This window comes from Phaseolus vulgaris, chromosome 9 (assembly GCF_051622355.1).
Source record: "Phaseolus vulgaris cultivar YP4 chromosome 9, ASM5162235v1, whole genome shotgun sequence".
In the NCBI taxonomy this organism is placed as follows: domain Eukaryota; kingdom Viridiplantae; phylum Streptophyta; class Magnoliopsida; order Fabales; family Fabaceae; genus Phaseolus; species Phaseolus vulgaris.
In genome coordinates, this window is record NC_143506.1 from 25,179,371 (window position 1) to 25,291,808 (window position 112,438).

Consider the following 112,438-nt stretch of genomic DNA (forward strand, 5'->3'; position numbering starts at 1 on the left):
GAATTATGATCCTTTCATACTTGTAGCAAATGCAATTAAGGTATATTATATGCCTTATCCTTAAAATATTAAGAAAAAAAACATATAAGTGGGTTATCATTAAAACAAAAGCAAGAAGTATGGCTGATAATCAATATATATTGGAGGTTGCATATCAAGATTGCCTTTTGAATACTAAATTTGTGTCAAATGATGCACTACTTGGTCAACTAAGAGATGATGAAGGTAGATATGAAGAAGTAGTACACAATGAAGATGAAAGTGATTTTGATTGTAAATATATATCTAATGATGCTAACAATAATATCGACGATGATAATAAATTTTATGATGAATATGATGATCTAGACATGTTTTAAAATACATTTGGTTAACTCTTCATATTAATCCACATACAAAATATATCCTCAAAATTTGGTTAACTTTTCATATTATATATTATATAGAGAATTATGAAAAAGTACTGATTAAATTTAAGTGAATGTATGTATTATGAATATAACATTATATATTGGCTACAATTTTTTTCAGGTAAGTTATTAAGAACTTATCAGTACACTAATGACATGTGAGTGTTATTTTACCTATATTATATAACAAACAAAGTGACGTAATTTTCAATTGTATAATTAATCATATGTATTAAGATTTAAAAAAAATCGAGTTAACATATTTTTATTTCATATTTAATGTGTTTTAATTTTTTGATAGGATAAATTTTATAAATAAAAATCAGATAAAATTTCCAAAAAGCAAAAACAAACAGAAAATAAAACTTTAAAAATTAATAAATTTTATACTTCACATAACATGTATTTAAAAGCTCTATCAGTGTCCTGATAGCCTAATCAATTTCTAATTAAGTGAAGAATATCTCAACTCAACTAAAGGAATTGTATTATCCCAGCCACGTGCCGCGCGCGGGAAAATCTCACTGTACAAACACCCAACAAACAGGCGGGAACTCGTTAACCTTTCACTCCACACTCTCCCACGCTTCCAACCTTCTCTCTTCCGATTCCAATGAGCGCCTCCCGAAAGCGCGCGGCGGCGCCGCCGAAACCTCCGCCGTCGAAGCAAGCCTTATTGACTCAGGAAGAGGACATGGACGAAGACGTGTTTATGGAGCAAACCCTCATTTCTGAAGACGAAGAGTCCATGATTCTCCGCGACATCGAGCAGCGCCAGGCCCTCGCTGCTCGCCTATCCAAGTGGGCGCGTCCTCCACTATCGGCCGATTACGTCAAACAAGTCGGTGAGTATTTTCAGTTGATTTTTTTTCGTTTCTTATTTGGTGTTAGGGTTTTGTTTTCTCCCGTCATTAGTGGAATTTTATTGATTTGTGCTCTGAGTGTCTGTTTTTTGCTTTTAGTTTTTCAGCAGCTGGAGATTGATTACGTGATCGGGGAGAGTCACAGGGAGTTGCTGCCGAACTTGTCTGGACCTGCTGCCATTATCAGAATCTTTGGAGTTACGAAGGAAGGTCTGCTCGTGTTTCTGCTATCTTTATGCTACACAATTTGGTTTCTTAGACAATTGGAGATAAATGTTGCTGGTTTGTTTGTTTATAGTGTTGTGCGATCTCGTAGGGAAGAAAGAAAACCTGAATGACCCACTCAACGAACCGTTGCTAGTTTTAGAAGTTTGAAACAATAAAGAGAACGATAGTAGTCGATGATGTGTTTGAGCGTTTCTGTTGGTTTTCTATTATTAAGTCAAGTGTGGTTTACATTAGGAGTGTTTGGAGTTTCGTTTGGTTCAGTTTTTGGGGGAAAACTTGTAGGCACAGAACCAGTAAGTTCTTAGAGGAGAAATTGATTAAACCAAATCAATCTCAATTGTTTTGGTTCAGTTCTGCCATGTCAGTTTTTGATCAACCACTTTTTCTTTAATAAACACTAAGTTGACTTCACTTGTTTTTACACGATCCACTATCAACTAATTGCCCCTAAGGCTTATTATTAAAAGCATAATCAATCGATATAAATAAAAAATTAATGTAAGAACTTTCATGACAAGTAGAAATCTAATCTATGAATATGTTAATTTTGGGCAATATATGCATAGATAGCAAACTACACAATTTTATTCTGGTTCTGAAGCGGAAAACTGAAACAAACTGTATGTATGCTTAAGAAACCGAACTTAGTTGGGTTTGTTAGGTCTTTTGGTTGCCAAATTAAGATTTATCAACCTAGTGCACAGATAGTTTGTTTGATTCCAGATATGAAGTGATGAATGTTTCAGAAAAGGGCAAATTGATGCTTTTGACAAACTTGTGCTGAATATATTTTTGTATAGCCCAACATCATGTTTGGATTTTACTTTCTTGCATACTCAGGTACCTTGCATAATTCATGTCTGGATTTTCCAATGGTTACAAATGTCAAACAATGAATTTTGTGCCTAGAAATAATCTGTTTTGAGAGAACTAGTCAAGTGTTTGTTGAAAAAGTTAGTAAAAATAAAAATTATATATGACCTATCATTGTACTTATGATTATGGCTCTCAAGTCAGCCATGCAGCACCTTGTAGGAATTATATAATTAACTTATATTTTGCTTGTTTGTCAGGACACAGTGTTTGCTGCAATGTTCATGGGTTTGAACCATATTTCTACATCTGTTGCCCTCCTGGAATGGGTCCAGATGATATCTCTCATTTTCACCAAACACTTGAGGTATCTGGTTTAGTACCTGAAAATACATTTTTTTTTCTGGTTTTTAATGTAGGGTTCATTTATTTAACTTGCAAACTGCTTTTATTACTTGCTTTTGTCATGCTTCAGGGAAGGATGAGAGAAGCCAATAGAAATAGTAATGTAGGAAAATTCGTTCGCCGCATTGAAATGGTGCAGAGGAGAAGTATTAAGTACTATCAGCAATCTGATTCCCAGTCCTTTCTCAAAATTGTAGTTGCACTCCCAACAATGGTTGCCAGCTGCCGTGGTAAACTTATATATTTTAAATAGACATTCTATTTTCTAATATATTAACCATCTTATCAAAAGTCAGAAGTCCAGAATTACTTTATTTATGTTTAAGCTGCGTTCTTGGTTCTTATTGGCTGTATTCTTAGTTTGTTGTGTTATGGTCTCACACACTTTGGGCTAAATGTTAAATCTTAGCTTCATGCATCTTGCACTAGTATGTCTGCATTTTTTTGACAGTTGTCTTTGTTGAATTTACTTCATTTATGAATCAATGTTTCTTACCAATATTTCAAAACATGTCAGGTATTCTTGATAGGGGTATTCAGCTTGATGGTCTGGGAATGAAGAGCTTCTGGACTTATGAAAGCAATGTACTTTTTGCCCTACGGTTCATGATTGATTGCAACATAGTAGGTGGAAATTGGATTGAAATTCCAGCAGGAAAATATAAGAAGATAGCGAAAAGCTTGTCTTATTGCCAGTTGGAGTTTGATTGCCTGTATCCTCTTTCATGTGTCTATCTGTGTTAAAGGGTTATGGGAGTATTAAAATCTTTAGATATTTCTGTTCTCCCCTTAACAATATTATAGGTATTCTGATTTGATTAGTCATGCTCCAGAAGGGGAATATTCAAAGATGGCTCCATTTCGCATATTGAGTTTTGACATTGAGTGTGCTGGTCGTAAAGGTCATTTTCCCGAGCCTAGCCATGATCCTGTTATCCAGGTCTCTTTGCCTTCTCTTTTTGCCACTACAAATTAGTGCACTGTGTTATTGTTTTTCACCTGAAAATTCTCTTTTCTTTCAGATTGCTAATTTGGTTACTTTACAAGGAGAGGACCAGCCACTTATTCGTAATGTGATGACCCTTAAATCATGCTCTCCTATTGTTGGTGTTGATGTGATGTCATTTGATACGGAAAGAGAAGTCCTGCTAGCTTGGAGGGTAATTTCATTGTGTGCTTATCCATTTTTATACTTATGAAGCATAAGAATTTCAGCAAACCCCCCAATTTTTATTCACAAGTCTCCCTAAATAAACTGTTTTTTGGATATGCAATTAAATAACTGACATCTTGCATGTTTTGTTTCATAGGATGATGTTTTGTAGTTCTTATAACTTTGGCAATGGTCATTGCCATTAAATATCTTTGGTTTCTTAAACTTGTATATCATGAGTCAATTTGATATTATTTAACTCATGAATGGATTATAATCTTTTCTCTATTACACCCTTATATTTTGATGGAGGTGTTCTTTTTCTTGCAGGATTTAATTCTGGAAGTGGACCCTGATATTATTATTGGATATAACATCTGCAAATTTGACCTGCCATATCTTATTGAGGTGCTGACATGACTTTTAAACAGTACACTTTTAGAGTTGATAACTGTAAGGTTCTGTTATTTAAAACCAAGTTCTTGTGGTTATTGTTTTAATTTAATTTGTTATTTTCTTGTTTTTTCAGAGAGCTGCAAACCTGAAGATAGCAGAATTTCCTATTCTTGGCCGTATTAGGAACAGTAGAGTTCGGGTAAAGGATACAACTTTCTCGTCAAGGTAAGGAGATATAGTCTTCTGTCATGTACATGTTTCCTCATTATTTTATAATAGTCGTAGTCTGGTGGATTTTTAGGTTTTGTTAGTTTCATCAACTTTAATGAATATAGAAACTTGATTTCTAAAATGAATCCTGCATTTTACATTCTTAACATTTTCAATGACTTTTGGAATTCGTTTCTTTTTCCTTTTATTTTCTGAGTCCATGTCATTTGACTATCTACCTTATTGATACTTGATGGTTTTGTAGGCAGTACGGGACCAGGGAAAGCAAAGAAGTTGCAGTAGAAGGGAGAGTTCAGTTTGACTTACTCCAGGTTATGCCAATATTGTTTTGCTTTAATTGCCCTGTGATGGACTCTCTAAGTTTATTGCTTAACAGGTTTATTTGTTATGTTTCCATTTGCAGGTTATGCAGAGAGACTACAAATTAAGTTCGTATTCACTAAATTCTGTCTCAGCACACTTCCTTTCTGAGCAGGTAAAGTCATTCTTTTGACATCATTTCAACAATTATTTCCTCCCTTTATTGTGTATTGGCACAATGGTAAGGCTATTGCATTGTGACTTGGAGATGATAAGTTCAAATCTGGAATGCCTCTCTTCTTAGGGTATAAGCATGGTTATCAAACTCGCAAGTCAACTCGTTCGAATTTACGTTCCCACTCACCCTGGGCGAGTTGACTCGGAAACAAACTCGTTTTTTGATCAAACTCGGTAAACTCACACTGAACTCGTGAGTTTGCAACCGAGTTGACGAGTTAAGAGGGTTTTTCTTTAAACCCAAAACGACCCGTTTCTGAACCCAAAATTAGACAAACTCACATTGCCAACGTTAGGGTTTGCTCGCGTTCTTTGTGGTGGTGTGTCTGTTTCAATTGTGGTCGTGGTGCGCTGTTACGATTGTGTTGGCGTTGGTGGTGGCTTTTGTGGTGGCGTTTGTGGCGACGTTCGTGATCGTGTTCCGTAATTGTGATGTAGCGTCACTCTGTTTGTTGTGGTGGTGCGTCGCTCCGTTTGTCCTGGTCGTGGTCATGGTGCATTTGTTTGAGTTTAGGGTTTTCTTGGCCAAGAGAATATTGAGGGTTTTTTAAATCTGCTGGGAAGTTTTTTTAAAATTTGGGCCGTAAGAGAGAATATCAATTGGAGAATTTTTTGTCAATTGAATTTTATTTTAATTTCAGAATATTCTATTTTTAAATTTTTTGTTAATTTAACTAGGCATAACCCAAGAACATCCCCCATTTATTAAAATAAGTAAAAATGCTCCAGGATATAATGTTTATATAGGACCCAATTACATAATGTTTTATAATATTTATATTATATGAATTTATTTATTTGAGATATTTTGAACTTATATAATTCTCATTCACTACTAAATGTAGTTATTTTATTAATATAATGGACTTTTGTTTTAAATATTTTGATTAATTGTATGATTTGAAATATTTTTTTCATACGAAATAAACTCTTACGAGTCTAGAGAGCCTCCATGAGTCTACGTAGTCTCTCGAGTTTGATAACCTTGGATATAAGGTTGTGTACATGTACCCTTCTTCGATCCCATTAAGTGGGATGGGAGCCTTGTTCACTGGGTCACCCTTTTATTCCTTTATTTTCTGTTTCAAATACATCTTGGAAGTGGGAGCTGTTAATGGGATTTGGATCATGGTTGGAAAGTACTATTAACACATCTTTATATTAATATATAAATACTATACCTGTCTAGTTATAGCAGTTGATGAAGTTGCTGATTTACATGCATAGACTCATGATTTGATATGAGGATTGGCCATTTCAATTGGATTGCAATGCAGTTGTTATTTTACAGATACGCATTTCAATTGGTCTTTTTATTTGCTATTTGTATGTTTGCATGTGTGTCTGTGCTCTTTTTCTGCATTTTGACTTATTTATATGCTTACCATTATCTAGACAGCTTCTTTTGCTGGAATCTCGTCTTTGTTCTTGGATGTTATAGTGGTTGTCAATTTATTAGCTTAGTAACTGCTTGTTCATATAGTGCAGAAAGAGGATGTCCATCATTCTATCATATCTGAACTTCAGAATGGAACCCCAGAAACTAGGAGGCGTCTTGCTGTGTATTGTTTGAAGGTTTGCTTTCTGGTTCTTTTGTCCTAGGATGCTTTATTGTCATCTTTTTAAACTATTATTGTCTATTTTTTCTTTTGTTTCCTATCTAGTTCTCACTATTATAAATGTTGAAGTTGACAATAATTACTTTGTAACTCAGTTGATGATGAAAATTGTGATCTGACTGATTGTGAAACAGTTTTGGTTTGCGTTGCTTGTTAGTTTTATGGAATACTTCTGTGTGGGACGGATTTACCATGTTATTTAGTGACCCTTGGCTTCTGTTGGGAAGTTGTAAAGAAGGCTCTGTTTCATTTCTCCTTTTGATGTGTAACAGATAAGGAATTTTACTAAATTTTGTTGGCCAAGCTGTCACTTAAGTTGGCAGTAACTAATTCTAACCAACTGATTCCAGATATTATTTGACAGTAATATACTAAGAAAAGTTTCAATATTATCCTATTATACTTAATAATTTAGCTTTAAAAAGTTTTATTGTTTGTGATTATTTTCTGGGTGAATTGCTTGTGGTTCTTTAACCTATTAAAATGTTGTGTATCAGATATGGTGAATCCATTATCGGTATTTTACGTGTTAGAGAAATTGACCATTCAAAATTCATACTCTGCCCGTCAATGTGCAGGATGCATACCTCCCTCAGCGACTTTTGGATAAATTGATGCTCATTTACAACTATGTGGAGATGGCTCGAGTAACAGGTGTTCCAATTTCTTTTCTACTTTCCAGAGGCCAAAGCATTAAGGTAAGCGATCAAAGTTCCTTTTTAATTAACAATGCTGAGAATCACTTAAATGATTGACTCATTAAATTTGTATCAGTAATTCCTTGTTTTCTTTTCTTCCTTTCCAGGTACTTTCACAACTTCTTAGGAAGGCAAGACAGAAGAATCTGGTCATTCCTAGTGTCAAACAGGTCGGGTCTGAACAAGGAACATTCGAAGGTGCCACTGTAAGTTCATTCCTTTCTTTTTCATATTCATTATTTTAACGGTTAATAGGCGTTTATTAACTGATTCTTTCCACTTTCAATTTCTATACATTCATGTTTGTGTGTATGCATCTTCTAATATGAAATGAAATAGATTGTATTAGCTACCCATTCATACAATACAACTATTCGATGCCTTGTATTTTCTGAGAATTTTATTTATATTTTGTCTCAACAAATTAGATTATATTCGGAATTGAGCATGAATGAATTGGATATTCAAAGGCTCATAGCATCATGAACTCTTTACAGCAAGATTGCATTGCATTAAAGTTGTCAAATTTGAGTCTATGGTAACTCATTAAGGTTCTACAAACTTAATACTTTACCTAAAATAGTATTAAAAATACCTAATCATGTATCGAAACAAAATATCCAAGTGACACAATGGACAAATCACTGAAATACAATTATCCAAGTGGATCAAATGAACAAGGGCTTCACATCTATTACCTGCATTTGACTGAGCCTACCAGAGTTAAATCGAGTGTGGGTATCCCTGAGCTTTCGAGTGAGTTGCCAGTTTGTCAACTATGCTTTGTATAATTTTCTCCTCTATATTCATGAAACAATCACCTTTGTCAATGTATATTATTTTTGGTTAGATAGAAATTAGGATATTGTATTTTCACTTTACAGTTGGAACAAAGAAAGACAATTCTGCTATATAGCATTGCCTTTTTAGTTTAGGGAAAGTAGGTAAGAAAATAACTTTATCCTAATAATGACAAATGTACAGTGAGATTTTATTCTGATTTAGTTTCTTGATTTAAAAATGTTTTGAACCAGGAGAAAGATCTCCTAGGGTATCCCCTTTACAAGGGTTTCCCATATTTGGCACATTAAAGCTAAAGCTTAGTTCTCAATTGATACAAACTGAATGCCACCTTGATTAAACTAAACGCCCTATTCTTCCATCCTCTCCAACTAACAGAATTTTCTAACTGTTGATACTTTACTGTAACTAGTAACTATTGATGTTTTGGAATCCCTAACATGTTGGGCTTGTTTGGTTTGAGATTTTTTTTTTCTATTTTTATATCCCGTTTTTAAGGATTTGTGGAGACAATGAAAACAGTAAACAAAGTGATTTTTTTAAATTATTTGTGAAAATGGAAATAGTAAAAAATATTTTCTTAAATCAATTTGGTCCTTAGCTATGAATTGGAAATTTTATTGTTAAAATGTTCATATGTTATGTACTGCTTAAGCAAGCCTATAAACAAAGATCTATACAATCTGGATTTGCAGTTGTTTGTAGATACTTGTTATTTTTCCCTCTTGTTCTTCTGTTAATGCAAGAAAATATTGAAAACATGCTCAAATTTCAAGTTTCTTTATTGACAGAGATCTACATAAGTTTTGGAGTTGATTCACTAACCTTCTCCCTTTATTTTCCTTTTGGACATTTCAGTCGTCAAGTTGTTGCCTTTTGATGCATGATTTTTGAATTACAACTTGCAGGTATTGGAGGCAAGGGCTGGATTTTATGAAAAACCAATTGCTACGTTAGATTTTGCATCCCTGTATCCATCTATTATGATGGCCTATAATTTATGTTATTGCACACTGGTAAATATTTATTGTTTTGTTAGTTTTGCTTAAGCATCTAAGTTTTGTTTCTTTAGAAAGAAATATGGATATATATTACTTTATTCACCGGAATAGTTCAGTTTTTTTTTTCTATGTTAACTATTCTTTAAGGTGACTTCTGAAGATGCTCGCAAGCTGAACATCCCTCCGGAGTCCGTGAACAGAACTCCATCTGGTGAAACATTTGTTAAAGCAAATCTGCAGAAGGTATGTTGTTTGAAAAATTACTATTTTTCCTTTTTCTTTGCAGTTCTATGCTGATTTCATTGTAGAGGTTAATGCTTATATGAAGTTGAGGCACTGATGTAATGAAAATAAATTCAGGGAATACTTCCTGAAATACTTGAAGAGCTATTAACAGCCCGAAAAAGGGCAAAAGCAGACTTAAAGGTATCCTTTCTATACTTGTGAAAATTGACGTTGGGTTTAGATTGTTTTGCTGTCAACTGTTTTGATTAATTCAAATCCACTAATTGAATTCTGTATATTATATGTGCCTGTAAATGATTTCTATCAAACATCTACTACAGGAGGCGAGGGATCCCCTGGAGAGGGCAGTACTAGATGGTAGGCAGCTGGCCCTGAAAGTAAGCCGAGCCTCTTAATTTTGTGTCTTTTTTCCTTGTCCTTTTGTCTTTTGGTATTTGTTCATTTCTCACTACTGCTTTGTGCGTTTTAATAACTGTGTTAATTCAATATTTCTTGGTATTGATACATTTTAAACTCCATTTCTACTTACTTTTGATCAGATTAGTGCAAATTCTGTGTATGGGTTTACTGGGGCTACCATTGGTCAGTTACCATGTTTGGAGATATCATCGAGTGTAACAAGCTATGGTATTGCTTTCATCTCTTAGTTTGTTTGGTGTGTGTTTCTAAATTATCTTTTTGTTGAATGTAAATAGCATCTCCATTGATTTATGATGTTTGATTGGATGCCTCTAAAGGTCGACAAATGATTGAGCACACAAAAAAACTTGTGGGAGATAAATTTACGACACTTAATGGCTATGAGCACAATGTTGAGGTATAATATTTATAAATTTTATTATTTTGATACCTATCATACTCTATGGGGTTTCATGGGCTAGAAGTCGAAGCTATCTTAGGTTTTTATTGGTCCTTATTACTGCATTCTAGTCTGGGGAATTTAACATTGAATCAACAATATAAACTTTCTATCCTTGCCAATAAATTTTACATTTCCAGTTATGCATTTGTTTCTTAAATTTAATGTAGTCGTATCTTTTCCTTATATGCTTTACCACCATAACAATGACAAATGACTTGCAAAGTAATGTCATTCTTGCTACTAGGTAATATATGGAGACACAGATTCAGTCATGGTACAATTTGGTGTTTCTTCTGTAGAACAGGCTATGAACTTGGGGAGAGAAGCTGCCGAATATATAAGTGGAACTTTCACAAAAGTAACCGTTTATTTAGCGTTTTATTTTATTCTTTTATGATAGCCTGTGAAAGTGATGGAGTTCTAAACATGAAAACTGTATTGTGTTTTTCTTGAATTATTTTTATGGATCACTTATTTCAACAATATGAAAAATGTTCCTTTTTATATCTTCTCCAAACAATGAAGTAACAATTGATTCTGAAATCACTGTGTTTTGTTTGCTCAAGATTCAAATAAAAATGAGCCCCTCATCCTACAAAGCAACATTTGATTATTCCAATCATTCCCCTGATTCTTCAAATATGGAACAAAAAGTTTCATATTTTTTCAAATAATTTAGATTCAACAATTGTAATGTTATTTCTGAATTTATATTCATGTTAATTACAACTTCACAAAAATTGCAGCTAGTCTAAGGTTTTAGTCTGCAGATTGTTTAAGCTTCAGCTTCAGTAAACCTAATCTTAATTCTATAAAACTTATTATTTTATTTGCTACCTTGATTTGTCCTTATTTGTTGTCGTTTTGATTGTGAAGCCCATCAAACTAGAATTTGAGAAGGTTTATTATCCATATCTATTGATTAGCAAGAAGAGATATGCTGGTTTGTTTTGGACAAAACCAGACAACTTTGACAAAATGGACACTAAAGGTAAACATTACTCTTTACCTTCCTCTGGATTTGCTGAAGTGCCTCTTAAACTAAATTTTCATTGAACAGGTATTGAAACAGTTCGAAGAGACAATTGTTTGTTGGTAAAAAACCTGGTGAATGATTGTCTTCACAAAATACTGATTGACAGGGACATTCCGGGGGCTGTCCAGTATGTCAAGAACGCAATTTCAGATCTTCTCATGAATCGGATGGATTTATCTCTGCTGGTTATTACAAAGGTGGAAGTATATTGAATCTACAGACCATGCAATGGTCTCTCTTTGCTATTTGCTTTTAGTGGAACATTCAGATATTTGATGCTGAGTGCATTACCAAAATAATTCCTCTGAACTTGGCGCCAACATGCTTGCTTTAACAGGGTTTAACAAAGACAGGAGATGATTATGAAGTAAAGGCAGCTCATGTTGAACTTGCTGAAAGGATGCGCAAGGTTGGCTAGATAATCAAATATATATGTGGTTTTGTCTTTACCCATTTTTATTTTTTTGGAAAATTAGATTCTTGTGGCAAAGGAAAAAGAAGGCAAGGTTATAGTACATGATCATTTGCTCTATATGTGCCAAAACATCAAATGGTATATTAGAATTACACTTGAACTATGTAGGGAAATAAGAAATAATTTATTTATAAAAATCACACCAAGTACATTCTCAGTTCTATTTGTAACAAACAATCTCTTTAAAATACAAAAGTATGCTAAAATAAATAAGAAGTTTCTAAAGATATTATCTCTTAATCAAGTTTGGATATCCTGAAGATATTCTAATAAATCACTATTTACAGCAATTACCATGAATTATTTTTAATTTTGATGTGGGATTCTATATAGTCACCTCTCAGGTCCTGTAAATTAATGTTTCAAATGTTTGATAAGTTATTTGTGGAACTATACAGTATTGTTACTGGATTGAAAACTGTTTTAGGCTTATTGAGTTTGCCATGTCCCAGCTTGGTAGGCCGCAAATGTATTTGATTTGATTTTGTAATTGACAGCGAGATGCTGCCACTGCTCCAAATGTTGGAGATAGAGTACCTTATGTAATTATCAAAGCTGCAAAAGGTGCAAAGGTAATACCACATGTTCCCCTCTCTTTTTTATTATAGTTTTTTAAACATTTGTTTAGATTTTCTCTTGACTAACATGTGTAAGAAAATCAGGCGTATGAGAAATCAGAGGACCCTATTTATGTTCTAGAGAACAACATTCCTATAGATCCTCAATACTATCTTGAGAATCAAATTAGCAAGGTTGGTTTATCCCTTTCTTAGATGTTCTGGATTTCCAAATTGCTGTTCTTTATTAGCTTCATTGTATTGCAGCCGATTCTGAGAATTTTTGAGCCAATTCTGAAGAATGCTAGCAGAGAACTTCTCCATGGAGATCATACAAGATCTATTTCAATTTCTACTCCGTCAAACATTGGCTTATTGAAATATGCTAAGAGAAACCTTACCTGCATTGGCTGTAAAGCTGTACTAGGGTATCTATCTCCCCCTCTTTTCATAGTGTTGTCTTAAAGTTCCGGGTTGATTTTAATTTTATATATTCCCTTTCTTGTGTTTGCTTCAAGATTTTTGTGAAGGAAAGACACAACAGGAACTATGAAGAATTAACATTTATGCACATGCTAACATTTTCAATAACTAGGCTGTATATTTGAGAGATTTCCTATAGATTTTAAATATTTTAGAACTATAGGCCAGCAATATATTATAGAATTGTTATGAACCCTTTCATGTTACCAATTTACTTTAAGAAGACATACGTTCTTTATGAAGATGAACACAAGACCCCAAAAAAAAATAGCACATGTTCGGGGACCATTCTTTCAGAATAGTTGATTTAATGAATTTCCTGTCGTCTGTAAATTTTATCCCTACTTTTCAAAATGTTTCTGTAGATACTACCTGTGAGATAACATTTTGTGGAGGAGGTGGCATAGGTTTGCTCTAGAAATTGAAATTTTGATTTGGTTTCCCGGAGTCTTGTCAGGAAAGCCAGATTCTTCAGGTGTTATATATGAATCATAAGACTAAGAGACTAAGTTTTGTGATGGAGATTAAAACCTTTGCAGTTTACACCTATAGGCATCAAGTTGTATTTCCACTAGTGAAATACCTGATAATATTTATGTCTTGTGTTGAAGATTATTTTTATGAATTATAATGTACAGTATATGTCAGTATTCTGAAGGTCTCAAGTTTTTGTTTTATTTGGTTCAGCAAGGATCTTCACACAGTCTGTTCACATTGCAAAGGAAGGGAAGCTGAGCTATACTGTAAAACAGTATCTCAAGGTAGGGCATCCGTTGCACTCTGTTCAATTTGAAATGGTTTTTGGTTTTGTTGTACTGGATGGTTACAGTTATTTTTAATTGGACAAAACTCACAAAACAAGTGGTGGTGTACTTGTAGTGTCTGAGTTGGAGAAGCTTTTTGGGAGGTTGTGGACACAGTGTCAGGAGTGCCAAGGTTCACTTCATCAAGATGTTCTCTGCACCAGGTATGTTCATTTAGTGAAATTGCTTCAGGTTCTCAAACTTTTGGTTTTAAGAAGCACCATATTACAGTATTAATTAATTATTCGCTGATTTCTCGTGTACTATTTTGTTGTAGTCGGGATTGTCCAATTTTTTATCGACGAAAAAAGGCACAAAAAGATATGTCCGAAGCAAAATCGCAATTGGACCGGTGGAGTTTTTAAGTTTTGCCAAGTCAGTTTTTTCTCTATTTTCTTCCATATTCGGTCCTTTGTCTTCATACTGATCTCGACCATGAATTGCATCCATCCCATTAATCCAAAATCCAATATTTGCAATAGAAATCACTGGAACATTTATCTTTATATGTAGGAACTAATCTAAGGTTTTATATTCTAAAATAGAAAATTTGAGGTTTAATTTTGGTCATCAGATTGTATTTTTGAGTAATATTTGAACTTTCTCGCAAGATTCTGCAACAATGATATAGAAATAATGTATTATTTTGAAGAAAAAAAATCTTTTGACATTATGACTATTAGTAGATTATGAAATTTTTTATACCCTTGTAATATTTTTATTTTAAAAAAATAATAAGTAATATAAGGATCTAAAGTTTTTTAGTATTTAGCATTAAAAACAGTGAACGAAATTTCATATTTTAAAAATTTCAAATTAAATTTTAATAGGAAATTTATTTTTAATAGAAAAAATTGCATTTACAAGATTCTTATAATTAACATTTATACCAAAATAAGTTTTTAATAGAAAAGATTGCATTTACTTTATGTTACATTCATCTTATACTTATCTTTATTTTGTAAAAATAAAGGAACACTTATTTCCCTTATTTTATTTAAAAATAACATTAATTATAAAAATTAAAGTTTTAAAATTTATTTTTAAAATTTAAACACAAAATGAGTGATTTAGTTATATAGAATTTATCTTTTTTAAGTTCTTGAAATAAAATTCATGTAGTAAACAATTAGGCTCTGTTTGTTTTCATGGATGTACTGTTCACAAGGAAAGAAGTGAGGGGATATTAATTGTTTGGATTCATTGTTTTGCAGGGAAAAGGAGAAGAGGATATACCTGTGAACATTAAATATCCTCTTCCCTCAAAATGAAGAGATGTAGAGGGAGAATCACATCAGCTGTAATATTTACGAATTTACCTTCATTCATCTACAAGGGTTTTTAATATTAAAAAACAATATTTTTTTTATTTATATAAGATGTGATTTTTTTTTCTAGTTTTATAGTATATATTTAATATTTTAAGAAATTATTTGAAATTTTCTTTTTTATTTAATTTGTTGTTACGTTTATATTAATATATTTTTTTATAATTATTATGTTTGAGTTTTTAATTTATTTGATAATAGTTTTTTATGAAATTATTTTTCATTGTTAATTATGTTATATTTTATTTAGCAATTATTTTTTATTACTATATGGTTTTTAATAATAAAAAATATTATCTTTTATTTATATAAGATCTGATTTATTTTTTGATTTATTTTCTAATTTTATAATGCATGTTTAATATTTTAAGAAATTATTTGAAGTTTTATTTTTATTTAATTTGTTGAATATATTTTTTTTCTAATTATAATTTTTAAATTATATATGTTTATATTTAATATATATTTATTTTCTAATTTTAATTTTTAAATCTACTAAATATGTAAAAGTTGTTTATTTCTAAACAAAAATAACTCATTTCATTATTAAAAAAATTTAATAAACAGAAATAAATTTGTAAAGTAACATTTAACAATTTAAAAAAAATAAATAAAACTCTTTCACAACTATCATATCACTCACAAACACTTATAAACTTTTTTCACACATTCACTCTAACATATTTCAATTTAAACAACCTCACTTCTCAAATTCTCACACATCTACTCCCTCAAATCTTTACACATCCACTCCTCAATCCAAACACACACTTAATGTTTAATGTTTGATTTATTATTTGCCAAAGCTAGTAACAATTATATATAAGAATAGTATCCATTAGGTTGGGAAAACTTGTTAGAGAAAAAAAAATATCACTCTAATTTTGAAATAAACATTCATCATCTTCATGTTATTGATAAAATAAAAATAGTACTTTTTATTTTATTTATATCTATACTTGAATTAAAATTATGCATAAATATAATAATAAATTAATAAATTTAATCATATATATATATATATACATATATCAATTTTCTATTAATATTTTTGCTTGAAAATATAACTTTTTAAATTTTTGTAAGGTATTTTAAAATTTTGTTGGCAATATAATTTTTATGATATTTTAAATATATAATAATTAAACCATTTATTTTTTATAAAACAACTTATTTTTATTAAATTTTAACCAATATGATGTTTTAAACAAAACAAAAAAGGGAGAAAAGTTTCATTTTATTAAAATACACGGTCATAAATGTCATTTACTTAAAACATGAACAAAATGAATGTTTATTTACAAATTAAAAAAGATTGTAAATTATTTTATTAAAAAATTAGAGGAAGCAGGTATCTATTTTAAAACTGTAAGTGGTATGTGTCTCGGAAGTTGTAAATTTTCCATTTAGATGTCAACTGTAGATATTCATTAATTAAATTTAAGTTTATTTTTTTTTGGATGAGAGATATGAAAGAATGAAATTTCATAGTAACGGAATTTATAGAAAGTATGATAATTACATTTTATTATAAAGTTTCTTAAAATTATTTTATTATTAAGTTTAAATGTTTAATAATCAATTCGACACTAAATTATATTTTTAAAGATCAAATTGATACTAAGTAGTAAAAATTTTTAGGGATCAATCTAACCTTTTACATATTTATTGTCTAAATCAAATTTTTTTTTCAAGGGCTAAATTGTTATAATTTTCCACTTCCATGAACCAAAATGTCCATTTTAAGTAAGTTGCAAGTTGTTACAATCAAACTTTTCTGTTTTAGTTTGTTATTAGTTGCAGGTCCTTGTCGTGCTAACTCAATATTCTCTTTTCTTCATCTATGTTTAATTTATGTTGCTGATAAAAAAAAATAAAAAATAAAAAATGTTTAATTTATGTTTCTATTATTTCTAGCTAACGGATCTCAACCTAATATTATCGAACCCTAATTTTTTGGTATGTTGAAACTGAAGTTTGTTTTATTAATTGTTACTTAGTTATAAACTGTATTATGTATAATTAAAACTGTCATTTTTTTGTTAATCATTTTATTACTAAAGGTTAAGTCATAAAACCTCTGGAGATGATATGCCAGGCTCTCTGACAATCTGTTTCTATTACTGGATGAGCATGCAGCAAAGAGCCTAATTTCTTGCAGAAATTTGGTTCATGTGCAGAATTTGACCGTGGGGATCTCCGAAGTCAATGGACAAAAACTGGTGTTGGTGTTCGCCACAATCCTGACATTATTATCTGAGAGTAAGCCCGCAAATTTTGGTGATTGAAAGATTTATGTGGAATACTCAAATGATAATAAGCTATAGTTATGGGATGACATCAGCCTGGTTAAAAGCAGTAATTTGTTGGACTATTTTGATATTATATTTTTTAATTCTAGGAATATTGAAATGAGTGTTTACAAAGAGATGCCAATGGGATGAGATTATAGATGTTTTACGTAGAAAGATGGTGGTAGTCACCCATCATTTGAGTGGGCTGTACAAACAGTAACTGATGCGTGTTCTGATAAGTCAAAGATTTTGTAGTCTCATGTTTAGTTATTAATACATTTTTTGTCTACATAAAATAGAACAAATAACGATATCTTCAAGTCATATATCAAATGCTAATATTTGAGTTTTATACAATCTTCTGTTGGAGATGATATAAAATTTTAGGTAATAATACGAATAAAATATTTGTTTATCTTAAAAATCTCATTTAGTGTATTATTAAAATATAATTATTTAATTATACTTAAATCAATTTTTTTAAATTTTAAGAAGTTATAATGTAAAAAAAATTATTGAACGTTGTAATGCGATTTTAAAATAAAATTATGTTATAAAATGAGATTAGAAAAAGAAAGTAAACGAAGATGTTCTAAATAAAAGTTTCTTTAATACTTTTTATATTCAGTGATGGTACCGATCTTCAAGTCATCAACAATCAGATGCTTTGTTAAATGTAATATCAATTTCTCAACACGTAACTCAATAACTGGAGAAAGCTCACTAAACTAAATATGCTGCAAATTTAGAACATTTACATGATTTCAAACTAGAGAGAAATAGTTTCAAAATCTGAAATTTAATTTTAATTTTTTTTCATACATTTAATGAGAATTTTGTTAAAGAATTTACACCCGAAATCTATGTACATCTAATTCTTAACTTCAAATGGTCAGAAAGGGTATAAGGCATAATTTAATGTATCATGGGGTAATATACATACAGTATAAGCTTCCTGAATCAAGTGTACAATCTCAGGCGAGTTGTAATTTGCTTCCGGCACATTGGGCACGAAGATAATGTCGAGCCACACTCCTTGCAAGTCTACATCATAAGAGGGCAAATAAATTTTATTCGACATTTTACATACAGATAAAAAACAAACATGCATTTGTTCATTGCTTTCGCATACTGGGAAACATTAGATAGTTTTTCCTTTAAGTGTCACTGTTAAATTAATTTTATAAACTATATATAGTCTCATAATTCGTTAATAAGAGTACTTTCAATTTAGTTGTCGAAATTTATAAGCTTATCACATTAGTCTTTCAAAATAAGCCACATTAGTCCCCTCACATTGTCCTCTTTAGTCCTTAAACAAATTTCTTTATCACTGTAATCCTCCATAAAAATATATTCGATGACATTTCAGTTATTAGGGATTTAGTAACGTTATTTTGATTCCAATCGGCATAAAATTGGGGGTGCAATAGTTTCCTCTAGTTCACAATCGAAAGTTATTTCCTTTCAAGACACAACTAACTAAAGCGGGTTTTACTTTTTATTAGTTTTTTACAAGATCATGAATCCAATTCTAACCAACATACATTTTTTTACGGTAACACCAAGGTGATGGATGGATTAAATTTCTTAAGAAACTGATTAACTAAAAGACTAACATGTGACAATTTAAGTTTGAGGGACTAATATTGTGACAATAAATTTTGAACTGATGTGGCAAATCATGTAATAGTAGATGATGCAGTTAAAAGTGATTTTTCCCACCCTACCCTAATGTTTTGTTAATCTAGCAATGGATATGACAGCGTCGAAGACCATCCTTTTCATTTTTCCTTTGATTTTCATGAAAGGTGTTGAAAAATAGCTTTTCTTATTTTTGTTCTTGAGTACAAGAAACTGGGATGTGAAAAATGTAGCCTAAATTCCCTTCAATGTCTACTATGCACACAAAAAGGGCTTACAAACTCTAGGGCACGTTGAAATAGGCATTAAACAATATAAGTTTATTAAACAGACTTACTGTGTGACCACATCCAAAAGCCATGTCCTTAGGGTTGGTAAGACAAATGGGGCATACCTTGAACAAAGGAAAAGACATTAATCTCGTAAGCTTAGTAATCTCAACATCAATCTATCGCAATACAAAGTTAATGAGGGAGGAGCAAGGAACATACTGGTTCAATACCAGCTGGAGCCGATGGTTCAACTGATTCCAAATTTGCCATGTGCGGAATAGTCATGCGTGCATTATCATTATCTATTACTTCATTAGGCGGAGGGAGAGGCCTTCTCCATTGCTGAAGAACTGATTCTCTACTGGATAGATGAAATTAAAAGTCAGAGATCCTAGAATATAATATAGAATTATCATAGCTTGTGTTCATGGCTTACTCAGAAAGTTGTATATTTTGAGCTGCCCGGTACTGAAATGGAATTTCCATAAGGGCAGCAAGTGCAAATGCTGCTTCCTTCTTTGATGCTTCTGTGTTCTCGGACATGATTTTTGTGAAGTTCACAAACTGAAGGAATAAAAAAGGCAAACAAATTAGACAATCAATTTCATCAATAAAACAAGGGAAAAATTCATGACACTGGAATTTAGAAAGGTTTTTCAAAATGTGGAGCATGAAAATTTTCCAGCTCTTGTTGAGATCAATCAGTCATTTTACTTATTTCCAAACAGATCACCACCAGTTCACATACCAATTATTTTCACTGAACAATTTAAACAGCAACAAATTAAAAGCTTGTATTGGAACTGTAATTGAGTCTATTAATTTTAATTTATGTCAGGAAGCCTTTATAGAATAATAAGATTATAGTTTATACAACAATTTCAGAGTTACAAAATACTTCGCTCAAATATTTTCTGTTCACAGGAAAAAATGGTAAAATATTGCCTTGGCTGGTTTGGATATGTTAAGAGACGGCGTGTAGAAATTCCAACCAGGAGAGTAAATTAGATGGAAGGTACCAAAATTGCTAGATGTAGTGGGACATCTAAAAAAACTATAAACTAAACCATTATACCAGATTTAAAAAGGTTAATGATTTATCTATATAACCAATTCCTCCCAGTGGGAAAAGGTTTGGCTGTTGCTATCCACATCTAAGAATTAAAATATGCTAAACCTAAAATATAGAAGATGTGTCTCCTACTTTTTTATGTGTAAATCGCAATTTTTTTTTTCATGAAACATTACCCTCCCCCTAAATAAACTATTGATTCAAACCTGGACAGAATTTTAGAGAATGTTCGGATAGAAATTTAAAATGTCAAATAATTGAAAATGAAACATGGTTATCTCAATCATAATCCAATGTACTTCTCCCTCCATGTCACACATTGGTTAAACCTTGTTGGTAGTCATTTTGAAGTTTGTGATTTACTAATTTAATAATGGCAATAGATCTCCAAATTGTCTTTCTCGACCAATATGTCAGCTTCATAAAACATTTCTTTCAATTTATTACAGATCTCTGATATTTGTTTCAGAATTAGTTGAAGTACTATCCACTTTGTCAATATCATGCCAAACTCCAACTATCAAAGGTATGTTACCATAAAAGCAGACAATATTGAATTTCCAGGTGCTATCATCTACCTGAAAGTTGTCAAATACTCGCTCAGTAATGTTATCATCAAAGTGCTTCATCTCATCCCATGGTCCATCTCCAACGCCAACCAAAATAATCGAGAGAGGATAGTAACTGATAATCAGAATATCCCACATTTAGAACAGATACACAAACAACAGAAGGTTACAAAAGAAATTGCTCTACCTTGCACCAACGATGGAATTAATGGTTGCTTGTTCTTGAGGACTAAGCCTTCCATGTGGTGTATCTGGATTTCTGGTAACCTTAAAAAACACAATAGATGTTTTAGAAAAACATAGAGAAGTAGGGAACACAATTCAATCATTCCATGAAAAGAAAATAATTGGAAAAAGATAAATAGATAAAACCTGTCCATCAGCAATAATGACAAGAACATGATATTGACCGTTGTTCCTCTCTACGATGTCAATTGCTGCATCGATTACAGGGGCAAATGATGTTGGACCTATAAATTAGGGAAATGTAATAATTAAATCCCACGTATAGTCCTCCCTCCAAGAGAATGTTTCCTATATTATGCAAATGGCTATTTATCTTGTATGTTTTATTCAATTTGGTCCCTTATCTTTCAAAAAGTTCAATTTATTTCTTTATGTTTTCGAAATGATTCACAATGGTCCTTCCATCAGTTTAAAATTAAGTCTGTTAATATACAACCGCCACTATGATTAAAAAATATAAAAAAAATCACACGTCATTTCTCTTCTCCCTCCCCTATGTAAAAAAAAAATCCAGTTTGCTTAAAAATTAAGATCAAATATATTTTTAAAATAGCTTTCCCTCTTAATCCAATGAAGCACCTTTAGAAAACAAAATTGCAATGACTTACCAAATGTTGAAGTGGATAATACCTTAAATATGACTACCCTAACTACGCAAATGAACTCTAAGGTTGAAACAAACAAGAGGCAAGTAAAATTTTTAACTTACGATATGTTTAGTCATATACAATAAATCATAACGCATTTTCCTCCCTTCTCTTTCTCTCTCTCTTAAAGTCAAATATTTGCAACAGATACTTGTAATAAAATTGTAAAATCTAGTCAACAGGGAATAGGATGCTGTAAACAAACCTGATAGCTTTAAGCATGGAACAATCTCTCTGTAGCGTTCAAGTACTTCCTCAAAACCATGACAAAATCTATTATCTTGATAAAAACTGAACACATTCTGATCATGTGTAGAAGCTACAACAGTAAATTCTCAGGAATCAATAGAAGAGAAAATACAGAACATTCGTCGAAAGTGAGAAAGGGACACTCACCATCACCAAATCCAAAACAGGGTATCAGATTGTCTTCATCAAAGGAAGACAAAGTATGACCAATGATGGAGATAGCTTGCTCATATGGATTAGGACTGTTTCCGATATGATGAAGGCTTTTTCGATGGAACGAGTGCTTGCCTACAATTACCAAGGTGAGACTTTCTATATTCGCCTACATATATACATCTATAATAATGATTTCAGATTCCAAAGGAATAACCTGTCCATTCATTGCTTTTGGTGAAGTCAATAGCAACTATTAAATTTGAAGATTCCAGACCAGCTTCTCTAAGAGCAGAAACAACCTGAAAGATATCTTATATAAGCACGATGCTTCTACATATAGTTACGTCTGACGGAACACGAGGCACATACAGTCAAACCAATTCATCAATAGTGATTACCCTTATATCGCTTAGATTAATATTGCATATCCACTCTAAATTCACCATGCAAAAGTAGCAGTGCTAACCTGATCCAATGAGCTGAAATTATCAGCTATATATGTGGGTTGCTGCTTTTTCTGACTCCGAGTGTTTGCTGAGCTCCCAGTATAAGTAGAGGGTTGATTATAGGTAGTATTCGAATAATCCCAAGCATAATATGATTCCTCATAGGTAGTATTCTCCAAATTCCCAGTGTAAGAGGACGGCTGATGATAGCTATCATTCACTGAACTCCCACCATAATAAGGGGGATGTTGATAAAAATTATCCTCAGATTCATACATTGACTCTGAATTTCCCATAATTACAGACCTACTTCCAGAAATATCCAGATAAGTAAATAATAATTGACAATAGAGGTAAAAAGACGGGACTAAAGTGAATTAAAGCAAAAGCCACATCACCAGAAACAATAACAGTTCATGATCACTAGTAAAATATCACAAGACAAAAAATATCATTTGCATATACTCTGGTGTCATTTCCAGTAACTATTAATTGAATATGTTGTTTTCTCAAGATCAAACTTATCACAATTTCCTTCCAATGATTCCCAAATCATAGTTAAATTCTGGTCAAATAACAAAACATTCGAGCAGACACAACAGCAGTCACGCACATCACTAATTACCAGAAAAATCATCAGTAAAGTAACGAGACCAACAGCACTATAAAACTTCAGTGCATCCATGGTAACACCAAACAATTAGTCGAATTAAATCGAAACGCAAGTAACACACATCTTCTCTTCAAGCAAGCATACATAACAATGACTGCAATAACTATAACCTAAGATCGAAGCTAAAATCACGACGATTTCAATAAAGAGAAGAAAAAGGAAAAACTGCTAGGATCGAGAGTTATACAACCACAATTGCATCCAAATCACAGCACCGTGAATCGCTAACTAAAAACGACACTAAAAGAAGAAAAGAGAGAAGTGAGAATCGGTGTTCGAAGTTCACCTTGTAGAGTTGCTGTGCGTGGAGGCGAAAGCTTTGATGCAGAGTTTGGGTGTGGCGATTAGGTGTTTGAGATTGAGAGAAGAGAAATGTGGTGATGGCCATTTCGTTCTGTTAGATTACTATATTAGTAATTTAATTTAGTTAGACTTGGACAGAATTGGTGGCGTGTTTCTTATGCGTGCACCCTTTGAAAACTGTTTTTCTTCGCTTCGAGTGTTATGCATCCGTCAGAGTCAAAACTTTTTGCTCCTTTTATTAATTACCTTTTCCAATTTTTCCTTCTAGACACTTTCCCAACTCCTTCATCATCGCTTCCCTTTTCCGTTCCGCCACCGAAGAAGCGTGTTATCTATCTGTTGAGTGCGGCAAGAAACTTAAATTACTTTAATAATTTACTATTATTCGTAAATTCCCTATCTATTTTTATTCTTTTAGTATTTTTTTTTTATTTTTCTATTTAACACTCGTTTGTTTTTTTCCTATCTAGCACTATTTTATTTTTTATTTTCCTATCTAATACCATTTCAAAAATAAATAAATAAATAATAAATTAAAAAAATTATCATTTTAATTTTGAATACATTAAAAAATAAATATTTTTAATGTTTAAAATAGTTAGAAATGTAATTAATGAATAAAGAAATGAATTTTTACAAAATAAAAATAAAAAGTAATAAATTTAAAATGTTTAGTTTAAAATTATTTTTTTTAAAATGAAGAAAATAAAAAATTAAACCCTACAACAACATAAAAGTTGAATCTATAAACATAAATTAATATTTAATTTTATTATTATTGATGATGTAATTATGTTAATTTCAAGTAAAAAATACGGGACATACTTATAAAATAACCAAAGTCAATTAGTATTAATTAATAGTGGACACACAAATAATATTGAAGTGTCTACCTTAAATGCAAAATCTTAAAAAAAAAAAACTAATGCAAATGTTACACTTAATGCTTAGAAATGAGAAGAAAAAAATGCAAAAATAAATAAGTCTATAAAATAAAAACAAAAACAATAAAATAAAAACAAAAACATAAATAAATAAAGAATGACAGAAAAAAAAAATAATAACTAAAAACATAAAAAAATATAAAATAAAGGTAAAACAAAATAAAATAAAGATAAAAGATATAAAAAAAATCCAAATAAGATAAATATAAGAGATATAAGACTATACTAAATAAGTATATGTTGATCATAAAAAGGAAAATAAATGAAAGATGATCGTTCATTTAATATTTTCTTCAATGGTACATTAAATAGTTTGTGCGAAATGAAACATAATTGATGACGAGAAGTGCACAATCCAGTAATGTTGGGACATTCTTTATGTGTGTCCTGTGTTTGACAATATGAACATTTTTTTGTTCGATCATGTTGTTCTCTTGTGTCCATATCTTTTAAATGTTAAATATCACTAAGTAAAAATAAGATATAAACATTTTCTCTCATCATTTATGAGTTCAACTTACTATTTTAATATTAAGTTACAGTAAAAAATATATTAAACAAATTTAAATTTATAACACAATAAACATAACCAGCTTTGATTTATTGTTACTAACATAAAACTAAAAAAGAAAAATATAATAATGAAAAGAATAAAGAAGAAGAATAAGATGAGAAACTCATTAACAAACCTTAAGAAAATATTTATTTTTTAATTCATTTCCTCATCTCCGCAAGAATGTATTCAAAAAGCATTTAATTTGTTAGATAGGGAAATAAAAAATAAAAGAGTGCTAGGGAAATAAAAAATAAAAGGGTACTAGATAGGGAAATAAAAACAAAAGGGTGCTAGGGAAATAAAAACAAAAGAGTGCTGGAGAAATAAAAGTGTAAATGATGCTAGATAGGGAATTTATCCTTATTACTATTATAATTTATAATTAAATTATTTTTTGTTTAAATATAAGGTGTTGTATAACCTGAAACATGAACCAGGAACATATCGTTTTTTTCCAAGAAAAATATTAACGCTACATTGCTAAAGATAGTTTTTTTTTTTTGTTTTTTTTTTGTAATTTGGTGTAAGATTCTGAACGTGTAATCTAGGGTAAGATTGTAAATATATGAACATTATTTTCAGCATTGAGTTGGTTTGATAAAATGAATCATACATAATGTGAGATAGTCTCCTGGTTATGTTCCGTGAATGATCTTACTTCAATAATAAGCAATATAATCCAATTTTTTTTTTGAAGGAATCCAGAAAGTCATGTCTTGTGAATTTTAGATCATAGATGAGTATAGCTTATGCCTACTACATAGGGTTAGAAGTGAAGCAATAGGAAAATGATAACTTTAATTCTCAAAAGAGCAAAGTGAAAAAGGTGATGTAGAAATTAAAAATGTTTTAATGTAATGGATCAACTCATTCATATGGAAGGTGTACCTGAGTGGAGAGATGGGGCCCAGGCACGGTCGGTTGACGTGGTGTAATTGCTGACGTGTTGATCTTCTTCTCCTCTGGTCGATTGTCCTTTCTTGCTGTCTCCTTTGGTCGGTCGTCCCTTCGTGCTATCAACTTCGGTCGGGCGGGGGAGGGTACCTGCGAAGGCACTCCGACGCTCAAGTAAGTATGAGATTCTAAGCGCAGTTTCGTAAGTGAATGAAAACGTACCTTTCTCTGGCTTGAGCACAGTATTTATAGGATTGCCTAATGGGCTTTCTATCCCTTGGGCTCAGGGTGGTTATGGATATGTCTTGTCAGTCGTGCTCCGGAATACCCGGGGAACATATCTTCTCTAAACGCATATTCCTTATTCTTCGGAGGTGTATCTTAACCACCTTAGCTTGTCACATAAATGCCCTTACATTTATTGTGTATACGGCCGGTCGGCCACGTGCGTTCGTTTCCATTTAGTGTATAAGGCCGGTCGGCCACGTGCGTTCGTTTCCATTTAGTGTATAAGGCCGGTCGGCCACGTTCGTTCGTTTCCATTTAGTGTATAAGGCCGGTCGGCCACGTGCGTTCGTCCGGTGCCTACCAGTACACTTGCCCCCCAGGCTCGAGGTGAATAAAAGCCGAAGAGTCGTAATAATTGTTGTGCCTTTCGAGTTGTCAGACATGAAATTTAACGGAATGACGGGACGTTCGTATTAGCGAAGAATATTTTCGGTTAGGCATCGGACAAGCGGCCTGCCTGCATGGAGCACCCCTGGAGGACGACCAGTACGACAGAAAAAATAATAGTTGATGGAAAGCTGGTGCCGATCAACCCCGATGATAATTTAAATGAGGAGGCCGAGGGGGAGACCCCTGGCCCACAGCCTGACGCCTCTTTTGAAGAGTTAATGAACAATGTGGCATAGAAAATTGCTGGGCCCGACATGTGGGCAATGCGCACTTGCATAAATAATTCTGATTACATTAAAGTAATAAGATAATTCTGATGCCGGACGAGGCATAAATAATTCTGATTACATTAGTAATAAGATAATTCTGATGCCGAACGAGGCATAAATAAGTGAATAATTCTGATGCCGAACGAGGCATAAATAAGTGAATAATTCAGATGCCGAACGTGGCATAAAAAAGTCTGATTACGTTAAGGTAATAATTCAGATGCCGAACGAGGCATAAGATTGAGTAAATAATTCGGATGCCGAACGTGGCATAATAATTATGATTACGTTGAGGTAATAATATAATTCTGATGCCGAACGAGGCATAAATAAGTGAATAATTCTGATGCCGAACGAGGCATAAATAAGTGAATAATTCTGATGCCGAACGTGGCATAAAAAAGTGAATAATTCTGATGCCGAACGTGGCATAAAAAAGTCTGATTACGTTAAGGTAATAATATAATTCTGATGCCGAACGAGGCATAAATAAGTGAATAATTCTGATGCCGAACGAGGCATAAATAAGTGAATAATTCTGATGCCGAACGTGGCATAAAAAGGTCTGATTACGTTAAGGTAATAATTCAGATGCCGAACGAGGCATAAGATTGAGTACATAATTCGGATGCCGAACGTGGCATAATAATTCTGATTACGTTAAGGTAATAATTCAGATGCCGAACGAGGCATAAGATTGAGTAAATAATTCTGATGCCGAACGTGGCATAAATAATTCTGATTACGTTGAGGTAATAATTCAGATGCCGAACGAGGCATCAGATTGAGTAAATAATTCTGATGCCGAACGTGACATAAATAATTCTGATTACATTAAAGTAATAAGATAATTCTGATGCCGGACGAGGCATAAATAATTCTGATTACATTAGTAATAAGATAATTCTGATGCCGAACGAGGCATAAATAAGTGAATAATTCTGATGCCGAACGAGGCATAAATAAGTGAATAATTCTGATGCCGAACGTGGCATAAAAAAGTCTGATTACGTTAAGGTAATAATTCAGATGCCGAACGAGGCATAAGATTGAGTAAATAATTCTGATGCCGAACGTGGCATAAATAATTCTGATTACGTTGAGGTAATAATTCAGATGCCGAACGAGGCATCAGATTGAGTAAATAATTCAGATGCCGAACGAGGCATAAATAATTCTGATTACGTTGAGGTAATAATTCAGATGCCGAACGAGGCATCAGATTGAGTAAATAATTCTGATGCCGAACGTGACATAAATAATTCTGATTACATTAAAGTAATAAGATAATTCTGATGCCGAACGAGGCATAAATAAGTGAATAATTCTGATGCCGAACGAGGCATAAATAAGTGAATAATTCTGATGCCGAACGTGGCATAAAAAAGTCTGATTACGTTAAAAGTAATAATTCTGATGCCGAGCGAGGTATATATAAATCCGATAAATTCTGATTTCGTTAAATACCTATGAAACCGAACGAGATATGAATTGAGTAAAGCTTTATTGAGGTCTGTGTAGTCAACACACATACGCCATTTTCCGTTCGCTTTCTTCACCATAACCACGTTGGCTAGCCATGTGGTGTAATGGGCCTGCCGAATGAATCCAGCCTGTAACAATTTGTCGGCTTCCTCACGTGCGGCTTGACGTCGTTCCTCGCCTATATGTCTTTCCTTTTGAGCTATTGGTTTAGCTTCTCTATACAGTGATAATCGGTGAGTGATAACCTGTGGGTCTACGCCAGGCATATCAGCGGCCGTCCAGGCGAAAAGATCGGAATTTTTAACAAGTGTCGTCCCGATGGCAATTCGGTCGTCCGGTTTCAGCGAAGTACCGATGTGCGTAGTGTGGCGATCATCGCGAAGCGGGAATGGATGCAAGTCTTCTCCTGCTTCCATACGGGGATCGTCCATGCGAGGGTCGAGGTCAACAAGGGCTATCATTTTACGACGGGACATGTGTCGTCCGGAACGCCGTGTGGGGGAACGTCCTCGTTTTTGCGGGACTCGGTCGTCCGTATTGGTTGTATAGAGTCGTCGAGTTGGCTCACTTTTCAAACTTGCTACATAGCATTCCCTAGCGGTTTTTTGATCGACATGGATGGTTGCAATGTCGTGGTTAGCCGAGGGGAATTTCATGGCTAAGTGTGGAGTGGACACAATGGCTTTTAATCTGTTAATGGACGGACGACCGAGCAGGATGTTGTAGGAAGTTTGTGCGTTAACCAGGAGGTATCGTACGTTTATTGTTTTATGGAGGCCGTCTTCCTCACCAAAGGTTGTGTACAAGTCTATGTACCCCTTAGTATCGACCCGCTCACCTGAGAACCCTACAATTTGTTCGTTATAGGGCTGAATATGTGCTTCTGGGATGCGCATTTTCTTGAAAATGTCCCAATACAATATGTCGACCGAGCTACCCTGATCTACCAAAGTCTTGGCAATTGCGAACTTGTCAATTTCTACAGTGATGACCATGGGGTCGTCCTGGGCTGGATCTATGGCTGTAAAGTCTTCGTCAGTGAAAGTAATCGGAGGTATATGTGGACGCCTCCTCGTGGTAGCATGAGCGGATTGGATGTCACGAAGATGTTTCTTTCGGGCGGAATTTGAGCACCCGCCACCGGCAAATCCTCCAGCTATATAATTTGTTTCGTGGTTCGGTTCGCCCAAGTTAACGGGTCCAGCAATCATGTTGATGACTTCGCGGACTCGTTGGCGAGGTTGGGCGTTTCGGTCGGGACTTGTGCTACGGGGGCGTGTACGCCGAACGGGGCTTTCGCTGCGTTTTCGCGAAGTCTGGCTACGGTCAGTGTGGCGTTTGTAATCGTTACGGTACGACCGGTCGACACCACGGGAAGGACGGTCAGTATTCCGTGGTGGGGATCTTGAACTCCTTGTCCTCTTGACGAACTGCCGTAAATGGCCAGCTTGGATGAGTTCTTCAATTTTATCCTTCAAAGCTTGACATCCTTCGGTCGTGTGACCGAAATTCTGATGGTATTGACAACGCTTAGCAGTATCTGCATTCGGTGGTGTTTGATACTGCTTCAATGTCGGGATTAGGTCCGTTTGTAGTGCTTCATCTAGGGCTCGTCCCCTCGGCACAGTTAAAGGGGTGTAACTGTTAAACCTGGGGATTCGGCCTCCCCTATTCCGGTCGGACCTCAGAGTGGTTCGGACGGTTCGTTCGGTTTCGACTTCTCTTTCTTTACTTTGGGTTTGGTCTTTAAGGGCTCCGAATCCGACAGCTTTGAACCGTTGATGGTAATCAATGTGTTCTTCGATTTGCATGAATTTGGTTGCTCGAGTTCGAAGGTCCTCCATGTCTTGAGGTGGTTTCTTGATGAGACTTTCAGTGAAACGGCTCGGTCGGATGGCCGAGACCAAATGGTGCAATGCAACCTCTTGTTTGAGCCCTCGGATGTTCATGCATGCTTTGTTGAACCTATCTAGAAAGGTTCTAAGAGATTCACCTTTTTCTTGTTGTACCGCTAGGAGAGACATGGAGGACATGTGATGCGGTCGGCTAGTGGCATATTGAGTGGAGAATTTTGCGGCTAGGGTGTCAAAATCGTTAATGGAGTTTGGAGGCAGCTCTGTGAACCAGGTAAGAGGTTCTCCCTGGAGCGACGTGGGAAATACTTTACACCACACATTGTTATCTGTGGTATACAAAGTCATTTGCGTCTTGTAGACATTTAAGTGTTCGTCCGGGTCGGTCGAGCCGTCATAGAGTTTAATGACGAGGCCTCTCCATTTGTCAGGAAGTGGAGTGGTGATAATTTCGTCTGTAAAAGGATGACCCCTTTTCCTTGACTTTCTTTCGACTGTTTCAGCTCTGGAAGCAGGATTGGTATTGGCAGGTGTAGGTATGCGAGAGGCGGTTCGGTCGGCCATATGGGATTGGCCTTCTCGTTCGGGATTATCGACCTGTTGTTGGAGTCGTGCATTCTGCTCTCTTAATAAGGCGATTTCTTCTTCTTGGCGGCGTCTATCTTCTTCTTGGAGGCGTCTATCTTCTTCATGTTGACGATGGTCTTCCATCCCCTTTTGTCGCAGTTCCTCCATCTGAGCTTGGAGGATTTGAATCATAGTCATCTGTTCTGCCATAGCGTCGTTGTTGTTTCTTGTCGCAACCATTATAGCTTCAAAAATTGAAGATTTGCCTCGGCCCCACGGTGGGCGCCAATTGTACCTGAGTGGAGAGATGGGGCCCAGGCACGGTCGGTTGACGTGGTGTAATTGCTGACGTGTTGATCTTCTTCTCCTCTGGTCGATTGTCCTTTCTTGCTGTCTCCTTTGGTCGGTCGTCCCTTCGTGCTATCAACTTCGGTCGGGCGGGGGAGGGTACCTGCGAAGGCACTCCGACGCTCGAGTAAGTATGAGATTCTAAGCGCAGTTTCGTAAGTGAATGAAAACGTACCTTTCTCTGGCTTGAGCACAGTATTTATAGGATTGCCTAATGGGCTTTCTATCCCTTGGGCTCAGGGTGGTTATGGATATGTCTTGTCAGTCGTGCTCCGGAATACCCGGGGAACATATCTTCTCTAAACGCATATTCCTTATTCTTCGGAGGTGTATCTTAACCACCTTAGCTTGTCACATAAATGCCCTTACATTTATTGTGTATACGGCCGGTCGGCCACGTGCGTTCGTTTCCATTTAGTGTATAAGGCCGGTCGGCCACGTGCGTTCGTCCGGTGCCTACCAGTACAGAAGGTAACTTGAAATAATCAAAGCTTGGCGTTGGAGAGAAGGAAGATCTTAGACACTTTAAAATATTGTAGGAAGCTTGAGGCATCTAATAGGTAAATTTTCTAAAAGGGTGTAATTTGTGATTAAATTTATTGGAATAATAAATTTTAAAATTTTATGAGAATTGGTAAATTATAGTTAGAAGCATGATTTTAAAATAAAGAAATACTGTTCTCAAACATAATTTTTAAAATGAAGAAATAATGTTTTCAAATATAATTTTGGTGTTAATAAGATTTTATGCTTTGAATCGTGTTTCAAGTACTATTTTTTTAAAATTATTTAATTTTAAAGAAGTCGTGTATAAAAATATGATTTCAATTTTTTTTCTTAGACATGAGTTGTATATTTTCTTTTAATTTTCTTTTGAAGTTTTTTGTAAAATCATAATATGAAGTAGGTTTTTGGTTTTTTATTTAATTAATTTTTTTAGATGAAAGATCATTATACTATTTTACAAACATACAACGTTTTTATGCAATTTTGTTTTTTAATAACCTTTTTCTCACACCCGTTACTTGAGAAAGCTATATCACTTTCATCTCCTCAAAAGACTAATACTGTTTGAATGGGGGAAGGGGGGTGTGACATTGATGGTGAAGGGTGAAGGTGAGTGGAAAGTTGGCCAAAATGAGGAACCTTTGAGAAGTGAAGAGAAAGGAGAGTGTGTGGGAGTGAAAGCCACTTAGGATGAGTGGAAAGTCATTTCTGCTCTTAGTTTTGTGCTTTATTTTGGACGTATATGGGCTGGCCTTTTAGCAACGTGGAAGCATGCATGTACGCAAGCTTTTCAGCAAGTACATGAGATTCCTGACCATGGTTCAAGAATCTCTTTGACCAACTTCAATGCGAAATGAATGCATAGTTAAGTTGGTGAGAGAGTGGATGGACCGTAATAAAGAGGGTGATGCACCATTATGTAGGTGGTTACGAACCTCACAAAGCACAAACAGTTCTTCATTCGTTTAGGGTTTATAGAGAGCTTGGAGAGGGTCGTGAGTAAGCATAGTGGTAGGAGAGTGCGCTTGGTTCTTCCTCTCTGACCTCAGGTGAGCTTTCTGTCAATTTTGTTTCATGCATAACCGATTAACACTGAAAAACAACGTATCCCATAATCGATTATCTAGTAAAACACAGTTGATAATTGATTATGTTCATGACATAATCAATTATTTGTAAACATTTTCGTGTGTTGGTGTTTTAACTGCATGAATAATTGATTATGTGCCATAAATTTTGGGATAATCGATTATGTGTTGTTTTTAATGGAAGTGATAATCAATTATGTTTATTATTTTTCCAGATTTTTGATTTTGTGTTTTTTTATTTAATTTTTGAATGATTTTTTTTTCAGGCACAATTTCGTCTTCTTAAACTTGCATTGTGTTGTGGTTTTGTTCTGCCCTCTTGAGATGTTTTTTTTTTTAAATTGTGTTTGAATTTAATTTGATTAAATTATTTTAAAATACTTATTGATGTTAATTAGTTTGTAATTTTAGACGTGAATGTTTAGGAAAAATAAAATAGTTATATTAGTAAATTAAATATTGTGTTAAGTTGATTATAAAAATTGTATATTGTTATTGGAAAAATTTCATGAAATTTGAATATTTATAGATTTGAATATGTTTTTTTAAAATATTGTTATATTTTTATTGTGACATGAATTGAAATTATAGATAGAAATTATAGATTTGAATATGTTTTTTTAAAATATTGTTATTAAAAATATTATAAAAATTGTTGCAGCAGAAAAACCAAATATACAAAAGATTTTTTTAACATTTAACAATGTTAATAAAAAATTTATGAATGTGTACATAGTAATTATTTTTTTAACTTTGAAGCTGTTAATAAATAAATTTTTGATTTAAAATTAAGAAATTTACAGAATATTATTATTTTCTTGAAAACAGATTAGAAGTGACATGATTTTAGGTTATAATTTTTTCAAATGGTGCATTGAAGACGTTGTCGATGAAAAAGATGCAATTATTATCCTACAACAAAATAAGATATGTCTTCTGGAAAATCGTTTGAAAGTCTCCACAAAAAAGATTAAAATGTTATTACTGGGGATGTGTTTTCTTTATCTAATTAACATTATTATGTTATTTCATTTTATCTTAATTTCTAAATTAGTAACAAATGAACATGTCTTTATCTCTTTCCGGATCAAATATATAATGACTTTATATTATATATTTTGAGAACTACTTAATATTCATGTTATGTTCTAAATAACCATTTATTTTTTTTAAATTGTATTTATGATTGTAAAATGTGAAATTTTTTTGAATGATAACAATTGTGACATATATAATAATTTTTAAAAAAATTATATAACTCATCCTAATTAATTTATTTTACATTATTTTTTTTTAATTTTTAAAATATTAATGTGGTATAAACATTCAAAATCTTAACAATGAAAGATGGAAAATATATAAGAAAAGAAAAAAAAATCCTAAAATTAGTTAATAATTTTACAATTTTAATATATTTTTTAAAGCAATTATTATAAAATTAAACACTCTTAATTTGTAACAATTTATTATTCAGTCTCAGTATGTGTTATTTATATTTTAACATCTTATGTTTCCTACTTGAAATTAATATATAAATATCATTTATTTTATTATTAATTAACTTAATTTTTTTTACTGTAATTTTATTAAAAAAATAGTATTAAAATATTATATAACCTTATTTACAAAATAAATTATTTAGTTATCTAGCAATAAATTTAACAAATATTTTATTTTATTAATTTATTTTAGTTATCTATACTCTATACATATAGAGAAAATTTCTCATTATAACTGTTTTTTTTATAAATTTATTTTTCTATTTTATCTTTATATTAATATTTTATTTTGATTATTTCGTCATTTTATAATTACTTAAATTTAAAACTAAAAAAATATTTAATATTAAATTTAAAAGAGAGGTGCATTACATTTATTATTCCTAATTACTCTTCACTATTATACTAGTTTTAAAATTTATTTAAGAAACAGTTTTTATGATTCTCTATTACACAACATAAACCACTTACCCTACCTTTCCATTTTCTCTCTCTTTCCTTCCACGTACTTACTTTCCACCTATAATGATTTTACATAATGATGATGATAATGGTATTTTTTTTATTTATAATGTACTATAAATTTATTAATAAGTGTGTGAATAGTAACATTATTTATTCGAATTTTAATATTAAACATATATATCTATATATATAAATGATAAAAATAAAAAATGTGGATACACATGCGTCTATGTGCCTGCTAGTGATAATAATGGAAATCCTTATTAATAATAATTATATATATAACATAATTTTAAGAAACATAAATAATATTAAAATTATCTTAAATAAATTAACTTAATTAACAAAATTAATTTAAATTAATAAAATGGAAAATAATAAAATTATTTTAAAATATAAAAAATTATTTATTTATTTATTTGAATTTTAAATTATTTTTTATTTTATTTATAGTTAAAACTTTAATTTAATGTCCAAAAAATTAATTATCATTTATTTATTATTTTTTTATATACAAGGTTAAATTTGTAATCTTACAATTTACACTATTAAAAATAATTCAAAATATCCTTACAACCATCACATCACTCACATATTTTAATAAATTTCCCTAACACATCCATTATAACATACCTCAATCCAAACACCCTCAACTTTCTTCACACTTTCTTTATAAATTTTTACACTTTCACTCTTTCACACCCTCAACTTTTCACTTCCCATGAAAGAAAGCCTAAGAATTGAAACAAAGCCTAAGAGAGTCACCAATCTATCCACACAAATAAGCTCTCAAAAGGAAGTGTATCAACTTCAATTCATGACAAAACTTCCTCCACTATTATATAAATAAATTTAAATATTTCTAACAAGTCTTCCGTACACTAAAAAATCATTAAATAAAAATTAATTTTAAAAATAAAAATAATTAATTATTATATTAATTAAATTAAATCTTATTTTATAGATTTTTTTAAAGTAGTTTTTATTATTAATAAAAAAAATTAAATTAATTTTTAAATTAATATTTAATTCACTATCAAGAATTTAGTTAATTAAATACTAATTTAGAAACTAATTTATAATTTTTTATTAATAATAAAAAATTAAAAAAAATAAATAAATGAAAGAAATAAGTTACAAATTAAATTTAAATGTGTCACACTCCAGAGATAATGACAAGTGAGTTTGCAGTCGCGTGTAGTATAGATTCATATAAGTAAAATTGTAACTATAAACAATCCTTTTAAGTATATTTTCTTTATTGTAAAGCCTAAAATGATACTCTTGATCATCAAAATTTATGATTTCCTTTACCATCTTTTCTTTTTCTTTTGGTATTTTTTTGTTGTTTATTCTTTCTTTTCATTTACTTGCCTCGTCATTAGCTTTTCTGATTTACTTTACATTTACAATTACTTATTATTTTACTCGTTTTCTTCTTTACTTTTTCTTTTCAAACTGATTTACTTAATTGTTTATCTTTAATTATTTTAATTATTTACTTGTTTTTTAAAGTTTAAACATATTTATCCATTTCTACATCTATTTTTTAACCCTTTACTTGAAGAAAAAAAATTGGAAATTATTTTAATCATACAAAGCATCTTAAGTAAGAAACAAATTTCAAATATAAAGATACTAATGACTCGATTACTTAAATATATTAAAGGGAAGGAATGAGAATGTTTTCATTATAAAAAAATCAAATTTATTTAATATAATTTTAAAAAATAATTGTATTGACGAAACGTGCTTAATAGAAGTGGTTTTAATCATTTTGTAAGAATTTTAATATGTTAAAATTAAAATTATAATATTATTAGCCTAAATAAAAAAATTCTATTAAATTTTACTTCTTTTATCGCTTGAAAAATTAAATGAATTATATATATAAATTGAAAACAACTCCCTTCCTCCATTTTTTCACTATTACATGAGTGTGCATATCTTAAGACAAAGTATACGAAACTTAATTATTACTTTTATTTTGAGGCACTTGTTCAATGATCATGACCGCTATAATTGATTGATAACAATAATTTACCATATCTACCACAGTTTGAGTCATTTTCACCAAAATATTCACTTTTGCTCATGTGTTGCATCAAGTCTTAAGTTCTAGTGGAATAATTGATTAGATTCCAACAAAGAAAATCTATGGAATCATATAGATTATCAAAGACTAAATGGTTCCTTGCGAAAAATAATTTCATAGATCATCGTGTATACTTGATTTTGTGGGACACCAATGCAACACCATTAGGTGGCTTTTAATATAAGTTGATTTAGGTGTTCATTGCCTAGTCATTTGTTGAGGCACATTTGACAGTTTATAAACGGAATATGTGACGTTTAATAAGCTGATTTAGATGTTCAGTCATTGCCTAGTTATTGTTGAGACACATTTAACTGTTTATATATTGAATAGGTGAGATTTTTTTATTTTTTTTTTGTATGTTATGTAATAAAGTGCCCAATTTTTTATGTGATATTCATAGTTTAAGTCCAAGGAAAGAAGATATTTGTTGGATTGGACTAATTTTCTATGTGGAGGTCCTTTAGGATTTTTTCTTGAACAGAGTGAGAGTCGTCAGTAGAGATGGAGAGAGAAAAGGAAATGAGAAAAGTTATTGCTCCTCACAAATTCTTGCAAGTTGGGAAAATTATTATACGCTGCTTATTGTTTTGTTGAGTTATTATTTTACTATTTTGAATTTCCTATCAATATTTTGACTTCAATATTATGTGCTAGAACCATGTAATTAATGGACTTATTGTTAAGCATTAAACTAAAAGCTGCTACCGTTTTGTTTGGAAATTGTAGTTGGCAATAATTATTATTTTTAATTTTGATTTTTAATGTTATTTATAGTATTGATTTAAAGGTAATTTATAGCATAGACGTTACAGAACAAATAAATTGAAAACTCTAATGTGAGGCTATATAGTAATATTGTATTCTCCATTTAAAAAATGCAGCAGTGAACTAAAATATATTTTCTATTCACAAATAGGTATCATAGTTATGACCAATATAACCAATAATCTTTCACTGTCCTGATTAACAAAGACAACAAACTACGATAATTAGAGCATCCAAATGAAAGCTATTCTTGGATCTCAAGATTCTTCGGAGATGGTTCAAAAAGATTTTAAAGAATAAGAAAATACCACAGAATACTCGACGACCCAAAACAAAATGTTGAAAGAAACACAATCGAAAGATAAGACAACTTTGTACATGTTGTATTGAGCTGTTGATGAATCAATTTTGGAGAAGATTGCTAATGCATGAACTTCAAAGGAAGCCCAAGACATTTTGGAAAAGGTGTTCAACGGTGCAACCCGAGTTAAACAAATTCGTCTTTAAATTCTACGAGGTGAGTTAGAGGCCATGAAGATGAATAATTCAAAAGATGTATCTAGTTACATTACTCGTGTACAAGCGATGACCAATCAACTCAAACGCAATTAAGAAACTCTCCTAGAAGCAAGGGTTGTGGAGAAAATTCTTCGGTCATTGACTGATAACTTTGAAAATGTTGTATATGCAATTAAGGAGTCAAGAAATTTGGAAAAAATTATCGTTGATGATCTCATGATTTCTCTTGAAATACATGAACAACTAAAGAAGAAAAAGATACTAGAATTCTTGGAGGAAACCTTACAAACAAAGATGACCATCAAGAAAGACAAGGTGATGTATGTGTAACATAACTGTGGAAGAGGACGTGGTCGCGACTTTGGACGCAACAGAGATTGTGTTCGTAGATACAACAACGAAGAGAGGGAACAAACGAACCAACAAAATTGGAGTGGACGAGACTACGGTTGTAAAAGAGTTGGTCGTTCAAATCGTCCAAATGTTGAACGTTATAACTGTGACAAATATCGACATTACACAAAGGATTGCTATGCCGAGAAGAAAATTCAAATTTAGTCTAGAAATATGAGACAAAAGATGAAGAAATTCTCATGATGGCTAATGAAAGTATCATTTTGTATAGTGACAGGGTATGGTATCTAGACATTGGTGCTAGAAACCATATGTGTGGACATGTGTCTTTTGGAGACTCAACAAAGGTTCCAGGAAAAGGACGGAAAAATTATGTTTTTCCCAAAAGAACGGAGAAGAAGGTACTATGGAGGATGTCTACTATGTACCTAACTTGAAAAGTAATATTCTTAGTATGACACAATTATTGGAGAAATGATTTTCGGTTTTCATGAAAGATCAAATGTTGCACTTGAAGGACAAAAATGATAGAGTGATTGCACATGTGGAGATGTTAAAGAATTAGATGTTCAAACTCAACTTAAAGAATATATAGGAGATGTGTTTGCAAGTCAACATGGAGGAGAAAGCATGGTTATAAAATTTACAGTTTGGACACTACACTATAGTGGGATAAAAGAGTTAGCAAAGAATAAAGATGGTCAATGGGTTACCGGACATGGACCACATCAAGAATTTTTTTGAAGGGTTGTGTATTTGGTAAGCAAGCAAGGACAAATTTTCAACAAGGCAGAATATCATGCAAGGAGATGTCTTGAGTTGGTTCATACCGACATATCTAGCCTACTCACTCCCAAGTCTTTTAGTGAGAATAGGTATTTCATTACTTTCACTGACGACTATACAGGGAAGACTTGGATTTATTTTTTGAAGGAAAAATCAAAAGCATTTGATGTGTTCAAAAAATTTAAGGCGATGATGGAAAAGACAACCAATTTATACATAAAGGCTTTATGGTCAGACATAGGCACAAAGTACATGTCAATCGCTTTCACAAACTATTATGAGGAACAAGGTATCAAAAGATTTTTGACAACACCGTATTTACCTCAGCAAAATGACGTTGTGAAAAGAAAAAATTGAACAATACTTGATATGGTTCAATGAATGTTAAAGAGCAAAAACATGTCGAAGGAATTTTGGGCAGAAATAGAGTAATGTGTTACATATGTGCAAAACCAATGTTCGCATACAAAATTGGTGAATGAAACACCACAAGAAGCCTACAATGGTCATAAACCAACCATATCACCTTAAAGTGTTTAGTAGTGTGGCCTACGTGCATGTACCATATCAAAAAAGAACCAAACTTGATGATAAGAGTAAGAAATATGTGTTTATTGGGTAATGTTTCAGATTTTATTCTTGCTTCTCTTCTAGATATATTGTTTCAAACGTGCTTCAGATTTGAGCCTTGATTGTGATTAATTCTAGTGCTGTTGTGAGAGATATTATAGAAGATTTTCTTGAATAATATCTTCAAAGGATATGTGGTCTATTTTTGACGCATTTTGTAAAGGAGTTTTAATTGCAGGATTTTGAGAGAATTTCCTTGCATAAGATTGAATTGATTTCAATTCTTGCTTCCTCATAATGTAATCAAATCATTAAATAAATATCTTCTTTTTCCATAATAGAGCATTCATCACTAGGCTCTTTAGGAAGATCGTCTAGCATATGTTCTTATCAAATTGTCTCCTCTATAAAATACTAGATCACCATATCGTTTGCCCTATGAAATACTAGATCATCTGCTACATCTTCAAACACATAATTAATTATCAGAAATAACAATTAATGTCAAAATTAATCCAATTAGATAATTAAAATAGTGAATTTATTTATTATTTCAATTCAAAAATTTGTGATTAGAACTTTAAAGCATGAGTAAAATTATGTTTATGGATGAAGAACAATAGAGAGAATATCAAGATTATAACATGAGGATGTCAAAATTATTGTGAAGGACGTGAGAATCTTCTTCTCACGTGTTTCTCCTTTCACCATATCTCTTCTCCTATTTATTTTTTATTTTATTACCATCTATGTTCTAAATTCCACCTCAACAAAAACTTTCATATAATAATGTAAATAAATTAAAAAATCTAAGTATTGGTGTCGGAAGTGTTTTTACACGTATGGTGTACATGAATCATTTCTCTTCTAACAAAATAATAATTGTCATCTTCTAGAAACAATTTCATGGAGTTACATAACGAACTTGTTCTCCCTATGTTCATTTTCAAAAGATTGGTCAAGTCTAACCATCACTATAACGTCTAAAACATAACAATGAACGTATATTTTCTCCATAGATACATCACCGTGGTATTCTTGTTCTGTGCATGACTTTCTTTAATGTTATAAAAAATTACTTTGTGAATAAGTATATATATTTCTATAACATAAAGTATTTTGGTAACAACTTTGAAAGATCACTCTAGTTTTTTTTTAGGGTTAAATGTTCTTTCACTCAAAATTGGTTTACGTTTTTAGTTAAAACTTTAGATCTTCTGATACTTGTAATAAAAAATATATTCAGTGTGAACTATGATATATTAAAATATTTCATGTTAACTCATCACTAACTAACGTGAATATCTAAAGTGTAACCCCATGGTTTATATATCATTTTCACATCCCAACAATGTCTTGGATAATTATCTTAAGTTTTTCCAAGACATCGAAGGGTATGATTCTATCTTTGTGGTAGTATACCAATTTTCTAAAATGGCTCACTATATTCCATGCCACAAAATAACTATATTACAATATAGTCACTCCATGCTAATTTGTTTGTTACTTAAAAAAAATATCGATAAGAACTCATTTTAATAGTTTTTTTAGTACAAGTAGTAAAGTCTAAAGTTGAAGTATGAAAAAACTCAATTTTACATTATAATATAATAAATATAAATATATATATATATATATATATATATATATATATTTTTATTCTTTAGACTGAAAAAGTAGGTTTGAAAACCCTACTATTGTGATTTCATTTGTGGGACAGTATATAACTATATATTGTACAACTAAATAAATTAAAGTAGATCTGGCATTGATTCTGAAGGAGAGGAACAACAATCCGTCGTGGTCATCATAACAACAATAATTCAAACGGAAAAGAATCCCATGAAACACGCACGGCCGAGAAGGTGACAACACTTCATGGAAACCAATCACAATAAATGACACATTTGTAAACACGAAGAAACAGAAACCCTAAGGGGTCAGCTTCACGTGATTAACACATGTTAAACCATTGGGCTGATGCTCCAATTTTAGGTATGAAAAAGACATTCACAACCAATCTTCAAATGGCAATGCCCAAATGTGACACCGAAGCGATGTGAAGTTGTTGAAACCACGTGAACATCTTCTCCCTGCTTCAATTTTGACAAGCACTCACTCACATAGGTCCACATGAACATTGAAGAGTTCATTTGGATGGGTATTAGTTTAATGCTTCATTTGATTAGTTAAGTTGTAAGAAACATCCAAGCCCTAATTAGATGTCTGACGGACAATCGATTCGGTCAGTATCACAGATTATCCTATCGCTTACTTACAATGATGGGGTCCATGAGTTCGCACGTGACCGACCGATCCACAGTTACGAATCATGGGTTGACAAAGTCAGCAAGGTTAACCCATAATTAAAGATTATTTAGCGCAACCCTTAACTTGAATCAATCCCCTAATCTGGCCCACCAACAAAGGCTCATTAAGGTAATATAAATAACGCAGATTCCAAGAATCAGTTACGTCATGATCTACAGTGCTCTAACAATTGAGAGCCGAATCTTTTACTGACTTGATCGTCGAAGTGTCTTCTGCTAGATACCACTTTTATTTATTTATTTCTTACTCACATATCTTCTAAAATTCTTATTTACTTAATCTTCGAAAAATCTTCTGCAATGAATCATCACTTGACTCAGCAACCTTTAAAAAAGAAGTTCAATCAATTCAAATTGCTCGGAAATTTCACCTCAAACAATTTGGACTCATCCTCCCCAAACACTAGACCCTCTTCCTATATAAGAATAAGTGTTGTTTTTGTTATTAGGGTCCTCTCATAATGACAGTGTTGTCCAATGTGTACAGGTAAGGGCCAAGGTTGTCGCGGCAAAGAACAACAGGAATTCATTGCATCAGCAGCATTTCTTGAATTGGGCACATCGAAAAATATGATGTGAAATGCACTTGTGCATGATCGATCGGAAAACAGTTTTTTTTGGAATTACTCTTTTGAAGACAATGCCACAAATGGTTTTTCTTTTTATCAGCGACAATCCCATAAATGGTATGCGTGCGTGCATGCCCTAACTGTCGTAAGAACCTCCAAACATCACTGAAAAGAAGCAAGTCACACGTCACTCTTCATGAAAAACTAATGTTATATTCAATTGTTTTATTTTATTTCAAAAATCATTTTTTATATTATTTTAGTCTACAGATATAACTATTCCATTTTATTTATATGACTAGTAGTAAAAATATATGCACGACATGTGTGTATATTTTTTTCTTATATTAACAAAAGATAAAAAAAAATATTATTATAATAATTATTAAAATAAAAAATATATTATTAAAAAAAATCATAAAAAATAATTTAAAATAATATTTTTTGTAATTTTATTGTAAGTAATTTTTTATATTATGTTGGTAAACTTTTTTTTTATCGTGGATTAGGTACTTATTTGAATTTAAAAGAATGATTTAGAACATAAAATAATACAAATTTATGTAAATTAAAAAAAGAATTAAAAGAGATAATATTTGTATTACTAGAAAATTATTAAAAAATCAATTTTAGAGACAAAAATAGTTAGTTGTTATATTGATTAAATTAGATAATATTTTCAAAATTAAAAAGTTTATTGATATTTAGATTAGTTTCTATTATTGATAAATAATTTCTAAATTAGTATTTAATCAGTTACCAAGATTTTAGCCACTAGTATTCTAAAGTTGATAACTACAACATTTATAGCTAATTACACTACAAGAAAATCATGAAATAGAAACCAAATTTAGACAAAAAAATAATTAGTTGCTATAGTGACTAAATTAGAGACCATTTTAGGAACTTCTAAATTAGTTTTTATTATTGTTAAATGGTTTCTAAATTGGTATGTAATTAGCAACCAAAGTTTTTGCTACTAAATTTATAATCTAAATAATTGGTAGTTAAAACCTTCGTACCTAATTAGATAGCAATTTAGAAACTATTTAACAATAATAGAAACTAATTTAGAAACCATTTTATTTTAGTTTCTAGAATGGTCTCTAATTTAGTTACTATTGGAACTAATTATTTTGGTCTCTAAAAGATGGTTTTTATTTGATGATTTTCTTGTAGTGTTAGATACCAATTTAAGAATCATTTATCAATAATTAAAATTAATTTATATATCAATGTTTTTTTAGTATTTAATATTGAGTTTAATCAATATAATAACTAATAATTTTTTGTCTCTAAAATTGGTTTTTATATGATAATTTGATTATAGTGTACCGATTACACTACAAGAAAAAATGATTTTAACTGAGATTATTTAGCGGAGGTTAAAATTATTTTGTTATATGATTACTTGACATTTATGAAATTTTTATTTAGAATTATTTTAATATTAATATAGTTATAATTTCTTTCTTTCTTGAAATTTGACGATGAAAAAAAGAAAATACATATTCTTTGATAATATTATGTTTTATTTATTATAATAATTTTTATGAAAATTATTTATTAATATTTGAAATAATACAAATCATATATGAATATTAAAAAAATAATTAAATAATATATAATTTTAGAGACAATAAAATAATTAATTATCATATTGACTAAGTTAGATATTATTTTATAAATTAAAAAATTATTTATATATAAAGTAATTTTTATTATTAATAAAAAATTACAAACTAATTTCAAAATTGGTATCTAACTTTAGTTATTAATTACTTTAAATTTTAAATTAATATTTTTTTAATTTTGATTAATAAAATTAGTTACCCTTTATTTGTATCAATTTTGAGAGTGAGAATGGTAAATAATGGAGTACTATGGTGCATGAAAGAGAGAGGAAAAAAAACTGGTTCAAAAGTAGAAGTGTTTTTCATTTACAATTTTCATATTATCACGTCTAAAAAAATGCAGTATTGGTTATCTTTTTTTGAAGTTTTTAATTTAGAATAAATGTTTGATTGTAAGGGTATAAATTAAATGATGGATAAGATCGATTTTGAAGAGAAAAAATTATTTGATTCAATCATTATTTTTATTTCTTTTAATTTATCTTCCTATCGACATGATTATACTAAATATTAAAATTTGAAATATCAAATATTTTTATCTATACGTAATTATATAGATAATAACAGTATATTTTTTAAATATATACTATATAAAAAATAAATTTACACAACTTGACAATACCATGCATTTTCACTCAAATACTTATTAAAAATATCTTTAATCAAACATATTTTCATACATAGATATATGTTATATATATGATGTATAACTTTACAAATATATAAGAAATAAAAATATTAATATGAGTGATATTATAAAGTTATGAATAAAATATACTATGAACTAACTTGATTTGGATTGGATAGTTTATAAAATCTAATCCAATAAAAAAAATCCTTTTTAGAAGGGTTGAGTTTTTTTGTACGCGGTTTGTATTTTTTTAATTTATTTAATGAGTTATGAGAAATTATGGAAGTAAGATCATATAAATTTATATTTTTGATTTAAACTCTTACTTAATAGGAGCCTTTGAATAATTATTTAACAGAAATATTTATTCATACACACTTAATATATATTTCTTGGCTTATAGAAAGCGGATTATTTATTAGTTTTTTTCAGTCCATTGTCCTTGGATCATCAGTAAAACAAATTAGTTTCTATTTTATCTAAACGAATATTTTCAGAATGACTATATATATATATATATATATATATATATATATATATATATATATGAAAGAATTTTATACAGGAAAGAAAATAATATATATTAATCATATAATTAGAGACCGATTATTAAAATTAAATTTTATTCAAAGATTATATGGTTAGTAAAATATGTAACACGTTCTTCAAAGTTTAAAAATTAATTATATTTAAGTTTAAAAACTATTACACTTTTACTTATTTCAAATTTTTTAAAACCAACAGATACCCCTCACGTACGTTTTTTTTTTCTTTTCTCATTCTCTCTCCATTTCTCTCACTTTCTCCCTTCTCTCTTCATTTTTTACTTCATACATCATCATCTATTTTAGAATTTAATCTCACCACGCTTTAGTTGGAGAGTTAAGAAACATTTCTATCTGATCATATTTTTAAACAGAGTAAATTCATTTTTACTCTATAGATCCTTTATTATCTATTTTTCCTTAGGATTTAATCACCAATCTTTATGGGATCAGTTGAGAAGAGTAATCCTCTCAACTTATTATACTATATACCAAATTTTTGTTCGGTTTGGATAACTTGCATTAGGCTCTTAAATCTTGAAGCTTAACCGAGAGATAAAATTTTAAAGGTTGTTTGTAAAGAAAGCAATTAAGGTGAGAGAAACTAACTTTAACTTTCAATAGTATCCTAGACTATAAAATCTAAATATGGAGGGAACATGGTCCCAAGTTTTAATTTATCTTTCAGGAATGTTAGTTGATAAAATTGTTTGATTTTATGTTGTGTGGACATGTATAAATATTATATTTTGATAGTTTGAAAGTTAAATATTGTTTTTGATGTTGAAAAAAATTCTTGAATGGTATAAATTTTTAAATGTTATGTGATTGAATGATATGTATTATATATGAATGATGAAAATGGTATGAAATTGATGTGATACATTTGGGATAATGTATGAGTTGTTGTTTCATGACATTAAGTTAGAAAAACCTATATTTAATAAAGATCATCTAGCTTCACTGATGATCTAAGTCATATAAATCAAGATATCAAGTGGTGAAGAGATGAGAGGGAATCTTTCTATTGGGTTCACTGGTAATCTTTGGATCAGATGTTAACCTCTGGTAGGGACATATTTAATGAGTCTTTCGGAAGATGATGGATTTATGTGTGGTTAGTGGGATTGAAATGAAATTCAATAATTCTGATTGAAAATAGATCGATTTGTGTGGTCTATATGAATGGTGGAATTGAAATTTTATATGACAACATTTAAAGAAATGGTATGAAATTTATTTTCATCAGCTTATCCTTGCTCTTCTTGTGTTTGAATTGTGACGATTGTATTACTTACATGAACCATACAAATGTGAGAGGGATTAAAGAGTTTTAGGGTGTTATTTTGAAACTTATATTGTAAATATTTGTATTTTTATAAATTCTAATAGTGTACTATGAATGTTTGAAAAAGTCTAAACTTGTATAAAAATAAATACGTTGAACTTGTATTGTGATAGTTAGAATTATTTTTTGAATGTTAACAAAAATCTTAAATGTATTTTCTTCTTGTAAGTATCATAAAATAGAAATTTAAGGTATATGATGTTAAAATTGTATTATTTTTTATTATTATTTTTTATTGTTGATAAAAAAATGGTGATGAAAAAACTTTGTCGCGGCAAACACAATTTCAACCAATTCAGCACCTTACTCTTCCATCGCCTTCAGCGACTACAACAATCAGAGATATGATCGCTCATTCGCAAACGCAACACTTCCTCGTCCCTTGTGCCAGGGAAAACTTGGACCACTTGAGTCGTCAACTCGTCACCGATCTCCACTCCACCTCACTCGACGATCAGAAACAAGCCGCCATGGAAATTCGATTAATTACTAGCCAAGAACAAGCCGAAGAATCGAGTCAAACTCACCAAAGCCAGTGCAATCAGATCGCTGATTTCACTCATTTTCTCACCGGACCTCCAGCTCCAGGAATGCAACATCATCGTGATGTTGAATCTCTCACTCTATGATGAGAACAAGAAGGCCATTGCCTCTGCCGATGCGATTAAGCCGCTGGTTCGCGCGTTGAGCACGAGAACCACGACAACGAAAGAGAATGCAACATGCACACTGCTAAGGCTATCGCAGGTGAAGGAGCATAAGGCACTAATTAGGCTGTCTGGCATGATTCTGCCGTCGATGAGCCTTTTGGAGAGCGGCGGGTTCCGCGCGAAGAAGGAGAACAAGATGAGGGCAGTGAAAGTGGGGATCATTAAGGTGTCCATGGAGCTAACATAACCTAATGTAGAGCTAATATATCGTAATGTACGTATAAATGCATTTTAATATTTTATATTTTTATTATAATTATTTATAATATATTACAAAATCATATAAATTTTCTATTTCTGTAATAATAAGAGTTTTACTTACTTAATAATAAAAGTAATACATATATATATATATATTCTAAGTTATGAGTCAATATTTTTTAGAAAAGATATTTTGAATAATTTTACTGAAGATAATTTGTTTATATTCGTATGATAAGTAAATAGGTAAATATGAAAGAAATACATTTCAAATGAGTGAGGTCTTAATAAATTTAAAATAGAATACATATAATGAGTCTATCTCTTGACTTACAAAATTTATAAAATAATATTTTTTGAACAAATTTTCCATAACTTATATACTACCTTCCTCAAACTTAATAACTCTATTTTTTTTAATGTTCTAATGCATTACATATTTGGAGTTGATTTTGACAGATTTTTCTTACTTCTCATTTCTCAAATAAGGATGATCTTTTTCTTTTATTAAAAGTGATGGTAGTCCTTTGGTTAAATTGATTAAGCTTGCTGTGACAACCTTTTCTATATGGATGATATGACGTATGAGGAATTATGTTAGATTTCAGGATAAGATTGAGGTTTCTAAGGCTATTTCGGTAATTAAAGATTTAACTTGTCTAGTGGGAAATTCGTCTAAAGCTTCAATGAAGAATGATATGTTGGATTTCAACGTGATTAAGTTTTTTGGTATTAAGACTCGTAATGGGAAAGTTCTTCGTCCTCTTCCTGTTAGATGAGAATTTCTTTCACCAGGCTGGGTTAAAATTAACACTGATGGGGTTGTTAGGGGGTATTATGATCTTGCTACTTGTGGAAGTATTTTTCGTGGGAGTATGGGAGAATTTATTGGTGCTTTTTCAGGGTTTATTGAAGTTCAGACTGCTTTGGTTGCTGAGTTTTATGGAGTTATACATGCTATGGATGAGGCTCAAAAGATGGGACTTACTAATGTTTGGCTTGAATGTGATTTTGTCTTGGTTTGTGTTGCGTTTACTGCTAGGACTAATGTTCTGTGGATGCTTTGTAATCAATGGAATACTTGTCTTAATTTCTGTGGGACAATCAGGTTTAGGGTTACTCATCTTTTTCGTGAGGGGAATGCATGTGCTGATAAGTTGGCTAATTTAGGGTTCATTCATAGAGAATCATTTCATTGGTATAATAGACTTCTATCTAGTCTGTTCTTAGAATTCTTTATGAATAGGTATAATCTACCTATGTATCGTTTTTGTTAACATGTGGGTTTTGGTCTAGTCCCCCCATATTTTTGTATTTTTTTTTTAATAATACTTTTTTTTTCATGTGATGACAGATGATTGTTGTTACCTGATGTGTCAGCCTAGCTGAGATGTCAAGTTGCATAGTGATGTCTAACATGAAAACTTTTATAAAAAAAAAAACTTAATAACTTTATTTATAAGAAGGTTCTTTTAAATAAATATTTTAAATAATTTATTTTATTTTATTTTAATTTAATTTATTTAGTTACAATGTTTCTTAAAAAATATTTGATTTATCTTTCGGTATTCAAACTTTATCTAGATAGAAATAAAATATATATTTTAAATATATAAACTTGATCTGATTTTTTAAATTTTATTTTTAAAAAAATAAAAAAATAATTAATATAGTTATTTAAAAGTAGAGATCTTACACTTGTAAGGATGTCAGAAGGGCAGTGCTAATGGAGGAAGGCAGCATGTCAGTGCTGGTTCAGATCATTACGTCGAAATGCAAAAGTGAAAGGAGCGGTGAGATCTGTCAATGTTATAGTAATTAAAGGCAGAGGAAGAGGACGATGCTGAGTTAGCTGATTTTTCTTTTGTGACTAACACACTTCGTGTGATAACAAAGTTTTTAACACTAAATATGTATATATAGGGATGAGGAGTTCACCTGAATTGATTAGTCTAATCCGTTAATTCGACAAATTAAAAGTGGGATAGGTCAAAAACGATCGGACTGATTTGTTTTATATTTTCTTGATACATTTGTTCATAAAGTTCATGAATGCAATAATATTAATAAATATTAATAATTATTAACAGTGTTTTGTTTTTTTTTCATTAATTTTTGTTTATCAACGAATTTTTGTTATTACCAACAGATTTTGATATTATTGGCGGATTTTGATTGACGATAATACTAGTTTTTTTTAATACATTCATATACTATGAAATGTTCTTATCTCTAATTGACGTGAGATATCAAACATATCTCTTTATGTCGAGACTGTCAACTCATGTGTGAGATGTAATAACCGTAAAAAAAAATACAGTCGCCCCGTTGAGACTGTCAAATAAGTTCTTGAATGTTATGAATTTTTAAATGTTATGTGTTTTAATGATATGTATTATATAAATTGTGAAAATTGTATGAAATTGATGTCATACATTTGGGATAACGTATGATTTATTGTTTGATGGTATATTAAGTATGAAAAACCCATGTTTAACAGATATCAGATGATCTAAGTCATATAAACTAAGATACCAGGTGGTGAGAAACTGATGAGGTAGTTCATACACATTGGGTCCACTGTAGACACTTGGTATTGGATGTTTGAACTTACCTTGATCTTTGATGTATGGATCAGATATTAGTATCCAGTAGGAGCACACTTAATGAGTCTTTCGAAAGATGATGAATTCATGTGTAGTCAGTGTGATTGAAATGAAATCAAAGTACTATGTATTGAAATGAAATCCAATGATTGTGATTGAGAAATTGATCCATGTATTTGGTTTGTTCTTTTGATTGAATTGTGTATATTATAAAATTTTATTATCATATGATTATACAGGTGCAGGAGAGCCTAAAAGGCTTTAGTATTTTGTTTTGAGTTATGAATTGTAAATATTTGTATTTCTATAAGTCTTAATCATGTATTAGAAATATTTTGAAAAAGTCTAAGATTGTATAGAAACATGTAGAACTTGTATTGTAATAGTTAGATATATTTTTTTAGTGTTGCATGAAATTATATATTTATGAGTGGTTTGATAACATGTGACCTGATAAGTCCAACAAACTCTCAATAGAATAAACTCTAAATGACTCTAATATCATATTATAAAAAAAAACATACATTAACAATGAAAAATAAAATAAAAATAAAGACAAAGAATATGATAATGAATATTTCTTCTTTTAAGTGAAATCAAAGTAAAGAAAGTCTGAATATATAAAAATAATATATTGATTCTAATCTAGTTAAAGAAAGATAATATAATACAAATAATATATTTATTCTAATCTAGTTAAAGAAAAATAATATAATACTAATAATCAATAAAGACTAACACTTATACAAAGAAAAATAATTAAAAATAAAAGAAAAAAAACAAAATAATAGAATTGATACTAAAACATTATATTCATATCCTTTGATAGATTGATCCCATGACTATTCTTGTTCTTGAGTTTGGGGTTGTTGCAAAACTCTGGTAGAGATATGTTGTGCATCGTAATATGAATATGGAGCATAATATGAGCGAGGTTCATTATAAAATTCTAGAGGATAAATTAATTGCATAAAACCATGTATCACTATTGGATTAAAAAAATAAAAATGTGCTATTTGGCTGAAAATTTTCGCAATATCCTAAATATCGATATTTTACAAATTGAAGTTTAATTGCAATCAAATCAATTCTCATATTGGTGATCATCAAACCAACAACATATAATTATTAATGTTCAAACAAAACCATCTATCTATGATGCTTCATTTAATATTGTTTTTTAAAACAGAGAATTGATTTATCCATGTGATCTGACAGTGTGAAGAAATAAAAGTAGTTAGAAGTGCAATCCTCCCATAAACTTGACGCAACCAGAAATAGTAACAAGGCAGAGATTAGAAAATAAAAGAAGAAAAAGCTGAGAGAAAGTTCTACATTGAATTGGTACCTCTCTCTTTAACTTTCTCCTCAAGAAGGAGACAGCACCAAAGCAATTAACCCTCATCCACTCTTCTCATTCTTGCCTCATATTTCTAAACATTAATCATATCAAAAAAAAATAAAAAAAAATCATAAACATTCATTCATTAGATTTTATTCCTGCTATGGAGATGGACCTAGAGAACTGTTGTTTGTTTTTCTCCTTTCTATCGGGCAGTCTGCTAGAACTTCAACTTGCTCCTTCTCGCCTTAGTGTTACTTTTTCAAGTCTTGATCGTTCTATTCCAGGTGAATGTCGAATGGGATACCTGCAGAATGCACTCCAACGCTCAAATCAGCAATGGATACTCGACACCCGGTTGTCAGAATATATTCAATAATGACGTATCATATTCTTATAATGTGCGCTATTTATATTATTTTAATGGACTTACCTATTGGGTCGAATTACTGGAATGGATCGTGCTTAAGGGCGTATTGCCGAGTTCTTAATGGTGATTTAGCTTTGCTGACATTGATTTGAGTGTTAATGGGCTGGGTGTATCGATCAGCACACGGACGTGCTGGACTCGATCATGGAGACCGAGTTATGGTATTGATCGTTCGATCGATACATACATTCCACTTTTCCAACTTCCCCTTTCTCCTCTATTCCTCAACCCTTTATCAAGTTTTAAATCATCAAATACAACTTATTATTTCAAAGATTAACTATTCCCTTTATTTTATGAACTATTACTTCCTTCTTTGTATATAAGATTCCTTTTTAAAAAGTTGTTATCTATTTTATAATATTTTTCCGAAATTATCTTTCATATTGTTTTAATTATTTTGTAATAGTTTGGCTCATAAATACTCCATCCATTTTTCTAAGTGTTACTTTGTTAGAACTTTTTTGTTCTTATGTATCTTAAGGTTTTATTTGCATTGAAACATCACATAAAAATGTATTATTGCATTTCTTTTAATAATTTTATTTATTTCTTAATCAGTCTCTTTATGGTATTGGTTAACATTTTCTTAATCTCATAACATTTATTCTTTTTCCACATATTAATTAATTAAGTAGCAAAACCGGTACAATTACTTCTAATTATTTTTAAGGGTGGATTTGGAATTTTATAAGGAATTTAATCATTAGTCGAATTAACTTTTTTTTTAAATATGAATTAGTTACGAAATACATATAAAATAAATTTATTAATTTATATAAAATATTTTAAATTTTATAAAATAACTTTCTTTGGTTAATTATAGTATAAAGTCACTTACAATAACAATACATGTCTATTAAAATTTTCATTTTATTTGAAAAAAGAAATTGTCACCTATTTAACAAATTTTTTTTATCATTCTTTTACTTTTAGAAATGTTAATTTAATGAGCCCATAAATAAATGTCCTCTTAGTTTTTATACTAACGAAGAAAGGTAATAAATAAATACAGGAGACTAGTCATTTTCTAAAAACCAATTTTATCACTTGTAATCCATTTATATATTTTTTATTGTCCCTCATTAACATTATTAGGGATACAAAAATTAATATTAAAATAGAAATTAAACAACGACATTTGTTTTGAGAAACATATTTCTCTTCTCACATAACTCGCATTACGAGATAAAGAAAATATTTTTTTTTCATTATTTAATGTTTATATGTACAAATTAAGGAATACAATAAAAAATTTGTCGCAATAAAGTAGTTATAATATTTGTTTATTTTACGTCTTTTTATTTATACTATCATAAATATATAAGTGCAAATTAATTAAAAAATTAAGTAGAAATTAAATGTATTATTGATATAAAATAGTAATTAACATTATCTCAAATTTTATAGATAACAAAAAATAAAAATAACAGTTTTATCATTATTCTTATCCTACAGTGACCGTAAGACACTATTTTTTTTTTTTGTGTGGGTACTCTCCATTAAAAATTAAGTCCTTTGTAATATTGTATTATTATCAATCCAATGAGTTCATATAATCATCATTCTAAGGTCTGAGAGAGAGTGTTTAAGCTCCCATTAGTTATATCATAATTTTAACAAAAATAATGAATTGTGTATTAGTCTTAAGAAATTAAAAAATAAGTTTTATAACTAATTAAGTGTTAAAAGTCCTAATTTAACTAAAAATAATATTATTTTATAATATATAATTTGTAACAGCGTAATTAAAAGGTACAAAGAAGTTCTATCACGTTTTTTTTTTCTTCTTAATTTCCTCTTCCAATTTTCATCTATTTTATAATCTGATCGGATCATGTTTTAGCAGAGGAGTTAAGAAACATTTCTACTCGATCAAATTTTCAAACATAATAAGTTTATTTTTGCTCTAAAGATCTTTTGTTCTTTGTTTTTCCTTAAGATTTAGTCATCAATCTTTTTGAAGTTAGTTGAGAAGAGTAATTCTTTCAACTTATTCTACTATGTACTGAATTTTTGTTTTATTTGAATAACTTGCATTAGACCCTTAAATTTTGAAACTTATCTATATTGGGAGGATAAAATTCTAGAAGTTGTTTGGAAAACAAACAATTAAGGTAAAAAAAAGCTAGCTTTAATTTTTAATAGCACTCTAGACTAAAAGATTTGGATGTAGAGGAGACGTGGTCCCAATATTCAATTTCTCTTGTAGGGATGTTGTGTGTTTATATATTGTGTTGTTTGTTTATATATTATTTAAACTTGTAGAAATATTAGATTTTGATGGTTTAGTATTTAAGTTTTTTTTTTATGATAAATAGACTTTTGAATGTTGTGGATCACATTTTGAATGATATTGTATGATAAAAAAGGTATGAAATTGAATTCATACATTTGGGATAATGTTTTTTTTTTAGATCAGCAATAAACAATGAATAAATGTGGGCCACTTAAGGGGTGGTCCAACCCATATACAAAGCACACAACCATTAACCTATTCTTCCCGACTCATCCCTACCAACACCTAAACACCACTACTTAAAAATCAACAAGAAAATCCTACAACATTCCCTCTTACTCCCAGCAAAAACTAATGACATCATTTCCATACAGGCCACAAGGTCAATACACCAAGCAGAGAAAGAAAAAATCGCATCCTGCAACTTGGAACATATTTGGGATAATGTATGGACTGATGTTGTGTATTTAGTATTGATGTCTATGAGGTAACAAAGATCTCCAATCTTCACTAATGATCTAAGTGACATAGACTAAGATATCAGGTGGTGAGAAACTGATATGGGAGTTCATGCATACCGTGACATATGAGATGCACAACTTAGGTTGATTGAGCTTACCTTGATTCTTTCTCTTGGATTCACTGTTAATATTTGGATCAGGTGTTAGTATCTGGTAGGACTAATTACTTAATACAGGTCTTCTAAGAGGCGTTGTTTGTTGGATATCCTGGATGTGTAGATCCATGTGAGATCTATGTAAATGTTTTATTTTATTGGAATTTGAAGAAGATTGAATAATGGAGAAATTGATTGTGTAATTTGATTTTCTCTTTTAATTTAATTGTGTATATTATAAAATTCCATTTTCACAAATCTTATTTTACAAATTTATTTGAGAAAATTAAATTAAACTTAAGATTTACTTCTCTGTATATATCAGAGTTTTCTAAAGGATTTATATCTTAAAAAAAATTATTAAATTTATCAAATCACTATTATTCATTAATATATAATTTCAATCCACAAGTTAACAACTTTCAGTATTTTAAAATTCCCACGACAAAGTCATTTTATATCATATAAATATAGACAAAAAGTTAACGTTGTTAGTTGGGGAACGAGAACCAATATAATTATTTTTTAATATAAAAAATGAATTTCATTAAAAGTTGAGTACGAAAGCATATTCTGTCTATCACTATTTGACAACCTTTGTTTAATTCTTTTATAAATATTTAAGCTTTAATTGGATGATTATTACATCTTATATGATAAATTGAAATGGTTACTACTTTTACAAGTTAAATTATTTAATTATAATTAATAATTAAAGTTTAATTTGTTAATATTTATAATTTAAATTATAATTTTATTTCACATTTACATTCTTCAAAATAAGACAGGACAAAGTTTATAATATTTTAATAAGATAAAATTTGATATTATATATATATATATATATATATATATATATATAAATATAAAATCAAAGTGTAAGTTGACGAGTCAGTCCATCTACTTTCAACGTGATGGGATGAACATATGGACAAAATTTCCCTTCTTGATTAAAATTGATTGTAGATTAATATGTCAAACTCAACTTACTAATGACTTATTTATATCATCTAAATGTTGAAGATGATGCACTTTTTTTTTTTCATTTTGTGAACACATTGTTATTAATATAATTTTATATGATTATACCAAATATATTAAAAAGTTAATTGTGATCATTTTATGTTTAGTATCTAGAAACCTATGTTGAATTCCTTATATCTTGACCTAAGAAACAAGTTTTACAATAGTAATTAAGGTGGTCCAACTTCAATGTTTATTATAAAATGACAGTTATATGGTATATGAAATATGATATATTTGAAAAATATTAAAAGTTAGTTGTCACTATCATTATTTAGTTATAAACTCTATAATGACATTGATTTGCTACAATTAGGTTGTAGATTTATCTTGGCAAGTTGGCGTAATTGCATTTTATGGAATTGGACTAATTTGTTTTGACTTTATTCGTATAATTTTAATTTCTTTTATAATTAGGTGAAGTAGAATACATGCTTTTTTCTCTTATAAGTCACAAGATAATATTTTCCTAATTTTTCTTGCCAACTTTATTGTAAATTACAGAATAATAAGAGAAAATTCTCAATAATTTATTAACATTTAATTAAGTTTAACAAAATTATACAATTATTATATAAAAAAAATAGTTAACAAACATTTCATTTATATCATAAATCTCTTATTCGGTCTTCCAAACCAAGAAAAGTCAATTATAATGTTTGACAATTCTATTAGTAATCTAGATATAAATTTTTAAACAATTTTATTTGATTTTTTTTCCCTTAAATTTTTATTATTACATATTTACTTAAAAAATAAAATAAATAAAAAATATTAAAAGACAATAACTTTTAAAAAATATTAATAATTAAAAACTGAAGTTCGTTAATATCAAGATCAATCACTATATTTAACAAATTATCTACTGAAAGTTGAAACTCCATATTTTTTTAAAAAAAACACATCAACAAATTAAAAAACAATTTATATATAAATTATCATTAGCTTTAACTCCAATGGTGAAAAAAAAAAATTATATAGAAAACACATATAATTTGTTTCCTTCACCACCTATCAGCATTATGATTCTTTCCCTCTAAGTTAGATATATAAATATATAGAGAAGCCTAGCTTTTAAGGTATGCAAACATGTCTCCTAACCTAATGGAATTAAGTGCTTCCACTCTAGTTCTGTACCCTGCATCACAGTCAGAAGAGTCCAAAAAAGAGAATGGAGTGCTAGCTTTTGAGTCAAATTTTCCTCAAATGAAAGGGGAAATGCCCAAAGAGTTCTTTTGGCCTTCTGGAGATTTGATTAAGGCCACACAAGAAGAGTTGAAGGAACCCCTTGTGGACTTAGGAATCATGAAAAATGGTGATGAGAAAGCAATTGCCAATGCTGCAGAGCTTGTGAGACATGCCTGCTTGAAGCATGGCTTCTTCCAAGTGATCAACCATGGTGTCAACCCAGATCTCATAGATGCTGCTTACCATCAAATTGACACCCTTTTCAACCTCCCTATCAGCCAAAAACTCACTGCTAAGAGAAAACCTGGTGCACTCTCTGGCTACTCTGGTGCTCATGCAGATCGTTTCTCCTCCAAATTGCCATGGAAAGAGACATTTTCTTTCCTCTTCCATCACCAAGGCTTCTCCAATTCCCAGATTGTTGACTACTTTGAATCTGTCTTAGGCCAGGACCTTCAACACACAGGGTAAGATCATCCACATTCAATTTCATCAGTACAAAATTTTACTTATACAACTCTTAAAAGAGAAGAAAAGAAAACACATTCAGCATAAACTTGTGTTTGACAAGGTTACATAATTATACATTATACATGATGGGAAGATATTTTATTTCTCCTATATGAGATATTTACATGACCTTGTCACTTTCTTCAACAAATACATTCTCAAGATCATTCTTTGATTTGTTCTTTTATGTATTACCTGTTCTACAAGAAGAACAAGTAATTGTTCTGTCATCATGGATTAAAGTTTATCAAACAAGTAGATAACACTCATAAAAAATTGATAATATTTTTAACAAATTTTATCTGGTAACAAGAACACATGAGAGATTATGATGTGAATGTTTCTCCTTCACTATATGACAAAGATGGTTTTGTTACATTAGCTTCTTACTTGCCCCACTATGTTCTTGAACAAATTTATTTATGAATGAATAAACAAAAGAGAGAATTATTACAACTACTCATTGAAAACCATCCTTGACAAGATTGGCAAGCCACCTGTACAAAAAAACAGATAATATCTGCATATCAATTATCATCATATACAAACCTATAGTTTTTTATGTATTTTTAAAATAATGTGTGAAATTGGATAGTATTTTATATATTAAAGGTTATCAATCAAACTTCATATTTTACTATTTTAAAATATTATATCATTCCTGACTGAAAATAGAGTTGATGAGGACCCAACTGTGCCCTATGTGAGTTGGGTTGATGTGCCACAATTATGAATGCTAATGAAAGCAGCAGAAATATGGAAGTTAATGAGCCAAAAGAGAGAGAGAAATGAACAGCTAATAGGAATTATGGTTTATGTTTTTGCAATAGGAGGGTGTATGAAGAATACTGTGAAGCAATGAAGGAGTTATCTTCAGTAATAATGGAGCTGTTGGGAATAAGTTTGGGAGTGGATGGTTTGCATTATCAAAGATTTTTTGAAGATGGAGTGTCAATAATGAGGTGCAACTATTATCCACCTTGCAACAGTGCGAACCACACATTTGGAACTGGCCCTCACACTGATCCAACCTCACTCACAATTCTTCATCAAGACCAAGTTGGAGGCTTAGAAGTTTTTGTTGATAACAAATGGCATGCTGTTCGCCCTCGTGCTGAAGCCTTTGTCGTAAACATTGGTGACACTTTCATGGTACGTATGCAAACTATGCTATTCTCTTTTTCCCTTTTCCCATCTTAATTATCACTGTTGCATATATTATATATGCATCTTTATTACCACCTCCCATCTAGATTCACAAGGAATCATTACTTTTTTTCTAAAATTATAAAATTTCTGTTTCAAAATAATATATATATGATAAAAATACTTAAAAGATAATATAAATGTACAATTCCTTTTTTAAACACTAGGCTTCTCACATATTATTAAAAAAAATATTGATTGACAGTATGTGAGAAAAAATAATTATGTGAAAACTATAAAAAAATCATTAAATAAAAATCAATTTTAAAGATAAAAAATAATTAATCATCATATTAACTAAACTAAATATTATTTTAAAATTTTAAAAAAATATTAGTATTTAAATTAATTTATATTAATTACTATTAAGATTTATATAATTATAAATCTGTGTAGCTTTATAAAATTGATTTATAAACTAAAATTTACACCACCACCACTTATATATTGGTCATATTTTTAAACCATGTGAATCTTTAACCAATTGCAGTGTCTCTTTGCATCTCATCACACTTGTTTTTCTTCTCTCTTTTTTATCCGTAGTACGTTTAACCATCAACACTCAATTATACAAGAACACTGTCTTCACACTTTTTTCTTTTGTCTGTTCTGTACTCTAGTTTTGCCACTTGACGAGAATAGTCGAACAACTATTAGGCAATTTTGTGACAGGCCTCAAAAGTTTTTTATTTGATTATTTGTAACATTGTTTGGCCCATCATTAAATTGTTGGAAGACTAAATTTGTATTCCTTTAAATTAACATTAATGTGTTAGAAAAAATGAATTGCATATGCATAGATGAAGTGATTGAATGAAATGGTGTGGTAGGCACTGTCAAATGGGAGATACAAGAGTTGTGTCCACAGGGCAGTGGTGAACAGATTGAGAGAGAGAAGATCAATGGCTTACTTTGTGTGTCCAAGAGAGGACAAAGTGGTGAAGCCCCCAGAGATTCTGACAAGCAAAAATGAGGAAAGAAAGTACCCTGATTTTACATGGTCCAATTTGCGTGAATTCACACAGAATCACTATAGGGCTGATGCTGCTACACTCCAAAGCTTCCTTCAGTGGCAAACATCTTCCAACTCCTCCAACTTCTAGTTATCAATCATTATTTACTTTTCAATAATATCAACACCCTTTCTTCTAGAGTTTCATGTATGCTATTTTCTGGTGTGTTAGTAAATATATGGTTTACTTTTTTAGCAGGGTTTCATTCAATCTACATTTTGTTCTCTCTTAATAACATGGTAAGTTCAATGTTTTATGATGATATGATTGAATGACATAATAATATAACAACCAGAGCTACTTATAAACTTATGCCTCATCAAAATAGCATAATTCCTATAACTAAAAAAGAAAGAAAAAAAAGAAGAGGATTGATTCTCTTATCTTGATCACACCAAGACTACCTTCTTGTAACTTCATTACACATTCTTTATTGATTTCCTCACATTAAGTTGTGATGGTAATGAGCTTTTTAAGATTGATTGTGATAATGTTTTCATATACATCTAACTGATAACCCTTTCATAATAACATAATAATAATAATTGAATTAATAAATAACATTTTAATGAATAATTGAATAAGTAGTTAGTAAGTGATTATATAGATAATAGTAGATGTCAATATATCACCACTTCATACATGAAAATTAAGCATGGTTGGAAGCATGACAACATTCAAATTTGTGTAGAGTGTAAAGGGTTTATTAATATTGGTAAGGATAGAAATGATGAGAAGAATTAAATCCTTGTCCTGTTTTTCCACTTTACACATCCAAAAACATTAAAAAAATGTATTCAATTCCTTTAATTTCAGGAATGTTTTCACTAAATCTATTTAGCTTTGCATGTTAAACTGAAGGATACTCATTAGTTTCTTTTATTTTTATTATTCCTTAAAGATCAACGCTTATCTTTTTTTAAGCCTTTTTAAAAACATATAAAATGCTTTTATTTTTTGCTCTGATTTCAATTATATACAATTTATCACATTTTTTATCTTTTAGATATCATATTTAAGTTTAGCTTTACACGCATAAAATAGTTTTTAGCAATTGATAAATAAACTTTAGGTACGTCTGAAGGGCACAAAATCAGTGTTAAAAGAAGTACTTATATTTTTGAAATATAGTCTCGATAACGTTGTGAATTTAGTAATATCGCGATTATTTTTATTATGTGGCCTTTTATTTATATTACTAGTATGTATAATATAACTCTCACAATCCATAGCAATTTCTCGTGATTACTAACATCTTATGAGTGAAAGGGGGTTAAATTTCTAAAATGGGTGGCCTTATATTTTATTTTAAGATCTATGTTTATGAATAAAAAAATAAAATAAAACCTTTCAAATTGAAAGAACTCTTTATTGCGAGATCTAGCCATAGCTGATGGATGAATTTCTTAAGATAACAGGATTCGGCTTAAAATGAGGATTATTTCTTCCTACACCTTCCTACCTTTTTGTCTCACCCCATACAAAATATAAAATTACTTTTTTATCCTTTTGTGTCACCCCAATACATAATTTGGAAGATGTTTTTGGATCTGAAAGTGTTCCTATGAATTATATAATCCAAAAGCTAATCACACATTTGAAAAAAGACTTTCGGATTACATAATCTGGAAGCTAATATCAATCCAAAAAAGACTTATGAATTATGTAATCCGAAAGTATCTGAAAAAAGGACTTCCAAATTACATAATCCAAAAGTTAATCTCATGTATAGAAAAAACTTTCGGATTATGTAACACGGAAGCTAATCACAAATGGCTTCTGAATTACATAATTCGAAAGCTAATTACAAAAGACTTCCAGATTACATAATCCAAAATATTAAAAAAAATGATATTTTTGAAATACAAAAATTTATATGAGTGGCACAAGAAAGTATGAAGGTGTAGAAAGCAGTCTAAAATGAGTGTATGGTGAATAGGATTGTTTATTCCTTTAATTGGGCTATGGGTGTAGGTTTTGTAGATGGACCTGTCTTAGGTGGGTTGGGCTCATGTATTCATGGATTTTTTTGTGCAGCAAAATAATTTTTAACTGCACCCACATAATTTTTTAAAATGACTATTTTACTCTTTGTAAAGGTGACTTACAGAATACTTATCCTGAAAATCTTTTAGAACAAGTTTTCTGAAATTTTTAGAACATAATTTACATAATAGGATTTCAATAATATATGAAATACATTCTGAAATGAGTTATCAGGAACAAAATTTTCATAACAAACTTTTTAGAATATATAAGAGACATTTCAAAATAAAATTTTCAGAACAAGTTTTTCAAAACATATCTAATACCTTTCTGAACGAGCTTTCATAACAACTCTCTCTCTCTCTTTTTTTCTTCTTCTTCTTCATTTTAAAGAGTGCATGGGCTGTAGAGAATAGAGGTGTAGTTAGAGGTGCAGTGGTAGCAGAAGCGGCTACAATTATGGCAATCACTGCATGATAGAACAATGGAGGCTATATTAGTCTTTTCCCTTAATATGGAGTAAAGTTAGTAATTATAGAGATGCAGGAAGGAAAAGCCTCAATCTACTATCTCGGTTAGGGGATTTTTTCAGTAGCATTTATATATAAAATATTTTTAAAAGTCTCTTTCATAATTATTTTTAATATATTATGGAACACTCACTTTAAAAATATTATATTTTTTATTATTGGTGAGTTTTTTTAAAAAAACAAACTTATATATAAAGTGTTATGAATTATGCCTACTAATTATTTTTAAATATATTAAAAAACAAATATTTATTAACGAAATAGTAGGGATGACAATGTAGAGCGAGTCCGTTATGAAAAATGCAAGACAAACTCACTATTTTAGCTTGTTGACCCACTTAGACTCATCATATATAATCCGCAATTGTGAAAGCCAATGACGGGTCGGGTCAACCCCGCATAATAATAAAAATGGTGTTTCTTTCTATATTCCCTCAACTTTCTTCATGCACCCCATCAATTTCAAAAATCAAATTTCGAAAGTCAAAATAGTTGTTCTAGATTCTGGAAGGTATAGTAGTTGTTATGGAAAAGTTATTTTAGATTTTTTGTTCTCTTCTAAATTTTCATTTCCAAAATTTACTTTTATAATGAAAGGGTTGACAAGAATATATGTTGTATTTGACACTCCCTAGTACAAATATTTTTTTTTTTTTTTAGTTTTGTACTTTATTTTTGCATCTCACTAGTTTTATTTTTTGAGTTTTATGGCTTCCAAAAAAATAAATAAACAAATAAAAACAAAGTCACCACCCGAAAGAACAACTCAACTTATCTCAACCACCAATATTCACCACCAACCACAAACAACTACCATAAACAACTATCATCACTTGAAAATGAAGAAAAAGACATCACACTCCCCAACATATTCAGAATAGTATTTTTAGAATTAAAATAAAAAATAAATAATATATATATATATATATATATATAAAGGTGTAAGAAGAATGTCTAAAGAAAGGTACAAAAGAATTTATCATAAATAGTTGGCTCGTGTTATGTCAAGACAAATTAGCATGTTGAATCAATAATTCTATTTTTTTAAAATTAGAAAATAAAGATAAATAACACTCTAATATTTTAGGTTTTTATTTCATTTTTGGTAATGATATGTTTATGATCCAATATATGTGTTTTGAAACTATCATAAAAGTGGAGATTTGTCTTGAACAACTTTTTTATATATATAGAAACAACAGTTAAAACAATTTACTTAAAAACTATTAGAGGCACATATGAAAAGGATATTAATTAAAAATAGCCTAAACTTATGTTCTTTGATATAGTTTTTTCTTTTCTGTATTTATTTTTATCTTTTTAATGTTATTTATTTAGGATATTTTTTTTATGTGTTTTTTAATGTAATTTAGAATATCTATGAATTACAAAATCCATATATATTCAGTAATCTATATACTATGTAATCCATAATATAGTTTAATATTATATAATGTAATTATATATCATATAATCTGAACTATAATCCAGATTACGCTGCATAATTTAGAATATAGATCACTTAGTCTGCAAATCACTCCTAAAATAATAATTACATTTTTCGAAAATATTATTGGATAGATGGTTCTTGAACCTATCCTGTACATGTAGAAGCCACTGAAGGTGTTTCAAGAGAAGTCAAAATTTGTATTAAAGTAATAAGCAAAAGCATTTTAGATAGTCGGCTTTTCTTGAAAGGAGGGGTCTGTTAAATAGTGTATAGTGGCTAATGCAGTTTTGGAAGAAATGAAGAGAAAGAAGAGAAATTGTGTTTTCTTTAAAGTTGATTATGAGAAGGCTTATGACTCTGTCAGTTGGGAGTTTATTTTTTATACGTTAGAAATGATTGATTTTTGTGGTAAATGGATTCATTGGATTAAGTGTTGTTTAGAATTAACTTCACTGTTAATACTTGAGAATGGTACAAACTAAGGATTTCTTTCCTAAGAAGGGACTTCGTCAAGGTGATTCGTTAACTCCTTTTTTTGTTTCTTATTGTGGCAGAAGACTTGACAGGTGTGTCAAGGATGACAATTGAGAAAAACTTGATTGATAGCTTGGAGATCAGAAAGAAGAAAGTGAAGGTAAACATGTTAGAGTACCCTGACAATACATTATTCTTCTACGAAGCTAACACTAAAAGCGTCTTTAATATCAAGGTGGATTTGAACTGCTTTGAACTCTCTTATGGGTTTAAGGTGAATTTTTTGAAGAAAGATTGGTAGGTTGGGGATTGACCAGCCAACAATCTAGCGTTTTGCGACGATTCTTAACTGTGATGTGATGGTAACCCTTTTTGTTTATTTGGGTATGTTGGTAGGGGGTTTCTTAAGAGAGGTGCGTTTTGGGGTGGTGTGGTTGAAAGACTAAAGGCTAGATTGTGCAGGTGGAAAGATAGGTTCTTGTTAATGGCTGAGAGGATCTGTTTGATTAAGTCTGTACTTTTTTCTATTTCGTTATTTTATCTATCTTTATTCAAAATTCCCTCCGTGGTGGCAAACGAGATAGTGAGGATTCAAAGGAATTTCCTATGGGGGGTGGGATTCTGATGGGAGAAAGATTGTCTGAGTTTCTTGGAATAAGGTTTGTGAGCCACGCGAGGCCGGTGGCCTCAGAGTATTGGATTGAAGGGTTTTTAACACAACTTTACTAGGCAAATGGATTTGGCGTTTGGGGACAGATAAGGGCGGTTTGTGGAAAAAGATTCTTGAATCCAAATACGAAGGTTGAATAAGTTTGGCAGAGGCCGGAAAAATAGTAGGGTCTCTCTCTCGTGGAAAGATTTGAAGGAGATTTGAGGTTTGGAGGGTTGTGGAAGGAATTTTGAAGATGCTTTCAAGTGGAAGATTGACAATGGAGAGGAAATTTCTTTACGGGAGGACAGTTGGGCAGGTTGTGGGGCTTTGAAGAGTGTTTATCCGAGGTTGTTCTCCTTGAGCTCTTTCAAAGTTGTTGAGGTGGTTGAGCTTGAGGTCTGGACTAATGGTGTTTGAGATTGACACCTAGCTTGGAGAAGGAATTTTTTTTAATGGGAAAAACATCTGGTGAGTCATTTTTTCCAGGTATTTCAAGAGTTGAAATTTGACTTGTAAAAGGAGGATAGTTGGGTTTGGAATGATGTATAGTTTCCAACTTATATGGTTAAATCTGCCTATAATTGTTTAAGGATGTGTACAAAAAGTTTTGGAGGAGTAAAGTTTTGCTTTTTGCACTTGTCTCGGCTTGGAGGGTGCTGGAAAATAAGATTGCTAATAGGGTCAATTTGGAAAGACGTGGGATTGCGGTCGAAAGTCTTTTGTGTAATTTTTGTGAGGTGGAGGAGGAGTCTTGTTGTCACTTGTATTTTGAGTGCAGAATAGCTTGGATCGTTTGGAGTTAATGCTTTGCTTGGCTTGGAGTGACGTCCGTGATTCACAATGATCCACTGTTAAATTTTTTTCAGTTTAGGATTAATAATGCTATTGATTCAGTTAATGACATTTGGGGAGCGATTTGGATTGTAGTAGTAAGTGAGATTTGGAAGCACATGAATAATGTCATTTTAAAAGGGGGTGTGGTTGATGTACTAGAATTGTTCGCCATTATTCAAGTAAATGTTTGGTCTAGGATTACTTCCAAGTCACACTCTATTTTTTTCTCTTATTCTGACTGGTGCATTGATCATTTGGTTTGTATGAGGTTGGTTACTTTATGTATTACCTTGTTGGTTAGCACTATAGTTAGTTTTCGAGGTTTGTCGGGTGTTTTATTAGTAGTCAGATGGAGGGTTTTGGCTTGTTTGGGGGAGGTTAAGGATTATTTTTCTGTTTAAGGGTTGAATCACTCCTGAAATTGTTCATATTTTTATTTTTTTTGATAAAAAAAATCCGTAAAAAAAATCATATGTAAGGTTAAAGCATTGAGATGGGAAATTTTTTGAAGGATGAAATTTGTATATAATGTTAACTTTCATTTGTAGGTAGAGGAAAACATTCATTACATATAAATGTTACATACAATTTTTTTTATAAATTATTTACTAAAAAAATAAATTTGCAAAGCTTTGTTATTGGTTTAATAAAAATCCAACACATTGTCAAAAGATTTTGGAAAGCATCCTACTTTCAGAGAAGCCATTATTGCTCTTAAGTTTTGACTGATAATTTTTTTTTTTTCAAAGCTGTAAATCTAAGTCATTGCCATCCATCTAAGCTGTAAATATAAATTTTACGATAATTATAATATCTCTTATTTTTATAAATATTAAAAAAAATATCTCAAGAATTTAAATGATTTTGATTAAAATCAAATGAATCAAACCATTAAAAAAATAATAATAAAAATATTATATAACAAAAGAGTAAAGAAATAACTAAATAATAATAAACATTGTATAACAAAGACCATGATAGAAACATGGTAATTAATACCAAATTTAAAAATTGACTATTAGTTATACTTATATTTATTTTAGTTAATATAAGATGTTTTATTAAAATCATGATAAGATGACAAAATTCTATGGAAAATGATAGTTTGATACTCTTCAAACTTTATACTTCCTCGATTAACAACTATTTTTATTATTTTATTATTTTATAATTTAATTTATATTTTAATTCAATAATTTAATTTATTAAATAGATGTAAGAAAATATGTAAGGTGTTAAAATAGTTTTATCTTACGTCATGTCGTTAAACTTGTCTTTGGATCACGAAGAAAACTGTTAACCCAGGTAAAATGGTGAAGATTATTTTGTTAGCATTCAATGATATCATCGTGGATATAGGGACACAAAAATGCAAAGAAACCATATTTATCCATCCTCACGTGTCCCATAATTTACAAAGAAAACTATATAAATAGTATATTTTTTACATTTATTACTTTACCAAAAAATATAACATAAATTATATATAATGATAAATTATATTACAAAATAAAAATATTAAATATATTTATAATAAAAGTAAAACATTATATATATTTATAATAAAATAAAAATATTATATATTAACAAAAATAAAATAAAATATTTAATTATATCATAAAATTTATATATAATTATGTATATAATTCTATAACATAGATTATACAATTTACATATAATCGATTATACATTGCATAATCGATTGATTATGTATATAAATTTTATAATATTATTATAAATATATTTATAATAATAATAATATTTAAAACAATTATGAAATTGATAATATTAATTAAAACAATTTTTTAAAATAATGATAATGATAATAAATATAAATTAATAATAATTAAATAAATTTATTAAATAATAATAATTTTATTGTAATTTTATTTGTATCAAATGTTAAATAATATTATCAATAATAATAGTTAATAAAAATAAAAATTTATTTATTTATGTTATATTATTATTATATAAATTTATTTATTTTATATAAATAAATATATTTTATTTAAAAAAAAGATATTAATAATAAATATATAAATAAATAAACTTTTATTATTAAGTTATTATTTAAATATTTTTAAAAAAAGAAAAATTGTAAACTTACATTTTTATGTTTTTAAAAATTTTCAAACTTTTTTCAATAGTCACGTCACTCACAAACTTAATAAATTTTTTTATAAATTCACTTTAATATACCTTAATCCAAATAATTTTATTTTCTTCTTATTTTTCTCTCAAATCACTTCAACATTTTCTCAAATCTTAAAAAAAGGAAAAGTGGGAGAAAACACATCTCCTCCTCCAATTAAATACACACTAATATTATGTTTGCTTTCAAACATTTACTATTCACGAGTAAGGAATAGCGGGAACAAAACTGGGTCATGTGCAAGAAAGGAGAGATGCAAATTTGAGGGAGAACACTTTCGAGGCTTCCTCACATAATTGTGAAGAAATGTGAAGGTACATGTTAGGAAAACACTTGTGCATACCCTCAAAAATAACGTGAGAGTTTATAATTATAAATATTAAAATTTTATTTTTAATACAAATGACAATTTTGTATTTGCTCACAATTTACATGTAATTTTTATTTTTTTTAAAAGTCTCCTCTTACACAGTTCCAAAAATAATATTTTAATTATAAACAATTAAAATATACAAAAAAAATAAATATTTTTTTAAATTATTTTAAATATAATGATAAATTTATATATACTTAAAAAATATTATTTTTATGACAACTTTCAATGTTTCAACAAAGTTAAGTAATATTTTTTTGAAAATAATTATTCAACTGTATCAGAAATAATTTGCAAAATTTTAATTAACTCAAATTTACACTCAAAAATTACTTCATATTTTATTATTCAAATATTTTTAAAGTTTATAAACTTACATTTTACACATTTAGAAAAAAAAAATCTCACAATCATCATAGTTACACACTTCAATAAACTTTGATCACAAAAATTCACTTTAACATAATCAATCCAAACAACTTCATTCTCTTCACTTTCTCTCAAATCACTCCACATCCACTTTTTCAAATCCTCACACATCCCCTACCAACACAACCCAAACACAAAATGAGAGATGTCCTCATATTAATAATAATCCTAGCTTTGTTTCTAAAGTTCTTTTTTATTTATATTTAAAAATACAAAATTGGACCTATACAATTATTTGAAAATTGATGTATATATACATCTTTCTCTTTATTAACTCAAATATTTGTCCAAGTATCATCTTTCAAATAACAAAAACAAGATAGATGACACAACCCAGACACGCGAATACAAAAAAAAAAAAAAACAGCGTTATTTCCATATACACGCATATATAAACTACGTACGAAAGTGTGATGAGTGAAAGATGAGAAAATTGTGGCAGCAGTGGTTGAATTAGCCTCTTACCATTGCCCCACAGAATCGATCTGGTCTTGCGGCTGTAACTGTTTCTGAAGGGAATTTGGGGAGAATGGTAGGGAAAACAGTTGATCCGTGGGTACGTAAGATGGCTGAGAAAGAAGAGTTGGAGAGGAATATACACTACTACTTAGATTGTTGTTGTTATTATTTTGATCTTGGTGGGGATTTTGGTGTTGATGATGAAGCCTTTGTTCAGAACGTTGTTGCTTAGGAATGTTAAGCTTCTCTCCTTCGATCTCTTTATATTTTTGGAGATAGGATTTTAGAGGGTCGACATAGTCCTCAAATCCCAGGGTTGTGATGGCCCAAATGATGTCATCTCCATTGATGGTCTTTCTCTTTTCCCTCTGGCATTTGTCCGAGGCTTCGCCTGTGACAAAGCTGATGAACTCAGAGACACACTCTTGAACTGTTTCCTTTGCATCCTTTGAGATTTTGCCATTGCCAGGGATGGCCTTTTTCATTATTCTTCCGACGTTGGCGATAGGGAGAAAGCGATCTTGTTCTTTGTTGTTGTTGTTGTGATGGTGGTTAGTGGTGGTGGTGGTGTTATTGGATGGCTTTAAGGAAGGGCTTTCAGGGCTTGCTGTGATGAAGGCGTTTGGGAGATTGGTGTGGCTTTCATCTTCCATGTGCCTCTATTGGAGGAAGGAAGGAAGGTACGTGTGTGTATGAGGGTTTTTGGAGATAAGAGAGGTTGTATAGATAGAATAGAATGAAAGAGGAGAGACCACACAAATAGGCAAGTGAGAAGGGAGTTCAATATATACCCTTGATTTTCATTTGTAAAACCGAAACCCATTCGACTCGCTCTTGATCTTCATCAGGACCACTTCATGTAACTGCAACCACTTAATCCACCAAATCAAAATCATATCACCCACACCACATGCAATACACCTTACCTCACAGTAATATTCTTTCCCCCACATAAAACGCTCCTAAACATTATTTCCTGTAAAAGATACTTATTATTTTGAATTTTTATAAATTTCATTAAGCTTTACTTCTTAATTATTAAAATAATTAAAATTTTAATATTAAACTTTACTGAAATGTTCATTAACCAAGTTTTAATTAAATATTTATTTTAAAAATTAAATAAATGGCTAATTATACCAGTTTTCATAAATAGTTTATTCAGCCTGATTATTTATGATCATTTTTATGAAAATTAATTAATCGAACTCTAATAAAAATTTATAATTTATTCATAATTTAATACATACATACAGACATATATATATATATATATATATATATATATATATATATATGAATCTGAAGGAGATATGAAATAAGTTTAAATAATATGAAATTTTATAAATTTCCAATCTTCAATTAAAATTTAATAAATAGTTCATTTCTTCTAGTTTATAAATTTATTATTTATCAACAATATGATTTTTTTTAACATATATTAGTATTGTCATTTAAATAAACTATTTTCTAAGTTTCAAACTAAAATTAATTGATAAATTATATTTTAAGAGACTTTAAAAAAATATTTTTAGAGAAATGTCACAGTTGTACATTCCAGGAATTCAATTGGTGTTGTATCCAAATATAAAATTACAAAAGCTTCATTTTTTTATTAAAAATTCATAACTAATTAAACTACATCCTATTGACTCTCTTTTTCTAGTTCGTCGATCAAGTTCTTTTAGTCAAACAAATCACCCTTAGTGCTTCAAAAACATTTTCCAGTTAAATCTTTACTTTTACCTAAATATTTGGAGATTTATAATGGAAATTGTAACAACGTTAAAAACTAACTCCCCAGTTTTCCTTTCTCTTCTCTCTTCATATTCTCTTCTCTCCTTTCTCTCTTAATTTTGACTATACCAAGTTATAGCTAAAGAGTTTAGAAGCATTTTTACCTGATCAGATTTTCAAATAAAGTAAGTTCATTTTTTGTGTAAAGATCTTTTGTTCTTTATTTTTCCATAATATTTAGTCATCAATCTTAATAAGGGTCAATTGAGAAGAGTAATCTTCTCGACTTATTTTATTATATACTGAATTTTTGTTCTGTTTGGATAATTTGCATTACACTTTTAAATCTTGAAGCTAAATTTAAGAAGATCTCGATGTGGAGGAGACGTAGTCCCAATATTTATTTTCTCTTGCAGGATGTTGTATGTTTATATATTGTGTTGTTTGTTTATATATTATTTAAACCTGTAAAAATATTAGATTTTGATGGTTTAGTATTTAAGTGTTGTTTGTTATGTTAAATAGACTTTTGAATGTTGTGGATCACATTTTGAAGGATATTGTATGATGAAAATGGTATGAAATTGAATTCATACATAACATTTGGGATAATGTATAGACTGATGTTTGTTGTGTATTAAGTATTGATGTTATGTGGTAATAGAGATCTCCAAGCTTCACTCCAAATTTCACTGATAATCTAAGTCACATAAACTAAGATATCAGGTGGTGAGAAGCTGATGGGGAGTCCATGCACACCATGACATATGAGATGCACGACTTGAGTTTTATTGAACTTACCTTGATCCTTTCAATTGGATTCACTGGTAATCTTTTAATCAGGTGTTAGTCTTTGGTAATACTTACTTAATACGGATCTTTTGGAAGGCGTCAGGTGTTATTCTGTTTGTTGAATATCCTGAATGTGTAGATTCATGTAATTGTTTTATGTTGAGATTTGAAGAAGATTGAATAATTGAGAAATTGATCCTTGTAATTTGGTTTTCTCTTTTGATTTAATTGTGTATATTATAAAATTTTATTTTCACTAACTTACCCTTGTTTTTCTTGTTGTGTTTGTGAATTGTGATGATTGTACTATGTACACGAGCAGACGTTAGAAGTTCTGAAGAATTTTAGGATGTTCTTTTGAACTTTATATTGTAAATATTTGTATTTCTATAAGTCCTAATCATGTATTAGGAATTTACTTTAACACTTTCATATATTTTTTTTTAGTGTTACAAAAATGGGATGTAAAATTATTTTGTAAGTTGAAGAGAAATATGATGTTATTCAGACGTGGAAAGTAATGAATGATACATCAAATAAGGGTCATTTTGTTATGGGGTCCTTCTATCTCTACCTATCATGAACATCAAATTCTTATCCAGCTCACCTTGCTCTCATTAACAACATGGAAAATGTTTCTTTTTACAACTTAACACTGAAATACACTAGTTTATAAGTAGTCATAATACAATTTTAAAAATTACTCTATACAAAATATATATATATATATATATATATATATTATTTCTCTCTAGATGTAGAATTTTCAATATATAATATTCAACTTATAGTATTCAGAATGGTAATCTCTTCCACAAAAGAACTATATTCGTAATACAGAATGAATAATAATGTATTATGGTACACTTAAAAACTATTGAATTTTAATATATAGACTAAATCATTGGCTGACCGTTGGAGAGTAATATAGCTACAGATTTCAGATGAAGTGAATATTCCAAATTCTCAACTATTACACGCTTATAATTATTATAAGCCAATAGCCTCTACATTTGCAAGAATGTGATAAAATTTCCTCCACGCTATAGCACAGTGTTACAACAAAGGACACAACACAAATCTATAAATATAAATGGGGGAACATCAAAATTAATACCCAGCAGGACAGAGAAGAATACATAGATTTCTAACTAACATGATACATGAGTCGTAGTGGAAGTAGAGTTTACATAAGAATTTCGAGAGGCCAAAAAACCCAAGAATTTTGGGATCTTGTCCATGCTTAAAGGATAGCATACTCGAGCTTCTCCTGTTCCTTAGGTCGCCACATGGACTTCTGCACACATAACAAGCCCTCCTTATCCTTGGAGTAAGTCATGCGAACCTTCCACTGCAAAGACCTTACCATGCTCTCAACCTCTTCAATGATCTCAACAGTGTCACGAACAATAAGTTTTCCTTCTGGCCTAAGAATCCGATCAGCCTCAGCCAATACAGCAGCCAAATTGCACCTGTATGAGTGTGACCAACAAGCATTAGCAACACCAGTGTAATAGATTAAACTAAGATTTATAACTAATTTGGTGGTAACGTTAAATTAACAATTACAGAAGACCCTGAAGAAAATTTTAAAACGTAGTAGTAGTTATTTGCACCTTTTCTGAAGCCTTGAAAACAGATGATCGGCATGGAGAAGATCATAGGTTCTAGGATAGGTGCTAAATGATTCGCACCAATCATGATATATACCGAAGAGGCCTCGTTCATAAATAATGGGAAGGGTGTCTGGGGAGTCTATTGAAACCACATTCATGACCCAAACATTCAAATCTCTCAAAGCTGCAGCAAATCTGGAAACCACAAACAGTGAAAGATGTAAAACAAATAACATATTAGCAGGTGAATATAACTAATGAGTAACATTCGACACAGTCAGTGACTTTTGCTCACCCTCCATAGATAGATCTCATATCCATGACATTGCGAACATTGGACCATTGAATTCCCATGCCATTTAGATAAGACTTGGACACTACGCGTTTCCAGTGTTCATAATCAGCACTGAAATCTTCAGGGGCTGGCTTTCCATAAACTCCAACTTGGGAACTCAACAACCAATACGGAACTTTGGTCAGTCTGGCTGGCCACTTCGCTGGCAATTTTGATCCTCGTTCCGTTGAACTAACTGGCGCTTTGTGTATGCAAGCTTTCAATTTAACGTTCCTGTCACACCGAAGGGATTAGACTGCATATGTTTATGTTATAATACTACAATATTATCAAAGCTTAGCAGGCACAATACTGTTTTGGCTGGAAAATAAGAGTCCGTTAATGAAAAAATACCATGCTGCATTAGGATCATCAGAGTCTTGACACAGCGGAGGCTCATTCTTCGAACGTTGCTCGTAACACTCATTAGAACTTGGCTTCCTGTATACGGCTACACCTACTCCATTTACTTGATCCTTGCTGATTGAAACAAGTTCCCAGCATATTGCTTTTGTTAGTGACTTCATGGCTGCAAATAAGCTCAAAATATGTCAGGATTAAAACACCCTAAAAGTACATAAGAATGTCAGACAAACTCTAACTTACCATTCCATATTTCAACATCTTCAGGGAGCTTCTGATAGATAGGAGTAGCAGACCATACAAAAAAACCACCAGGTCGCAATACTCTATTCAGCTCCAAAAGAAGTTTACCACCTGCAGTTGGACAATAATAATTATTGGAAAGTGTATGTAACGTAAATACACTACTCAAATGTTTTAATTTACAGTAATAGGGATATTGGTGATTCTTGTAATTGTTGGCCTCCTTGTGTATTGAAAAACAACTGCACTTCATCAAAAGTCTCCTTTTCTCTTAATAACAATAATAATCTCCACCACCAATAAAATCCTCTAAAATAAAAGCCGGTTGCACTCGTGTATTTTACATCAATACAGATTATATGTTCTCTTGTAAACTAAACAAGCCTAAAATGAATATGATTTAGAAAAATACTATATCAGGAATTCATCAAATGACCAAAATAGAAGTTATGCAAAGGGAATACCTTCTATATGCCACGGAACTCTACATCGTGCACAATGAACTGCATCAAATACTTTCCCAGGGAAGGGAAGCCTCTTTGTGCCCATCACAGCAGATATAGCGGGAATCCCCCTTTCAAGTGCGAACTGTACCTGAGCTTCATGTTCATCCTTGGGAGCTAATGACATTGCCAGTACATCTCTTTCAAAGAGAAAACCTCCGAAGCTGGCAACACCACATCCAACATCTAGTATAACACGCGTGCGTTTGCCCCAAGCAATGTCAGGTACAGTCTATATCACAAAAACCCTATTAGATGAAATGCTGAATAAAATCAAGTAAACAAACTATTAAAACCAAGACAAATTTTAGGACGAAAGCATTAGAACTTCTCATAATATATAGCATAACTTCTACTATTGATAAAGAATATCGGCTGAAGCATCAAATATATAGCTATATCTGTGTCCTGTTTTGGTTGTCTCCTAATGCACAAAAGGAGATAACTACCTGGATGATTGAACTGGTCCTGGTTAGACATAAAAGTGGTGGTCAGGTTTATCATCCTGTGTACCCTAATTTTCCCTGTTGGTGGTTGGCAAATAAAGTCATCGCAGAACTTTTAATTCCATCAAAATTAAAACTGCCATTATCATACACTCAGACAGCCATTTTTTTTATCTTGCTTACTATTTGTTTCTTTCATGGTGTGGATCCTATGTGCAATTCCTACCAATTTGAGTACAAACTAACCCCTCGCTAAAGGATGAAAAAAACCATAGTTATGACATCGTCAAGGTACATGAATCATATCAGAGTGTAAGACTCGCACTGGTTGCTTATGAGATGTCTCCCAGAAGCTTAGATTTACAAGATTTGAAGAGTTGTCAAAACATTATTATAGGCTTATACTTATGAAATGTTTTTCCCCTTTCAGGCACAGGAAAAATTAGGGATCGAGTTGTCTCTATATTGCTCAAAATGTTTGAATGCATCACAAATACTAAAGCACATAAGCTCAGAGATTTGTGGGGTGTACAACAACAGTATCCTGATTCTCCCTTATCTTTTTTTGTTTTACTTCTTCTGAAATTATATTAGAATAAGGCAATTGGAGAGACAAAGAAATAAGCAGATAGAAAATGTAAAATTAAATCTTGGATGAAAATTTGCTCAAAGATAGAATATGATTGGTTGGTATCGCAATTGTGACATAACACTTAATTTCAATTTATGGAACATGCAGCTAGAGTCATACATACATATCTGCATATTTCGGGCACAATATTAAAAAGCAACAAATTCAAATTCCACACTCACGTATATGTATGTATGTTTATATTACCTCTTGTATGAAGTCAATGTAATGAAGTGCCCCATGTTTAAATTGGGTTCCACCACCAGGAAAAGTAAGGTACTCTCCCGTAACTTTTACCCAATTCTGGTGGCCCTTAACTTCAGCAAGCTTGGTGTGTGGAACATTGTGATACCATATCTGCAGGATAAAAACTTAATATTTTATGGACAGGTAAATGGAGACAGAGACTGGTAATGAACAAGATTTAAGTTGGTTTCTACCTTCTCTCTGCTTCTGGGCCACTCAATTGAGCGTTTATATCCTTCAGGAACAGGAACAACGCAGGTAGGAGGTTCTTCAGGACAGTGCCTTTCTCGATGTTCATAGTGCTTAGTACTTCGGAGAGTCCTAATAGCTTTCCAGTTGTCAAGGCATGGGATAAAATCAGGACCGGCAGAGACATTGCAAACCTTCCAATTGTATCCAGTTGGCTTGGAGGATTCTTGAGACTCTTTTTCACTCTTAGATTCTGCTGCCTGAGTTGACCAAGATCCAGTTTCTGTTGTACTTTCATCCTGAAGCTCCGATTGAGCCCCAGAAGGGTATACCTCATTTGAACTCTGCTGTTTGGTATTGTCATTCTTCTCACTAGAGTTTTCATCAGACTCTTTGTTATCATTTTCTTCCACCTTCTCCTCTATTCTATTATCTGTTGTTTCATCAGAGTTATCAGACTGCTTCTCACTCTCATCTGTATCAGGCTTATTGTTATCATCTGACTCAAATTTCTTTTCACTCTCATTAGAATCAGAATCCTTAGTGGAAGTCTCGTCACTGTCTTTACTATTTTCGGCTGAGTCTGTGTTTGATTCATTTTCTGTATTGGAACCTTCATCCTCGGTTTTCTTATCCTCGTTTTCAGTTGTTGTGTCTTCCGAAGACTTGTCCTCCGTCTTTGTGTCTTCAGAAGACCTCTGTACAGGATTTTCCTCCAACTTCTCATCTTGTTTTTCTGACGAGTTAGGATTGTCTTCAGAGGATACATTGGTATCTCCTTTGGTTGCATCCTCAGGCAAATCACCCGGATTATCTTCAAACTGCCTAGTATTACTATTGCCAATCTCGATGGCAGCTTCTTCTTTAATATCAGTTTGTTCTTTCACTTCATTCTTGGTCTCCTGAGCCTCGTCTCCGTTATTCACAGGGACAACAGAAGATGATGTCATCATCCAAACCCCAACCAAGCACAGCGCCACAAACACGACAACAGTCACCGTGGAACACCAACTCGATGACCTTCTACCATCTACTCTAGTATATTTCCCCAAAGCCATCTTGTCCGACGGAATTCACAGATGACTTACACCTGATCAAGAACCAAACAAGATTTAAACACCACTCAAAAAGAACTACACCAAACTGTTTGTGCAAGACTAGTAAACAAAATCAGAGACAATACTCCCTCAGGTAAAGAAACTGAGAAAGCAATAAATAAAAAAGTAAATGCATTTAATGTCTTGAAAATACAAACCTCATTCCATATTTAAATCAAAACAAACCTAAAATCAATCAACAAAACCGACCAAAGGAGAAAGAAAACTGTAACAAACAGAGCCAAGATTCTAAAACCACATCAAGAAACATGCAGATCATAACGTTTTCACATTGAGTGAACAACACTTCGAATCATTCGCATGTGATGATACGAACCAGTAAAATCAAACACCGACACAACAGTAAAAACAAAATAAGATGCCGAATACCACACATTCAGTACATTGAAGCACGATTATCCTGCCACGAGCACATGTAAGAAACATTGAATGCATTGAACTACCTTACGATCACTTAAACAAAACAAACATTAAATGGCCGTCGTGTTCGTTATATAATAAATACTTTACATTTCAACAATTGAAGACATGTTCAAGGCGCATAGGCAAGAAAAATCGATTCAAATAAACAGCAAACACACAGATCTAACAAAAGCAAGACCGCGGCAAGAAACTTACGCCGAACAAGATTCCGCGCGAGCGAATCAGCTCCGAACGAGCACTGAAAGAAGATAAGATTAGTTTTATTCGGAGGAGAAAACGCGTTGCGCGTGAACACACAGAAGGCGAAAAGGTTAACGCGATCTGAGTGCGAAGAAAAGCAGATCTGAAATCCTATCAGTTCATCGCGGGTGCGGAGAGACGGAAGAGAAGTGAAGTGTGAAATGAAAGCTTCAGCGAGTTTGTGATTTAAATAACAGAGTGAGAGCGAGTTTAGTAGCTGGTAGCTGCTGCCAAATGACGATCCCAACTTACTTAATTTATTTCCTTTAGAATTTGTGGACGAAATTCATTATTAATTAATAAATAAATAAAGTATATATTTGGGAAAAGGAGGGAGTGAGATTTTAGAATTTATAAAATACTAATTAAAGAAATGAAAAAAAATAAATTTTGTTTGAAGTGAATAAAGAGTGTGGAATAAGAGCACGCGGTTATGGTGGAAGCAGTGTCGTGTAAAAACAGTGTAGGATAAACGAGATCTGCGTTATGGGCTAAAATTGAGGAAAACATGCTGCTACAATTTTCTGACTTTTTAACTCTTCTGCTAACACCACATAAGAATTACTTGGTAAGTATCAGACATAATCATAGAGTCAATGTGATTAGCATCAATTTAATCTTGCAGTGTTAATTAAGTATTCTACGGAATATGTATTTATCATTTTTATTAGTTTATTTTATCCAATAGAAAAATATTATAATAATAATATATACTTTTCCATGATGTGACCTTCTTACAAAAGGAGGATAATGAGAGAGTTGTTAATCAAAATCATTCATTAAAGGACATCTTTAATGACCATTTACTGCATTTTATGCAATGATTTTCTTGTGAGAGCTTCAGTCTAACCAACTAAATAGAAATGTGGTCCCATTAGGTTTCTTAAGTGAAGTTAATTTTGTTTTTAATATGAAAACCTAGCCAATTATCTATATTCTTAATTTTTCTTAACCTCATTAAATACTTCAAATGAATTTGGTAATGAATAAAAATAATAACTGTTTTAGTATTGACCTACCTTATTAGTGAAACATTAACTCCAAATATATGGTACAGTACTAATAAGATGACAAGTTCTCCCAATAACATTATTAGTAAAAAAAAAATTAAAAGGACATTAGTAAAAAAATCCTTTATTCTTAGTCAACTAAATATTTTTATTTATTTTTTTATATATATATTACAGAAGAAAATTTTCAAAAAAAAGAAAGAAAAACAGTTAATTAATTACTTATTGAATTTTTAAGTCATGAATTCGTGGGCCTTCAGGAAATAAAAAGGAAACAGTAGAATTCTTTTGAACTTTATTTGTATTTATTTATAATTCTACTTCTGTTGTATAAGTTTTAAAGATTTCAATCCTTATAAGAATAACAACAATAAAAAAACATAAAAGTTTTTTTCCTTCACCAAATTCTCGAACAAAATAACAATACTGCTAAAAAAAATTCAGTAGAAAATATAATAAACATAAGTAACACAGTAATAACATATAAAATTTGATAACCCAGTTCGTAAATAAGATTGAATAGATTTGTCCGGTATCATTGGACCAAATAATTTATTTTGACATATAAATAAAAAATACATTGATAATTATTTTTATAAAATCATTATTATTTGTGACTAAATTAATGTCAATATTTAAATATTATTATTTATTAGAGATCTTAAAATTAAATAAGTTATGTATAAGTGTTATTTTTTAATAGCAATTTTTTCTTAATACAAATTAAATATATATTAAAAAATTTAAACAATTGCCTTAATTGTGCAGTATCCAATTCGTCCCAGCCAATGGATCATAACATTTCATTTTTGGGATCTTTGGTTACCAATTTCTGGAAAAGACTGATCCATTGCTTTTGCTGCTACATTAGACAAGACAAAGTTGTGGTACCTGAATAGATTATGAAGCTTGGAATCTACAATGGTAACTGGACTAGTTAATTGATGGAAAATCTTCATGACTCCATTTGGGAGGTAAAACTCATTAGAACTAATGAGTGGTCCTTCATGAAATGTCACTGATAAGAAATGGTTTAATATAGTATTTTAATTTAGACCCCACAGGTGAGCAACAATATTTTCATGATCGACATATGGAAAAGAGATACAAACGTTAACATTGAACTTCTAGTCAAACTAACATTAAATACATTAATGATAACATAAGTTGGAAGGATCCTTTCAGAAAAAGATTAGTTATCAAACATTTTGTATGAACATAATGCTCATGTTTTAACATTGATGTCTTAATTTATCCCTGCTTATGGAAACTGTGTCTATTTCTTTGGTTGACTCCTCATCACATTGGTTTAAGGAAATAATAAATATTAACAAATCATAAACACTAAACCAAAAATCTTTGATAATTTCCCCAACAATCAATCAAAACTCATTTCATTATTAAATGCTATAAAAGAAGTAAAGCAAGACTAATAATAGGATTTTATCCAAAGTAACTCCTTTTAAACAAAAGTAATAATGATAAAAATCAAGATAAATCAGATATAGAATAATTGGGAATTACAAGGCCAATTTGAATCTAATGATTAATTATAAATAGACTCCTAAACTTAAGAAAAAGGACAAAAGATTGCTAATAAATTAAAATCATCTTTTTGGATCTTTTCATAATTAAGTAGTTTGATTTGATTTGTAGTTTTATACTTCAAAATTTGCTAATATCAAACTGAAATCAATTGTTTATTATATTATTTATTATTTTACTCATATATCAAAAAAAATATATATATATATATATATGAGAAAAAAATTAATATGCATAATTTAGTTATGGTTATAAATTTATGATAGAGAACTAGGTTAGAATGTTTAACATATCAATGAAGTGAAGGAAAAGTTGTTCTAAAAATATGAATTATTAACTTTAAAGGAAAAAAATGTCTTGGTCTTTTATATATTGTGTATACTTGGACCATCTTTTAAATGTTTTAATTAATTCATTTATTTTAACTTATAAGAAAAATAAAGAAACAAAAATATTAAAGTAAAACAAAATCAAAACGAATAAAAAGAAATGAAACAAAGGAACTCATTTTAATGTTTTTAATTTCGTGCAATTATATAGATATGTGGAAGGTGTTTGGCAGGTTTCAAAATGTACATAATCACCTTTACTTATTTGTTATTTAAAAGGACAAACAATTATTGTACCTTTATATTTTTATTTAGCATTTTATTGATAAAAATATTATATGTTTAAATAAATTGTTTAATATTATACATATCACCGTGTATTATACGTATCACGGTTCTTATAAAAGTTAATGTAACTTCTATAAGACAAGGACATATAATTTTTTTTTTATATTTTTCCTTTCTGTATAAAGATACTCCTACATCTAATTAAATGTGATAATAAATATGTAATCAATACTTTTACCCTAAAGTCAATATAGAAATAAATCATAACCCTAACTTTGATGGTTCTTTGTAAATTTAGTAGATAAAATATCCCTAATAATTAAATCAAGATGTATTCCAGTCAATGTTTGTATAATATATGCTGCAAACTTAATTAGCTTGTTGTTTTTTTAATTTTTTTTTATGAGCCTTAGTTGTAGATTATTATCACTTGTTACAAAATGCAAATAAAAAAAATGTTTCTCTAACAAATTATTTAAATAATTTAAAATTTATTTATTTATCGTTGTAAATTAGAACAACTTTATATTCGCTTTATTCCAATATATTTTTTAGTACACTTAATATTTTTTATTTTTTATTAAATATCATATATTTTAGTAAGCTTCATTTTCAATTTAATCTATTCTTTTATAATTTTATAGATTTAAATATATTTCAATTAATACTTAAATTTATATTAGAAATAGTATTTTAGAGCTAACACAATATAACAGGTTCATTCCCAACCGACAGAGTATGCCAGACTAACAGACAGATTTAAAATGTAAAATTTCGCCTTTATATTATTATTTGTCCCAATCGACATAATTTATATCTTAACTCATTTAAAAAAAAATCTTTTACATCATCGTTACTTAATGTATAATTTTATAGTAAATAAAAAATAATAAAATTTTAATTTAATAACTTCTTTTATCTTTTAACTTTGGCCCAATCCGTATTATTTAAATGTGCAATTTAAATATTTTAAGATTCGATATCTTGCAAATGTCGTATTCCAAGTCCAAAATATCTTATATCGGTCCATAAGCACGAATCATGTTCAGATCTGAAACGTGACTGCCATACTTTCTTTCAACAGTTTAGTGAATGAAAATAATAATAATTAATGTGAATGGATACTTAACCAAAAAAAAGTGGTGCAATTGCACTTACATAATGGTAGGGTGAATACAATTAGACTACCAAAGTATGAAAGTTGAATTCTGTGTATAATAATAATACTGTTGAAAATTCAACTATTAAAAATAAAATTAATTTACAGGACGTGGATGTATATTTTGTAGATTGATTTTGTCAAACTAAGTTATATTTAAAAGTTTATTTTTTAGTATTGTATTAGCTTATATTAACGAAGTCTATTTGTTAGATCTATTATAATATCTATAAATATTTTATTTATTTATAATAATATATTTTATATAAAAAAAGTAAGACTGAAAATTATTTTTCTTGAAAACTTATAAAATGAAAGATTTAAATTAAAATATATTGAAACTTCTTACTAATGCGCGTGCACCAGAATCTATCACAAATGCACCAACTCTAAAACTCACTACATACCAGAGTTTGTTGGACTTTCACTTCTTCATCTATTCAAGTAATCTCAGTTACTTAATACCTAATCAAATTTTAAACATGCAATTGTTGTATAATAAATTTCAATCACTAACAAGTTTGAATTAAAATATTATAACAAGGAATATCCGGTTAACATTCATTATATTTTTATAGTGTGAGTGAAAAAAATGAAAAACAAATATGATATCAGGCTTTTTATTTTTAAATAAAGAAACTGACTATTTTGTAAAAGTGTTTACTCATAGTCTTTTTACAAGATTTAATTAATCATGAAATTAGTAAATATTTTATATAATAACGTATCTATGAAAGAAATAATAAAAGTAGTTGCGTATGCTTTTCTTTGTGAAAATTCTAAAGGATAAAGAAAACTAATATCTCAATACTAAATTAAAATTTGAGAAATATATATTAATAGTGAGTTGATTAAATTGCAATGGTTTAGGTCAATAATTTTCATGAATGGCCTTCAATTAGTTAAACTAATAGGCAAATTCTTTCTCCACCTTACCATTTGTGACATGATTCATTTTCAAAATTATCTTTTATTTTGGTTGAAAAATCAAAATTTTAAAAATATCTTAAAAAAATAAATTTGAAATAGATTATTGTGTTATAGAAATAAAATTTTATAATAGAATTCAAAAATCAAAATCTTATTTTATAAAAGTAAATTTGAAATGCAAAAAAATACTATTAGGAAAACAAATTTAAAAATCATTTTGGAAAAGAATTTTCAAAATTCAGAAAAATGTTTCGCAAATCCAAATTCATAAACGTAGTTCAGAAATATTTGTGGTCCGCACTCCTCTTTTATTTAAGGACATTTTTGTCATTTCAGGTGTTTCAAATTTGATCTATTGTGGAAAGTATTTGTCAAATAATAGGTGAGGTGTTGTTTTTGAAATATACAAACAAGTCATTCTCTTTCTCATTGAGACTAGGGATGTCAAAACGAGTTGGGCTTGACAGGTCAATCCGCTATCGACCCACCATCATTTAGGAGAGGCATGTTAACCTTTTGAACCTGTATTGGTCCGACTCGCCTAATACGCCGATCATCCGGATCACATGCAGGGCGGGGCAGGTCAGCCCGCCTTTCTTTATTTTTGTACTTTTAAAAAGGAATCTTATGTTTTTGGAATTAAAATTGGTGGTGGTCAATGTTTTATATAGAATTTTATTTACATTAATTTCTTTATACATCATTTTATTCATTGAAGTATTGTTAATATTTACTTTATTTTGTTAGGCATTACCTTCTTTGATTAAAAATTAAAGTTTGATTTAATTTTATTACTCTCTGACAGAATAAGACCCAATGGAAAAGTATAAATAAGAGGGGATCCTCATGGTAAAAGATAATGGTTTTTGAACTCTAAATTGAACCAATTGAACATACCTCATCTGACTTGAGTGTCGGAGTATCATTGTAGGTACTCCACCCTCTTAGACCTCGAAGGAAGACAACTGAAATCGAAGAGAAGACATGAACAACTCGATATGGGATATTCGATCTCAAATAAGTTGTAAGAACAATTATATTTGTTAATTGAACTGACATACCTCTGTGCCAACATTACTCTGCAATTTTCTAGAAGACTTGTGGGCCTATCGATCTTTTGACTCGTCGATTGTTAAGAATCAAACATATCATTATCATAAAACTAGCAAGTGTTAAATGGCAAAAATATATTTGGAAATTCTTATTAAATTTAACAAGTGAAGTCAAAGTCCAAAAGTTTAATTACAAATATTAATTAGATAATTGATATTATCTGCAAAAACATGAGAATATTATATTTGCTATTCATTGGAGTAAAATTAAGGTGTTGGACCCAATAGACTCATTAATTAGTAGTATAAATAGTTGTATTTTTAATTCAATAGTTAGAGATAATTAATGACATTCATAAAGCTTTGAAAATCCTTTGTAAGTACATCTACTCATCATCTTACAAACTCAAATTGATAAGTAACTTAGAAGATACATTGAGAAAGAAAAAACCAGAGAGATTCTCAGTTGAATTCACGATTTTCCAATATTTACAAGAACATGAATAAAATATATTATAAATGATGAAATTTGATTTTATACTATTTGTATCATATGCAACATTGCACTATACCATTAGTATATGATGTTTGGTTTTGTGATAAGTCTAAATAAGCACACAATGAAAATGACTAAGGTAAAAAAATTTTAAAATTCTATTGGTTATTTATAAAAAAATATATGTTTAGAGTGTGATTTGTAATTCTTCCAAGACGAACTCTTATGTATTTAATTAAGATTGATGTGTTTGAATAAACTGATTATGCAATGTTTTTTTTTATGTAAATATTATTTTGAATCAATCATATTCAATTCTATACTATATGAACATGAAATGAAATGGTATAATTTTTACATATTTAAATAAAAGATTGATAAGTTTATTATAACAATTTTTTTATGTATAATGTTGTTATTTATGCTTTTCCTATGTATTTGAATTAGAGGAAAAATTGTTTGTCTTCAAGTTAAAGGTAAAACATGTTAATAATACGAGGTTTGAACTATAATTTAGGAGTAAGAAGAAGATATACAAAAGAAGTTGTTATGAACAAATTTAAAGTTAAAAATATGATGGTTGAAGTAGTTACATCAGATTATTTTTTCTTATTAAGTAACAATTTGAGCTTTTATTTTAACAAAGTATTTTTATCTCATAATGTGCTCATAGATTTTTGTGAATCAAAATATTGGTGGTAAATATGAAAAATTGGACATGAGGTTGCACAAATATTTATTGATGATATCTTAGGTAAAATACAAATATTTATTATTTATTATTTTTAATACATAGTGATATATTATTATATGATTTTGTTGTATAATTTCATTTTATTTTATGTTTTTAATATAGATAATAAGGTAGGTTGGACTTAGCGAATGAACCAACTAACTTACTCTTTTAAATTAAATATTAAATTAAAAATATTTTTTAAGATTATTTATTTTGTATTATATTATTTAGAGGATGCAATATAACATCAAAACTTAAATTATTAATATTTATAAATGAGTTAAATATGTTTTTCGTCCTTATATTTTTGTCTCTAGTATAAACTTTAGACCTTTTGGACACTAGGGTCTGTTTGGATTTGGGAGAGGATATGTGTGGATTTGAGGGAGTGGGATGTATGAGGATGTGAGAAGAAAGCGTAGAGAAAGTGAGGGTGTTTTGGATTAGAGTATGTTAGGGTGGTTGTGTGAGAAAAGTTTATGCGAGAGTGACAAGATGGTTGTTAGAGAATTTTTTTTTTAAAGATGTAAAATATTACTTTACAGATTTACCCTTGTCTATTAGAAAAATTAATAATAAAATGAGTTGTTTTTGTTTAAAAATGAACAACTTTCACATATTTTGTAGATTTAAAAATTATAATTAGAAAAAAAAATGTTAAATGTAAATATATAATATAAAAATTATAATTAGAAAAAATATGTACTTAACAAATTAAATAAAAACAGAACTTTAAGTAATTTCTTTAAATTATTAAACATGTGCTATAAAATTGAAAAATAAATCAGATACTATATAAATAAATAAAAAATATTATTTTTTAATATTAAAAACCTTGTAGTAATGAAAAATAAAAAATACTACAACAACAAAAATATAACGTAATTAACAATAGAAACAAATTTCATAAAAAATTATAATCAAATAAATTATAACTCATAAACATAATAACTATACATAGAAATATATTAATATAAACACAACAACAACTTAAATAAAAACAGAACTTCAAATAATTTCTTTAAATATTAAACATATACTATAAAATTAGAAAATAAATCACATCTTATATAAATAGAAAATTAATATTTTTTAATATTAAAAAAGTCACAATAAAGCAATCTTAAAAACTACTACAGCAACAAAAATATAACTTAATTAACCATAGAAAATGATTTCATAAAAAATTATAATAAAAAATAAGGATAAAAACATATTAGTAGTATAATCCCATATAGTTGAATAATTAATTATTATTATTTCATTTTGTTAAATATTTGTGTTAGTTAAATTTATTTAATAACTAATATTTATAATGAAATATAGTTTTTATTAATAAATTATTTTCAGTGTTAATTAGATATATAATATTCTTTTCTTTAAACAAAACTAAATTCAACCACATTTAATAAAATATCTTATTAGAACTTGAAAAATAGGTATCACTAGATTTACTCTAATAACTAATATATAAATGGAAGATTTTATTTAACTATATTTTTGTACATTGGTTTATCATTATTTACATAATTTATATTTTATAAAATAATAAACAAACTTAAAACTTTCTTAAATTTTATGATGATATATATATTGCGAAGTGGACTTTAAGTCTAACTCAACCCCATAAAACCGACTCATAGGGTTGAGGTTTGCACCCACTTATATACAATGAAAGGCTCTAATCTCTAGTCGATGTGGGATCTCCAACAATATATATATATATATATATATATATATATATTTTAAACATTGTACGATAAATTTTTTTAAATACTAATACATTCAAATGAAGCATTGTGATAATGTGAAATATTAGAATAAATGAGGATAAATTTGGAAGGGAGAGGGTATTTACTGTTCATAGGTATATCCCCACCTTCACTTTCTCACAACACCCTAAATCCAAATAGTTGATATCCTCACTACATCCACATAAGCAAAGAAGGGGTTAGTAAGAAAACTATTGAAATTGATTGTTGCTAGTATTTTTTACGTGGCAAACAAACTTTCAATGTAGACTAATATACTAAAATATTTCATGTTAACTCATCACTGACATAGATGCTAAAATATTACAAGTCTACGTTAGAAATTCGTTTGTTATGTAAAAAAAGACTAATAAGACCTATTCCAATAGTTTTCTTAGTACAAGTACGAAGGATGTCTAAATTTAAAATAGAAACAAAAACTAATTTAACATTTTAGTATATAGATGAAAAATATATTTAACTCTTTATAAATTAAGTTTCAATTATATAGAATAATTTAATATGTAAAAGTGATAATCCTTTTAATTTATTGAATTAAGTGAATTTTTTATGATAAATTATACAATTCAAAATATCATTTATTGTATTTGATTAATTTGAAAGAAAACACTGACTTCAAATATTTGCTACGAATTATTTAATCAAAAAATCCTATCGAGAAATTAAATCCAGAGCTTTTTCAAAAACCACAAAAGAAAATACTACTAGTTTTCTCTTTCTCTCATCAGATTCGTTCTTCTTTCTCTCTCGCTGCTTCAAACATGTGGCAGAAACAGAAAAAAGGATGGGCCCAATAAAGGCCCAAAAACTTAATTATGTTGAACTTTTAACACTACCCACATTCAAACTCTAAGAAACCTCAATCTTCAACTAATTTTTGCTGAAACCTTGATGTACAAAGTAGCAACAAAATGAGTGAGTAGGAGCAAAACCAGGGAGAAGAAGAAAAATGGAATTATGGAAGATTCATACACATATAAATTACAAAGGAAAAAATATGTAATTTCAAAATATGAAGGTGTAGGAAGAAATTATAAAGTTGCAAAAGGAAATTTATCTAACTTGCCGAGGAAAGTGGTGTTATAAGTAGTGAGGGAACTCGAGGCTGGTATTTCCACACATGACCAAATGTTGTTGGGTCTAAAACATATGGTCATTAAGAAGTAGAATCCTCAAGTTGGCTCACTTCAGTCTAAAAACCATTGCAAAGAAACAATGGCACGATATTCTGTGGGGACAAGGTCTGATTTTAGTACAACACCCATGTTGTCCCACGATAATAATGAAGAACGCAATCTTTTACATGTTTTTTTTTTCTCATGAAGGTACGAAGGTCGAAGATCGGATATTTCTCTTAAATGGCGTGTCCGTGTAATACGACATATTAGACACGATATTCGTACGATACTCATAGGAAACTTATCGATTAAGTATCTAATTCAAAAAATATTTGTTGGATTTCTAAGAATTCTAACACGAGTTTAGCACACTTTTAAAAAAGAGAAATACATTAATTTTCTAAAAACTCAAATTTATTGTATAAATTTTTATTATGATTATAAAAATAAGGAACAAATAATTTCGAATAAGCCATAAAAAACATCTTTTTGCTAAGAATAACCTGAAACATACTTAATGCACATAAAATTTTGTTGTCAATTTATATAATTCATAATTATATAATATATAGATTTGTGTCCCCGTGTCCTACATTTTAGAGATGATACGTATCTTTGTGTATGTGTCCCTGTTGTATCAGTTTCCGTATCTTGTTTGTGCTACATATTTCAAGTAAGATTTAAAGTTGATTTTAAATACTAGTTAGTGTAATTTTAGATAACTTTTAAATATTTTAATTCTATTTTAAAACATTTTGTTTCATTAAATCGGTTTCAGCATAAGTTTTCTTGGCTAGAGATTTGAGATTATCTATCAAGAGTATTTAAGTATGTCATCCTTTTGCACTAAGTTTTCCTTGTGGTTTCACTAAGTGAAATGAGCAAAATATAGATAACTCTTGCACTGGTGACCCACTAAACATGTGAATGAGAAAACATATTTTATTTCCTCAATTACATTGATATGTTCTTTCTAAGAACAAAGTGAGACAAATGAATTGATTTGTTTGAGGCTAAATTTAAACAATTCTCAACTCTTTTAGCCATTGGGAATGCAAAGGGCATGGGTCTGGGTTGCCTTGGACCATAGCCTTCTCAGAGATGGAATAAAACCAACCATTCCTCCATTTGAACTGCAAGTAGAGGAAGCATAACATTTATATATGAAAGTTATGTTGTGAATCAAATATTTATTGCACTAATTGTATCATTTACCTCCTTAACTGCTGTGGGAAAGTGGGCTACAGCTCTGGAATATGCACATAACCTCTCTTCCACTGCTTCTTCAAATGTTAACCCTTTTTCACTTGCTGCTGCTGATGCCAGTTCTGCTATAAGGCTAGACAACTGAAAGTGAAAACATCACTCACTGTTATTTCTTTTAGTATTGAACACATCACTAATATTACCTCAAACTGTTTGATAAAAAAAAAACTATTTTACCTACTAATTTCTAACCCTACTAGCAGAAAGGAATTGATAAAGGTCACTGAGTAGAGACACCTATTCAAGATCCAAAAGAAGAAATCTTATGCATATGGGTGAGGAGGGGAGAGGGTAATGATTGCAATCACCAACCATGAAGCATCTTATTAACTACACAGTTTAAACTAACCGTGCACATGCTGATATATTGTCTTGTAATAAAGATGTTATTGATTAACAGAATTAGCAGATATGACAATTGCAAAGCATACTTACTTCGGTGCGGAATTCCTTTTCCACAACACCTACAGAAACCCCTCCATGACGTGCTCCAACAAGCATTACAGAGCAAATCCATATAAGCTTTTCCAGCATCTGCTTTTGAAATTCCTTCTTGTCAAGAACCTGGTTTTGAGGCATACATGTGATATATTATCTGATGTGTAAATGACAGTATGCTGTATATATCATGGACAAAATTCAAGGATTCATCAGACATTTATCTAATTTCAGAGTAGTATGAGACCAATGGTAGCTTAGTTTAGTCACAAATATCATGCATACCTTGCAAGAGAGGCCTCCAGCATTTAACCTTGCAGCAATAACAGAAGCCCACTTGCCATATGCAGCAGTGAGGCCTTCAGGATTAGTATCAGTGGTGCCATCAATGGGGGCCTCTCCAATTTTCGACACTGCAAAATAAGCCAACACCTGGTTTGCATCATCCAATCCTTTTCTCTGAAGCCACGGCTCCATCATTCCGTTCTGGAAAAACACTAAATCTGAAGAAACAACACCAAATCATTAACAGCAAAAGTTCTAGGACTCCCACATTGAGTAATAAGATGAGCAGCACGAAGATATGTTAGCTATATAATGACGTGAAATTGAAGTCTAAAGACTCTCCTGTTCAATCGATCTTTTAACTCCTAACAAAGTCCATCCACACAAATTCAACCCACAAAGCATGATACAGTGAAAGGACTCACCATCCCATCTGGAAGAAGGAGTTGATTGAAGCACGGTTTCAAGATCATCGTTTCTCGTGCACACCAAAATGGGGCCTTCAAAGTTCAGCGGCACGGCCTCTCCGCGGCGAAGGAGGACGTCTTGGCCGCTGCCCATGTCCTGCAGGGCCTGTCCCACTCTTCCGCCGCCGACAATGACGGCGGGAGCCACCTTGGTGGCGGGGATGGCCACGGTGGCGTTTATGGCGGATACTTTGAACCTGAAGGCGGAGGTTGTGGGGAAAATGGGGAAGGAGAGAGTGGCCATGGGCATGGAGGAGTGAGTGTTGAGTCTTGAGCAAAAAGTGTCGGTAGTTACAGTGACTTAGGAACAAGAAAAAGAACGATATTAACATGATTGGTTTTTTTTTTGCGGTGTTTGATTTAAACACGACTCTTGTGGTTGTTGTTGGAAGGTTCTATCCTCCACTTGTTTCTTTCTATTGATCGTGATTTGTGTTGTCGTGTGTTCTAGATTTTGATCCTCCAATTTCAATTTTAAACGTGAGTGTAATGTTTATCACTCCTGTATATACCAGTATTATTTTTTATTCCCCTCATCAGTGTTTTTCTTTCTTTCCCATTCTTTGCTTTTTTTCTTCATCATCTTTCTTGTTTATCCGTACTTGTTTACATAACCTTAAACACATGAAAACTTACATAACCTTAAACACATAAAAACTCATGACAAGACAGTCTTAATTTTAGAATTAATTATCGTAAATTTTACTTTACTCTAAAATCATAAAAAATTCCATTTTGTCGTCATTATTTTTTTTAAAATTAATTTGTTTCAAATAACATTTAAACTTAGATCTCAGTAAAAATTTATTAAACATATAAATATGAATATCATTTAAAACTATCTATATACTATTAATCTTTCCAAATTTAGCATATCTAATGAAGTGTTATTTTTTATCGGTATCTCTAAAGTGAAATCTAATATCAATTTATTTAGTTTTTTTTTTCATGATATATCTCATAATTAAGTAAATATATGACAATTTAATTAGTATAATGAATACTCATACAATGAATTTTACATGATATCCAACTCTTTGATTACTCTTTTCAAACCATAGAACCCTCTTCCCTCTTTTGTAAGTGTCTCTCTTGCTCTGGATTAAACATAGTAGAAAAAAAAGAAAGAGAATAATAGAGGTGCTTTAGAACAAGAGTGAAAAGTGTAAAGAAAGTTAATAATTTTTTTTAAATGATTAGATAAATATAATAAATTTTTAAAAATTTATAAAATAATATATTTATAAAATGTTACTCTTGTTATTATAAATTAATTTGATTAAATAACAAATTATAATTTTATTATAATATAAAAATATATTAATAAGTAATAAACAAATTATAGACATTTTATATATATATATATATATATATATAATCAATACATAATATTTTTTTTAAATCTTTTCAAAATTAAAAAAAAATTGAGAGATAAAAGTATATCGTTTTCCATATATTTTAATAATTTATTTTTCATTTTTTTAAGAAGTGAATGTACTTTTTGAACAAGGGTGTGAAACAATACTTATCCTTTATATATATAAAACTTGTATGACCGAATAATGATAGGTTGACACTCTTTTCTAACATTCAAATTTTCTTCCATTAATGAAAAATGTACTGTACAGAGCGCTCATGGCTCAGTGCTCGGTAGTCGAGGAGCGATGCATGGTATAGGTAGGCCAGCTCGACTGTTGGGCCAGCAAAGTGGGTAATGTGTTGGACCTAGTTTTGTCAGTAAGCCCGTTGGGGCATAATTAAAATAACCTTTTCACACGTTGGTGCAAGGCTATTAGTAAAAATGATTTCTTAACCTAGAGGTACATGTTAGTACACGTAATGGTTAAGTCACGTAAACATATTTTAACCTAAGTGTGTGTGTTTTAGGACACACATGGGTTAAGTTGCATGCATAGTGAAAGATAATGTTGCATCATGAGTAGGGTGCCAATGTAAGAAGAATATTTCCATGTTGTTGGCGCCTAAGATGGAGCCCTGCTGGCAGGTGGTTGTTCTGTTATTATTTTATGCTCTCATCAAAGATAAGATTCCTTTATGTTGTAGCACCTCGAGAGAAGGCACCCATGAACAAAATGTTTCCTTATTATGCATGCTTTCAGTTGAGATTAGATTCTCATGAGAGAAAACTGTTACAAGAGATAAGCTATAAAAGGGGTTTGAGACCCCAAGTAAATGTACGTTGTTTCTGAGTTTGAAACTAAATACTTCTTAAATTCTAGTAAGCTCTTATTGACTTGATCATCTGTTTCAACGAAACCATGTTCTAGTGCAATAAGGCGTAGAACAGATTCTAGAAGAGATAGATTGGAGCTAAAGCTTGTCACCAGAGTCAACTGGCAAGAAATTCAACCGACAAGAACATTTGGCGTCCACCGTGGTGCCCGATAAAACTTGACCCATCCACAATTGTCTGAGAGTTCACCAACGATATGAGGAACACTAGGCAAGTACCATTGGGACCTGAAGGAATGACACCCCCACACCCTACAACAACTTATGGATATCGTGAAAGCTCTCCAAAAGGCCAACGAGTAGTACATGAGAGAGTAAAAGTGGATCTAATGTGAGGCCAAAGCCGAGTAGGAAAGGCTATTGGCCGAAGCCAAAGTCAAGCAGGAAAGGCTAATGGCAGAAGCAATGACAGAGGCAATGGTAGAAGCAATGGCAGAGGCTAAAGCTGAACAGGAAAAACTTATTGCGGAAGCTCGAGCTGAGCAGCTGCTCAGGCAAAATCAACTGATGGCGGAGAGAGATGCTTCACGAGCAAACAATGAGGAATTGCGCAAGGCCAACAAGGAATTGTACAATAATCTACAACAACTTGATCAACGCTCTACATGGGAGTGAGGTCCGAGTGCACAACCAAGAGATCATCCCAAGCCATTCTCGTAGGCGATCATGGATGCTCTTATACTGCCACACTACATAACGCCTAAGATCCTTTTCACGGGAGTAGAAGACCTTGAAAAACATCTTACAGTGTTCAACACCCAGATGATTATTTCTGGAGGAACAAATGCCATCTATTGCAAAATGTTCATGGGTACGTTCACAGGTACAACCTTGCAATGGTTCAGTGGCCTTCCTGACAGCCACATCACCTCCTCCGACCAGTTTTCCAAGTTGTTCAGGGAACAATTCTCCGTTAACTAGACCAAACCCCCGTTCTCATTTGATCTCTTCAACGTGAAGCAAAGACAAGGTGAGTCCCTAAAAAATTATTTGAACAGGTTTTGGGCGTTTACAGTGAAGCTCCAGACCCACGACAAGCCCCTGATAATCAACACCTTCAAGCAGGAAGTCATGGCAGGGCCATTTAGTGACTCATTGATCAAGAATCCGGTAGTGACATTTGCCGAAATACGACATTGGGTTGTCACCCACATCAACGCGGAGGAGGCAGTATCTGTGAAGCACAACAACACATATCCAGGGCAGGCCAAGCCCAAGGAGGGTAGCCGATCCCGACCTCTGAGGGTCAACGAAGCCACGACCGAGAAGAGAACGAGCACAAGGTGAACACCATAGCCAACCAAGAAGAACGTGCCCAAGGCGAAGGCTCGAAAAGATTTGACATTTCGACCCAAATTTCGAATGTCCTACAAGGAATTACTGAGCATACTAGGGGTAGTGGAAAAAATGAAATTCCCCTAGAAGTCTAACAGGAATCTGGGGCCACGAAAGGATGCCTGGTGCGAATTCCACAAGGGATTTGGGCACCACGTGGAACGATGTATAACTCTGGGTTACCAATTGGCAGGTTTGGTGAAGGATGAATTTCTGAAAGAATATCTTGAGGGGGACCAGGAAGGGTCAAAGGAAGAGGTTGCTCCCAGGGATCAAGTGCATGAGGTACCAGTCCATGGCGAGCTGAACACCATCTCGGGAGGACTCTAGGGTGGAGGGTGCACAACCTCCAAGCATAAGAGATACGCGAGAGAAGCAATGATAGTGGAGGCGAGGAGACCTAACCATCCACCAAAGCCGACCCTCTGCTTTACGAGCTCTGACTTGGAGGATGTGGTTCCTCATGAGGATTATCTAGTGGTGATATCTGTCCTCATCGTCAGAAGGAAGGTACACCGAGTTCTAATCGATCAGGGGAGCTCAGCTGATGTGATGTTCTGGTTGACATTCAATAATTTGCAGTTGTCTCCTGATCAGTTAAAGTCGTATGATGGCTGTTTGTTTGGCTTTGTGGGGGATCAAGTGGAAGTACGTGGACATGTCGAGTTGAGGACGATTTTTTCGAATGGCACCTCAGCTCGAACGATTAACATCAAATATATTGTAGTTAATGCTATCTCAACTTACAATTTTCTTTTGGGAAGACCCTCTTTGAACAGGTTAGGCGCGGTGTCCTCAATGAGGCACATGAAAATAAAGTTATCTTCCCTTGATGGAGGAGTGTTCACCATCAAGTCTGATCAGAAGATGGCAAGGAAGTGCTACAAGGGTAGCTTGAAGAGTATAAGGGGAATGCACTCAATCAATACTCAATCACTGTTCAGACGGGAGAGTCAAAGGAGATCATACAAGCTGAAGTCGTTAGCGAAAGGGGACCTGAACTTGCTAATGAGGTCCAGGAAAAAGAAATAGGAGGCAAGAAGTTTAAGCTCGACAAGTCGATATGTCAAGAGTTGCAAGACAAGATAGCCGAGGTGATATCGAAGCACATGAATGCTTTCGCTTGGTCATCCGCGGACATGCCCGAGATAGACCCATATTTCTTATGCTATGCTCACTATGGATGAGAAGGTCAAGCTGGTAGTCCAGAGAAGGAGGAAATTCAACGAAGAAAGGTGCCTGATCATCAGAGAAGAAACGCGAAGCTTCTGAAGGCTGGCCACATAAAGGAGATCCAATATCCCGAGTGGTTGGCTAATGTGGTGTTGGTACAAAAGGCTAATGAGAGTGGAGGATGTGTGTCGACTTCACTGACTTAAACAAGGCCTGTCCCAAGGACTCTTATCCATTGTCGAGCATAGATTCCTTGGTGGACAATGCCTCAGGTTGTCGACTGCTGAGTTTCCTAGATGCGTTCTAGGGGTACAGTCAGATTCGTATGTACCCCTGAGACGAGAGCAAAACTGTCTTCATGACCGAGCTCTCCAGCTACTGCTACAAGGTCATGCCACCTATCAGAGGTTGATGGATAAAATTCTTGCCCCAATGATTGGGCGGAATGTGCAGACATATGTGGACGACATGGTCGTCACATCAGAAGAGAAGGATCAACACATTGCTGATTTGGAAGAGCTATTCACCACGATAGCAAAATACAACCTCAAGCTGAACCTAGAAAAGTGTGTGTTCGGGGTAGAAGCGAGGAAGTTCCTTGGTTTTTGCTCACTGAACGGGGTATAGAAGCTAACTCGGACAAGTGTGGAACAATCATAGGAATGAGGAGCCCTATCAGCGTGAAGGAGGTCCAATAGTTGACTAGACGTATGGCTGCCTTGTCTCGATTTTTGTCAGCTAGTGGAGATAAGGGGTACCCTTATTTTCAATGCTTGAAGAAGAATAACCGTTTTGTATGGAATCGCGAGTGTGAAGAGGCCTTCATCATGTTGAAGGAGTACTTGGCCAACCCAAATGTCCTCTGTAAGCCACTGTCAGGTACTCCCCTTCGTCTTTACTTTGCAGTCACAGATCGGACAATTAGCTCGGTCATTATGCAAGAGCAAGACATGGTCCAAAAGCCTGTTTACTTTGTGAGCAAAGTGTTGCAAGGGCCAAAAACACGGTATCAGGCTATTGAGAAGGCCGCCTTGGCGGTAGTATTCACAGTTCAGCGGCTCCGCCACTATTTCTAGAGTTTTACTGTAATAGTGATGACTGATCTGCCCATCCACAAGGTCCTTCAGAAGCCCGACATAGCAGGTCGGATGGTTCGTTGGGCAGTTGAGTTTTCCAAGTTTGATTTTGCAGTATGAACCCTAAGGGCTTATCAAGGGTCAGGTGTGTGCCGATTTTATGGTAGAACTGTCATTTGAGGGCCCCCAACCAGATGCTAATGACTTCTAGTGGGTCCTTTTAATGGATGAATCTTCTAACCAACAAGGGAGTGGTGCTAGGGTCATTCTAGAAGGGCCGAGTGGGTTGTTAATCGAGCAGGCCTTGAGATTTGCCTTCAAAGCCACCGACAACCAAGCTGAATAAGAAACCTTGATAACTAAGATGTTGTTGGCCAAGGAGTTGGGTGCGTGGAGTTTGTTGGTGAAGAGTGACTCATTGTTAGTTATTGGACAAGTCACAGGTGAGTATCAGGCTAAGGATCCACAGTTGTCCTCGTACCTCGGGTATGATGTGTTTCTGAAAGCAACTTTCTCTACATTCAAGCTAGTGCATGTCCCAAGAGACATGTTAGTACACATAATGGTTAAGTCACGTAAACATATTTTAACCTAAGTGTGTGTGTTTTAGGACACACATGAGTTAAGTTGCATGCATAGTGAAAGATAATGTTGCACCATGAGTAGGGTGCCCACGTAAGGATAATATTTCCCTGTTGTTGGCCCCTAAGATGAGGCCCTGCTAGTAGGTGGTTGTTATGTTATTTTTTTATGCTCTCATTAGAGATAAAATTCCTTTCTGTTGTAGCACCTCGAGAGAAGGTGCCCATGAACAAAATGTTTCCTGGTTACGCATGCTTTCAGTTGAGATTAGATTCTCATGAGAAAAAGCTATTACAAGAGATAAGCTATAAAAGGGGTTTGAGACCACAGGTAAATGTACATTGTTTCTGAATCTAAAACTGAATACTTCTTAAATTCTAGTAAGCTCTTATTGACTTGATCATCGGAATGTGATCAACCGGTATGACCCCTTCTGTTTCAACGAAACCATGTTCCAGTGTAACAAGGCGTAAAACAGATTCCAGAAGAGACCGGAGCTAAAGCTTGTCACCAGGTCAACCGCGAGCAAGTCAATTGGCTAAAAAAAATATCTTTATCACTAATTTTTTTTTTCTTACTTCCACTTCACAATCCCTTTTATAATAAAATATTATATATTTTTTAATAAAATTTAATATAAATAAAATTTTGAAATAAGTTGTATTTAACATATGGTGTGGGAGAATGTAGTTGTATTTAAGTATCTCAACATACACATAAAAATAAAGGCATTAAAGTTGTAGCATAAATCTGTTAACAAATGTGAGAACAGGAGCCAAATATGTTCCTCCTACAACCCATCCCATTCATGAATGCCAGTATCAAACAAAACCCATTGACGGCAACACCACCACACACAGAGATGGGGTCACCGACTCTCCCCTTCCCTTTCCTTCTGTTTTTTTTTTCTACATGGTTAAAAATCAAACATGCCACCTTAAACAATTTAACTTCAGCTAATAATTTAAAATGTTACACCACGGTGTCACAAATATGAACAAACCATTCATGTGTAATTTTTTACTCATAAATTAAAAGTGTCAATAAAGAACAAGTTGGTAAACACGTCAAATTTCTTGTTAAGGATTAAAGTAAGAAATGAGTAGAAAGTTAAAAAAACTCGTATAAGTCTAAAACAGGACAAAAGTTTCGAAACAAATCGACTCGTATGAAGTTGAACTTTCCATAAACGGACTGCAAAACTCTTGACATGATGAACAGAGAGAAGTTGCTGGTGGTCCTTACATTTCTCAATAATAACTAGAGAACAATGAGTGTGTAAGGTAGATGTCCATATATTTATCCCACAACGTTTCCTTCACTCATTGTAATGCGATTCTGGTTCTGGTGTGTTAACTAACAAATATTTAACCGATAGAGTGAAAGAATCTAAAGGTTCCTGTGGCTCATACTACGTGCCCTTCACAACATCTTTCCCATAACACCAGAAGAGAAATTTTAATAATCCCATAATTCCTATCAAAACCTAAGAATTAAAAATTCTATTGTGTCTTCCTTTGGGATTCTTCATGCCCTTGAATACTTTGTTTTACACTTTTTAGTTGTGAATTTCCATGGCCCCTCATGTTTTGTATTCCCTCACAAGTAATTTACCCTCCCTTATTCTCTGTTTTGTTTTTTGCACAAGGAAGGAATGACCAGCAACCATTTGAGAATGAGAAACTGTGATCAACATACCTGATGAAACAAAAAAAAGCATTAGTGGATAACATACACTACAGCCAATTTGTTTCACTTAAACTATGTTAATTTCTAGTTATTTGATCACTACTTGCCATCTAATACAGATGTTGTAAGGAAAATTTTATTGAATGGAGCGAGTTGAGTCTAATAAGAAGAACTAGTACTCAATAAGAGAGATTTCATAAAAAGGACTGGTACTCAGAAAACTTGTATAAGAGGGATTTCATAAATTAGTTTATACACTTAGCTTATGAAGAAATTCATTTAATTTTTTCTTCACAGTTTTTTCTCTCTCTCTCAGAATTAGAAGTTCTTCCAAAGCATATGGAGAATTTCAGTATCCACCTGTTTGTGTCAGTCATGCCATCTTCTGTGTTGTTTCCTGAAAAGGAAAATCTTTTAATTCTCCAATCTTTTCCCACTTGTTTTATAGATTCCTTCAATGAGGGTCTAGAAGAAACCTTGGACCCATTCTTCATTTTATCCTTCTTCATCCAATCAAGAGAAATTGGAAAGAACAACTTCAGGAGGAAGGTTTCACTGTCCATGCTTTCAACCCGCAATATCTGACCAGGTCTACTGTTACCTTTGGTTTTATTCTTCTTGTTTAGCTCTTTGAGTTGAGCTTTATTGCCACTACTTTGCATGTGTGTGTTGTTAAAGGAAGTTTCATTTTGATGTGGTTGTTCTGGTTCCAGCACATGCTTCTCATGAACCACCATGTCTTGGAAAGAGAGTTCATAGCTAGACTCAGGCATGTCTTGTACCATCTCCATAAGCTCCCTTTGTCCTTGTGCAACAGCTTTTCTCCTTGAAGGGTCGGAAGCCGTTGAACAAAAAGGTGAGTACTCAAACTTGAAGTTTTTCCTTTGGTGTGTTTCTCCAAAGTGTGCCTCCTTATTGAACCTTGCTTCATTGGCTTGTGATTGTGATTGATCACAATCATTAGAAGGTGTGATGTTTGATGAACCCCAGAAACTGAATTCTCTGTCTCCTTCACTCTCGTGAAGAGAGTGTGTTTGGTGGGTTGAGTTCATGATTAGAGAGAGGAGTGAAGGGACAGAGAAGACATAATATCGAATATAAGTGTAGGGGAAAGAAGTTGTCTTTTTTATGTGGAATTTGTAAGGAGCAAGTCGTTGCCGTCTTGTATGGGAGTAAAAGTAAATGGTCAAAAGTGTTCATTTTCCACATCTCAAATATTCTTTGAAGGACTTGGGATTGTACTTCACGTTGTTTTAAAGTAAATTGAGCGACGTTAGAGTGTTCATCAAAGCTTAAATTTGGAAGAGTCAAGCTTCGAGAATCACGTTCTGAAAGGAAGTTTCTTAGAAGAATAGTAGCTTTTGACTGTGATCAGTTTCTAATAGTCATGTTCTCAAAGTATAATAAAGAACGAGGGAGGAGGGCACATATGGCAATGTGTTTCAAAGTATTGTGGTCCCTCCCAACGACCATGAGATTGTCATCATTTAGAAGAAACCTGACTGTTGTCAGTTTAAACTTAAAATTAAAATTAAAAGGAGTTATGTTGTGTTCAAGAGTCAACTGAGAACACAGAAATAATGGATAATTTTACTTCATGACACATTTACACACAATAAATAATAGCCGGCAATTAGTTGTGAAAGGCCTATAATTGTTTGCAGTGATAATTCATAATTCTGATCTACGCTAATCAATAGCTACAGTTGATCAAAGGATTGTGTTTGTATGTGGCCATATGATAAAATTTCAATACAATGCCAGTGTTTGTAATTACAATGAAGCTACCTAACTTGATAGCTTGAAACCATCATGGATTGACTTGGTTCTTCAATTGTGAAATTGATTGGCGGATACAATGAAGAATGGAGGTTAAAGGGGATCTGCAAAGAACTCTTGGGATCCTTGGAGTGCTGTGAGATGTATGGAGAGTGAAGATTAGGCCTAATCAGTTGGAGAAAATGAGAGAGATCAAACAAGATGTCTGCCCTAGAGAGAGGAGACAAGGAGAGTTTGGCTAGCGATTTCAACATCATAACTTAAGTATATTTGATCTGAATTTTGATGAGCCAAACAACTCCATTTATAGGTGAAAAGGTCTGTCAAGTTACAAGCAAAATGGTGGGAGATTTGAATTCAAAATAGGCGCCTAAAGCTAGTCACACTTGTCATGTGAAGATGTGTGATGTGTGTGACTATTTATATTTAGGGTTTATCTGACCGGCCAGGGGTTAGCGTGGACCTAATTGAACCCAATTAAACTCTAAGTGGGTTTAAAAACCCTAACCCTAACCCTAGTCTACTCAAGGCAAAAAGACAAGCCAAAAATTTATACTACTTGAACAAAGTGATTTTGCTAGGAATGAAAATCCTATTCTAGTTTTTACAACTAGGTCATGACTCTTCAAACATGTATAAGAGTATGTCTTTGCTTGGGATAGCTGAGTCGTACTCTTGTATTCTTCTAGCCATTGTCCTAGTGGTTGGTCCTTTGCTAGAGCCTCAACCTTCATATCTAATCCAAACATGACCACATTCAGTAATTACTTGGAGAATGTTTCCTTTCCCATAATGGATCCACATTTGGAGCAAAATCACAGAACAACTATGCGTTGCTTCTTGGATCCACATTCACTCCAATTTCTTCATGAGTTTTGTGTTATTGAGTAGAACTGACAGTTGAAGCTTATCTACATAACAACAAACATACCCTTATTAGATTGCCTCACGGCCTAGTGAGAGGAGTATGATTGAAGATAGTTAGCATCCTTGATAGTCACGGTGGCATGATAACATTGTGACAAAGGCTTCTCATCAATGCGGCTACACTGACCTAATTAAAGTAGAAATCATCATCATAATCTGGATGAAAAGGGTAATCAATATAAGGCTGATGATACCCAGCATCCTTCAAATGAAGAACTAATTTATTGTTCACTTCACATATCTCTCCAATCTGTGGATGCAGCTTGTCCTTGGCCACAAATTCGTGTCTCAGATTTCTCAACTCAATCCAACTAAAAGCTGGTTCTTTCTTCAAACACCTTTCCTTCATTACCGTCCTAATTCTTTTGGCATCACCCCATCTACCACACGCAGCATAGATGTTTGCTAGCATAACATACCTAGCTGTATTGTTTGGTTCCAATTCAAACAGTGCCTCTGCAGCCTTTCTGGCAAGGTCCAAGTTCCCATGAATTCTACAAGCACCCAATATTGCACCCCACACTGCAATGTGATTCATAATTTCATTAGGCACCTTTTCAGTCAAACTCATGGCTTCCTTGAGTCTGTTTTTCCTTCCCAGCAAATCAATCAATAAAGCATAGTGATCAGCTTTAGGCTTCACTCCATACTTTCTTTCCATCAAATCTACCAACTCTAGCCCTTCATTATCTAAACCTGCATGGCTACAACCAGATAGCACCCCAAGAAATGTCACATGATTGGGTTCTACTTTGGCTTCTACCATCCTTCTAAACACAGCCAATGAATCCTCCCCACGACCATTTTGTGCAAAACCAGTTATCAACGTATTCCAAGTTATCACATCTCTCACAGGAGCCATCTGAAACAAATTTTCAGCCGATTTCATATCTCCACACTTACCATACATGTCAATCAAAGCATTGCAGACATACACATTAAACAAGTTCCCACTTATGCCACCTCTAATAATTTTACCATGCACCTGCTTACCTCTTCCTATAAGAGCCTCTTCTGCACAAGCATCTATAATACTCACAAAAGTTGGAGCACTAGGCCTCACACCCTCTTCCAACATTTCCTTAAAAACATCAAAAGCTTCACCAAAACGCCCATTTCTCGCAAAACCTGTTATCAAAGCAGTCCAAGAAACCGTGTTCTTAACCGGCATATCCTTAAATACCTCACAAGCATCATCCAACCTACACGCTCTAGAGTAAGCCACAACCATCGATGTCCAAGACACAACATTTCTCTCTGGCATCCAGCAAAACACAGAACACGACAAGTCGGGTTCACCACATTTCCCATAAGCATCAATTAACGCGTTGTTGAGAATCAGGTTCCACTCCATGCCAACTATAACTGCCACCCCATGAACCTGATGCAACCATTTAGCATTGCCCAAACAAGCGCAGCTTCCGACTACGCTAACGACTGTAAACTCGTCTAAAACTAAAACGTTACGACCGTTTTGCATCACTCGAAAGAGCTTAATCGAATCTTCGTGACGATCGTATCGCGTGAAACCGGAGATTAGCGAGTTATAACTAACGACGTTCCGTTGAGGCATTTTATCGAACAGATTATGGGCCTTGTCGAAAAGGCCCATTTTCGAGTAAAACGATATTAGTGTGTTCCACGAACGAGTGGTCTTGTTGGGAAGATCGTCGAAGGTCTTTCGTAAACTTTCTTCGCAGCCGCACTTTGAATACGCGTCAATAAGACCGTTGGCGAGGAAAGCGTCGAAGAAAAGCGCGGTTTTGATAAGGTGACCGTGCACGGCATTTGTGAGTTTCACCCTCCTCGCCGTGACACACTTAGAAATCAGAAATGAACACTTTTCAACTGAGGAAACGACATTGTTGGGGAGCATAGTCATGTTGCTTTCTCTGAATCAAATTACGGGTCTTTCTCTATGATTTCGTTATAAGGACCCACTTCTTCAAATTAAGGGCCTTTCTATGAATGGGTAGACATGGGGTCGTTCAAAAAGTGGTGGGTGACCTTTGTTTCCTCGATTCTTCACCCTTCGCGAAGTTATTGGACTCTTGCATTCGGTCAAAGTCTGGAATTGACGCGCGTCGCATTCATTGTCGAATCATTAAGGCACAGTTTTCATCTGAAATTTTCATTCAGAACAGGCTCGTCGATGCTTATGGAAAATGCGGCTGTTTTGAGGAGGCACGCAAGGTGTTTGTTCATATGCCGCTGAGGAATACTTTCAGTTATAATGCGATTTTAAGCGTTTTTACGAAGTTTGGTAAGCTTGACGAGGCTTTGAGCGTTTTTAAGTCGATGCCTGAGCCTGACCAATGCTCATGGAATGCTATGGTGTCGGGTTTTGCACAGCATGATCGGTTTGAGGAAGCGTTGAAGTTCTTTCTTGATATGCATAGTGAGGATTTTGTGGTTAATGAGTATTCGTTTGGGAGTGCTCTTAGTGCTTGTGCAGGGTTGACAGATTTGAATGTGGGGGTTCAAATCCATGCTTTGATATCAAAGTGTCGTTACTTACTAGATGTTTATATGGGCTCTGCTCTTGTTGATATGTACTCTAAGTGTGGAGTAGTGACTTGTGCGCAAAGGGCTTTTGATGAAATGGTTGTGAGGAATATAGTTTCTTGGAACAGTTTGATTACGTGTTATGAGCAAAATGGGCCAGCGCAAAAAGCTCTGGAGATTTTTGTTAGGATGATGGATAACAGGGTTGAACCTGATGAGATAACTATGGCCAGCGTGGTCAGTGCCTGTGCGAGCTTGTCAGCTACCAGAGAAGGTTTGCAAATTCATGCTCGTGTCATCAAACGGGATAAGTTTCGTAATGACCTTGTGTTAGGCAATGCATTAGTTGATATGTATGCAAAGTGCAAAAGAGTTAGGGAAGCTCGGTTGGTTTTTGATAGAATGCCAGTTAGGGATGTGGTGTCTGAAACTTCCATGGTTAGTGGATATGCCAGGGCAGCCAGTGTGAAAGCTGCAAGGTTGATGTTTTCAAAGATGATGGAGAGGAATGTTGTGTCCTGGAATGCTCTTATTGCAGGTTACACACAGAATGGAGAGAATGAGGAGGCAGTTAGACTTTTCCTCCTCCTGAAGAGGGATTCTCTCTGGCCAACCCATTATACCTTTGGGAATCTACTTAATGCGTGTGCAAATCTTGCCGATCTGAAACTTGGTAGACAGGCTCACACTCACATTTTGAAGCATGGATTTTGGTTTCAGTCTGGAGAAGAATCTGACATTTTTGTGGGGAATTCTCTCATTGATATGTACATGAAATGTGGAATGGTTGAAGATGGGTGCCTGATTTTTGAGCATATGGTAGAAAGAGATATTGTCTCATGGAATGCCATGATAGTGGGGTATGCACAAAATGGTTATGGCACAGATGCCCTCGAAATTTTCAGGAAAATGCTGCTATCTGGAGAAAAACCAGATCATGTTACTATGATTGGAGTTCTATCTGCATGTAGCCATGCAGGACTTGTTGAAGAAGGACGACGTTACTTCCACTCAATGAGGGCTGAGTATGGTTTAGCACCGTTGAAGGACCATTTTACATGCATGATTGATTTACTAGGTCGGGCTGGTTGCCTTGATGAAGCAAACGATTTGATGCAGACAATGCCGATGCAGCCTGATGCTGTTGTCTTGGGATCTCTACTTGCTGCTTGTAAGGTTCATGGAAACATTAAATTAGGAAAGTATGTAGCGGAAAAGCTCATGGAAATTGATCCCTTGAACTCTGGGCCTTACGTTCTTCTTTCAAATATGTATGCTGAGCTTGGAAGATGGAAAGATGTGGTGAAAGTCCGGAAACAGATGAGGCAGCAGGGAGTTGTTAAGCAACCTGGTTGCAGTTGGATTGAAATTCAGAGTCGTGTGCATGTTTTCATGGTAAAAGATAAAAGGCACCCTCGTAGAAAGGACATCCATCTAGTTCTGAAAATTCTCACAGAACAGATGAAGAGGGCTGGCTATGTGCCAGAAGCTGATGATGATGAGATTTGCGAGGAGGAAAGTGACTCTGAACTTGTCTTGCATTGTGAAATGGAATCCGAAGCTGATACTGCAGTTGCGTAAATGAAATTCTTCTGGCTAAGCTTCACTAGAAAGTAGGAAAATTTGGCATTAAAGTTTGCAGTTTTGAGCAAGGCTCTAGAAATTTGAGATGAGGGTTCGAGCAAAACTTTTTGTAAGGGTTGAAGTCAAATGTATGGTAAGTAGGCTGAAGATGCAGAACCTCGAATGTACCCCTCAGTTTGTTGTTACCAATTGCTTCAGTGCAACTTTCAATCTGCTAACTTTCTTGCAGCTATAAGCTCACTAATTTTGATCGTATAATCAGTTTGATTGCCAAAGATATGAGCTAAAAATAGTTAAAGTGTCATACTTACAAATGGATGCATCCGGTAAATCAGATGGGCTCTTGGCCGTCAGCATTTAGGGATATGAAACTACAATAAAAGGAATGATAGGTATATGTCTATAGATCTCAGGCTGTTAAATGTTTCATTATGGTGCTTGTTAATATTTCTCTACCATCTCTTACAAGATGTGTATTTAATACTTGGATTGTAGAGTTGTAGATGAAATTACGATTTTAGAGTAAGCCTGGTGAAATGCTCATAGTTAAGTCACTGCGTGACCCTATTTTCATTTTGGGAGTTGCTATATGAAATAAGCTTTCTAACGCTCGAGTGATCATCACTACCAAAATTTAGACTTCATAATATATATATATATATATATATATATGTGTGTGTGTGTGTGTGTAAAAGATTTGGCTAATAAAAACGGTAGAAACCTGGGCAACATATAGGAAAATTAGAGAGTTAGGCAACAAGCATGTATTGTAAAAGAAAATTAGGAGGGAAGAAGAATGTGCATGATGAAGAGAGAGACGGTTGTGTGAATTAGGTAATGCAAGAAAGCAGAAACCAACATCATATCATTTTTTTTTCTTTTTACATATTTTGCTTGTTGATGTGATTCTATATCTTCTTTGTTTCCTCCCTGCAGATAAATCCAAGTGATGTGAACTAACCCTCTGGAGAGTGAGAGAGTCATCATACTTTTAGGATAACTACTTGTGAACATCTGTACCTAAGAATTGCAAAACAAATGAACCTGGAAACCAGGATGAAGCACACCATCACCCCAACATTCTTCCATCTACTAGTCTGCCCTCCAAGCTGCGCTTCTTTAAGTACATCCTCTCCCCTCACCGCACATGCCCCAAACAAGTACTCCAAGCACTTCTTTGAGTTGGAGAACTCATTTATCAGAAACCCTTCAAAGGGATACTTAAACGGAGATATATAATGCATGAAAATCCAGTAACTTGGAATTTCATGTTTTGATATGAAGTAGCCAGAGAACAGAAGAAACGAACCGATGGCACCACCGATCATTGAATTCCCAACAATGAAATTAGGCACTGCAGCACTGAAACATACCACAACCGAATTTGCAGTGTAAAGAATTAGCCAAATTAGCATCAAAAAGTACAAAAATGCCGAAAAATTCCTGTTGAGATCAATAAGCCAGTACAGAGGCACTGTGAATAAAATGGCAAGTATGAGCAAAAATGGCAAGTAAACTAGGCCATTGGCGATAGCATAAGATGAAACTCTGTAGCTTCCATTAGAGATTTCTTTCATTAGAATATCCCTTTCTTGCAGAAAAATAGGTAGAGCTTCGGTGGTGCTCGATAACATAAACGTTAAAACGAAAGCAAATAGACCCACTTTTTCTTTCGCTCCCACTAGACCATCCTTGTTACAAAAGACTGAGCCCAAAACAAGTCCAGAAACCAGCATTTGAATTGTCCTGCATGCAAAGAGTTCCTTTGTGCGTAGGATGTTTTTGGAAAATCTATGAGTGAGAATCATAGTTTCTCTCAATCCAGAATTTGCAAAATCACAAGTGATATCCATTCCCGCACTAATGATTTCTACATCAATTAACTTGGATTGTTGAAAGAGCTGTCGCAAAGTAAACTTACCACTTCTGCTCTCACCTTGATCACCACATTTCTTTTGTAGCATTGTCCTTGGTAATAGCCACGGTGCTTCTAGCTGAACCTGCTGACATTTTTTTTGTTGCTGAATGGTCTTGATGGAATCAATGGAAAACTCAACCACATTAACATGAAGAGGAAGCTCTAAACCCATTAGCCTTAGATTTACACCCAGCAAATCCACAGTGCCATGGTGCAACACAATACCATCAGCCAATAACAGTATTGAGTTGAACAACTTCACTATTCTGTACCCGGGTTGGTGGATAGTTAGGATTATAGTTCGGCCCCTAGATTCAGCCATGACTTTAAGCATATCAATTATTTGCAAAGCTGAGGTACTATCAAGCCCTGAAGTTGGTTCATCCAAAATCAGTACCCTTGGATCATGTATGACTTCAACACCAATGGAAACTCGACGCCTCTCACCACCAGATATGCCACGGACCCTGTCATCTCCAATTCTAGTCCTAGCAACATGGCTAAGACCAAGCTCTAGAATCAGTGACTTGACCTTGGAGCATATTTGTTCTTGAGGAAGACGTAACCTTAGCTTTGCACTAAACATTATAGTTTCTTCAACCGTAAGTAAGGGAAACAAGGTATCCTTTTGTGTAACATACCCTGATATTTTTTTGAACTGAACTTTATCCACAGGTTCTTGATTCACCAAGATACACCCACTTTGTGAACTAGCTTTACCAGCTAGGATTTTAAGAAGGGATGATTTCCCAGCCCCACTTGGCCCAACAATTGCCAGAATTTCCCGTGGCTTTGCTATGCAATTCACGTTCTTGAGGACATGCCTAACTCCACTGCATGATCTTTGTTCAGTTTTTTCTTCATCTTCTGCTTCACGACCATCTTCTTCCCTATTCAATTGTAGAAATTTGCTGAAGATTTTAGAAGGTTGCTCTGTTGCCTTTGTACGGATCCTGTAGTTGATGTCTGTTGCCTCAACCTCACACCCTTGTTTCTTCATTGAATACGTTCTTTGCTCTCTTTTTGCTCTTTCACTATCTGTTTGTCTTCTACTCTCTTCTTATTACAAGCCCTTTTGGCTGTTTTGCTCTATATTTTCTATATTATTTTGTAAAGTTGAATCTACTGTTTGGGCCTCAGCCTCTTACTGTGAAACAAGAGTGGATCGAAGGGATTTCACTGCAAAGACATTGAGATCCTCAAACTTTGTATTCATAGTTCACGTGCACTTGTTCTGGCTAGTGCATGGTGAATAAAATTATTAAATGGAATGCTTCACGTGAACGTTCTTTGATTCTCATCTTCAGTGGCCAACTGGAACTACAAAACAGTTGGAGGATGCTAAATTCGCATCATAATAGTTTCCGAGCAAGGTTGATGCCACTGTGAGATTGAGTTAGCCCTTCAACCTCTCTGGGTGGGATATTTATTTATATAAATATAATACTGAGTAAACTATAAGGATATTTTTAATTATTTTTGGTGTTATTGTATTGATTGTCTCATTCTTTAATGTTTACAGCAATCTTGTTACTAATCAAAGGAATTAATATAATATGTAAAATATATTAGTATAATGTTTTTTAATAAACTTGATGCAGGTGATTTGTGCTCTAAATGTTAGTATAATTTATGTTATTATTCCAAAAACTTGAGGGTTGTAAAATAAAAGTTAAGCTCTTTGTGCACATAATTCTTGCAGGGAACTAATCTGAGATTTTCTGTAAAATCAGGCATAAAATTCACACCACCTGTTGTCGTCTCATCATTGGAACGGTTGTTTCAGGGTTCTAATGTTGCCAAATTAGAATAAGAGGGCTGACCAAAGATGCCTTTGCTATTTACAAATAGTGAATCTATGTTTTTTAAATGAGCCAGATTTAGGAGGAAGTGTTGGAGTATGAAATAAGAAAAACCTCCAACCTGAATAATTTGCCCCACCTTAAAGAATTGAATAGAAATTCAAACTTTTGCAGCTTCTCAAATAAGATAGAATCTGTCTTACCTGACTTGATTAATAGCTTATGAATAAGTGTGAAATATATGAACTGTGCATTTTTGTAAAAGTGATCTTGATGAAAGTTATTTTTAAAAAAAAGAGAGCCTAAAGAGCTACTGTTGTAGTTATTGCAAAACACCTAAGCATAAACTCATAGGATTTTGTAGTTACATAATAGGAAATTTAAAATTAACAAAGTAGTCATCCCTTTGAGTCCTCAAGTGTGTGGCTGAATTTTCACCAATCTAACAAGTTCATCCCAAAGTGTAACTCAATATGGGTATGGTATCATATACAACTGAGATAACCTCAACCCATTTGCAACCAAGACCACCTTGACCTCATATACTATCGACATATTAGAAACCTAAAGCAACTTTCAAGCACAAGATTAGCGCCTAATTAAGTACAACCTTAACCCTAATCAAACATGATAAACTAATCGTACATCTTGGTTAACACGAGATTATGGACCCTATCCATATTGATCCAAGTCCATCCGCTCCAACTTTATAAATAAGTTGACTTTGGGATAGGTAAGGTTACATGCAATAACACTCATTACTCACATATACTCTTAAGCTAACTTGAGTGTTGGAGTACCTTTGCAGGTATACCCCCTCTCAAACCCGAGATGTTACTCATCACACCTTGGATGACAACACCTTGAAGCCTACTTAGCAACAGTATAAGAGGAGACCTACTCGATCCTTGTAAGAACAATCGGTGTCCATCGTGGGGTTGAGAAAGACGTTAACGGACTTTATGGTATCAATGAGAAACATGATGATCGAAAGTCAAAAATCAGTGGACAATTGTATGACTGAAGTAGGACAAATGACCTTGTTGATGGAATTGTAGAAGGAAATGGTTGAGCTTGAGAGATAGAAGCAAAGGACATCACTACTTTAAGGCACAAGAATGGAGCATTGAGAAAGAAACTGGAGGAAGGGACCCATGTGTCCCCAAATCCTGAAGACGAGCCAAGTTCACAAGAAGGTTGAAAAGTCTAAGTGTTTCCAAGTTCACTCCCAGAAAAGAGAGGTGAGTCATTAGGACTACTTAAGTACTAAGTCTTTCCTAACCAGAGTTATCTTATTTAGCTTTCACCAACATTCCTTAATGGAAACTCCAATTAATTTTTCTTAAAAAAAAAGTTAAACTCTGAAAAGACTCTAAGACACTAATCCTAAGTAAGGTTTAGAAGCACTTGTTGACTTCTTAAGACACACTCACTATATAAGCATATTAAGATGAAATTAAAACTAAACAAATCCCAAACAAGGTTCATTGGCACCTGCGGACCTTTGAGACACTCACCGTCTACACGCATTATTGATTTCACTATTAGTGTCAAAGAATTACAAGCGAATTAATATAAAAAGCAAAGTAAAAAAATTCTCTTGGTGTTTGCATTCTTCTCTTCAATCTAGTATTTAACTCTTGCTTTTGAACTTCTACTTGTTAATTCTCTCGAGAGTGGTCATCCTTAGCTTGACTTTTTGTTCTCAAATATGCTAACTAGCAATGTTAGTAAACATTTTCCAAAGATTAAATAATTTTCATCTCAAAATGTCAAGAAAGCACTTAAATCAAGATGTCAAGGAAGCACTTAAAGATTGTCAAAGGAAGCACTTAAACAGGAGAATTGGATTACCAAATTAAAATAAAGAATGATCAAATTTCTCAAAAATGAGACTCTGAATGTAATTGGTCCTGGCTTGAATGCAACAAAATGTGGCACAAACTGAACCCACTGAATTGCAACTTCACGTGCAGAAATTTATTACTATTTCCAAAACAATTCTCGTGGACCCCACACCAAAATTTTTCAATCGCAAACCACCAGAATATGCTTTAAAATTGTGAAACAAATCACGTACATTCTTACCAATTCACGCTGTTACGTGCCACAATTTAATCCAATCACACCAATTATTCAATCACCGGATGGGTCCCACAATAAAATGCATATTCAAGCCAGGTTACGTTTTCATCAAATTGGCCCTGCAATGTGACAAATCCAAATTGAAATTGGAAACTTCACCAACACAATTCTGCACAGTTAAACCAATTTACCTCCAATTCTTGTAAGTTCCAGCGTTTTTTTTAAACAAAATAGTGAACTCTTGCTCTGTTATTCTTACGCAAATTCCAAATTTCCAAATCAATGGGAAATTCAATTGGATCACTGAACCACTGCATCAACAAATTATGTGCAGATTTCTTTTTTAAAGAAAATTGCTTAACACCTTTTGGGAAAATCTGCACCAAGACAAAACTTGGACTAATAGTTTCTGAGTGCACCAAGCTTCTACTGGACCAACAACACACCAATTCAAAAGAAATGTTTAGGCTGCTAACGAACTCAACTTCCACCAATTCCAAGGGACCAAAAAATTACCAAAAGTGCCAACCAGCAATTTCCGAACCAAAAGAAAAAAAAATAGCACCACTTGAATCAAATAATTGTCACTGGCAGTTCAAATATTTTTTCACTGAATCAATTTATCAAACACGTTATGTGCTTGAAACCAAATTCAATGACAACAAGATAATTCAAGCTATTGTTTGCACCGTTTGGACAATTATGTCACCATTC

General features: G+C 31.9%; 11 protein-coding genes across 16 annotated transcripts; 3 read left to right on the forward strand and 8 right to left on the reverse strand.

Moving 5' to 3' along the window:
* The first annotated feature begins 901 nt into the window (after positions 1 to 901).
* Positions 902 to 17,490, forward strand: LOC137820375 (DNA polymerase delta subunit 1). Of its 5 annotated transcripts, none has more exons than XM_068624434.2 (31): positions 902 to 1,255; positions 1,373 to 1,483; positions 2,575 to 2,681; positions 2,790 to 2,949; positions 3,237 to 3,432; positions 3,524 to 3,659; positions 3,742 to 3,879; positions 4,203 to 4,280; positions 4,402 to 4,493; positions 4,744 to 4,810; positions 4,903 to 4,974; positions 6,525 to 6,611; positions 7,234 to 7,353; positions 7,461 to 7,559; positions 9,063 to 9,170; positions 9,303 to 9,398; positions 9,516 to 9,581; positions 9,722 to 9,778; positions 9,941 to 10,028; positions 10,139 to 10,218; positions 10,508 to 10,621; positions 11,140 to 11,254; positions 11,324 to 11,496; positions 11,637 to 11,708; positions 12,272 to 12,346; positions 12,437 to 12,526; positions 12,599 to 12,759; positions 13,502 to 13,575; positions 13,694 to 13,781; positions 13,895 to 13,992; positions 17,085 to 17,482. In XM_068624434.2, the coding sequence occupies exons 1-30, from the start codon at positions 1,024 to 1,026 to the stop codon at positions 13,980 to 13,982; spliced, it is 3,240 nt and encodes a 1,079-aa protein (XP_068480535.1). In that variant the 5' UTR covers positions 902 to 1,023; the 3' UTR covers positions 13,983 to 13,992; positions 17,085 to 17,482. The 5 variants fall into 5 exon arrangements, with proteins under 5 accessions (XP_068480535.1, XP_068480534.1, XP_068480536.1 ...); XM_068624433.2 differs by lacking the exon at positions 17,085 to 17,482 and adding an exon at positions 14,832 to 15,113 and having other exon boundaries at positions 906 to 1,255; XM_068624435.1 differs by having other exon boundaries at positions 919 to 1,255; positions 17,126 to 17,490.
* A 529-nt stretch (positions 17,491 to 18,019) lies between these two features.
* On the reverse strand, positions 18,020 to 23,866 carry RGLG3 (Copine (Calcium-dependent phospholipid-binding protein) family). Of its 2 annotated transcripts, none has more exons than XM_068624441.1 (12): positions 23,500 to 23,866; positions 22,561 to 22,846; positions 22,309 to 22,393; positions 22,086 to 22,226; positions 21,895 to 22,008; positions 21,169 to 21,266; positions 20,984 to 21,063; positions 20,806 to 20,911; positions 19,592 to 19,719; positions 19,375 to 19,513; positions 19,221 to 19,277; positions 18,020 to 18,283 (listed from the first exon to the last, which is right to left on the reverse strand). In XM_068624441.1, exons 2-12 carry the CDS (start codon positions 22,834 to 22,836, stop codon positions 18,200 to 18,202), a joined length of 1,308 nt encoding a protein of 435 aa, XP_068480542.1. In that variant the 5' UTR covers positions 22,837 to 22,846; positions 23,500 to 23,866; the 3' UTR covers positions 18,020 to 18,199. The 2 variants fall into 2 exon arrangements, with proteins under 2 accessions (XP_068480542.1, XP_068480541.1); XM_068624440.1 differs by having other exon boundaries at positions 19,375 to 19,516.
* Positions 23,867 to 28,255: 4,389 nt separating this feature from the next.
* Positions 28,256 to 31,002, reverse strand: LOC137822311 (uncharacterized). The gene is made up of 2 exons (XM_090295673.1): positions 28,417 to 31,002; positions 28,256 to 28,324 (listed from the first exon to the last, which is right to left on the reverse strand). Exons 1-2 carry the CDS (start codon positions 31,000 to 31,002, stop codon positions 28,256 to 28,258), a joined length of 2,655 nt encoding a protein of 884 aa, XP_090151799.1.
* Positions 31,003 to 57,040: 26,038 nt separating this feature from the next.
* Positions 57,041 to 60,109, forward strand: LOC137823017 (gibberellin 20 oxidase 2). The gene is made up of 3 exons (XM_068628087.2): positions 57,041 to 57,640; positions 58,514 to 58,835; positions 59,720 to 60,109. Exons 1-3 carry the CDS (start codon positions 57,075 to 57,077, stop codon positions 59,990 to 59,992), a joined length of 1,161 nt encoding a protein of 386 aa, XP_068484188.2. The 5' UTR covers positions 57,041 to 57,074; the 3' UTR covers positions 59,993 to 60,109.
* Positions 60,110 to 69,104: 8,995 nt separating this feature from the next.
* On the reverse strand, positions 69,105 to 70,028 carry LOC137821935 (uncharacterized). The gene has a single exon (XM_068626743.2). The coding sequence runs from the start codon at positions 69,895 to 69,897 to the stop codon at positions 69,247 to 69,249; it is 651 nt and encodes a 216-aa protein (XP_068482844.2). The 5' UTR covers positions 69,898 to 70,028; the 3' UTR covers positions 69,105 to 69,246.
* Positions 70,029 to 72,648: 2,620 nt separating this feature from the next.
* On the reverse strand, positions 72,649 to 78,554 carry LOC137821934 (putative methyltransferase PMT26). The gene is made up of 9 exons (XM_068626742.1): positions 78,081 to 78,554; positions 76,350 to 77,434; positions 76,117 to 76,266; positions 74,794 to 75,064; positions 74,330 to 74,440; positions 74,078 to 74,252; positions 73,685 to 73,957; positions 73,390 to 73,584; positions 72,649 to 73,245 (listed from the first exon to the last, which is right to left on the reverse strand). Exons 2-9 carry the CDS (start codon positions 77,400 to 77,402, stop codon positions 73,017 to 73,019), a joined length of 2,457 nt encoding a protein of 818 aa, XP_068482843.1. The 5' UTR covers positions 77,403 to 77,434; positions 78,081 to 78,554; the 3' UTR covers positions 72,649 to 73,016.
* A 10,930-nt stretch (positions 78,555 to 89,484) lies between these two features.
* Positions 89,485 to 91,517, reverse strand: LOC137821633 (uncharacterized). Its single transcript, XM_068626316.1, has 5 exons — positions 90,975 to 91,517; positions 90,550 to 90,767; positions 90,262 to 90,390; positions 89,776 to 89,907; positions 89,485 to 89,693 (listed from the first exon to the last, which is right to left on the reverse strand). Exons 1-5 carry the CDS (start codon positions 91,264 to 91,266, stop codon positions 89,580 to 89,582), a joined length of 885 nt encoding a protein of 294 aa, XP_068482417.1. The 5' UTR covers positions 91,267 to 91,517; the 3' UTR covers positions 89,485 to 89,579.
* A 7,068-nt stretch (positions 91,518 to 98,585) lies between these two features.
* On the reverse strand, positions 98,586 to 100,253 carry LOC137821359 (uncharacterized). Its single transcript, XM_068625913.2, has 2 exons — positions 99,485 to 100,253; positions 98,586 to 99,133 (listed from the first exon to the last, which is right to left on the reverse strand). Exons 1-2 carry the CDS (start codon positions 100,174 to 100,176, stop codon positions 99,046 to 99,048), a joined length of 780 nt encoding a protein of 259 aa, XP_068482014.1. The 5' UTR covers positions 100,177 to 100,253; the 3' UTR covers positions 98,586 to 99,045.
* A 1,704-nt stretch (positions 100,254 to 101,957) lies between these two features.
* On the reverse strand, positions 101,958 to 103,712 carry LOC137821358 (pentatricopeptide repeat-containing protein At2g21090). Its single transcript, XM_068625912.1, has one exon. The coding sequence runs from the start codon at positions 103,710 to 103,712 to the stop codon at positions 101,958 to 101,960; it is 1,755 nt and encodes a 584-aa protein (XP_068482013.1).
* An 86-nt stretch (positions 103,713 to 103,798) lies between these two features.
* SLO2 (Pentatricopeptide repeat (PPR) superfamily protein) lies at positions 103,799 to 109,108 on the forward strand. The gene is made up of 2 exons (XM_090295465.1): positions 103,799 to 106,311; positions 106,856 to 109,108. Exon 1 carries the CDS (start codon positions 103,799 to 103,801, stop codon positions 105,914 to 105,916), a length of 2,118 nt encoding a protein of 705 aa, XP_090151591.1. The 3' UTR covers positions 105,917 to 106,311; positions 106,856 to 109,108.
* LOC137821357 (ABC transporter G family member 5) lies at positions 106,622 to 108,837 on the reverse strand. The gene has a single exon (XM_068625911.2). It carries the CDS (start codon positions 108,835 to 108,837, stop codon positions 106,903 to 106,905), a length of 1,935 nt encoding a protein of 644 aa, XP_068482012.2. The 3' UTR covers positions 106,622 to 106,902.
* Positions 109,109 to 112,438: the final 3,330 nt, after the last annotated feature.

Bases quoted from the DNA above. Each gene is read 5' to 3' on its own strand.
- LOC137820375 (XM_068624434.2), top strand. From the start codon at position 1,024: ATGAGCGCCTCCCGAAAGCGCGCGGCGGCGCCGCCGAAACCTCCGCCG. The intron at 4,281-4,401 runs GTGCTGACATGA...TTGTTTTTTCAG, and splicing joins ACCTGCCATATCTTATTGAG to AGAGCTGCAAACCTGAAGAT. The intron at 13,782-13,894 runs GTATGTTCATTT...ATTTTGTTGTAG, and splicing joins CAAGATGTTCTCTGCACCAG to TCGGGATTGTCCAATTTTTT.
- RGLG3 (XM_068624440.1), bottom strand. From the start codon at position 22,836: ATGGGAAATTCAGAGTCAATGTATGAATCTGAGGATAATTTTTATCAA. The intron at 21,267-21,894 runs GTTTGTTTACAG...CCTAATTTATAG, and splicing joins TCCATGCTTAAAGCTATCAG to GTCCAACATCATTTGCCCCT. The intron at 19,278-19,374 runs GTATGTTCCTTG...CCTTTGTTCAAG, and splicing joins CTCCAGCTGGTATTGAACCA to GTATGCCCCATTTGTCTTAC.
- LOC137822311 (XM_090295673.1), bottom strand. From the start codon at position 31,002: ATGGTTGCGACAAGAAACAACAACGACGCTATGGCAGAACAGATGACT. The intron at 28,325-28,416 runs GTGAAGAAAGCG...TCGGTTTCATAG, and splicing joins GGCTAGCCAACGTGGTTATG to GTATTTAACGAAATCAGAAT.
- LOC137823017 (XM_068628087.2), top strand. From the start codon at position 57,075: ATGTCTCCTAACCTAATGGAATTAAGTGCTTCCACTCTAGTTCTGTAC. The intron at 57,641-58,513 runs GTAAGATCATCC...TTTTTGCAATAG, and splicing joins CAGGACCTTCAACACACAGG to GAGGGTGTATGAAGAATACT. The intron at 58,836-59,719 runs GTACGTATGCAA...ATGGTGTGGTAG, and splicing joins ACATTGGTGACACTTTCATG to GCACTGTCAAATGGGAGATA.
- LOC137821935 (XM_068626743.2), bottom strand. From the start codon at position 69,897: ATGGAAGATGAAAGCCACACCAATCTCCCAAACGCCTTCATCACAGCA.
- LOC137821934 (XM_068626742.1), bottom strand. From the start codon at position 77,402: ATGGCTTTGGGGAAATATACTAGAGTAGATGGTAGAAGGTCATCGAGT. The intron at 76,267-76,349 runs GTAGAAACCAAC...TTTATCCTGCAG, and splicing joins GGCCCAGAAGCAGAGAGAAG to ATATGGTATCACAATGTTCC. The intron at 73,246-73,389 runs GTGCAAATAACT...ACACTCATACAG, and splicing joins TTTTCAAGGCTTCAGAAAAG to GTGCAATTTGGCTGCTGTAT.
- LOC137821633 (XM_068626316.1), bottom strand. From the start codon at position 91,266: ATGCCCATGGCCACTCTCTCCTTCCCCATTTTCCCCACAACCTCCGCC. The intron at 90,391-90,549 runs GTATGCATGATA...CCTCAAAACCAG, and splicing joins CTGGAGGCCTCTCTTGCAAG to GTTCTTGACAAGAAGGAATT. The intron at 89,908-90,261 runs GTAAGTATGCTT...TTTCACTTTCAG, and splicing joins AAAAGGAATTCCGCACCGAA to TTGTCTAGCCTTATAGCAGA.
- LOC137821359 (XM_068625913.2), bottom strand. From the start codon at position 100,176: ATGAACTCAACCCACCAAACACACTCTCTTCACGAGAGTGAAGGAGAC. The intron at 99,134-99,484 runs GTGGATACTGAA...TTGTTTCATCAG, and splicing joins GGCATGACTGACACAAACAG to GTATGTTGATCACAGTTTCT.
- LOC137821358 (XM_068625912.1), bottom strand. From the start codon at position 103,712: ATGACTATGCTCCCCAACAATGTCGTTTCCTCAGTTGAAAAGTGTTCA.
- SLO2 (XM_090295465.1), top strand. From the start codon at position 103,799: ATGGGTAGACATGGGGTCGTTCAAAAAGTGGTGGGTGACCTTTGTTTC.
- LOC137821357 (XM_068625911.2), bottom strand. From the start codon at position 108,837: ATGAAGAAACAAGGGTGTGAGGTTGAGGCAACAGACATCAACTACAGG.